The sequence below is a fragment of the Strongylocentrotus purpuratus genome, unplaced genomic scaffold (assembly GCF_000002235.5).
Source record: "Strongylocentrotus purpuratus isolate Spur 01 unplaced genomic scaffold, Spur_5.0 spur5_scaffold_15, whole genome shotgun sequence".
NCBI lineage: Eukaryota > Metazoa > Echinodermata > Echinoidea > Camarodonta > Strongylocentrotidae > Strongylocentrotus > Strongylocentrotus purpuratus.
Window position 1 is genome coordinate 14,533,003 of NW_022145600.1, and position 124,304 is coordinate 14,657,306.

Here is a 124,304-nt window from a genome sequence, read left to right on the forward strand (position 1 = left end):
ACTTACATGTAGATATTTAAAAAATTAGAAATTAATATCTTGCCAAAGAGTGGACCTAGGCTTGACTCCCACTTGTGCTAACTTCTAGTTCCTATGAACAACTTCACCTTAATATTAGTAATACACAATAGGTTATATGTTTTATCTTGTACATTAAATGATTTGCAGATCTATCTCTAAATATTGTAATAAAGTCATTACTGTTCAATCAACATTTTTCTTCCTATATGTATTCATGTATCATTTACTATTCTGTGCATTGTATGATTGTTCATACACTGCTATTATTGTGATGTGATGTTGCTAATAAATCAAATTAAATTATATTAAAGTAAATCATGAGTGGATAACTTTTAAGTGTCTTGGATTTTAAAAATTCATAGCCATTCTCTATTTTGTTCTTTGCTTTGTACGTGCTTGGAAATGATATTCATAACGAGTTCTAATTTTTATCTTTAACATTTTCAATCAAATACAACGGCTAACCCAGATGAGGTCTCCACTGATTTACTCAACTTGGGCATTTTTTTCTTCTTGTGGCCCTATTCCATGCAAGGTCTCTGTCTCCATCAATCAAGATAACTCTTTGATTGAGCATTCATTTTGCAGCTCACTTTTGAAACGTTTCAAGCCGACGTAATCACATGATCTATAACCCGTTTGCATACGCTTGTATCGGTGGGGAAGCTCATGCCGTTACCACGCAGTATTATAGTGGATGTATCTAGATTGATAGTTACTACGGTCCTACCGTCATGCATTATGCATGGGTATGCATCGGAGTAACTTGATCGCTCAAACGTCCCTGCTCGCAGCGCAAAGCTAGCACCCGAGGGCGCTGTTTGATGCCAGGAAATCAAGCTCTCGGATGATCTAGCTAGCTCAGGCTGATTGCTATTCCTTGCAACATTCCCTGTTGAAGAGAAACAGTGCTGGGATCATGATTGGCAGGTTTCATACATGCTATCATTTGCATATAGAGTCAAATTATCCAGCAGATTTAATGACATTATCACATGAATTAAGATGGATGCCCTATTATTAGGGAAGTTGGGATATTACTTTTAACATGACTTGGGAACATTGCAAAAGAAACTTCCCATTAACTTAATTTCACAAATTTGTGTGAAATAAGAGAAGTTGAGATAGTAATATAAACATGGGTTGGAAATATTGCAATAAAAACTTCCTATGAATTTAATTTCACAAATTTGTGTAGGAGATTTCTGCACAGCAACTAGCTTTGATAAGTAAGCAACAGAGATAGGAATCTAAGCTAAAATTGAGAGGAAATGAATATTCTGTGTTATTGTGCACAAATTAACATAATCAAAAGTTTTAAAAAAAATGTAAAAAAACTTTTTTTTAAATACTTATTCATACATATATATATCTGTAAAACGCTTAGGCAATCATTGGATCGGTGTATTGAGCGCTATATAAAAAAACAGATTATTTTTATTATACATAACTACCAGTATGAGAAAGATTTTTTTAAAGGGAAAAATATATCTTTGATTCCTTTGGAGCCTATATTGTCTAATAATTCAAGAAATGTACATAATAATGTTGAATAACAATAACGTTCAGACTAGGCAAAAGATAATTACAATATCATATAGCTGTATGGTTCTTGTATACATATAGCTACATATACATGTATATGATGAATTCCAGTAGCCTGAATGCAGAGTAGGAAGCATTGATGAAATCAATAAAGGGACCAGAAAATCAGGGTATTGGTGACACTTGTTGTGAGGTAAAAGATCTGTTTTGCTTCACCTGTTTCTATGTAGCTGCAGGTGGATAGGGGTAGAATACTATCTGCCCGCCTAGCATTGAAGATTAAATCATCAAAGATAAAGTACACACCTGGGGATCTGTGTGATAGTATTAGAGCATGATAGAGCTTATATAGAACCAGTGGCGATGCACTTCAGAGCACCCAATAACCACTCCAGATATCACAACAAAGCTAGCTGCCACGTCCTCCTCGCGGCCGGCCGGCCCAGCTACGATCCCTTTTGCATCTAGATTCCCTGAATAAATCATCCAGATTGCCCCGGCTATTTCCGCCCGAAACATGACACCATGATCGGGCACTCTGGGCAAGAGGATGACCGTGGAAGCGAGCTGGCGCCTCAGAGATGGTGGAGAGCCCATCGGGCAGGCAGCACTAGGGAAATCCACAAGGCTCGGTCAAGCGATGAAGGGATAACCACTTAAGGACATGAATGCGTGGGGTATTAGGAGTGGGAGGATATTATCGGTATCATCAATGTTTTCTAGCTTCACCGGTTTGTAATTATAATGGGAAATGTGTAATCAGGTCATTACCGTGGGTAGATGCAGCCATACACAGATTAAGTAACTCATTAACAGTCAGGAAGCGTTCCACTAATGACTGTTTGTTAGGAGTGCACTACAAGTGTTAATGAGTACCTATTACCAGGGTAACTAAATCTGCAAATGTATAATAAAGCTTACTTGCACAAAGGAGAAGTATACACATTAATAGTTTACATTATAAGTCATAATATGGGGAGTAGAATAGACTTGGTAATGGTACTTCATCTCCTTTTCTATTTTCTATCAATCCAGCTTAAGTCGACCTGAAGAAGAAAAAGTTAGATCTCAGATTATCTTCTTCTGTCATATCCAATTTAGGACAAAAGCCAGGGTCTTTATAGCAGAGTACAGGCCAATCAGTTCTATTTTTACAAATTTCTAAAATAAAGTTTAAAAATTACAATAACAAATTAATGGTTTTATTGGCATTCATGAAGAATGTCATGAAATGTAAACCTTATCTTTTAGCAATTGTAATTTAATTTTTTTGAAAGTGGCAACATGATTCATACACTCATAAATAGGGCACGGGTTATATGGCATAACACGAAGTGCATTATAAATACAATTAACTCTGAATAAGCTGAATCTGTTGGGACTGCAAACAAATAATTATAACTTTTGAAATGTATCAAGCCGATATGATCACATGATCTCTTACCTGCTTGCCACATAGTGGCTATATGGAATTTGACTTACAACATGTAGCAAGTGTAAATAACACATGTTTTGCATAGTTTTCTTTAAGAAACATTTATTTGACGTAGGGAAAATTTGATTTGTGTGACTTTGAGTTCCGCTGAGTTAAAGGTACTATGTCCCATTTGCAGCCAACATCAAATTATGTAGAAATTTGCAGAAATTATGAATATGTCACATATGTCCTATCTGTGAAATTTAAACAATGTCCTATTATTCAAATTATGCTAGGAAACCTGTTTACTTTCTAGACTTCTCTGTCAGACACTAAATTAATAGAATGTATGCTCCATTTCATTATTTCTTTCAGAGAAGCAACATTAACATCTTGATTCATCAACTATTAAAATTCAAAGTAATCTACATGATGCAAATATGCCTAACAGCGAACCATTCAACAAAATATTCTTGAAGATTTCAACAAAGGAGTGAAAATTAATAATTGTGGCATTACAATACACCACGACAATATTCTTGAAAATTCAACGAATGAATGATCAAAAATTAATAATTTGGGGGCAATATTCTACACAATAATGCTACAGATATGGAAATGGGGTTAAGCTGAAATGATGTGGAAAGGTATCCTGATCTAGCAAGCTCTAGTTGTCCTTGTACCTAATGAGGCATGGTGGAGTTTGAATGTAATGCATCACTCTGTTCTATGGCAAGCTGAACACACTGCATGGCCATGTTCATATCTTACTCAGATCTTCATGTGCAGTAGTCAGGAAAGTGTACTTCAAATGGAAGGGCAAAAATCAACTTATGAAATTTAAAATCAATTAATAGTAATTCATTTAAAAAAAAATCTAGCTCACAAATTGAAACCTGAAGCTTTGATTTCATACTGAATATCAAAGAATATGAAGGAAATAGAGGAGACATTCTTGTTAATGCCCTATGTAGCCCCCCCCCCCCCACCCCACACACCTTTTCTCTCTCTATCTCTCTCTGTCTTCTTTTTCTTCCCCTCTTCTTGGTCTCATTGGCGAGAAAAATATATTCCCTTTTCATTTTATATGTGGTGCCAACATGATGAGTGAAACTTAGCAGTGACTTCCCATTTTTCACATTTTCCCCATTTTTTCTTTTAGCTTGTCTGTTTTCTTTCAATCGGCTTGCAGCTATGTCAACTATTTTCACAACTGAATAAATAGCGCTACAAGTAGGTTGTTTGACTTTCACTTCAAGTTCCAGATTTTATTTCTTGAAAAATAACACAAATCTGAACACCTTGTTTTTCTTAGCAACACAATGTCACTTGTACAAGATACATTTTTATTTTAAATGAATCATAATATGTTAAAATATCAAACTGGATCTTCATGCTCTAAATTTAAAGTGTCAAATCTTCTTGGAGTAATAATACAATTTTTAAAATGAGGCATTTTACAGGTTCAGAGTACTTCAAAAGTGAAGGTACATGTTGTAATGTCATATCAATTCTCTTTCTTCATAATTACAAATGGAAGCTTCAAATATGTATTCTGACTTGAGAATGGCATATCAGGGATAAATTTTGAGTATGATATCTGAGACGAACAAACATGCCTTTCATTAAAATCCTTAGGAAAGGGAAAAAAACAAAGCAAAATATTAAAAATCTATGCTGTCCCTATGCCAATTTGGACTTGTTCCTCATGCTCAATGATTTTATGCTTATAAAATTTCAAGTTTCTCTCCTCAGGATTATTGATTACAACTTAGGGGGAATTTCAGAGAAAACTGAACTCATCCATGTCCAATGATTTTACATAATTGTAGCAGTTCCATCTCAACAAGCACACAGTGACTCATTACAAAATTGAAATGTGAACGGGTCTATAACATAACACTACAATGTGAATGGGGCCAATGTAGCCACAGAGTCCAAGAATTTTGCTTCAATATTTTATGAGGTCAAGCCCACTGAGCCTAATTTTATGGTGAGCTGAGTGGACAGATAGGATGGAATTTATGTGTAGGCAAAATGTGTACACTCTAAATGAGGTTTGACATGCTTTAAATTCCCCAACCATGACATTGTGTTTATATGTACTTACTACAAACACAATAGCATAGAATTGTTACTGTTAAAGCGCATAGACATGGCAACATGTAAGCTTAATGTCATTCTTACAACATTTCTTTCTGATCAGTGGTTTATGCCGTAGTGTAATGAATACTTGTGCACCTCACTGTTATGTATAATTTTGTCGTGGAATGACGTTTGTTATTTGGAATGGAAAAAGAATATCTGTTGTAGCGACAAAACGATCAATCAATTCCATTCATCTTCTTAATTATTAATATTTGTTCATCCCCACGTGCCATCCATTCACACTGGTTTCCTGCACCATGTCTGAATGAGACTAAGCTAATTCTGTAAAGTATGGATGAAAATACTATCACAGAATAAAACATGAAAAGTGAAAATAGAAAATGAAGGATTTTTGTCAAAACTAAAAATCCACAAAATCACATGATCTTGAGATCCAACCCTCCCTCTACAAAATATGAATACAAATGAACAACAACAAAAATTAGCGATATTAATCACCTTTTTTGTATATATTCTTAAATTCTCTTCCAGACCCTATACTAGTCAAAGTCAGCCTTAGAATTAAGAAAATGAGTTCAAGTTTGAATTGTTATGATCGATCAAGATCAAGACCGGCTTGGGAAGCCATGCAAGTAATTCTCAGAAAGTTTAACCACATGCATAAATCCTCTTTTCACACACAAACAATACAACATAATGTGCTGCATTTTCACTGTAGGTGACCTTCATGATATCCTATATTCACTATATACCCGCATGTTACAAGTCAATAAACCAGAACCCTTGATGCAACATATCAAGCAAACACATACAGATTGAAACATATCAAAAAGGGGAAAATATGTGACAATGACATTTGGTTAAAAAAGTTTGAGAAAAATAAAACCAATACAAAATACAGATCTTCTGAGTTTAGAAGACCACTATGCAAATTTTAAATTCAATGACTTCATTTCAAAGCTACTTTCAATTTTCTAACTTTGTATATATTTTTTAAATTAGGAATTTTTGCTCGAACCTTAGAAATTTATCATTGAAAACATTGTAGCAAATATAGTTCCTCCTGTATAAAATGAATTACAGGGATAATTTCTAAATGTTCCGTAAAATAATACTTTAGACTTGGACACCAAGCTAACAAAAGTCTGTTGAACTTGAACCCAACGGATGAAGGATGAAGGAGGAGGGAAGGGGGGGGGGGCAGTGGAGTAGTCTCGCACAATTCTATGAAAATTCTGTCTTGTTCTTTCTTCCTGCTCTAATATTCTCTCTCTCTCTCTCTTTCTCCCTCTCTTTATCTCTCTCTCTTGCTCTCTCTCTCATTTTCTTTGTAATATTAGGTTGCACCGTGAATGAAAGTTGGCAAAATGCCAAAGCTGATTCGAGGGCATCTGTAAACTGGCAATGCGAGCAAGGAGTCATGAATCTGCTGAAGTTCTGTCATCTTAAATGTCACAGTAGGGATGTTCTGATTGGCATGACACATAATTCAGTCCAACATAAACTTGACATCGCGATCAACTAGTCTCAATGACCAGTCTAGCTGACCAGACTGTTCAGCAATGGTCACTTTGCATGTACACTAGCATTCAAACTGCATGGTTAATAATGTATCAAAAGACTTTGGATTATTTAACATGTGTACAGGACTATATCTACATGTACATGTAAATGAAATTATGAAAGAATTTTGCTATCTTTCCTAGAAGTGTACATTTATGGCTAGAAATAAAATAACAAAAAACGCTTTCCTAAAGGGCAATATATAACATTCATAATATGTTTATTTGTATGAAAGTAAAGAAATGAAATAAACATTAAAGCAAAAGTTTCAAATGAATCATAAATTTTCAAAATATGATGATGAGATCACTAAATCTATGCAAACTTCAAATTGGAGATTTGGTAAATTGATCAAATATCATTAATTTCTGATTTTCCCTAAGTGCCCTCTCCCTTGGGGCACTACTCAAAATATATTAAGGATAGCATGTTATCACAGGTCCTCTAAAAAGAAAAGACCCTCCTGAGTTGTATATACATTGAAAAATTGTGATTTAAGTCGTTTTGTATGTTGAAACAAATGGGAAAGTTTTCCGGCACTACATCACTGATTCAGCCAATTTGAAGTGCCCATAAGTAAAGTGATTACAATTTTTTTAAATTCTTAATTTGTTTTCTTTCCAACAGTCTGCTTCTCTGATTTTTCTGCATTCTTTTAGAGTAGAGTTGGATTTTCCTTGTAGTGTGGATCATTACTAATAGTCATAATTTCACTGAAAATGTATCTTTCCTTTGAAATCTCTCCACAGAGTCAAGGGAAATATGATGCAAAATTGTGCTTTTGGAAAAGGTACATAGAACCTACACACCTCATACCGATAAATCTATCAATATTCATCTCTCACATCATCGGGTCAAGCAGCTATCATCAGGCAAAGAGGTTCCTCTCCTAAATACAAAATGAGTTTGACAGTCTGGTATTTAAAGACTATCCTTTTTCAATTCTGTTTTATAACAGGGTAGTAGGAGAAGATAGTGGACATACTTTCAGACTTTAAGAAAGAAATGGACACGAAAGGAAAAGAAGAGGGGGTTTGGGGGACCCTACACGGCAAGCTACCACGCACAAGGGAAAGTTATGATTGGGGTCAAGTTTGGCTCCACATGTTCCCTAGCCAGTATGTCTTGTATGATTCCCGCAGAGAGGTCAAGGGGTCATCGTAGGAAACTCGCCGCCCGGTGGTAGGTCCATTGTGAGCATAGTATAGGAAGAGGAATGAGGGTCAAACACAGAATAGAGAGCTAATCGCCATGCATGAACACAACCAGCATGAGAGATGGATGGGAAGGGGAATTACAATTACACAGTCCAATAGGTTTTACAGTCCGATTATACAGCTTTGTTGCTAGCTTTAATCAGAAGGAAAAGATGGCGGATGAAAATTAAAATGAGTTTATATCACACTCTGAAAAGCATGAACAATCAAGCAATGTGCCTGGCAGTATTGCGGTCATGTGGGATTTGCATGATCAATGTACTTATGAGTTTGAGGGGGCTTCTATATGGACAAAGGATGCTATGATAATATATACCTTCATGTATAACAACACTTCTACCAAATGGTATCAATTTTGTGGATAGCAATAGTATTCAAGAGCATGGCATTGAATAGTTTGGCTGCATTAATTTCAAATCCTTTTGTTTGGCAGGTACTCTTACTAATTGAACTGGCATGAATGATTTAAAAGTGTTGCCACTTCACACACTTGTGTGACCTAGAAACTTACTTTTTATTACACTATGGTTTTGAAAAATTAATACCTGAACCTTATCAAGAGTCAAAATATTCATTATTGCAAATTAATCTTGTCAACATCAGACCCAAATGTGATTAGCAAATAGCAACCTTGCTAGCTGGTTCGGCCTATTTATGGCAATCTCCTGCTGATTAATTTACATCACCTCCTTTTCTCATATCTGACAATAGAATTCATGTTTATTTGTACCATTCACTTTGTGAAAATATTGGAAACTGTGAAAATATGAAATATGAAACAAACTGAGAACTGATCTGAAACCCTCATGATTGTCTTTTTCTTCTTCTCTGCCTTTCATTTGCTCTTATAAAAGTCATTTTCCCTTTTCTGCATTATTCTTAGTACAAATTGTTCATTTGTTATCTGACAGTTCAATGCAAATTAAACTAAAACAAAAGAATGCTACAAATGCTTTAAAGATGAAGTTGAGTTCTGGTCATGCGATTGCATTGTGAAAGAAACGGTGTGAAATCGACCAGAAAAGGTTGATCATCTAGCATATAAGAATTTGTGTGTATTGCAAGGTTCTGGAATCATCAAAATGATAAGAAATTTGGCCAAGTCTTAGTAAAGTTACAAACACTGTACACAGAAAGATGTATATGGGACTACACGAACACGTGGCGTAAAAAACCTACCCCCGAGTTTTACGATTTACATGACATATTTAGGATATAAAGGCATTTGAAGAGCCATGCTTTTCAGGGAACATGTCTTATCTGATGTTCTTCCACACTTGCATAATAAGAATGATAACGCTCACAAATTATTTTTTCACCTCTTCCCAGAACTCAACCTTCTCTTTAACACAGCCCAAGTTATAGCAGCAGAAGAATAAGTTAACCAGTCCATCTACCGAAGAGCAAAATATATCGCTTTTTCCCAATGCATCATGGGCTCGTTTAGATATAACCCAATAACCTTGGGGTTCTAAGATAGGTGTTATAAGATACAGAGATGGGTATTACACGTAAATGTAAAGGGTATTACACTTTATGTCATTAAAAAATGCAGCAGTTCACTGCTGCACATCTTGATCAGGCTTACCTCTCCACATTACAGCACTATCCTTCCCAAAGGTTGATAACATGATCTCAAAGATTTTCAAAAATCAAACATTTAATAGCCTAGTGCATCATCTTCAGAAATGTGTGAACATTACGATATATTGCAAAATAGGAACAGATATCTACATGCATTGCAAGAGTATTGAAAGTGCCCATGAGCATATTTCTAGAAGGTTTTGCAATCATGTTATTCCACGTTACAGAAACATTCATCAATCATCTGGAACTCTTGGACTATAAACCCTCCTCCTCATCAATATTCAAGATAGTACTCCCACAAAAATGCCATAACCATCTATTATTAAAACACATCGAGGAGGATGTTTCAATGCTGATATTGGAGGTCATCCACATCTTCATACATATTTGATTCATATATCTGTTATATCTTCATCTCTTTCTCTTTACAAAGAAGGATACTTTCAGGCATACACATTGAATCATTAATGCTTGGCCGAGTCCCCAATCCCTAACCCCCAAATCTTCCTGAATAGACAGGATATCAGGGCAGCATTATTCTTCATCTATTGAAATTATTAAAAAAAAGACCTATCTTCCCTTTATCTAGCCTCCCCCACTTAGCATAGCTCCCCCTCCCCCTCCTCGTCCCTCTCCCATAAGGTGCATCTTCATCATCTCGAGATTGCCAAATATCTCGAGATTGCCAAATAGCCCGCTATTTGGGAAATAATCCCGAAGTAATAAATCGACCAACTATCCAGCTAATTTGCTACTTCGTTCTAATGAAGACGCAATTAGCTGGATAGTTTGCGATCGGGATAGTTCAAATAGCTGGATATTTGGCAATCTCGAGATAGTGAAGACGGGCCTACAGATATGACCTCAAACCCCCATTCCCCTCTCAACCTCCAATGCATCATTAATGAGCAAGTCCTCCTCTTCAGTGAATGTGTAATTGCAGCCAATGAATAATGCACGCATCTAAACCCCAAGCCCTCGCTATCATTCACGTTTTAACCCTTCTCTCAACCTCCAACGTGACTTTTAACTCATTGCAAGAGTGAGTGACCATCAAGCTGGACTCTCGCATTTTCCAGGCCATCAAATCCATTAACCCTATTTTTTAAAACCTTTTTTTAGTCACGGCACCATTATAACGAATAAAAAGTTTCACGTCACCCCGATTCCAAATTCATCACAGAAGATTCATTTTGCATCTCTGTAAGATTCGTTTTTGCACCTCTCTGGCAACTATCCTCAAGTGCCATAAACACACGTACTGGCACATTTGTTTTCTTATTTTGCAAGCAAAATCTGACCTTTTTAGTATGGTAAAACTTTTGTTTTGTAATCAACATACTAGATAAGATGTAAAATAATGGATGCGGGCACCTGGAATATATTAGGAGTCTATTTTGAGATGGTTTAGCAGTGTGATCGAGGTATGACTCAATCAAATTTTGGAGAGGGGGGTTCAACTTTTGAGCAATATAGAGACCTTTTATTCATATCAAAACGCTAGGGTTGGTACTCATAAAGAATACTTTAAATATTGTCATCCAGGTTTAAATCTGAGTGAGGAGAAGAAATCCATTATTCATGGAGTGCCAAGTGTCGGCCTATTCATCCTCAAAATAAAAAATAAACTAGTTCCTGGTTACTTAGGTTACTTTCTGCATTGAGAAGAACCGAGTTCCTTATTTCCCTGAATATTCATCAATTTGATTTGGATGTGTCCATTTCAGTAATTACTAATGCATGTATACAGAGTGTAATTTAAAAACAAAAAAATATGATTCAGGAGTTTCAACTTCAGTATGCTAGAAGAGAAAAAGCATCGATTAATTTGTATCAATTATGAAACTGTTCTATTGTATCACTCTGACTACAATGGAAGGTGTGTGTTACTTGATGTCCGATGCTAAAATTCGGTGCTGAGCACACAAGAAAACCAAATTTCCATTCACAAATTTATGGCAAACATGGCACAGTTTCTTGTTTAGCCAGTCCCACTGATTTTAATGGAAGTTAGTTGACCACTCAGATGAACTACCGCAAACCCATTATCATCAATGCTAACACTTCTTCGCTGTAATTTGGGACTTTGTTCAATGATTTGATTAACTTCAACCCCAGATCCAATACTAATAACACACTAATGATAAATCTATAACCAAACTGCAACCCTAACCTTTCACCAATATCTATGATGAAATAAACGCCAGAGCAAATCCCACCAAAACAAGTGTTGCACTACCTTACGATCCTGTGGTTTTAAATCTTGAAGAGTGGCTGATACAAACGAACCTGGAATTTTAAATAGCCAATAATTTATACTCGCTGTTCTGACTGGATCGAGGACCAATAATGCTATCCAGGATAAAGAGAGTAATAGAGTGACAAGTACAAGTACAACAGACAAAACTCTGTGATAAAATTAAGCTTGGTGCTAATTATCCATGAGTTTCCTTTCTGAAGAAGAAAAAAAAGTGAATTATTTTATTCTTGGTACAGTAGTGTGCTTGTTTTTCAATTGAGATGTCAAGATCATTGCTTAAGTCCTTTGACAAGGCAATTCATCTTCTTTGGTCTCTCTTAACTCTTAAGCTGCCCCTTTGCAATGCACCCAGTGCCACAGTGCTAATCCCTATTGTGTCAGCCACAAATCCCTGTCTGCCAAGTTTATTTTTTAGGTGCTATATTTTAAATCTTTAGTGACAAATTTGATGATAAAATATCGTATTTTTCTCAGGAAAAACCAATGTAATGGTATACGTGAAGCACGCAAAACCGAAACAATAAACGCTCTACCAAAATACGATAAGCTTTCAAGTGTGCACGCAATGCGCATCGCAAAATAGGCATGTACAATCAGCGTGTGTACTTCTGCACGAAAGTATGTACGTGGCATGGGGCAGCAACAATGGTATGCAGCTTATCGAAACGCACTACATTCAGTAAAAATGTAGAGCATTGTGAACTGAAAATGAACTATTGACATTTCTTCTATTGTAATATAACAATGCAGACCACATTTTCACAAAAGCACTCATGAATTTTTTTTCTTCCTATCAGTGTTGCACAAACAAAACACTCCTTTTCACACTTGACAAAACCAACAAAGTCAGAACTTCCCTGGGAGCATTTTCTTTTGAGGTTTCACAAATTTTGCAATGATTGCAAGATTTCTAATGATGATATATCGCTGCCCCCCCCCCCCCAATCTACCCATGTACCACATTGAATAACAGCTCTGATCCTAAATTTCAGCGTCCTGCACAGTACTTTAACGTGGCCTTATCAAAACTCTTCTCAGTACCACATTCAATTTAACAGTAGCACTTTTGGTCTTCAAAGTCAAATTAGAGACGACAACATTAGTTACATTAATAGCATTTACAATTATTTACAGCTTTACAAATAATGCGTTAATGGGAAGTACCCTGATATTAAGTTTGTTTTAATAAACAGCAGAAAAATGAGAGAAACAAATTAGTGAACGATTGAGCAATCTCCTTTAAAAGTAGGAAAGTTATGAATTGTTGAAGTTTACATCTGTGAGATACGAATTGGCAACACTGTGACGTATCTTGCGAGCTCCTCTCCAATTTGCTATGTACAGAAAATCTAAAAAACTTTAATTCCTTAGTTATTGATGATGGAAAAGATTTATTTCATACAGGGTTTTTAAAAAACATATTTGCAATAATTATAATAAGGGTGAATGTATGATTGACAATGTAGATTTGTATTATTTTTAGGACAGGGCAAATGGGAGGGCACCTAGTAAGTAACCGGACATGATGGCTCAGTGGATAGAGCGCCCGCTTCATGAACGGGAGGTCGTGGATTCGAACCCCGGCCGAGTCATACCAAAGACTTATAACAATGGGACCTTATGCCTTCTAGCTAGGCGCTCAGCATATTAGATTGGAGAAGGGTAGTAATAACATATTATGTTATGCAGGGCCCGCTGGAAGAACAGTTTCATAACTGAAGTGGCTACCCTGGGTAAATAAAACATTATTAAATTATTATATTATAACATATTTGCCAATTTGTGTCAACTTTTACTAATCTATTTCTCTCATTTTGTGGTTTAATCAAAACCAACTGAACACTTTTTAAACTTTTTTTGTTTTTGTTTTTAAAGGAGAACACAAGTATTTACTTGGAATCTGACTAATCTAGCACATTCTGTTTACAGTAGCATGGCGTTTTGCCAATTGGGACATTCAAATTGCTGTTTATATTTGAGTTGGAATTCATCCATATTTACATGTGTCTCCTTTGCACCAGTATGATCCCATGTTTAAACAATGAACAAACAAACTCAAAAGTTTGGGATGAATTTGTGTAAGCAACCTTCATGCGTAGGTACTTTGCACCTTACAAAACAACGAACCCCCCCCCCCCCCCCTCACCCGATCACATTTAAAAAGTGAGTTATGTTCTCTGTGGCTCTTGTTTAAATTGTAATTTGAAAAAATACTAAGCTTTATACTTTGAATTTAACCAGCAGAGCTCATTTGGATAATGATAACTGTTAATAATAACAGCTTTGTTTCGTTTGTTTTCATGCTTCTCTTGTATATAACTTTTATTAAAAGGTAATGCAAAGTTTGGGGAAATTTTGAAACTGGATTGAAAGTAATTCTTTAAAAGGAATTATTTTTGATGTATGTCCACAACAAGACTACATATCTGCAGTAAATGTAAACAACACATTCTTCACACCCAAAACATGGTGTGTTTTTTGCTCTTTTTTCCATCATAATTTGTTGATGAGAATGTGCAATAATCTCTATTCTAACCAATCTAACCTCAACTTGGGGCTCCCAGGGAGAAATCCATCAGAAAATAAATATATGGACAAAATATACCTGCAGGGATACCAAATCCAGTGGATGCCTATCCACGTCATGTTTCTAATCTGTGACATTTCAGATCGTATTGCTCATGAACCTCACAGAGAATGGAGGTTACATGTAGTCAAAAATAGACTCGGCCTCTCTCTCTCTCTCCCTCTCCTGGCTTTGGACAAAGCTTAGCCCTATTTTTTTTCGTAGAATGGTCAGTGTCATGTAATGAGTCAATACATTAAAGCTGTCACATGGGTACTCTGAGGAAACCACAAGGACATAGGGAGATCAGCGGAATAATACATACACGGTACAAAGATGCAGCGAGAAGAGCAGTGTATATATGGTAGTCAGGTATATGCAGATGAGGGAAATGAGGGAGAAATGGAGAGGTGGGATGGTGGGAGAGATGGGGAAAGAGGAGAGAGAGAGAGAGAGAGAGAAGGAGAGAGAGAGAGAAAAGGGGAGGGAGAGAGGGAGAAAGAAGATTGTGAGAAAGAGAGGGAGATATACAGAGAAAATATAGAGGGGGGAAAGAAAAGGGAAAGGGGAAAGAGAGATGGAGAGGGGAAAGAGGGAAGCATAAGACATAATTATATTATGGAATAAAAAATAAATACATTGGGGTAAATTGAGACTGTAAAAAAAGGGGAACACAATTAGAATGAGAAGGAAAAAAATATGAAAGATGCAAGAAACTGAAAAGTTAAATAACAAAATTAGTGGAAATACTGCATCCATCATAAAAGATGTGGTATCATTCAAAGTTCTTTTTTAAATCCATTTTCATACCTTACTATAAAATATTCTTTATCTCATGATGAGATTTTAAAAGATGGGCATCTGACAACTATTCCTGAAAGATGAAAAAGTATTTTTTTTAAATTCAGATACATCTAGGGTTATTATGGAGATGAAAAATTCTAGCCTTCTCCATCATGATTAAAAAGTTTTTGCTTAGGCCTATTTATTACCTAGGGCAACATTGAATATCAGAATTCTTTCTGATTTTGACAACGATATAGTAGGGTAAATTTATGTAATTATAATTCAACACTAATTGGTCTATAAATCCACTTATATGGGTTTCAATTAATCCTGCAGGAATTTCTTTTCGACAAACTGTAACTGCATTCACATTGAAGCTTTTCTTTGAGAAAATAGTGTTCATAATATGAACACACATTCTCAGTGTCCACAATATGAACACACCGTCGCAGTGTCCAGTGAAATATCCAGAGAATTAAGTCGAGTGAAAGCATTTCAAAATATGGTAGGAAATAAAGGGCATACTGGGGAAAGACTTCATACAAGTTGTCACGACAAGCAAGTGCAGGAATACTCTGCTACTTTTAATTATACTGAACATGCAAAGGCAGGGATTTTCTGCTGAAGATCTTCAAGAAGAGAAATGATTATTGATGTGAACATGGCTTATATAATGCTACAAAATAATCTGTTCCATTAGTAAAATGCTCCCTCAAGTACAATCATGACCAGAGGGGTTTAACAAAAAGCCAGGACTGCTGCTTTATTTGCATAAAACTAAAGATCATGGAAAAGACTCCTTCAGTTAATCAGTATAGATTCAGATTCTCTCTGCCATTTAACATCGCAGAAATCCCCAAATTTCTAGGTTTTTTCTTCTTCTACTCCTTTTAACCGAGGATGAAATAACAGCAGCAAGCAATCAAAGATAAAACCTTGTTATAATGACCCAATAGTTTTATGACATATGCGCCGGCTACAATTGCTCTGTGTCAATGTCCTATATTAACCAAACGTTTAACTTCAACCCTGGACCGAACCATATACCTAACCCTAACATTAACCCTTGATCTAAACTCTTTTGTTCGTGTCTCCTTAGATCAGATTAATGTATCTTGATCTTCGGGGGAAGTTGCTAAACTAAAACCTAATTATAATCCTAACTTTAGCCCCATACCTTTTTTAGGGTGGAGCTTAGCAGGTCTGACAATTTTTTTTTTTAATATTCAAAAATCTATAAAATATATTTAGAGGTTTGAATAACAAAATATGAGTTGTATACAGCCCTGCACGTCAACAGGAATCAACTTATATTTGGATGTCACCCGACCTTTAACATAGACTCCTCCGCACGAGCAACAATACAGATTGTCTTTTTCCAGGAAGAATTATAAAAGAACTTGAAAGAATTTGCAATGGGAGTAGTCAATGAGCATACACATCATTACATTTAGGAACATCTTTCTCCCGCTAAATTATAACCATTACCAAAGTTGCCTTAAAATCAAAACGTCTCGGGTGATAGGAGGGGAGGGAGGACAAGAGGCTACACTCAATGTGAGAAAACATTTGGAGTTTTATATCGGCGACGACTGGTCTTTACTCTTTATAGAAAGGTGCCATGCACAGGGTTCACTTCTCAGTCAAGTAACTAGTCGATTTCAAATGAGAGCAGATTGCTGTACTCAGACGGGACCGTGACGTTCCGAAGCACGTGCAATATTTAGGGGAATCCCCTTTCAGAGAGCAATAACCTCTAGGTTAGAGGCTATGTTTAGACTGGAAGAGCAGAGCCTATAGAGGGCCAGGATTATTAGAGTAACAAAATTTATACTGGGCTCCTGTTAAAGGCACTTACGTGACACAAAGTCAAAGAGGGATTACAGAAAAATGAAAGAGAAAGTGAATGGAAGAAAGAGAGAGAGAGAGAGAGAGAGAGAGATACAGTCAGACAGATGGAGAAGGAGAGAATTACAGACAGACAAATAAACATATTTCCTCTTTCATATAAAATGTCTCAACATACTTTTAAAATTTGAATGATTCTTTGACCACAAATGTGGCCAAATAGATTTTTGGCATATTTTACTAGTTAATATTGAAGGGGAAAATCGGTCTGCAGCATGAGTTACTACCTCAAATATTTTGATACAAAATATGAAATAGACTTCTTAGAAAAATGAAAAATACATGAAAATAATACCTAGATAAGCTCATCAAATGTACAGTGCATGAACAGATTCCTTGTTATGTCCAAGTAATTCTCATACTTAAAGAGTTATTCAACCCCATCCTGTTATTCATATACACATCCTCAATAAGGTCTATTTCTGATTTGAATATCACAACTACCCTTTGGTGACATTTGGCAAGACATTTGGCAAGACAGTTGGCGAGACATTTGGAGGGTGAATAATGCTTTGAACATTCAGGTTCTTCAACCACAAGCCAAGGCTATAAAATTTCAGCTTATTTCTTTTTCCATCTTCAAAGCCATTCATAGTTTTATGTCCCAATAATGATCATACAAATAGCATGATGCTTTAGAGCAACATACCTTTACAGCATGTTGACAACACAAGGAAATAAAGAGAATGAAGACAACAATTTGTTACGTGCAAGAAATTACCTGAATTTTCTCAGTCTTCTATGATTGCTGTTCTAGATACCCGTAAATCATGTAAAACAGAGCTTGATTTCGTCTCCTGCAAAGAAAGAAAAATAAAAATAAAGAAAATTTAGATTATCTCGTCTATGCGACGGTAGGCAAACTTTGTGACAGTTACTTATATTTTTACTTCTTTATAGGATGTAGTATTTGAAGCTCATATTTTGAATATAGTATTTCAACATGGAGCCTCTAAATCCCCTGGCCCTGTCACAAAGTAGCGAATAGAGTTAACTCACGCCTACGGTACAGAATTTTTTTCTTAAACTTTGGCAAAGTCGCAAAAGGCTCATATACGCTCAAATTCTCAGCCAAAATCTGTTTCTTAACAAACTCCAGGGCGTATATGAAAACTGCCCAATGAAATGAGGAACGAATGCTGATCATATATCTAGCATCCATACTACAAATAAATAATGCTGAGCATATACATCCTATGACCAGCTAATTCCCAACGTATGCCTAGCGTACTGTGGCCGGGAACATGACGGGTCTCGGCTGACCCACGCTTCAGTCCAGACCAGAGCCTGGAACCAGAGGCACATTTGGCTCCTTTTTCCCCTTCTTGCCATCAGAATTTTTGGGAGGCATCCTGGAACTCAAGCTATCTTTCTCAGAAACTTTGGATTACATTACAACTTCTTAAGTTTTCATTATGCTTGCAGCGCATGCGCAATTTGTCTGTCTCTAAAAAGTGATTTGTACGTACACTATACGTTACAACATACAGTGCTAAAGACATAGCATGTCTGGGTCGTCGGTGGCGTCTTGTGACATTATTCGCTGCAAACACGTACAACATGAACATTCATCGGTGACTACATACACAACATAAAATGTGATTAGAGGGAAAAAAATGATCTTTGGCACTAGCTCTTGGGAAGGAGCAAAGATCAGAGGTGTGGAAGATTTAGGAGGGAAAGACTCGACGATAGACATATCGGTATCGGTGGTAAGTGATCATATAATGCAGACGCTTTGTTACACCTTTTGTATGGACCGCGTAAATATCTACACACTTTCTCTAAACAGTGTGCAAAGTGAATAGCGCTCTTCACGTTTCCTCCATTTTGTAGGTTGAGTTCAGAATGAGTAACACTGCTCGAACATGACTCCATGTTTCAAGGAAACTCCTGTCAGTTTCTGCTTCAGGAGATTATGTGCCCTCTGTCTAGAACATAACTTGGATTTTACGATATGATATAACAAAGCATACACCAGACGTGCTTCCTGCAAGCAACGCGCCTTTTCTTCCGAACAATAAAATGTAGCATGTGAATAAGTCGTGCTATTAAACCATTTTAAAGGTAATGTACACTGTGAATGTATTTATTCATTTTTATATTTGTAAAACAATGTACAGTGTACAAGCTCGTTCACATATAGCATGCAGTTCTCAAAGTCGAGCACTATCCGACATGTACTATGTTTACCAAGTCATGCACAGCACACATGCATGATAATATTTCACAAGAGTTTTCATTTATTCAGTATGTATTTAACTTACCACAATCATCTTGTAACATGTTGGAGGGTTGAGAATATAATCCCCATGGGAATGATACAAAAGAGACCTTTAAAGAGCACCAAATGCCATGCTACACTGGTTGAATGTCATTAATGTCTCACAGACTAGAAGCGGTGATTCATAAACATATCCATAATCCCACACTGTGCATGCAACCATTCATCGTCGTCCATATAGAATACATGTTACACATGATCCATTTTGCTCCATAGCATAAATCATGTTACATTGTGCACAGCGCTACAACCAATATGACCAAGGGTATAGCTTTACTGGGAAATGCATTCATTCATCATTTCCTTGAAAATTCTCAGAGAAATACATCATATAGCTATAATATAGCAGCAAAGGTATTCACACTGTTACACATACTCAAATCTCCTTTATACTACTGAGGACACCACAGCAAGCCTGCGTAATAATTTCTGTTTACCACTATAGTTTCTATTTTTGGTATGATAATCATGTGCAGTGGTTAATTCTTTGAATACAGGTACATGTATGCATGCATGACATGATTAACAGAGTACGTTGCTGTAACATAGCGAGCTCATGAACATACTACTCAGCATGCAGCCGAGGCAGTGCGGGATATCTCCACTATTACACATACTAAAATGTCCCTCAAAACTTTCGAGAACATAACCAAAACGCATCTGCGCTCTACTTTCTGTATCCTACAATATTTTTTGTGGTTGATTTTGTTGTTATTATAATGATGTGCAGTAGTTAATTCTTTGCATGCAGCCAGGTACATGTATGTATGCATGACATGATCCACACAGTATGCGCTGCTGTACCAAGCTTATACTCAGCATGCCGTGTACATAAGCCTATGGTTGCATAGGAGCACAGTAATGAGCAACTGGACTGTACATAAGACTAGTCTGCAAATACAGACCATTTACTGAGAACAAGTGATTTGCAGGATTACTAGAAAAGGATATGTTTTTCACAACGGCTATATTTTCGAGAATTATGTGATCCCAAATATTGAGATAATTATATCAATAGAAAGCTTTTAACCTCCAGAATAACACTAAATGGCGTTCAACTGACAACATAAGTTCAGAATAGTGAATTTATGCGATTAAACTCCACCAAAATCTCAAAGTCGTAAACAGCTTGTGGAACATACATGCCCTAAGGCCTAAGTATCTGTATATCGACAATTGCAAGAGAGTAGGAGCGATGTAACCAGCTAAGGAAAAAATTAACCAAGACCTGCTCCTCACTCTCGTCTGCCCTCTCATCCCTTTCTCCTTCATCATCTTCCTCTAGAAACTCTTCAAAGTCCATCAAAAGATTGATCTGGTCAAACTCTCCAGCCATTACCAATTGCTATATATTTACTTGTATAAAAACCGAACGCGAGAACGAAGCCAAATGACGAGATCTAATATACCGAGCTAAAAAAAAACATGCACAATCTCACCAAATTCAACAAACACACAAACAAAATTATGGTGAAAATATCAACTTATAGCGCATCGTGGCATGTGTATGTCACAATTCTGAAAAAGGGAATTGATATTCATACTATGAAATATATTAGGGGCTTTTCAGTCTTTGAAACAAAATAAGAAGAAATTATGTCTATTTTAAGGGTCGCAAAAATGATGTGGCAGTGCACATGCCAACTTGTATTTAAAGTAGCCGAAGTTTTATCACAAAAAATAGCAATTCATGAAAATGTTTGTGTCACTGTTATCCCCTGAAATAGCTGTATGCAAAATTATAAACTTTTTTATAAGGAAAATGAGAGGAAGAAATGAGGAGGCAGAAAGATCAGGAGTAAGGGTATGAATATAAAAAAGAAGAGAGAGGGAGAGAGAGAGAAAAAAAAAAGAATGAGAATTTAAAGAGCATAGACTAATGTTCCAAATGGTAAAGATATTTCATTGGATAGTCATTAAACTACTTTACGTGAAACTTGCGTTATTCCCTCCACATAAAACTCTTATAATAGCACGCAGCTATTTGGTTTTGAAGAAGCTTTCAACCATGAAACTGGAAGAGTTGCACTTTTCTATTGAAGTTCTTTACTATGCTTTAGACGTGTTAACTCGATATATTCAGAATTTAGATTGTTTTTTAATGCTTTTGACGAGAATATATGATCCTCAGGCCCGGATCCAGGATTTTTCCAATAGGGGGCTGGAAATTTGAAATTCAATTCAATTCAATTCAATTCAATTCAATTTCGGTTTATTAATATCAACATATACAATGTACAATGCAGTAGTCCAGGGACCAATAATGCATGTTTACATAAAATAATGTGCATAATAATAGGAATGATCATATAAATGTATAATAAAAATGATAAAAGATAAAGTTAAAATTATTGTTCATACCTGAAGTTATATACATATATAAATAAATGATAATAGATGGATGATAATACTGGTATATAGAAGAAATGGCGACAGGTTCAAAAATAATGGAGAAATCAATGAAATCATGGAGAGCTCTCACACAGTGCAACCTGAGGCGCCACCAACAAGCTGCCTTGAAAATCGCGCAGACCATTATTTCAACTTAACATAACAATACTGACAAGGTCATATAAGAAGCACCGTACTGGTACCCATAAGCGGGCACAATTTTGGAAAGGGGGCAGGCTCAAGTCACATCTCTTGTCCGATATCAACATTCCCTGTTTATAAGTTTTATTTGAGCATAATTATGTATGTTGTGAAAGTGTTATTCATCACCAAAATATACAAGATAAGATATAGAAAATATCAAAATGATTTACATTTTCATCGGGGGGGGGGGGGGGGGGGGGGGGTGAAGGGGAATCAATTTTTTTTACTCGAAAAATCAATTTTCTGGTTTCACAATTGCATTTATGTGTTGTGAAAGTGTTATTTACCACCAAAATATACAAGATAAGCTTTAAAAAACGCATATGAAAACACCAATAACTTTTTTGCCGTAGTTGTGTGTACCGTATTTGCCGGCGTATAGGCCGCAGTATTTTTGGAAGAGAAAATATCAAAAAGTCGGGGTGCGGCCTATGCGGCGAAAGAGTAAAAAAAGTTTTTTTTTTTTTTTTTTTTTTTTTTTTTTTTTTTTTTTTTTAGTTTCGATTTATGGCGCTATGCCTGGCAATGTCTCCCAGCTCAGTAATCAGTGTGTTGACTCACCACTCGGAAACTACAACAACACTAAAATTTTACTGTCATCTTGGTTTGAAAGTAATCTTTCTATTAGATCTCAATATGTAGTTTATAATAATAGTTCCTCAAATTTTTTCCATAACAAATGGTGTACCACAAGGTACACCACTGGTACCGTAGGTACTTTATTGTTTTTAATTCACATTAATGATCTTACACATTCTTCTAAAAACGACATTGTTACTATTATTTGTGACAAGTTTACAAGCACAAATCAGCGCCTTTAACTGCACCTTGATGTTAAATGAAGGTCCTTCCACGCGTGGGTTTTCGGCAGCAAAACAACAACAACAAAACAAAAACAAAAACTTTTTTTTTTTTTTTTTTTTTTTTTTTTTTTTTTTTAAATGTCAAAATCGGGGGTGCGGCCTATGCGGGGGTGCGGCCTTTACGCCGGCAAATACGGTACATACCGACATGATCATGCGTGTCGTGCTAATGGCCAACTGCCTTCATATGAGTTTGCCATTGCATCATGAATTCTGTGTACATTATTCAATGCTTGCATGCATATTTGCGTTTATATTTATAATTCTTGAGGGAGAATTCATAATTTCATACAGAGGGTCTGAAATTTGTAATAATTACAATTTTTTTGTAATAGATAGCAGCTTTGCATTTTCCTCAGGATTGGGTATACCAGATACCTAATGCTTTTAATTTCCATTTCATATAAGATTTTGTTTAATTTTTTTTTTTTACTTCTGCTCTTGCTTGACTGCACAGTCTACATGTATTGATGATCATAAAATTTGAAAAGTTGAAATCTTACCCCCTTTGTATATTCTTAGGACTATGACAACCTCGGACAATGAAAGAAAATGTAGGTTTAGAGTGTAGACTTCCTTCGATCTAGACCAGCACCCCCCCCCCCCCCCAAAAAAAAAAAAGCTCCACTTTTACTCTCATTTAACTCTCCAAATGTTCCTCCCTCTCCTTTTTCTCCAGGTCTCTATATTCTTTGTCTATCTCCCCCTCCTCCTCCCCCTCTCTTTCACTCTGCCTCTCTCAATTTATACATGAGCAAGATGAAAGTTAATGGATGCTAGCAAGTAAAGCTCAGTTTATCTCTTGATATTTTTCACAGCATAATATACCAGTTATCTGGGTCCTCTCCTTTTTCTTTCATGACCAATAAATAATTCAGATTTGCCAAGTTGACATTTACCATTAAATCTTCTTTGGCTTAAACCAGGCAATTAACATGCACATCCCATCAAACTTAGCCTGGTTTTCAAGACAAGCAGTGCATAAATTACCCCATGCTGAATATTTTCTTGATATTCTGTATAATTGTATTCCCATCCGAGCATCATACTCTCCACTGTGCCACAAGTATGGATGGATTACATGCAAGTATTTGCATTTCAGGGATTTGTCGAAAATTAGGCCAGGAATTTTTTCTTCATTCTCTCCCATATTTCGCCAACAGTCCCTTTCAAAGTGGAGGACCTTTTCTTACCTCCTTGTGAGTTAATTTCAATACGATTTTACCCAAATCTAGCTGAAATGAAAGTAATCCACCTTAATTATCTCTCTTTCTTCACAGTAATTTTAAGTACCTGTACAACCCCCAAATCTCATGGTTGGAATTAGGTCTTATTGCCAGTTTCTAGATGCTGTAAATTAAGTTTTTATCTTCCAGGGTACCATAATGTAAATGATACAAATCCTGACTTTTGACAGTTTATTGTGTGTGATATGCTTCAATAACGTATGACTTATCTTATATTTTATGATATTGTGAAATCTGTATTAGTGACCATCTGTTACCCGTCTATAAAGATCAAAGATCCCTTGATTGGTTTCTATAAGCAGGTTTCACAATAGATGGATTCAAACTAAAAAAAAAAAGAAAAAAAAAGAATTAAATGGCGATTTAAAAGTCACTTTTAAAAAAACTTAATAAGCAATGCAATGACAGAATGCTCCCCTCATCACAGGTCCTGTCTATTGATTACGGAAACGTATAGTCCTATATTTAAATCTTAAATATGGTGTCTTGAAAGATAAATTTTCCCTTTTCTTGATGTGTTTTTAGAAATCACGCCCTTTGGCAGGCATACAAAAACATAGCTTTAAACTGTTCTTTTATTTTTTGATTCCCTTGGCATCCCATATCTCTTTCGTATTGATTTTGTATACTGCCGTTTGAGCTATCAAACCATGGACCTTCAAACAAGTAATTTTTTTCATTCACTTCCAAGTTAGAGTGTAGGCCTGCAATTCAAATCAGTGTAAAAGAATGTTTCTGTTTGCAGTAACGGTACCTCTTTTATTATTTTTGTTTTGTACACAAGTAAGAGTAATTTTCTCAGTGATATTAATGTATTTTAGAGTTTTGGGGTGTTTTTTTGTGGAGGGGGGGGGGGGGGAGAGAGTTTCCCCAAAGTACTTTTGGAGAGCTTTCTAGAGCTATAATGCTTACCATATATATATTGGCCTGCATTATGAACATGGGTAGAGAAAAACCTTTCAATTGTACACCCATGACTCATGGAGTGGTCTGAATGGTCAAGACTACTTGTTTTATGTGAAATGTATTCACCTTGTACAAATAGACTTTGTGATGGAGGTAGACCTTGCTCTCTAACATAAGAGTTGTGGGTAGAAAAGTCAATGTCACATTGTACAATGGACATTCTACCAGTACCTCAGACCATGCAATAGATAATGTACAAATCAGGCATGGACGTTGGTTGGTTGGTTGGTTGGCTGTGCTTTACACTCACAGAGTACAATGGCTCTACATTGCTTTTCTATAGGCCTGTAGAATATTGTGGAGTGGTTGCATGCATGCCCACTTACAGATTTTGACACACCCTTTTCATATAGAATGTCCAGCAATATGTTATCATGAGGAGAACATAAATATATGTTCCACACATTCAAAGTAATCTGCCAATATGATCTTTTAATACACTTTGTTTCCCTTTTTTTCTTCTATTTACGTTTAGTTTTATTTTTCCAATTTAAAACCCCGCAAAACTGCCTATATTTAGTCCATTGCACTACTTTGTTAATTATCATAATGCTTTGTCGCCCATAAACATTGAAAATATTACAAATAAACTTATATCTTAATTTCAGTACATGGCATAATATCAGAGATGCCAACCTTAAAGGTAATACAAAGTTTTGGGAAATTTTCGAAAATTGGGTGGATAATGATTCTTTACAATTTGATTATTATAAGCACTAGAAAATTTAGCCCCTAAAACACTTCTTCTGCTTTTGAGAAAAATTGAATATAAAAATTTACTGGTGCTCCCGGTAAATTTTAAACAGCGCTGGTAAATTTCAAATAGCGCAGCTACCATTGTAGTGAAAACATATTTTTGAGAACGTACAATGCATGGCCATTTGGTAGTATATTTTCATCTAAATTTAATGACACACTATGTAGTTTTGTCATTTCCTATAAAACTAAGAGACTACAATATACATGTAGGTCATTTCATTTTCATGACACACATTGTAGTTTTGCTATTTCTAAAGCTTTTTACTAATAAGAGGCCAGTGCTATTCATGCAAGTCACAAAGAACAATATCACTCATTCGTGACAAAACATCGCCACATTAGAATAACTGAATATCATCTAAAAACCACACGCCTCCATCGGACCACCGCATCGGCATATTAATTAATGCTGCTCAGTGGTCAAGGCTACAGTGTAGTTATTTGACGAATAATTTCTGTCAGGCGCTTGCATCATTCAGGCTAATAAGTAGCATACAAATACATCTAAAGAGACAGGGACATTAAAAATAGTGAACTTTCTGTCTAAATTTAATACAGCTTGCTTATTCATATGCGTGCAACTCATATATTGTCCATTTGGGGCCAAAAGGGCATTAACCCTGAATTTGAGTATACAAGTTAAAGACCCTAACCGATGAAAATGGAAAACTGAATGAATGTAGAATACAAATATAAAGGAATAAAAAGTATTTACCCTTTCATTATTGCACAAAATCAAATTAAAACCTTATGTTCCGCACCCCTCCAAATAACGGGTCAACAGGTGCCAATTTGCCAAAGTTACAGTGACGTATTAACAGGTGGACCCAACTGGTTCACCTAAATAGCTCAGCCATGCTTGATTAATGCAAAGTCATTGTGAATATGCGTTCTCCACATAAGATGATGTCATCAAGTTGATAGGAAGCTTTTACGTCGACAACTTCCGATTTTCAAAGCTTTAGATTGTTTAATTTTCAGAGAGCTGATGATACTCCTTTGAAAGACGCTAAAATGGCATATAAGTGATATTTTTATAATCTATGGCTTTCCGTTGATATATAATATAATTCAGCCATTACATTTATCCAGTTCAGATATGGTTGTTAATGCTCCTGTGGCCCCTAACAGATATCTCGCTACCTACAGTGTGTGATGGAGCTTTAACATTTGCCATGTTCCATCTATGATATACGAAGCACAAAGACAAAGCAAATTCTATTCAGAAATCAAAATGGTCTGTAACGATAAAACTAATAACAGGAACAGCACATTTTCTACTTTAATTTGGTAAACATTTTGAAGGCAAACACAAGCTGGCTTATTTCCCTTAAATCACTTCTAATAATAAACATTAAAAAAAAATATTTAAACCTGTTGTTCATACATGGTTAATCTTCCATTCCTGATGTTTGCTTTACTTCTTGAAAATAAAACAGGGATGCCAGTGGCAAATGGCTCTAGGGCCTGACAAATTTTGGAGGATAAAAACAATGTTCGCAAAAAGCTGGAAAATTGGCATCCCTGTGAAAAGAAAATAATGCTACCAAAAATTAGTTCAGCGTACCGTAAGTTTTTGACATTTTCAGTAATGTATCATTATCAGAACTATAGTTTACCTTTAAGAGGATGTTGAAGAAGTGTAGTAGGAATTGTATTTATTCCTCTTACAATCTGAATCTGTTCTGTTCCTAGCTCTGTTCCTCAAGATGGTGTAATGATGACCGATCAGAACATCAGAGTTCAATAGTGTATTTTTAGAGTTTAGTACCGGTAGATGAATGAAATATTTTGAGCTTCAGTCCCAAACATTCATCCATCAAAGATAAACAGAATTATCTCTTGAGACAGATGAGATTCCTTTGAAGCGATGAGATTATCCCTCTAAAACAATGCAGATCATACCTCTATAGACTGGAGAAAAAACTGCTTGTTAGTTGGATGCTGGATACCACCACTGCCTATGGACCTGAAAGAGGTTTCAACAGACCAAAGACTAAACACGAATGACACACCCTCCAACCGCTTCTTGTGCAACATACAATATGGTTTGGAAAATCATTATCTAAATCGGACATCAAAAAGATTTTTATCCAATCAGAATTATTATTTAATCCACGAACATGTACATGTATGTGACCTACATCTCTTTGAAAAATTTATGAGAAAGAACATATGCAAGGTTTCACACTGTCGATAGCAACAGGTGTATAATACAATAAACTACATAATGTCTGTAACATGTGAAATACTGCCTGAAAATGGGTGGTATGTGCCCAACTTGAACAAATGAGAATTTATTTTGTAATAACTTTTCCTCCCACAAATACCCCCCCCCCCCTTTTTTTTTTCTTTTACTTTTTACTGGAGAGCAAATTTCCCTCTAAACTATTCTACACTTTACTTGAAGACAAAAATTATTTCAATCTTAATTCACAACTTTTAAACCCACTGCACATATTACCAAATTCTGGAAGAAATGCGTAGGGATGTACATGTAGCTACATACATGTATATGTACATGTAAATAACATTGAGAATGAAATTGAAACATCTTCCTGAGATCTAGTTCAAGGCCTTGAACTTGCTGCATCAATGGCACACATCTGATTCACATAAAATAATCAATTTTCATACTGCTCTCCCTTTCAAAGGCATTTAAAGCTTATCTGCCATAGTTTACAGGAGGGATAAGACTGCCCTGCAAGGTCATTAGGTGGTTATCTCACCAACTCAGCTCTCAGTTAACATAAGAAAAATAGGATCATGGGGGACCAATGGTCACCGATTAGGCATGGTTTGTTATATAGAGGGCGCAAGTAACTACAAGTAGTGCAGTGGGCCTTTAAAGGTACAATGTCCCATTTGCAGTTCAAAAAAATGAAAAGGTTATATTATGCCCTGGGCTTCATTGCTTCATTGTTTAAAATGAGGCAATTAAATAAGTGACCATTTGTTTGTGGAACGAGATTTAAAAAAAAAACATTATGGCTTTTATTAAACCACACTCATTGCTTAAGACCATACTTGGTACAAGATGATTTTAAATATGTTTTTTTGAAAAGGCTGTTGCTCAGTCTTCCATGACGGAGAGCACAGGGTATTAGACAAGGTATTAGTTACCCTTTATAATGATTCAAGGTCACATAGATTATAACATTTTGATTGGAAGCTATCAAGTTGGGTACACTTTTTTTCTACACTGCACTGTACAGTAAACAAGACAAGGACATGCCCGTTCTTGAATAATTTATTTTTTCAAGTTCTACCAATTAACATAAACCCTCTCAATATGTAGTATCATAAAACAATATAATGGTAGTCTATATATAATTGTGTGAAAAGTGAGCAGCTGAAATCCGGTGAAAAGAACTAGTTCGAGGTCTTGAACGTGCTGCATATATGGCCTTGAACTTGCTGCATATACATGTATGGCACACATCTCATTCACATAAAACAATTGAAGTATTGATTTTCATACATTCTCCCTTTTTACACATACTGTAGATCTGTATCGATCATCTAATACCGATTTTTTGTTGCAGAGCAGGGCAAGGATGTTTAAAATCATTTGGTGTCTTCCCAAATGATTTCCGGGTACATGCTTCTGTATTAACACACCATTATCCGATTGTACGCTAACACCATAATGTACCCCCCTCCAGAGGTGGATTTTTTCAGGTATGCTCGCCTACCAAATTCAGTGGAAACATTTCTGAACTTGAGCATAAGTATATAATGTGATAGAATGCATTAGCAGAATCTAGTGAACTCCACAAGTCTGTTACCAGCACTTCTGTAGAAACAGACTGGTTACATAGGCATACTTCCGAATCTATTCTGGGTATACAATACTGTAACTCTCCTTTGGAAACATGCTGATAGATCAAGAAACCTTTCACTTTTTAAGGATTCTATGGACCTAGGGAAACCATCTGGAAGAAGGAAGAGGTCAAGAATGAAAGTGCCACACCCTAACCCTAAACCTAACCCTACAAACATTTCAAGAAAGAAAGAAATCATGTTGAAATGAAAACATTAACCATATAGCATGCATATAGTATGCATATATATCTTAAAAGAAAAAGAAAATGTACCAGTAAGCAAAAATTTGCAAGTTATAATACACTTTATATTTAGATAACAGCAACTTGTGAGTAAACTACTCAATACACTAGTACGTGCTTGCTTTACATAAAACAGCACACACAGAACCCAAGTCAGAATTGGTTTCATGTTATTCTCTCTTTTCTTCATACTCATTTTCCATTAGCCAATAAAAAGTCATGTAAAGATTTGTCAGGTTGCTTTTATATTTAAGCTGTACATAAATATTTTGTTTAGGTGATTGGTACACTTTCAAGTTGGAATTTTAAATTTGGAATTTGGAATTCTTCTATTCATCCTCGTTTGGAATCTTAAAGTGAATATTCTCTCTTTCTACTGAAGTAGAATGTATTTCATATGACATTTGATGTATCTAATTTACTAGCCCAAGCTTTCTTCTGAAGCTTCCAAACACCCAAGATTGAAATATGAATGTACATGAACCTAAGTATTGAGCAAGATATTGTAACTACTAATGGAAAAGAAAAGCCATAAAAAAAAAGCATGACATACATATTTGAGTGCGCATACAAGTATACATAAACATGTAGCAGCTGAAATTGCTATACAACACAATTACCGGATGGCTCAGGGCAAGATCTTCCCTGACAAAGGATGTGAAAGATATTTGATATCAAGCGTAAGATTTCTAGTACAAAATGAGATGCTGATAGATTGCTGCGTAGATAAATGCCAAGAAATCAATGTTTTTACACATTCTTGATTTCCTATTTAGCAAGAGCATTCTCCGGTTCCCTTGACGAACGTCTTCCTCTTCTACAAACCTGGTGATGAGATGAGGAAGAGAGAGATGCCTGGAGCTTGGAGAATGATTGTGTTGCATTCACAAACGATGGCAAGGTGTTTGCACAACAGGCCAGGTCTCTGCATAGGTTGGGTTATGAGAACTAGAGCACGTTAGTGGGCAAACTTCCTAAAGTCTAGCTCTGGATTGAAAAACATTTTCACTATTACAACAAATTTAGGCCCTTTCAGGCCAGAATGAGGCTTTTGTAATGCATTTAGTTCAATACACAGTTGCATCCTTTCTCATGTTCGTAATGCCGATCTAAAACATTGATCGTAAACTCACAAAAGGGTGCGTTTTGTAGCGACGTTTCTCCATGGGGAAGCATAAACGCACATCATTTGTAAACGCGTTTAAATGACATCATAATAAACGTGTTTCAGGTTCACAGAATACGAAATACTGGAGGGCCCATTGCATGATGTCGTCATTAGAAAAAGATAATTTGTACAATACACCACAAGCACAGGCGTTCTACTAGCTTGTATATCGCTGCCCATTTTCAAATATCAAATTGGCCAAAAACGATACCACAATATATCTTCAATGCATTTTTCCACCTTTATATATCTTTTTCTTTAAATCGTACTGTTCCGATTTGTCACACTTTTTAAACTAAATGCTTAGAAAAAATTCAAAAGAATTGGACTCGTTGGCAGGTATGCTCTTATGCTTGCACTGCACCTATCTTCATCTGATATGAACATGGCACAGTAATTCTATTGTATCCAATGATATCATTCGGCAGTGTAATCCCATCCAGTGGGTTACATACTGTTGGAATTGAACATCGTGCATAAAAAAAGAATTACAAGTACAACACAAATGTTTTACAATTCAGAATAGTCATCTTCACCATTAAGTGCCAGGTCTGTTACAGACATCGACAGTCATGGCCCTCTATTTCTGTCTATCATCTGCTATCCTCAAATCGAATTATAGACAAAGTTCAAGGAGATACGTAAGCCTGAGCATACGTTCACCTGTAGTTTATGTCTAATTGGAGGCAAAATCATTGGCAGTCATTGTATACTGTGATTTCTTGAGTAATGGCGCTTGAAGGTAGTGATTCAAAACACGTTCTCAATGCAAAGCATTATTGCGTAGCCATCTTTTGAATTATGCATGGTGGATTGTCACAGCAATGGAGCTTTTCGCTTATTCCACATCAGATGCATGTCCATGTGATTAATGGAACAAATTACCAACACTAATTTGCATAAATGCATTTTGGAGTGCGTTGCTATGGCAGCAAGAGCCAGTGGTCAGTGGTGGGAGAGCATGAGACAACGGTCAAGCATGCTTGCCTATCAATCACAAAGCCTTACCATTGTAATCTCTTGGGCTGCTTCTCTCTCATCAAATTGGCAATGAAATGGAGATAGAATTCCAGCTATATGTTAAGCTTTTACATGTACATCACTTCTCCACATTTCAACTTTCATCTGACCAATTTGTGTCGTTGCATCGTTGGGATTAATAGTGTCATCCATCTCTCCCTTGAAATCAACCAATCACATTATTCAAACTTGCCTAAGGTGAATGCCCATGTAATGACTCAGTGACGGATCTGGAGCACAATTAGCCTGCCATCCCCCCCCCCCCCTCCCCTTCAAACCCCTTAAAACCAGTATTGTATACCTAAAGTACACAACAGAATTTGTACCCCACCCCCTGACATTTAAAACTTTTTAAATCCAGAAGGCAACTGAAAAATGTGATTATCCTTTTTCTGGTACGTGTCAGAGATTTTTCCAGATTTGTGCCCCTTCCCCTTACAAAACCCGAGTATGCCCCTATATTATTATTATGATAACAGACCTGGGCATGTGTGACCAAAAACATTCAAGTAAACGCAGTAGAATGGGGGTACTGTTTATCCTTTCCTTCTCCAGGCGAAATCGTGCTCTGTATCTGGATTTGCAAAACTGCACTGCGCAGGCTACGTTGACCCCGGGAGGGCAGGTCAAGTTGGGGTGCACCCCATTCAATTCATCTTGTATTACAGGTTCGGACCCAGCAAGGAGAAGGGCCCTTGACACTCATTTCAACACCATGATATAAATATGGAAGAACTACTTAGTATTAAGTTAACAGGTTAGAAATGATTTTGCCCGGATGATTCTGCTTGTGCCTGTATATAATAATAATAGTTCGTTCTTATATACATGTAGTGCTTTTCAGGACCGCAGGCCCTCTCAAATTGCTTTACAGATATATATTACCCCAGTCATCAGATTCAGGCTTACGCACACACAATGTTTGCACATTCTCCCTATTTGCATGCCTTGGGGAAAAAACAAGCATAATATTGGCACCGTATTAGCGATACAGGGATTTTCATGTGAACCGGAAACACATTTATTATGACATTATTTAAACACGCTTACAAAAGATTATGCGTTTATGTTTCCCCAGAAACCATCTTTTTGGAGAAACACCAATCCAAAACGAACTCTTTTGTGAGTTTACGATCAGTGTTTATCGACGTTTAAATGAAAAATAGAAAGGACACAGACATTTTTAACTGAACGCGTAACAAAAGCCTCATTCTGGCCTGAAAAGTTGAGCATAAACCACCCTAATTCAATCAAAATCTACAGATCTTTCTCTTTTTATATCTCCACTTCGCTTGTTTCTACAATTACGCGGTTTCTAGCATCAATCAACATATGCATATCAATCTTATGGGCATTTGCAACATAAAGTGACATGCACATTTGTGGTATATATATCTTTCAAAAACCACATCAACATAATAATCATGAGGGAAGCATGAAGTATTGACATTAAAGAGAAGTATAATGCATACTGCAGGCAGGCAGGCAGGCACGCTGTCCACAGGGACAATGCTCTCGTAACACATCAGGGGTCAAACCTTTCTGGGGCACCATGGCCCGCGATCGAGAGCTCTCATGCACAACGTATGCCATTCAAACATAATAGCTGCTCTTGAAGCACATGATAAAGGACTGTGCACTTGGACCTCCAGCTCTATGCACATAGAATGCACACAATTAACTTAGTACAACGTATGGGATGGTTGACTTGAGAAGAGAATGGGTGGGACATGAATGTAACAAAGCTCCAACCAAACACCATCTATATATACATGTAAGAGATTGTCAAGTGTGAACTGGTGTGGTGAAGATTAGGTGGATGTGTATGAAACATCCCTCACGGGCAACCATCGCAATGGATTCCCACCAGGATGCTCAATGTGGCACATACAGAGAGTACTTTCCAGATAAAATGGCAGTCACGTATACATGAAGGTGACTTTCACAAACTACTTCAGAATGTATTCCATCTAAACATTTTGCGCTATTTCTTCAAACACTGTCCACAGAGACTATCCTGCAGTTCTCTTACTTTATTTTCAAACACCAATAGCTGTACGTAAACTGACCAACCAACAAATGCAAGCAGTATTGTAGCTAAAAATCTCAAATCTGCCATCTACATTGCATTGTCATTGTTTCTCTTTATCCATCATATAGAATCAGGGTATTTGAAATGTCAATTGCAGATTCATCACCTTAAATATTCCCAGCAGGCTTTTTAACATTTTGGTTGCACCAAAATAGAAACTCACAAAGAATGTTGCGCTTAAGACGATTTCAACTGTCACATTTTGAAATGCATGTTTCATGACACCATTACATTATATTATTACATTAGTCTATGGAGACTCAACTAATTACACGTTATGAAACGATGGATTGTTTAACTTGTCATGTACTTTTTGCACATAGAACCAGCTGTTAAAATCTCTCATCTAGAGGTTTGTATTATGTACATGTAGATTGCAAAAACAGGCCTCAAAGCCACAGGTTTTTTCCTCCTGAATTCAATCATCACCGGTATGTTCGAAGGCTACCACTGTACATAGTTTCTAACTTTACATAAGCGAAATCTTGGTTAAAAATGACAAGGCGAAAAACAATGACACAGATTCACCTGAACCAAAACAAAGTGTTTAAAGTTTAAAACTAAAGCCAAGCAAGCATTTGTTGCAACTGCATAGCTAGTGAAACGTAAAAGTGAATTGCAATTGCACATCAAGTAACTTTGACAGAGGACCCCCCCCCCCCCCCCCCACAAACACACACACACAGACAACTCATAGTTCTCACACTAACCATAGTACTACTCATTTATAACACTTCAATTAAACCTGAAGTATCCAAAACCTGAAGTATCTAAAACCACAAGTGCGTCCATATGCTCCTTAACTACTTGATAACCTCCAAGTTTTTAACTACAAACCTAACTTTATTCATCCTGTCCAGTGAACTTAACTAATGTGATGCTATAAGGTGGACTTTCCCTTTAAATGTGTTATCATCTCACTTTAATAGTATACATACAAAATATGGGTTCTATTTTTCACAATGATCACTTTACATTGACATGTACTAGGAAGTTTACATGAATGTCAATGTACATGAATTTCAAAGTTGGCAATGTTTATCCAGGTATGACACTCTTTATAACATTTTGCCTGCATGTCCAGTTCAAAACTGAATCATTCATACATAAAGCTATGTATAGTCTTGAATGTCAATTTTGGTTGATTCCATGCATGGGTATCAATTTGTTGTTCTGTCCTTTAACCAAAGTTCTGAGTTACTTTCACATGCGCCAGTCTTTTACTCTACCTCTATGAGTGTAGAAGATGCAAGGTGAAGGCAGCTAGGTTTTGCACATAAATGAAGGTATGAACAAATATTCTTGTAAATGCAAACGGCAGAGAAATGCAGCTTGATGAAGCATTAAATGTACTTCCTAGATTACCCAGTATAAAATAGCCATCATAATTCACAACCCTTTCTATGTTTATTAACAAACTAACCACCATGTCCTTGAAAACCACATTAAAACCTGGAATCCTATCAGCACTTATGACCTCTCTGTTCAAGTGTGCAGAAAATGTACAAAAGATTTTGAACTTTCCATTTGCAAATAAAGATATGAGGTCTCAATCATATATGGCAGGCAATGGTAAACCACCTAAAATTAAATGCTGGTGCAAAATCAAAAACACTTCACATGTAAATGAACAGAATGTGTATGAGTAAAGAAAATTGCCTGCCCTCATACTCACATTTAAGTGTGTTAAGATACAGATATATGAAGTGCAATAAATGCCACTTTATTTTGCTGCACCTTGTTTTCTGATGTGTTACTGTGGCATATATAAACAGGGCCTTATAATTAATGATACAGCAATCAAGATGGTACAATATACTGCTCAATAATGCAGTGCTTTTTCATCTAAATTGATTACCCGTGAATAGAGTGAATGATGTATCAGTCTATCACAATCCTCTCCATGACCTTTTATCCCGGTAGAATATTAATGGGGGTTTGGACTTTATAGTTAAACCCGACTACAAAGGTCATTCAACAAATTTGAAATATACTCTAGTGGCCAATGTAGTATATTCCATGTTTTATATAGTGCTTAATACATCGGCAATGTCTCCAAACGTTTTAAAGATATATTATTACCCCGGCAATCAGATGCAAGCTCGCTTGCACATGATGTGCACATTCTCCACTCCCTGGGGAGTATTTCCAACCAGGAGCCATTTTACAGATTCTAACAATGCTGAGCATACTACATTAACGTTCACATCCTACAGGGTACCCATTTAACACCTGGGTGGAGAGTGGCAAATGCCAAAGGACATTAGTGTCTGGCTTGAATTTGAACCCAGTCCCTTGTGATCTACAGTCTGGCCACTTATCCACTAGTCAGGTAGATATAGTCAGATTTATAAACATGTTCTACACTACCATGTAAAGTACATGTATATATAGAAAGATTTATAAACATGTTCTACACTACCATGTACAGTACATGTATATATAGTCAGATTTATAAACATGCTCTACACTACCATGTACAGTACATGTATATATAGAAAGATTTATAAAATACACTACCATGCATATAGACTATACAGTTAAAATTGAATGCACAAGCCATTCAAGGAAAACAAGAATTAGTGACCTTTGTAGACAGCTAGGTTCTACATTCTAGCATGTTCATATCAGAGGAAGAAGACAGATCAGGGCCCTGTCCTACAAAGAGTTGTGATTGATCCAAATCAATCACAAGTTTGCAGTTTCCTATCTCTTATGTACATAGTTGCGATTGATATCAACTCTTTGGAAGACTGGGCCCAGGTGACTACTACATGAGACAAGTGGCCAATAGAGAAAAGTGGCCAATAAACAATTGTTTACACATGATAAGGTAAACTAGAATAGCAAAATGAATAATGTTATGTTCGTATATACAAGTACAGCGCATATCACATTACGATATAAAGTTCCTAGATGCACTTTCAACGAGTTTTGATATGAATTACCCCCATATCCAACCCTTCTCTGGCAACCATTATCAGCACACAGTGCATTACAAACAACAACCCTACAGGTACTCAATTACATTGTAGGTGGAGTATGGCAAAATTGTGAGGAATGTTTACAAGTACATAAAAAGCATTATTATCAGAATGAGCAAACGCCAAGGGTTTTTTATGGCATGAATGGCACTTCATTTTGCAATGGTAGTTTTGTTTTCAGGCAGCTATAACCACCGTGTTTTGTAGAGCTTGACATTCTCTTCCAACTTCCCTTTTGAAATTGCTTGCTAAACCATTGTTTACATGACTTAACTGTGCTTTCATCTGGAAGCCATACAACTACATACTGTAACATGTGACCTTGTGGTCACATGGTGTAGTGTTTATGTGAAGATACATTTCCGCTAAAAGTCCTTTGCACTTCGTGTTTTCATGTTATTTCCGGCAAAACTAACCTCCTTTTGAAACATAAGTCAGTCACAGCCATTGGCGAGTTTGCTACAAACCTTGTAAAATGATGTATCACATTACAGTTCATGATTGATATTGATGTTTTTCATCACAAACAATATCAAATAACAGGCAATTGTCGCCATATGTTGGCATTTTGGGAACTCTTCCTGGATTTTCCATCTAAAACATGAGTTATAATGAAAATTTCCTAAATCACCACTTGAAATTTTCAGAGCTTCATGCAAAGCATTTCAAGCTACAATGCAATTTCTCTTCACTATTTAATTCCAGTTTTTTTCCTTTTTCTTTTTTTTGCCAACTTACTTCCACATAACTGAACCAATACCCATAGCTCTACATGTAGATGAGTACATAAGTTCACAGGAAAATAATTTGTTTGTCCTAATATCTGTGAATAAATATTCCCAATGTCCCATCCATGCAGGTACTTGGAATGAAAGAATTGAATTATTGCTCAGATCTCTGAACACATCAGGAACTGATGCTAAATACGTGCTCCCCCCCCCCCCCATCATCAAAATCAGGTAAAAGGGCAGGGCTAACCTTGAGCTCGCGCTGATGATTGGCCGACTGTATCTCAATTTACCTCTTCAAAACTATCTACAGAAATTTCTTTAAACAAAATGTTTTATCCAGTCTGAATGCCCTGCCCCTTTCACTGCAGGATGATTCTATATAAAACATGTTTCTTTCTTTAAGTTTCATTTATATTAGTCTGGACAAACCATAAGTCTCCTTTTCTATCATGATCTTCTCTCTACACAAACAATTTCCAAGTCTCTAATGCATCTCTTTGCAAAACAATTCTTAAAAGATGGATTCTGGAAACTTCCTACATGTACATTGAATGGAATGTCCATGGATGTCTATCAAACCTGTGAAACTTTTACCTGGGCCCCCGTCTTACAAAGAGTTGATTTTAATCGCATCTATGTACATAAGAAATAGGAGACTGCAAACTTGCGAATGATTTGGATCAATCGCAACTCGGGGCCCAGGTGTATATGTGAGAATAAAACCAAAATGTACATGTAGCTAAAAAATTGTGCATAACAGATTACGGATTGCTAAGAAAAATATTAAAAGATTAACAATATAAAAAGAATAAAATATTGTTTACTCTGTTAAATAGAAATTTATCTCCTTTGTAATTCTTTGGTTTCTCTGTGTGCATTGTGAAAACGAACTAGAGGTAAACAAATAAAAAGTACCTGTACTCACAAATTACATTTGATAGAAAATATGAATAAATTTGTAATGGTCATCATGATTTCACATATCCTTTAAAAGGAAACTTTGTCATCGTAACAACAATGATATATGGTACCTTTTAATAATGGGTGGAGTTATCGTTCATTTATCATCATCGCATACATACATGTGCCAAGGCTTCTTCCTATGTTCAACTTGATGCACACATCCCTGGTACAAACTTGAAGCATGCATGTTTACCACTTCAGAACCATTTGGCTGAATGCCAAAATTGTGATGATTCAATGGTATTGCTGTTGCCATTCATGGGAGCTTCAAACACCTGTACTATAATATTACAATGCTTTGCAATATGGACAACCGCAAACATGATGGCTCTAAGGCCATTATCAGTACCATTATATGTAGACAAATATTCTACACACTATGCAAGGCCATTTTTGTAATGTAATAAATTTGATGCATACATGTACATGTACATGTACATCTTTATGCAGTGCCTCATCGAATATTATTACATTCATCTGTTACAAATAATTGTATTTCAAAAGTATTTATGCCAATACACCTGTACACATACACATGTTGTTGCTAGGTAGGACAAACAATATGACATGTCCTATCTAACAACATGTAATATATGCAATTTCCATTCTGTGAAGCATGTATGGATTAATTCAATGAAAGTATCATTTGAAAACACATTACTTTTACTTTATGAAAATCAGATTTTTATTTCACACAGCTTATACACTGTAGTTCAATCAAAATGTTTGTTTTGGGGTTTTGTTTTTACTGGGACGCACTGTAGAGATAAATTCTAAAAGATATGATTCATTAAAATTCTAACCTTTCAGAATATGGCCTTTAAGTTGGAATTTAGTCCATGTTTTCTATTCTATTTCTGAAGTCTGAGACGTGTTCTTCCTCCTGAACTTCCTGTAGGCCTATCGAGAGAGAACCTGCCAAACATTACAACAGTCATGTCTCTCTCTTGAAATGGCAAGTTGTAAAATGAAAAGAACTTGGTATGTTGAAACAATTCTAGTTTGGTTTGGGGATTGATTTGGGGTTTCTGCTTCAATCTTCCAATGTAAATGTATGTTAGCTATTATTATCTGATCATGTGAAGTATTAAAGTTTCACGAACCTCTCCTCAATCTAGAGGGTGTATGAATGGAAAAAAAGAGAGCAAAAAAGAAGAAAACTCAAGAGATATGGGAAATAAAATCCTAGATTAACAACTATATAATTGTCATTGTTGTAAAACTATTTATGAATATTTTAATATGCGAGCAGGGCCCGTCTTACAAAGAGTTGCGATTGATCCATATCAATCGCAAGTGCTCTCATCAAACGCAAGTTTGTAGTCTCCTATCTTATGTACATAGTTGTGATTAATATCAATCGCAAATAAGTTGCGATTAATATCAACTCTTTGAAAGACGGGGCCCGGGAGGGTGTTTTACAAAGACTAAGATCAACTTTAAGTTGGACTTAACTATGGCAGGCTGTTTATGCGACTGTTTTCTCTCACCATTATGATCTTTAGATAAAAAAAATTTCTTCAATAATGAATTATCAAAAAATGTAAATTCTGTAGATTTGTGACCATGATTTGTACCTCCCTTGAGATACCAATGCCAGTAAATGGTGAGAGCAAACAGTGGCAAGAACGGCCTGCCATAGTTAAGTCTAACTTAAAGTCCAACTTAAAGTTGATCTTAGTCTTTGTGAAAAAAGATGTCATCTTAGTTTGTGGTATGAAATATAATCTAACATGGTAAAATTAGCATTTTGGTTGATCCAGTCGTATTTCATGTTAATTTAATACAAGCTTCTACATGACTAAAATTGTTCGGTAGACAACTACAGTCTTCTCATAAAATTCTCAAACTAAAAGAATTACAAATTTTGTTGTAATGCTGTCACTTTGCCAAAATAGTGCCTTAATTTCTACTACTGAATAGAAATAGAGGTCCCATATTTCCATTTGAATCATCAAACTAAGAGATTTTATGAATTTCCCTAAAACACTACGTTTTCCGTCGCCCCTACCAAGTGCAAAGTTGTTACAAAGCGCATTATGAACAGCTGTTTAGCTGGATATACACTATGCTAAATTAATATATTGACACAAAAACTGACATCCATTTGGGGGCTTTTAAATGGCACCCTAATAAAGGCCCAAATTATGGGTATCATTCTGTTTTGACAACTACTACATGTATCTGTTCCCTCATTTCAAAGATGGCAGCATCACTTTCAAGAAACTGGCATGTGTCACCCTTTTTCTCTCCTCCCAAATTAACAATGTACTTCTAGATGCTTGTTCTACTAAACAGCTGCATGCCAAATCTTATTATTTTTTATATATATTTTTGTTTTACCCCTTAGGTACTAAGAATGGTTTCCCCATTGAGAAAGTCTATAATGAATCTTCATTTTGTGTTTCACAAGAGCTTAAAAACTCTGAAATGAACACGCTTTATAATAGACAATTTAAACTGACTTAGAAAATGTTCACATCTGAAAGTATGATTCCACATAAGGTCACCTTTTATATCTTATATTATATCATTTCATTATTTCAAAGTCTGTTGACCTCTCTGACCAATAATGCATTCAGGCATTATGATCAGTAATGTAGAGTAATACAGCGTGTACTAGCTTGCAGGAACAATAATATAGTCTAAACAAATTTGTGAAGCTAGACATATTGAACTTGACTTTGTTCTTCCATATTTTATCTTACCAATGTTATTTTTACAGAAAAGGAAATCCCTATTACATGTGTTTAGCTTCTGTCTGCCATATGCACGCAAATCCAGTTTGACATGGCACACACTGTATTTAGAAATTCTACATCTGTCCCATGTACTCAAAATTGTGTTGGAGGGCACGCTTCCTGTACAAGAACACTGAGCAGCCTGTAGAACTCCCTCAAAACATTTACTTAAAATAGGTTTGGAAACATTAAGATGCCCACTTGCCTCAGATAAGTGATTGATTTTTAAAAGATGGCATCGTCTTGCTGATGATAGTGTGGATAGAGAGCTAGGCAAAGCAATGTACATGCATAACACTCGCGCATAATTTTGTGCAAACAAGCATATAGTATGCACAGATCTGTGCAAACTTGCATGGTATGTGCAAATGTTGCTGCCCCCGAGAGATTTTTGAGGGTGACCTAGCTCTGCTAACCCGATGACATTACCTTCAGAACTTGTGTAATGGCCAAAGATTGTGTTCGGTGCGTTTATGAGATGCAGTTTATTTCTTTTCTTGAATGTTAAAACTGGGAACAACATAGATTTCTTCCCCATTAGAAATAAACGACGGCTGTACTTGCTTTTTCCAAAATCTGGTAGTTAGCAACACTGGGATAGTATTGCTGCTCGTAAGTGCTGGCAATGCATTTAAAAATGGAGATTAATGTCCTTCAATTTTCTGAGTAAGAAGCCGAGACTCTTAAAATTGCTGGTAATCACACACCGGTGTCTATCAGTCATTGCCAAGCTAGCTAGCTAGCGGGACCCCCTCAACAGCCCCTCAAATTCTCACTTCCTGCTCTTGGAATCGTTTACATACTGAATGACATAAGAACTTCCTGGGTTTCTTTACCACATCATTTGTACCTATTTCCTCTTTTCTGGCAGCTATATGCTAATTGCATTGGAAGCAATCCTTAACCCCACTTACTCTAATTGATAGGAGTTGGCTGGTGTAGGATTGTAACCACCCCCTTATGTTTATGACCGTGTTACTTGCTATTCTGCTGTGCAATGTGTCCCATTCAGTACAAGACAATTTATCCATTTACTTTATATTTCATTTGAAAAATAATATTTCTTGATATCATATGACCACTTAATAAATGTTCTTTCTGGTACCATTAAACCTTATTGTATGGTCATGTGAAAAGATTTTTCATTTATGTATGAAATAAATAGAAGATAGTGATGTTATGCCATTGCACAGAATTGACCTCATACCGAACTCTAAATCGCAAGATTTCTCCCTGCCAATCAATGCAAAGCACTGAAACATCACCAACACTGCACATTGCGCAACTTGTATTATTACCAAATAGGAGTGTACGTTATTTCCCTCATACTAACAATTCATAATGAAATCTTCAATTTTCTTTGAAGTCAAATGGACCATAACTTTTAGAGCACCATAATTGTATTTGAAGGTTTGCTTAGACCACACCTCTGGACAAGTACATGTAACACACCTTGAACTTGAAATTAGATCAAAATAGAATGTGACAGAAACAATCCAGGGGAAATAATGTGATTGTAAGTACACTAAAGAATCATTCACATGATTAAACCAATAGGAGGCAGTTTCTATGGTGATTTGGTTGCTATGACAACTCTGACTCTTGACTTGGTATGTAACCAAGGACGAACGATATTCCAAACTCCATGGATAAAAAATAGAATAAAATACCTATAATTCCTCTCTTTTTGTAGTCAATAAGATGTTCATGTAGTTAGCCAGATATTAAGTGAACAATCTATCGTAATCTCTTTTCATACAAAGAAAAACAAATTACATAATGAAGGCTACAACTACAAAGATTATTATGATTCAAGTACACATCTTTTTCTTCTTTTTAAAGAATTGCTATTTTCATTATCTTCAGTTGGAAAGCATGCAGCTTTCTGTATCTGTATCTGTATTGTTAGGTCAGCAAAATGTCTGTTTGGACACATCCACGCTAACTTGGTTTGAAAACAGAACTTTTGGTTACAATTTTGTTTCTCATGTCAAACAACGTGATTTTTAGATTGTTATAGACCAACATCAATATTTCTTTTTCTTATCTCAAGGGCTTTTGGGGGATTGGAAAAAATCAATTTGAGATTTCCTCATGTATTAATTATCGTTTTTATTTGTTTGCTTTTGTGTTTATTTATACTTTTATATTTTTCATATCTTTAAACAAAAATCTCAAAGTTTATAGGGGCTTGTTTGTGGCATTCCTGAGCTAAATCACTCTCTGCTGAGTCTGCTCCCATACATTTACACAGTATTACAGATATTACATTATTTTGCCTAGAATACATGACACCATGGGCAAGCTGGCAAGGTGAAGGTTGTTTCCCTTTCAATCATGCAACAACTTATGAATTAAACATACCCACAAGAAAAGTTGCCTGAACTAAGTGAAACCAACCATACATACATAATCCTTTCTATTATTTTAAAAGAATTTTGACACCATAATATCCTCCGTCAGGAAGAGTTTCTGTTCTCAGATGCATCATCGTCTCATGCACCCTGACATTTGGAAGGGGGAAATACAATTTTCAAGTTGCCAAGGATACGTTAGGATGAAAAAAGGGACAGAGGAGGGGAGGAGGAGGAGAGGGGTATTCCCTAACCAACAGAGGGGGCAGTCGATGCTTACGACTTGCGACTTCTCATATGTTCACCCCTCCCTCAATGACTCATTGGCCATGCTTGCTCTTTTCATTTCATCTCTCGAATTAACTTTAGATGAATTTCCTTGACTTTCAACATGTTGCTCTGCGGTTCATAACTACATTGCCTGTTGACTACTCTCCAAGGCCTCATGTGGCCAATGGTTTACTTCCACATGTTTCCTCTGACATTGGATACATGTTAATGCTTTACACAATCATTAATGCGCTCAGGGACTTTTCTTGCGGTTACGTACAAGCGGTCATGCATGCCAATCAAGTCCAGTAGCAGGAGTTCTCTCTTTAATCTTTGTCAAATGATTCTCAGCACATGATTTCAAGTTGAATTTGACAATAAGACACATACAATGTAGTAATGTACATGAATATTCTCATTCTTTTGTTAAGTTCACATGAAAATGGTTCAAACCACATAGCAGTGCAATGTTTAGATTATCAAAGACCTATTATCAGTAGAACATTCAACATGATCTGTCAGTCAACATGAAGCATGGAAACTAATTTTTCTAATCTTTTTCAACTGGCAAAATGTTCACAATACTTCACTCAAGCCCACACACATGACGTTTTTAAAGTCAAACATTATTCCATACATATACTTATTTTGTTTCTTACAATATATTCTTAAAACAATTTATGAATCTATGCAGATGGTTAACTATATATAGGGCCTAGATACAAGTGCATGTGAATGGATTTGTGAGGCAAGTGAACAATAGAACATCTCCTTCCCAATTTTGTTTTCTTTCCCTCTTTTCTTCAGCCCATCTCAAAAAAAAAACTACTACTTGCCATCATGTTCTTGCTCTTTTTTTCAGCCATCTCAAGGATTTTGTGCGCTGCTCGATCTCTACAACTTTCCTTTTCTCTCCTCTCCTTCCCTCCAAACGCAGCCCGCATTTTTCCCCTTTTTTTTCTTCTTCTTTTTTCTGTTCTTTCTTCGTCATGTAATTTGTTACGTCTTCTTGTTTACAATCATTACGTGTTTTAATAAAATGTTCTCTGTTGGCCACTATTCTTCTTTCATTGATTATGTATTCCATATTTTTTTCACACTCATTATTATCTGAGGGGTCCACAATTTACAAGCTCTGCTTTTCAGTGGACCTCTCCATTTCCTCAAAATATAAATGCAGTTAAATTTTAAAACTCATTTTTTGTCTTCCTAAAATGTATCAATTATTATTAAGATTTGTTTATTACCAATGTAACTATGTTTTGTATACATTTTACATTGTATTCGTTATTATGTATTGTATTTTGTTAAATGAAATGAATGAAATGAACTAAAAACATTCAGGCCCTATTGCAGAACAAGTACTGAACACACTAAAGAAATTTAGGTTGGGCTGGTGAAGGGGAACTTGGGAAAGTATGAAATAACCTATATACTAAATCAAATGTGCTAAAATTTGTGTATCTATTTCATTGCAGTTACAATGGGGTCAGTTGGTGCAACCAAACAGGATAAGCCCTTTCATTACAAACTATTGGTGATATAAAAGTAAAGGATGTGCCCTTCAAATGTAAAAAATAACAGATCAGTCGGGGAAATGTTACAGAGCAAGCTTAAAGGATACACTCCCACAACAAAAGCCTATCTGATAGCTATGTACAAGCATATTTATACATATACATAAACGTAAACAAAAAGGAAGGCCACACATATTTTAGGTTGTAATAATGAAATTGGTTAAATTATGCTCAGTAAAACTTTCTTATTCCTTGAGAGAAAAATATTTTTCAAAATTCTTGTCAGAAGACCATGCATGTACATGCGGATTAACTGAATGAAAAGATAAATTTTGCCACTTCTACCTCTTTAAAATGCATCCATACCATCATCAAAACATTTATACTTATTCATCTTGTAATGACAGTGTGAGTAAAGGAAGAATAGACTTTAAAAAGGAATGTCTTCATCTTTCATACAGTAATGACTTGTACAGCACCTACATTCCTACGAGATAAATATTTTATTTGTTCAATATTGAAGCAAGAAGTCATTATGTATTATGAAATTTAACTATGAAATCATTGGCATGTACAAGAAGCGAATACATTTTGCTAGAAATCGCAATGAATGAAAAGCCCATCTCTTTAAATGTCTTCAGATAAGAGCCTTAATTTAAAAACCAATCAATTAATGTCTCATAATACAAAACAATTGAGGTGATGAGTGCCCTTGAACAAGAAGAGTAGATATTGCCTGGCATCAAGGCTCACATCATAAGTCAATTTTGTTTCCCTCCCAAATTGAGTCTAGAATAAATAGGCTGTTCCCTCTCACTCCCATCTTTATAATGTCCAGGAAGGGGAGTTTGGATAGTCTACTCATATATGTACTCCAGACTCATTCCAAACTCATTAACAATGAGATAGGTAGAAGGAAAAAGTACCTAGCAGCAAATGGATGGTTATTGGACTTATCTCAAAACTCTCCAAATCAGGCCTACACACTCTCTCGGTCAAATGCTACCATTTATATTATACATGTAAGTAAATTAATTTCCAAGTTGAGGATCTCGACAAGAAATAAAACAATTCATTCACCCTGGAAGCCAGCCTAGTGGATGACACATGATACAGCTGTACAGTGTCAAACATCAAAAGTGAAACCATTTCTACTAGATGCTTTGAAGGCATTTACTCATTACTTTTTATAAGCTCTTTTTCCCACTCAAGTAAAAAGGCTGGAACCTCATACAATGTGAACCCCTTGGGTTACATAATACCTATTCAAAGCCCTAACAACAGTTAACAGTTATCCTTAGCCCATGTTCAGGGCCCCCATTGTCAATTTCAAAGGGGCTCACAAGAAGGGCCTCCCTGAGTTAATTCCAAGGGGATTAGCTAAACAAATGAACCACATTTTGTGTGGGACTCACTGATGGATTAACTTCATTCAACATTCCTTTGTATCTTATTGGTTGTTATTCTGTGCTACAAAGCTATACAATAGATGCATTTACACTGCAACCAAAAATAGTGGATTTTTCTCACATTCTGGTGATTCGTTGGTAGTTGCTTAGCAAACCCTGAAACCAGCAAAACACAACAAAAAACTCAATTTTAAAAAATCCATCTCTGGAGTGTGTCTTTTTTTAGATCCCAAGCAGAAACTTCACATATTTTGCAGATTTAATGCCCACTCTGAAACATTGGTGAATTATCAGTTTTTTGGTCATGAGACTCTCCTCGCACGCAGAGCATCAACAAGTCACGCATGCGCACTACTCAACAAAAAACAGTGAACAAACAGTCTTTTATGGGTTTTCCAGTAGTGTGCATACCATAGCAGTCAAACAATTCAACAATTTTTTTCTTTTCAAAACAATGTTTGGGCTGTGTGAATGGGCCTAAAGTAAGTACAGTTTATCCCTGATGAGTTTCTTTAGGGCCTTGTAAAATATCAACCGGTATTATGTACAATAAGTTAGTTCTAAGATTACTCCAGAAGAATGCATCAAAGAAACCCTTTTTTAATCTGAAAAATTTGTTTGGGAGATCGTTAAGTAAATGCAGTAATGGGGTTACAGATCCTTAATATTGGCATAGTTATGGTTTGCTGCTGAGAAATTAGTCTCCTTAGATCTTCCTTCTTGAAGAAAGTTCTCTACTCATAGTGAATTTTGTAATGACCCATGAAACGATAGAAATCCTCAAATTTAAAGCTCTTCAAACTTCAAAGGTACATATTCAAAATTAATGGTACATGTGTACGTTCAGGTTAAAAATAGTATGCATTCCATTCCATAACAAGACTAAAAGATAATCTGAATGGTTCGCTCTGTATACAAACAACTGTGTATTTCTAGGGTTTTACTAACATAATAATATAATAATAATAATAACAATAATACATGAGATTTGCAAGGCACCGAATCCAAAGATTCAAAGAAAATGGTATGTCATGTTAAGGGGCATTACATCATGCCAAGAGTATCTTCCTTCATTTATCTCTTTTCCACTTTTGTAAGGAATATTGTAGGTCTACATCAAAAGGCAGGAATATATCTCATATTCAAGCATACCTACACTTATTCTTTCGGATGAGGTATCCTTTAAGTGGCTAAAATATCTCTTTATATAAAATACTTTTAATACAGGATAGCCATGCCCAAACGGAACCTCACACCATGTTTCGGTGATTAGGACACTTTAAGTTCGCCCATCTTTTAAATGAATTAGATCTACATTTTCTAGTTAAATTTTCAAATCGCGTAGGGCTAGGTGAGTAACCTTAGACTAGAAGTTTAAGAGTATAAACCTGCATATACATGTAACAGTAAACATATTTGACTTTTATTTTTAACTTTAACTTTCAAGGAAGTTCAAGGAAGATCATGGGTATGCTGCTGATATTATTATTAATGAAACTTTTGCAGTACAACCAAGTCTAAATTGAATACATCACTAGCCCTAGATTAATCTAGAGAGTCTATTTGTAATTTCCTGACAAATTTCATTTCTTGTTAGTCACTTAGTGTTACAATACAACTGTATAAACTTAACAGAGGAATAGAAGTGGTGACTAATTGGACATAAACTTCATTGCTTCTCAACCCTAATTTAGCATTAGAAGTTCAACATTTTTACATTTTGCACTTCCTTAATAAAAGTAGGCTTAACTTAGATATAAGGGTAAGAGAGTACTAGTACGGTACTAGTAAGACCATGAATGGAGACTATGAATGATATGACTGAGAAACACTTACAAAATTTCCTGTTTAGTTCCAATTCCTGAATGACAGTCAACAAGTGGATAGTTCTACAATTCAATTGTCTACAATGTCACATTGTTGATGAGGTAACTTAGCATTTATGGATTTGGGTTTTCTCCCTTGTTCTTAGCTTCATTCTCACCCACAGTACTCTCACTCAGTCAGATCAGTCACTAGTGTGTACTTCAAAGCCACGTTCGCATGCTCTCAGTTCAGGCTAGCTCTCTGTGAACATGGCCATGGCCACAACTTCCCGATACTTTACCGACCCATTAAACACACGCATACACACGCAGTAGTAAGGCGCTACAAACTCAACATGCATGCGCAATACAAACCGAATGTCCATTTTGAACACTGTCGATCTAGATCTAGACCATACTGTACGTCCTTTGTTTCGGCCGTGACCTTACTCTTATCCGAAGCGAAACACATCCATAAATCTCAAAGTTTTCTTCTATATTCTCGCACGAAAAGGAAATATGTATACACTTTTACGGAATTCCGCTTACTTACTTTTAGATCAAGTTCGCAAAATGTGTCAAATTCTCTCGTTCATGTCCAGGGTCCTTTGAAGTCCACCTCCAATCGCCCGCCATGATGTGGGACCGCTGACCTCGAAAGTTGACCTTTAATGAAACGCCCTAGCTGGTCAGAAAATATGCAATTCGGCTTCGACAGTTGTCTTCATGCGTTCCGTTCAAACATTCCTTATTGATCCTCTCTCTTTCTCTTTCTCGCACTCTCCGCCGATCTTCACACCGGACGACTCGACCGTACCGGACTCAAGTTTATATTGGAGGTCGAGCTAGTTAGCTGAACGCGGACAACGAGTGTGGGCGCTAAAACAAAATTCTAAGATGCCTGTATGTTTTTCTCTTTATCATGGATACGTCATGAGGCTATCCTCAGTAATGTTGTAAAAACCATATTCAATGTTAAAACAACGATGACAACAATACTATAAGTGCATTAGTATGAAAAAAGACCCCAAATCCGGAAAACTGCCCCTCGACCTCCTTCTCGTATTGTGAGACTCACTGGTTGCTCAATGACAAAATGACAAAATAAATAATTGTTGTGTTTTATTTTTATATTAATAATAATATGTCCCATAAAATTCGCTTGTTTTGTTCGCTCAAAAAAAAAAGTTATTAAAACTTAAAGGTAAAGACCAGTTATGGTCATGCGATTGCATTGTCAAAGAAACGTTGTGGAATCGATCAGAAAAGGTTGATCATCTAGCATCTAGCATCTGCAAGGTTTTGGAATCATCAAAATAATAAGAAAATGGGTCCATTGTTCGTAAAGTTGCAAGCACTATACACAGAAAGATGTATATGGGACTACCCTATATCTCTCACAGACCATGAGAGAAACAAATTTACCAAATATATGAATTAGTAGGTGGTTTCCCGGCAAATTTTTTATCATCATGTATTAGTCAAAACATATTCTTTCACATGATTGGTAATGAGAGCTTCCATTTCATTTTTTGAAATTAGGGCGTTTCCAATACTGGTCTTTACCTTTAATATTTTGGATACTGTTGGACAACTCGGTCTCCTGGTGAGATTGTGCCCATATACGCATAATTATAGTTTATATAAGCATGCAAATATCCTTTGAAAAATCAAAATGGTTGTCCTTTTCCATAAATGTTCACTTAATATATTCTCCCCTTTTCTTTTCCAAAATTGCTTTTTTTTCAATCTTGAGTTCTATTATCTAAGCTCATTGTATGCAAGAAGATATTATATTACACCAAAAGCAAGATCGGTGTATAGAATATGAGGGATCAAAACAAACTAAAACCAATACAAATTGACAACGGGCAGTAACATGTCAGGTATAACAATAACTCTAACTTGACATCTAAAACGTGTTTATTTCCATATTATGAGGTGGTTGGATATCGTAAACTAGATCAGTCGTACTGATAAATCGAACAAATAAGTTATTCATAATTTACTGTATATACCCTAATTGAAAAAAAGAATCTTCCCTGGGATAAACTTAAAGCATGAACACCTGAGGCACGTTATCTATATGCTAATTAGTCAGGTTGGAAGATATCTAAACATAATCCTGTGAAATAGTATGATGTCTATATGACATTTTAGTTTGTGGAAGTAGGACGTGATCTAAATTACATATTTCTAGGGATTCGCTATTTGTCTTTTATTTTTATCAAAGAAAGAAATTACTATTATAGGGAAGAGTCCTTTTTTTTATCACGCATAAACCCAAATCCATATATATGTCAACGTTTTAATGGATAAAAGGGGTTTAAATTTTATGAATACACTGCATTTTCAAGGCAATCGCTATTTGATCAAAACGTGTAGAGTCTGTTCCTAACAGCAGAATTTTTGTTATTTTGTACTGTTCATTTATTTGTGAAATCATTGTTGAATGTGAAATAAACAATAGCATTTAAAAGAAATTGAATTTGGGCGGGGTGTGGTAAAAGTATTTCTCGAACTGATATGGCAATAAATGAGTTAGTTTTAAAACCCTATCCACAGGCATAGACATTATTTTGTAAACTCTTTGTACAATATTATGCAAATAGCAATTACTCCTGGACAACTAAACACGAACGAATATACAAAGACACAATAAGCCTCTTAAAATGGCTTCCGAACAAAAAGTACCCCCTAAAAAATTAGCCGGCGAACAAACTATACCCGAGGGTGATTGCCCGGACCATAATATAAGTTGTCCGGGTGTTGATGTGCTCAGCAGGAGTTGTCCGGGCGCATGGGTCAGTGCAAGGTGTCAAGGTAGTATTTATATGCTAAATTGAAACAACCTATATGCGACATGAAAATAAACACTATTGGGAAGCAAAGGCCTATACGAGAAGCATTGATTTTGCTTTCATTTTCCTAAAATACTCTATACTCTACATAGCTTCACATCTATGCTCTCTAAAACTAATCTTACCATCCTGATTTATTTTAGACCTTGCATTTATTTTCAGTAACGTCCGATTTGATCGATGTTACTTTGTATGAGGAAGGTCATAAAACCATCAGTATACATCATCAGTCATTTTAAAATCAAATGAGCACACCCTTGATGTTTATAGCCTTCATAACCATAACAATGTCATACAAAATCATATTATCCACACAAAAAGGAAGAGAATTGATTTATGATTATTGCAATATAGGAAAAGTCATGATAATGGATCATAGTATGAATGCTATTATGTTTTCCGTCCCCTTGCCCTTCCATGGTCCGTAACCCCTAAATTTTCCATTGTTCGATAACAACAACAGTTTACTATGCACTTTTAAGCACTATTTAAGAATGTTAGGCCAGCGATAGAATAGCCATAAAAATACTTTGGATATAATAGCTCACATTTATAATGCGGCTTATACTTTGTTTCTAGGCGCGGAACATAATTACCCCGGTCATCGGATTCAGGCTTACCCGCACACAAGGTATGCACATTCTCCACTCCCTGGGGAGCATTCCAACCAGTCGCCATTTCACAAGCGCCACTGCTAATCAAACCACATTAGCTACAAGAAACATTAAGAAAAAGAATAGTTTATTTCATTTCTCTTTTAAAAATGTAATTTTGTGGTCATTTTGGTATTCGCACCTTAGGTGTGTTAAAAGCACTCAGAAAATGATACTTATGGCATTAAAAAATGCTTCAGCCAAAGAAGAAAATAGTCATCTTTTCATTGTTATAACCATCTGTATGATCTGTTCAGGGTCCTTTGTCATGGTGAATGATTTTGTTCCTTTCGACCGTGAATAGTGAATAAAATAAATGCCCGGTTGTCAAGTAGAACAATAATAAAATATCACTTGTGTATAAAAATTATGAAAATCAAGAGTAGTCCTACCAGTATATTGAATATAGTAACGATTGTGCAGCTCTTGCACAAACGCAAACAAAATTTTCGGAGGTAATCCTTGAAAATTTTCGACCAAGGGCACCAATTATTATGAAACTCTATACATAAATTATGGCATTAAAAAATGCTTCAGCCTAAGAAGAAAATAGTCATCTTTTCATTGTTATAACCATCTGTATGATCTGTTCAGGGTCCTTTGTCATGGTGAATGATTTTGTTCCTTTTGACCGTGAATAGTGAATAAAATAAATGCCAGGTTTTCCACTAGAACAATAATAAAATATCACTTGTGTATAAAAATTATGAAAATCAAGAGTATTCCTACCAGTATATTGAATAAAGTAACGATTGTGCAGATCTTGCACAAACGCAAACAAAATTTGGAAATCCTTGAAAATTTTTAGACCAAGGGCACCATTAATTATGAAACTTTATACATAAATTTTGGCATTAAAAAATGCTTCAGCCAAAAAAGAAAATAGTCATCTTTTCATTGTTATAACCATCTGTATGATCTGTTCAGGGTCCTTTGTCATGGTGAATGGTTTTGTTCTTTTTGACCGTGAATAGTGAATAAAATAAATGCCCGGTTGTCAAGTAGAACAATAATAAAATATCACTTGTGTATAAAAATTATGAAAATCAAGAGTAGGACTACCAGTATATTGAATAAAGTAACGATTGTGCAGCTCTTGCACAAACGCAAACAAAATTTTCGGAGGGAATCCTTGAAAAATTGTCGACCAAGGGCACCAATAATTATGAAACTTTATACATAAATTATGGCATTAAAAAATGCTTCAGCCAAAGAAGAAAATAGTCATCTTTTCATTGTTATAACCATCTGTATGATCTGTTCAGGGTCCTTTGTCATGGTGAATGATTTTGTTCCTTTTGACCGTGAATAGTGAATAAAATAAATGCCAGGTTTTCCAGTAGAACAATAATAAAATATCACTTGTGTATATGAAAATCAAGAGTATGCCTACCAGAATAAAGTAACGATTGTGCAGCTCTTGCATGAACGCAAACAAAATTTTCGGAGGAAATCCTTGAAAAGAATTCGATTGTTCAGGTTGTCTCCCCCCCCCCCCAAAAAAAAAAAGCAACGAGATTTTAATTGGCCACATCTTAGGAAGTACTCAGACATTCTCAACTAAACTTCATAGGTGTAGGATGTAAGCGAAAACAACAAAATAATTTATGATAATTTTTGTAAAACGCTGCATTTCCCAAATGTTAAAAGGAAATATGAATATAATGTAAACACACACACACACACACACACACGCACACACACACGCACACACACATTCAGTGTCTAGTAATTTAGTATTTTCTGTAGAGAAATGGTGACCGTGACAAATGATATAGTAAATACATGGAGAACAAAATTCATCATAAAATTAATCTTAAGTGTTATTTGTTGCATAACTAAAGATAACTATTTTGAAGAATGGAATAAGTAAAAAGAGTGTAATTTTCTTTTAAACAAGGCTGTGTGTTTCCTACAGTATAGATTGCTTGCCATAATGATTGAAATTCAAATAAGTATTATATAAGAAGAAATTAACTCATAATTTATTTGAGAAACTTCTTGAAATTATGCTTATTGCTCTTAAAATATATTTTGAATACATGTACATATCATTTTATAAATGTTTAATCAATCTAAAATGGGTAAGTGGCAATTTTACGAAGAAAGTATGAGTCAAAATAACTTCATTTGGGAAAGTTTGTCAAAAATAGAGAAGCGAAAGTTATACGCTTTGTATGTAATGATTGTCAACGTGCTCTCTTAGTAACATTTGAAAAATTTATAATAACTCTGTAGTTTGAACTTACAGCCATGTGAAATTCGCACGAAGCTATAAGGTGATACACACAATACTGTACTTCTTAACAAAATATTTGAGATGTTTTACTCAGGATGATTAGTGCTTTTAAGATATTGACAATCGAAGTCTCGTTGCATTTTTTTTTAAACACCCCGTATAGTTATTATTATTATTTTTATTATATATTTGGATGGCGTCGTCTGCATGGCAAGGGCCTGAGAGTGAGAGCCGAAAAGCGAACTGAATCACTGTAAACCTTGGGTCTCTCCTAGCGGTAAACTGATTGGGGGTGTGCAGGTGGACCACTTCACCAGGGTTCCCCTATTCTTATACGAATAGTGCAGTGGTGGTGACTCTCCTGTACACGGGGTCTCCGTTTAACGTCCTATCCGAGGGACTGAGTGTTTTCTGAGCCAACTCGCCTCCAATGTTGTATGAATGTATTCATTCAGCATTTTTTTTTATAGTATTTTGTTAATTATTCTATGTTATGTTATGAAGAAGGAGTATTGTATTGTATAACGTATTGTATTTGTAAAATAACATTAAAGCATATAAAGTGATCTGTGGTCGAACTATTTATACTCTAGGAAATTGTTTTTTGTTTGTTTATTTACACCGTTATCTTCATACACTAATGCGTTATAGTATTCATTGTCATGACTTGGTAAGAGTACAATGTAGGCTCTATATTATTCAATGTCGTTTTTTAAAGATTTTCTTTCTCACCATTATGTCTTTTCATTTTATTCACTCTCCCCCAGTTTATGCACTATCTAACTATAATTTCTCCCAACCTTTCTCTCTCCCTCGCTCTTGAGAAGAAGAAGAAGGAGTAGAAGAGGAAAAAGAAGAAGAAAACTGAAAAAGGAGAAGTAAAACAAAATAACCAGGAAATAACGACCAATATTTTGTCGACTGTAATATTAGGCATGCTATATGAATACGGATAAAATATACCCTTAACATTTTCGGCGGAGAAGGAGAGGGTTTGGTATATTGCATTACGCCATTTGGTTGGTAGCCAGCTCATGTCCATACCACGGTCCATCCATCTGTGGGAGATGACCAATGGTGACGTCATCTTTACTAAATGAGATCGGAAGTGCGGCCAGGGAGATGATGTTTGGACGGTCAAGCTCTCGGGGACAGTCAGGAAACATATATATAAATCATCATCACCAAACATTGCCGCCATATTGCATCAAGTCATCCTGCACATCCGTGTTTTGGAAATGATTAGTCAGTGGCGGGTCGAGGGGGAGGGGGGGGGGGGGGGTCGCGAGGTCATGTCTGTGCCCCATTATTTGAAGCACAATATACATCCTTGTCTTATCCTTTAACTTATTCATTTAAGAATTGTTTCCATTTTAATTCCTATGCCCTTTGGTAAAATACAAAAATATTTCTACTTATTATGGTGCCCTCACCCCTTCGGGATTGTCATCCTGGTTCCGCCACGTACTGAAACATACGATGTGGTTTCGTCATAAAATTAATTTTGATTTTATGTTATTACGACTGCTGCTCAAATTTCAGTTGTAATTATAAACCCCGCTTACGATATATACAAGTATTAATGCATTTTCTTCAGGCAATGAGTTCAACATGACTGTACCATTATAGGTGGTAACGACTGTGAGCAGCTGGTGGCGGTATATCATAGGGCCTATCCATGTGGTACTGTGGTATTTATATGGTTAATTTGTGAAACACCATTATGATATATGAACATGTATAAGCATAATAATTTACTATCTGAGGTTATATCCTTTTTTTTTAAGCCAAGTGATCAAAGTAAAACAGTCCCATAATAACATTCGAATAATGTACAACGAAAACATTTCGATTGACTATTTGCCGTATATTATGACACACGTAATAACACAATCCTGTTACATAATATTCGTAGAATGTCGTTGCCTATGCATAAGAGATAATCAGGGACTTACGTAATTGGCCTATATGCTATACAAATACGCACACACAGTCATAAGTACATCACAACATTACGTCACATTAGGTTTGATAACACACACGACGCGGAGTGTGCGATCGTGGTTTAGTTAGCGATTAGCACATTGTGATTTGGCGATGCGCCAGCGGTCTTTTTTTCCACCTAGCTAGTCTCCAAATCCATCGCAAATGCAAGTCCAACATTCTAGGAGGCATTCTGTATTACGTAACCCGGGATAATGTAAAGAATAGAGCATTGGTCGTAGCATTATACGGAATCAATAGATGCTATTCGTAGAACATCGAGCTCTACTTACAAAAGCTTCCCTTCCTTCTAAAGAATTGAGAAACCTTTTCATGCACTATATTTTCATGCTTCTGCTCGACCAGCCTCATTAAAGGGATATATAGTCCATTATGCTAAGATTCAAAAGAATTGGAAAGTGTTATTTGTGTTCAGTGTTCAGTCCTGCAGAATACCAATAAATCGGAGATGATTATTAAAGAATGAATTCTTACTATGGAATTGGTCCACCCTCCCCCCCCCCCCTCCTTTTTTTTTCTCTCGAGCTTCTTTGTTTAGTTGCTGCAATGGAATGTTACGTAATGATGTGCGTTCTTTTGAGGGATGGTTCCATTGACCGTTATAATGCAGCGTTCGTTCGTTGACAAATAGACTCAGTAAACACAACGGGCCACATTCAAAGCCAAATCATTGATTTGGGGAAAGCAGGGGCGGGGAGAGTTTCGATACCTTTTATAATGAAAAGTAAAACATGCAATGAAAGGCCTGTGCAGTGAATGATGGCAAAACGCGAATGAAGAGAAGTGAGAAGGATGCTGATGCTGTGATGAGATGATGATGATGATGATAATGATAATGAGATCGATGATGCAATCGATGCTAATGACGCTGATGAGGGGGGGGGGGGCGGAGAAGGAAGATGATGATGCATGAGGAGGATGGTGACGATAAGATGACAGCGAAATAATGAGAAGAGGGTGAGGAAAGTAGGCCTATACAGTTTTGATTAAAAAGAAAATCACATCATTAATACGCCCGTAAAGACTTGGATAAAATAATTGTTAAAACATTAAAATTATACTTTCCCGTTAAATCAATTTCGTTATATATCAAAATCTGAGGCTTTAAGTGCATCTTTACGAATTATTTCATTCACCTGTATTATATTATATTTCAATATATATAGTCAGAGTGCGAGTTGCATAATGTTGTTATGAAGGACAAGCCAAAATGTGTGTGTCCTATCATATCTACGGTCCTGTTTTACCTGCATGGCAACAACTAATGTACTGTATATGCAATTCAAATTGATTACATTACGACAGAAATCTACTGGTTTGTTTGTATTACGTTCCCATCATAATTCATATTATAATATTCGCTGATTTCATATTTCTCCTGCATGGGGTGGCATAATTATATATCTATATACACCCCATTATGCACCCCTCTCAATCCTAATACTGGATACACCCAGATTAGCAGGGGTAAGGATAAACCCTCACCAAGGAGTTCTCATGACTTGCTTTTGAAGGTGCAATTGGCCGTATTGTCAATATTACATAATAGAAATAAAAGGAAATAATCCGCCCATATACGCGCACATTATAGAACGTTAGATGCATGCAATGGCCACATAACATCGCGACGCGGTCGAAGTTTGTTGTTGTATTCAACGTTGGCAATCAGTCAATTTTTGACTATTACCCCCAATTTTCCCTTTTCTTAGTATGAACTTTAATTATGAAAAAAAGGAGGGGGGGGGGGGGACACATGTGTAAACAAAAATGTGAATCCGTTGAATACATTAGTAAATCGTGTGGGCATAATAATCAAAAGAACGCATTATTCCTATACAAGTAACATTGAATGCATTCATCTTCTATACCGGTTACAGGTTACTGGAACATCATTTTCTTATAATCTCTAAAGTTTTAAAGGTCACCAAATGTTGTTATCAAATAATATTTTTCAAATACAGATTTACTAGAAAACAATATAGGCTACAATAAATAAAGCTGAATAAGTCATCTTACGTTTACCAAACGACTTGGAATTAATCATTACTGAGAAATCATATTTGGTGTTTTTTCAGCAAGACTTGTTATAGATCCTTCTTTTTTCCTTTTTTTTCACAAAACCCATTTAATTCATGGAAAAACGATACATTTAATGTATTATATATTATTTTATCAGGTCTCTCTTAAAAACAGATCTATTGTCGAGACTGAGATAAAGTGCAACCATCTCTTTCTCCATCGATGATTCACTCTTACAGTAACAGTTATTCAAATTTTTGTCCACAAATTCGATGAAACCTCCGGCACAGAAACCCTACCCCCCCCCCCCTCCCCCCCAAAAAATGAAAATAAAAATAATGATAATATAACTAGTGGAACTCGGGAGTGGAAGCGGATAAAGAAAAGTGTTGAAACAGATACAGCAGATACAAAAATAAGAAGAAAGTTATAAAGCTACGGGAAAGACGAAAACGGAGCTATATTGTTTAACGATTAAGAAAAAACAAAAAACATCCTAAATAAAAACAAGGACATAACCTTTAACCTTTAAAGAATTTTATTTCTTCGGATATGTCTATTATTTAATTTCACGTTTCCAGGTCTCAATAAGAATTATGATAGAGTTATATCGAGAGAAAAGAAATAAACCAATATTTTTCTTTTAAAAAGGGATAAATGCTGACGAAATTACTATTCGACAATCGACATAAGCTTTGCGTTCTAATTAAACGTGGAAACGGGTCAAAAGAAGCTCAAGAAAATCGTTCAGTTTAGAAAAAATAGTTGTAAGACGTGAAAGATAAATCTATCGATCAGTGGACAACATTGGTAAGCACTAAATCTTAATTTGTCAGATTTGATATACGCATGGCGATTCAAATTGTTTCATTTTTTTAAGATTAAAAGAAAAAAATCTGTACCACTGATCACGTTTCAATATTGTACGCTTTTTAAAATCTGTATTTTGTGATTCTTGTCAAATCTTTATCGAGTGGATATCAATTAATTGGCTTTTATAAAATCTTCATCCTATAACGATAGAAAGATGACACGTCAAGCTAAGTTGTTTCACGGTGCTCAAAACTGTTTAACAATATTGCAATATGATCTCACCAGGGGCGGATCTAGCTTTTTGCGAAGGGGGGGGGGGGGGGGGGTAGTGAGCACTAATTTAAACCCCTACCCCGCCCCCCGTAGATCCGCCCCTACTCACCTTTTTGCATCAAATACTAAAGTCGGGAACTCGTATGCACTGATGAAAAAGCTCTCAAGAATGAAGAAGATCATGCTATCCTCTTACACTCTCTCTCTCTCTCTCTCTCTCTCTCTCTCTCTCTCTCTCTCCATTTCCCCCTCTCTCTCTCCCTTCCCCTTTGGTGTCTCTCCTCATTCTGTTTTTTTTCACCCCACCCATCTCTCGATCTCCCTCTCCCATCCACTCTTTATCTCTCTCCCTTTCCCTCTCTTTCTTCCTCCCCCTTCTCTGGTGAACTGTTGCTTTCTACTATGATTTTGAACGATGATGGCGCTAAACCGAAATTAAAAACACACTGAGGACGAGAAATCGCCTCTGTCAACCAGAAACGAACAGAAGGCTATAAACTAGAGCTATAATTTGCTGTAATATACAGATACATAATAGTTACCAATGTCACCAATACAGATAAAAGAACAGATAAAAGGTCACGAAGATAACTGTTACATGCATTACCACGTGGAACTATATAGGGAGATGTGAGCTGATCTATAGTGGTTTGTTCATTTGGTAAGACTACATGCAAACTGTCGCCAACACAGGAGTCAGGAGGACACCGGTTCGAAACTGAGTTACGTCATTCGGTCGGTCCCCATACGTAAATAACCATATCTGATTGATAAAGGACTGTAAAAACCCGATTACACACTTTTTTGTTTTGTTTTTGGTTCATGTTTTATTCCTCCAAATAGACAACAAAAAACATCAATAACGTGAACATAATCGTGCATCATTAAATAATAATAATATTCCGCTTTTATATAGCGCCTTATACACTGTCGCTCATAAAGTTGGAATATTTTTGTTTTACCCCAATTTATAGAATTATTAAAAAAATAATTAAAAATAATAGATCTAGATAATAGTATACATTCTCAGATTTTATTGAATTTGCTAATGTGCGTTTTGCGTGACTGCTAAAGCATGTGTATGCTACTATGCTTATCAACTAGGGGACCTACGCACCTAAGTCATAAATGACAGTAATGAGGATTAATGCCCCACAAAAGGGCACTAATATAGCGTATCGACACGGTTTTGATCCTGGGGCCTCACAGTTACGAGGCCATTGCTTAGTGTCACTGAACCATGACTGTACGCAGCGGGGGCCTAGGGTAGGGGGCAGTTTCCAAAAAAAAAAAAAAAAAAGAAAATGCAATAAATTTTCAATAATTTATTGCATTTTACCCCGGTCCCCAACATAAAAAAATCCTCTGGACGGCCATGCATTATGGCTCAAGGCAGGGGCACACAGAGGATTTTTTTATGTTGGGAACCGGGGTATTGCATTTTCTGTTTTTTTTTTTTTTTTTAATTGTGAGGCCCCAGGATCAAAACCATGTCGATATATTAGTGCCCCTTTGTGGGGCATTAATCCTCATTACTGCCATTTATGACTTAAGGGCGTAGGTCCCCTATTTGATAAGCATAGTAGCATACACATGCTTTAGCAGTCACGCAAAACACACATTGTAAAATTATTGTTCAATCAATTCTGAGAATGTGTTCTAGATCTATTATTTTTAAACTATTTTTAAAATAATTCCATAAATTGAGGAAAAACAAAAATATTCCAACTTTATGAGCGACAGTGTACATCGATACAACGATGTGCCTAAGCGCTTTACAGATATTTTATTACCCCGGTCATCGGATTCAGGCTTACCCGCACACAATGTATGCACAATGACATTCTCCACTCCCTGTGGAGCATCCCTGCCAGTCGCCATTTTACAAGCGCACACGTGCTCATTCAACCACATTAACTTTCGCATCCTACCGGCTACCCACCTGGGTTAAGAGTGGCAAATGTAGATTAACGACTTTGCGGTGGAACTAGAACCCTGTACTTTGTGATCTGCAGTCGGGTGACTTGTCCAATAGACCACATCACCTCTACAAAGGACATGGATGTTCCATTACGGAAAGAAAGCAAATTACATAATACATAACAATTTATATCATCATTCACATAATTATGAGCTACGTATAATGGAAATTTGAAGTTTTTAAGCTAAGATTTATAAAAAAAAAAAAAAAAAAAAAAAAAACACACTCTAACCCAATCCATAACCCCACCTACTCCTACTAAAAAAAAAAAATTAAAAAAAATCTACCCCTTACCCCCGCCCCCACTCACCTGAAGATGAAGACGATGATGATGATGATAATGATAATTATTGATGCCATTTCGTTCGTTCGTGTCTCCTTATAGATCAAGATTAAAGATAAACTTGAGTTCTGGTAAAAAAAGAAAATGAATTCTCACAGAAACTAACAAAACTTACACCGAATGTTCAAGATTACAAATAAATGTCATGTGCCAAACAATTTTGGAAGAAAATGTCTACTGGCTGAGTAATGAGCATAGAAAGATAAGGAAATCAGGGTAGTACTAGCCCCGACACCATATGTGTTGTCCAATATACATCTTTCTGTGTAAGTGATTGTTACTTTACCAAGACTCTGCCAAATTTATGATGATTTTGATGACTCCAGAACCTTGCATTACACACCATTACTTACATGCTATATGATCAACTTTTCTGATCCATTCCACACCTTTTCTTTCACAATGCAATCGCATTACCAGAACTCAAGTTTATCTTTAAAGGTATTACAAAGTTTTGGGAAATTTTGAAAAATGGGTGGATAGTGATTCTTTACAATTTTGATATATTTGGATGCCTCTGGGGATGAATTAAAAGGACTAGAAATTTTAGCCCCTAAAACACTTCTGCTTTCGAGAAAAATTGAATATAAAGATTTACCGGTGCTCCCGGTAAATTTTGAAAAATTTCAAATAGCTCCTACGGCCGTACAATGGTAGCTGCGACCATGAAAATCTCAGAATATGTAGTTGTGGTACAGGCGCGGATCCAGGATTTCTTAGGGGGGGGGGCCCAAATTTGAAATTATGCGAGCCAAATATTGGTACGTTATGGTGACCAACAGTGACGTAATGCGGGGGGGGGGGGCGAGTTTCCCCCTCCCAGGCTTTGACGTTTCATTATATTATTAGAGAAAGAAGACGATTCGTTGTACCGTTCTCGAAAATAATTCTCGTCTGAATTTAGTTTTTCTCCTCCCGCGCGAAGCGCGGAAAATTTTACGATTTATTAAATTATTAGAGAAAGAAGACGATTCGTTGTACAGTTCTCGACTCTTAATCCTTGTCTAAATTCAGCCCCCCTCCCCCTCCTGCGCGAAGCGCGGAAGCTTTGACGTTTTATTAAACTATTAAAGGAAGAAGACGATTCGTTGTACCGTTTTCGAAAATAATTCTCGTTTGAATTTAGTTTTTCCCTCCCGCGCGAAGCGCGGAAAATTTTACGATTTATTTAATTATTAGAGAAAGAAGACGATTCGTTGTACAGTTCTCGACTCTTAATCCTTGTCTAAATTCAGCCCCCCTCCCTCCTGCGCGAAGCGCGGAAGCTTTGACGTTTTATTAAACTATTAAAGGAAGAAGACGATTCGTTGTACCGTTCTCGAAAATAATTCTCGTTTGAATTTAGTTTTTCCCTCCCGCGCGAAGCGCGGAAAATTTTACGATTTATTTAATTATTAGAGAAAGAAGACGATTCGTTGTACAGTTCTCGACTCTTAATCCTTGTCTAAATTCAGCCCCCCCTCCCCTCCTCCGCGAAGCGCGGAAGCTTTGACGTTTTATTAAACTATTAAAGAAAGAAGACGATTCGTTGTACCGTTCTCGACCCTTTATCCTCGTCTGATTTCAGTTCCCCCCCTCCCGTGCGAAGCGCGGAAGCTTCTACGTTTCATTAAATCATTAGATAAAGAAGACGATTCGTTGTACTGTTCTCGACTCCTAATCCTTGTCTAAATTCAGCCCCCCCTTCCCCTCCTGCGCGAAGCGCGGAAGCTTTGACGTTTTATTAAACTATTAAAGAAAGAAGACGATTCGTTGTACCGTTCTCGACCCTTTATCCTCGTCTGATTTCAGTTCCCCCCCCCCCTCCCGCGCGAAGCGCGGAAGCTTTTAATCTTCATTTAATCATTAGAGAAGAAGACGATTCGTTGTACAGTTCTCGACTCTTAATCCTTGTCTAAATTCAGTTCCTCCCCCTCCCCCTCCTGCGCGAAGCGCGGAAGCTTTGACGTTTTATTAAAATATTAAAGAAAGAAGACGATTCGTTGTACCGTTCTCGACCCTTTATCCTCGTCTGATTTCAGTTCCCCCCCTCCCGTGCGAAGCGCGGAAGCTTTTACGTTTCATTAAATCATTAGATAAAGAAGACGATTCGTTGTACTGTTCTCGACTCCTAATCCTTGTCTAAATTCAGCCCCCCCTCCCCTCCTGCGCGAAGCGTGGAAGCTTTGACGTTTTATTAAACTATTAAAGAAAGAAGACGATTCGTTGTACCGTTCTCGACCCTTTATCCTCGTCTGATTTCAGTTCCCCCCCCCCTCCCGTGCGAAGCGCGGAAGCTTCTACGTTTCATTTAATCATTAAAGAAGAAGACGATTCGTTGTACAGTTCTCGACTCTTAATCCTTGTCTAAATTCAGTTCCTCCCCCTCCCCCTCCTGCGCGAAGCGCGGAAGCTTTGACGTTTTATTAAACTATTAAAGAAAGAAGACGATTCGTTGTACCGTTCTCGACCCTTTATCCTCGTCTGATTTCAGTTCCCCCCCTCCCGTGCGAAGCGCGGAAGCTTTTACGTTTCATTAAATCATTAGATAAAGAAGACGATTCGTTGTACTGTTCTCGACTCCTAATCCTTGTCTAAATTCAGCCCCCCCCTCCCCTCCTGCGCGAAGCGTGGAAGCTTTGACGTTTTATTAAACTATTAAAGAAAGAAGACGATTCGTTGTACCGTTCTCGACCCTTTATCCTCGTCTGATTTCAGTTCCCCCCCTCCCGTGCGAAGCGCGGAAGCTTCTACGTTTCATTTAATCATTAAAGAAGAAGACGATTCGTTGTACAGTTCTCGACTCTTAATCCTTGTCTAAATTCAGTTCCTCCTCCTCCCCCTCCTGCGCGAAGCGCGGAAGCTTCTACGTTTCATTAAATCATTATAGAAAGAAGACGATTTGTTGTACAGTTCTCGACTCTTAATCCTCGTCTGAATTCAGTCCCCCCCCCCCCTCCCGTGCGAAGCGCGGAAGCTTTTACGTTTCATTTAATCCTTAGAGAAGAAGACGATTCATTGTACCGTTCTCGAAAATAATCCTCATCGGAATTTAGTTCCCCCTCCATCCCGCGCGAAGCGCATAAGCTTTTACGTTTCATCAAATAATTAAAGATTCGTATTACCGTTCTCGCCTCTGAATCCTCGTCTCAATTCAGTCCCCCCCCCCCCCCCCTCCTCCTGCGCGAGGCTTTGACGTTTTATTATTAGAGAAAGAAAACGATGCGTTGTACCGTTCTCTATACTCTTTAATCCTTGTCTGAATTTCAAAGAGGTGGGGTCGAGGCGGCGGAGCCGGCCCCGGAAGCTCAGGGGTTTTAGGCGTTTAATTAAGGTCAGATGAGCATATTTTTGTGTATACCTTATTATTTTGTGACACTGGCAAGTCACTATTTGGCGTGGGGTCCAGGGGGCGGAGCCCCAAAAATATCAGGGGTTTTAGGCATTAAATTACCGTCAGATGATCATCTAAGGGCCCGCCGTAGGGCCCTAGATGGAATCCAGGGGGCAAAGCCCCCGGAAGCTAAGGGGGTTTTAGGCATTTAATCACGGTCAGATGAGCATATTTTGATGCCTCGAGGCTCTCGATCCCCGCCGTACCTCGGGCCCTGACATGTAGGAATCTCAAGAATCATATTTTTTGCCTGGTTGTAAATTTAGGAATTTTTTTATTTTCCAACAAACACATACAAACGTATAATTTACTAAAAAGTGAGGAAAAATTTCGGAAATTATGTCATTTCAGCATTATTTGTAATACACCGTTGTGGAATCAGAAATAAACCACGTTTGAATTTGATTTCCCTCAAGCCCCCCCCCCCCCCCTCTATCAGTACGCCAGTATCTCCTCTTTTCCTTTTTTTTCTTTCCCTTTCCTTCCCTCTCTCTTATTTTTTTTATTGGGGGGGGGGGGGGGGGGGGGTTAACAGCCTGGGAGGCAAGGCCCTTTCGGCCCCCCCCCCCGATCTCCTTCTTCCCCCTTTACTTTTCTTCTTCCTCTTCTTTCTTTCCCTTTTTCTCCTTTTTCCCTTTCTCTCTTCTTTTCCTTCTCTTTTTTTTTTTTTTTTTTTTTTTTGCGGGGGGGGGGGGGCCAAGGCCCGCTCGGCCCCCCCCCCCTGGATCCGCGCCTGTTGTGGTATATAATTTCCGAACGGGAATAGCTAATCGGTCGATTTTAGTCAAGAAACATTGTTTTACAGCTTAATGAATATTTGACCTTGAGAGGGAGCTCTACAACATAAAGTGTTTATTATTTACAATTTCGTAACTTTAGGGTCGATTTCGGCCGCGACAACGATCAGTGAATATTGTAGGATCGCATATGCTTCCAATATGTTCATTTGAACCAAATTCACGACCCCATACCAAAACTTTGTATTACCTTTAATGTAATCTTGATCTTCGGAGTAGGCCTATAGTTGCTATACAACCGGCCTTGTCAGACACGTTGCCCCGGGGTGCGAGATAGGACTCTTGTAGCGTGCCCCCATTTAAAACAATTATACAATAACAGTTAACATTTAATTAATAGTATGAAACTATTAAAATTACTGTTACGGGAAAAAATATTGCATATATATATGAATCAATTGATTTGGTCGATCCAGTTCGATGGCACAAACACGGCACTACTGGACAGAGATCCTAATAATTACAGAGCTTGGTCTTGTTGCTCTGTAATTGATGCCATTAATTTAATGGTATACAATAACAATAATAATGATGCAAATTAGAAGAAGAAGAAGAAGAAGAAGAAGAAGAAGAAGAAGAAGAAGAAGAAGAAGAAGAAGAAGAAGAAGAAGAAGAAGAAGAAGAAGAAGAAGAAGAAGAAGAAGAAGAAGAAGAGAAGAGAAGAAGAAGAAGAAGAAGAAGAAGAAGAAGAAGAAGAAGAAGAAGAAGAAGAAGAAGAAGAAGAAGAAGAAGAAGAAGAAAAGAAGAAGAAGAAGAAGAAGAAGAAGAAGAAGAAGAAGAAGAAGAAGAAGAAGAGAAGAGAAGAAAGAAGAAGAAGAAGAAGAAGAAGAAGAAGAAGAAGAAGAAGAAAAGAAAAAGAAGAAGCAGAAGAAGAAGAAGAAGAAGAAAAGAAGAAGAGGGGAAAAAAGGAAAAAGTTAAACACATTTAAAACTTTTAGGAACCAAGTTCAAGTTGTTAGCATAGAGATAATATTATCTATTGAGCAAAGTATATAGTCTGCTCGGAGTTCTAGAAAATACACATATTAATTTTTGCCGCTGTAAAACACTTTCTCCTTGTACAGTGGGTCATTATTTATTGTAATATTCTCTATGTCACTATAAAGGGCAATCCAACTCCTGTAAGAAGTTCATTTGAATATGAAAGCAGAGCAATAAGATAAACAGAATGGAGGAAGTTTGAAATAGATCGGACAGAAAGTTATGAATGTATCACATTATGAGATCACTATACGAATCTGCGTATATCGGTAGTTTCCGGGTCAGTGGATTGTGACATAGTCACGGATATTATATGAAAGAGTGTTATGAGGATGGTTGTAATAAATTGGTCTGCCAATTCGCGTCTGAGGAGCTAAGATGTCTGAACTCTAGACATCGGAACTGTTACAGGTAATTTTTCCTTTTGAAAGTGATACAAGAGCTATAGCTTTCAAAGCATATTCACAGTTTGCCCTGTGTAGACAAATATAAGTAATTTATGTTTTTCTCCCAAGTGCCTTCTCCAGTGGCGGATCCGGGGGGGGGGGGTGGGGGCCGGGGGCCCGGCCCTCTCCTGTGAAAAACACGTGAATTTTACCTTTTTTAGGAGATGGCCCCCCCCCCCCTTGAGCGCATTTTGCAAATTTTCGAGGGCCAAAAAAAAATAAAAATATCCGTACCCAAATATCGATAGCATATTTATCATAGGTCTTCTAAAGAGAAAGACCCTCCTGAGTCATTCGTTTTTGAAAAAAAAAGAAATTGTAGGCCTAGTCATTTTGTGTGGAACAAATGGGAAAGTTGTCCGCCACTATATCCAACGAAAAACTTGGATTTCGATGACTATATCACAGAAAAATTGGCCATCCGACTCAGCCTATATATTTTATGGTGATATATATACAAAGTTTCAAAAATTCATAGTTTCTCACTTTTTGTCCAATTTAATTGAAACTTTTACCAGTCTACTTTCTGATTTTTTGGTTTGGTTTTCTTTCTTTTAGAGTAGACTAGTTTGCTATCAAGGTTGGATTTCCTATCTCTCTGACTTTGTGAACATAATGTGTGTGTGTGTAATTGGGTTTTTACAGACGTGTATCAATCAGATATGATTATTTACGTCTGGGGACCGACCTTTAACGTCACCATCCGAAAGACGTGACTCAGTTTCGAACCTGCGTCCTCGGCTGAATTAGTTTGTAACTTCCACTGTTAGCTGGATTACAGGCGCACGCCACAACGCCTAGTTGTGAACATAATTATATAGATAGAGCTAGTCTAGCTAGCTAGATCCTCTTTTTCACGCATGCGCAAATGCATCATCCAAGATGGCAGCTTCCATGCGACTCTGTCGACGTCTCATCTTACACAGCCGATATCACTCATTAAATGGTCCAAGATGGGGGAGATTCTACTCTTCTATTGTAAATGCTGAGGTAATGGTAGTTTGGACTTGAAAAGGGTGATGTGTGTGTCTTTTTTTGTATGAAGTTGAACCAGTACCAGTCGCAGACGTGCGCCTCACTCTCGAGTTCAGCCTGGCTGAGTAACAACAGCTCAGCCGTCCAGCTCCAGGGGGCTCCGACACCGGCCCGGGGTCGGAGCTCCCTGGAGTTACAGACAGGCTCAGCTGTCTCTATAAATATAACTCCAGAGCCCGCATATAAAAACGATTCAAACAGTGGGCTGGGTCACATTTTTTCGAAATGTAAAGAGGTAGTAGTTACAATTTGACTTGCAATGTAGATATTTTGACTCCTGCCAGTCCTGGTTTATAATTTGAAGAAGTCTTTGATGGGAAAAAAGGGGTGATTCATCATCCTAACCCGATGATTCATTCATTTTGTATCGTTGTGTGTGCATCATGCCATGATAAGGATCAGGAGTAGTGTGAATTGGCAAGGAAGAACCATTGGGGTTTATAACGAGGAACAAAAAGGTATAGTGTAAAAACTCGACTAGGATTATTGGATACCTTTGGGTACCCTAAAGATTTGCATGAGAATTACACCTAATGGATGGCATGGTTCTCTCTCTCTCTCTCTCTCATTTGTAGTCTGGTGTAGTGGTAGGTGTGTATGAGGATGAGGCTAGTGATGGCGTTATCTTTACACCAGAGGCAACAAAGGTCAATGAACGAACTCAAGGTCAATTAGGAGAACATGTGAACAGGTATGTTATACTTAAAGATAAACTTTAGTACTGGTAATGCGATTGCATTGTGAAAGAAAAGGTGTGGAAAGGATCAGAAACAGTTGATCATGTAGCATGTAAGTATTGGTGTGCACTGCAAGGTTCTGGAGTCATCAAAATCATAATAAATTTGACCGAGTCTTGGTAAAGTAACAAGCACTCACATAGAAAGCTATATATGGGACAACACACATGGTGTCGGGGCTAGTACTACCATGATTTCCTTGTCTTTCTATGCTCATTACTCAGCCAGTATACATTTTCTTCCAAAATTGTTTGGCACATGTCATTTATTTGTAATCTTGAACATTCAGTGTAAGTTTCGTTTGATTCTGTGAGAATTATTATTTTTTTTTACCAGTACTGGAGTTTATCTTTAAGTACTTTTCAATTGAAGCATTGGTATCAAATACATTTTGTACACATGCATGAGTATTTCATTATTTCTTGTCATTTCCAAGGATATTAGTCATGAACATCAATCTTTTATTATCATTGGTCAAGCCATTAGTTTGCGACTCTTGTATGTTGTAAGTTCCGGATAATTTCAAGTGAAAGAACAATGAAATGTTTCTTTTCATTTGTATCTAATATAAGTTAATTATAGGGTGATAACCAGACAAAAGGCTTGTCAAGGCATGACATTCCTTTTCAAAATTTCCTCTGCTCATTCCAGATACTGTCAAAATTTGAAGAAAGGAAAAGGCAGAGTGTTCTATGGTCTAAATGAGGTAAGATTGAATCGCATCTTGATTGTGCTTGCATATCCTCCTCTAAATGAGATGATGTTAGAAGAGAAATGCCACTTCAATTACATGATTAGCGTTCTCCATCTTTCTAATTCCGAGATCTTTAAATTCAATTACCAAAACTCAAAATGTACAATAAGTTAAAGATGCTCAATTTAATTGTTGTGTCTCCTCCACCTTTTAAATATTCTTTGTATCAACCCAGATAGATAATTGTCACCTTCCTGAAATAGCAATGCACGTTTGGAAGCTACATTTAGCTTGCACTCAAAACATTTCATGTGTTTGCAACTCTCGCATTTAGACACAAGAGATTGATGGATTGATTAGTTCAGTCCAGGGGGTGTTTCATAAAGCTGTTCGTAAAGTTACGCATGACTTTACGAATGACTTAAGTATAAAAAGCCAAATGGGATGCACAATAATTTTGAACTGCATTAACTAAAGTTGAACTGTGCAGATGTAGATTAACAATTCTAACTATGACAAACATTCTTAATGCAAAGTATAATTTTTGCCATAATTTAATTGAGGTTATTGGAATGTATAGTCACACTTTGTTAAAACATCAAGAAAAGATTTGGCCATCCTATCTGGCACTTCATATTCAAGTCGTTCGTAAAGTCGTGCGTAACTTTACGAACAGCTTTATGAAACACCCCCCTGAATGGGTTGTCACATGTTTGTGCATATTCTGTTTTTGCCATTTTAGTAAGTAATCATAATGTCATAAAAACCATGCTGTCCTAACAGCTCATTTATTGTATGATAAACAATCAATGATTCGTAGCAAATTTTTCGACTGAAATTGAGTTCTATTTTCACTCCATATCTCAAGATGTGTTTTATTTTGATATGATGATTAGGATTTCAGCAAGATTGCCGTGGTAAGCCTTGGCAAGCAGTCTGCTGGAGTCAATGACCTGGAAGGAGTAGACGAGGGAAGAGAGAATATCCGAACTGCTGTGGCAACGGGGGTTAGACAGTTACGAGATGTTGGCTGCAAGACAGTAATAGTAGATCCATGCAGTGACGCTGAAGGTAATGGCCTTTCGATATTATTGAGTTGCAAATGATAATTAATGGTAATAGGTTGCCTTTTAAATAGCAACTGTTCACTTGTGCAGAAATCTATATTAAATTGCTTGGAACAGCTTATAAGTGGTGGAACGTTTCAGGCATAAAGTGTGTTGCACTAAAGTTTGCTTCACTTGTATGTTTTCCTTGACTATGGTCTGTAAGTTGCCTTGAGCAAAAAAAACTGCAAGATCTGCATTCTACTAATCCAGTTAAACCCCACCCTAGGTCTAACACCATGTTGAACAAATTAGAATTTTCATCTCAAGACTAATTTGCTTTGGTAATCCCAATTGTAAAAACAAATGTAAGCACACCATCAGGTTTTAAATTTTTATTAAAAAATGGACGAAAATGTTTCCTGTTAAGTTTGTTATGTTGTGAGATTTTTGTTATGTTATGTTTTATTAGTCAATTTGTGTTCCAAACACTTTTTAAAGGAATTTCCCAAATTATTCCCCCTCCCCTGTCATGGTAGGATTTAACATTGTATGTGTATGCCCCATCAAAGGGAATAAGTAGCTATGGATAGATTCATTACATACATGTAAGCCCATTAACTTTCAATATCTATTTAATCAGGGTCTTTCAGGGAGCTCTCACTTTGAAGACTGCTCTATTATAGAGATATCGACTGCTTTAATATTCGAGGTCTGGCTGCTTTATATGCTCTCGGGATCTGCTAGTTCCCGAGAGCATATAAAGCAGCCAGACCTCAAATATTAAAGCAGTCGATATGTCTTTTATATGCCGAATTGAAACAAAAATCTACCAAATCTTTACGGGAATGGCTAAAATTACGACTCCCATTTCGACCAATCAGATGGCTGGATTTCTAAAGTGAGGTATATAACAGGTTATATCACTTCCTGTTTGATTCATATATGACTAATATGATTTTGGTGATGTTTGCTTCATAGCTGCTGCCGAAGGATCTCTCTTGTCAGTATTTGAGTATGATGAGCTGAAAGCTGAATCCAGTAGGAAACCTAAAATCAACATATCACTCCTCAATGAAGATAACAGGTGAGTCTTATTACAAGTATTACGTTGTGCCATTGTGTTGTACTGCTCTCTTGAGGAATAGTCATTTTGAACCAGGGTTGGGTAATGTTTGCATCTCTTCAGTGCTTAGAGTCTTATTACAAGTATTACGTTATGCCATTGTGTTGTACTGCTCTCTTGAGGAATAGTCATTTTGAACCAGGGTTGGGTAATGTTTGCATCTCTTCAGTGCTGTAGTTTATGTTGAGCCATTTTTATAATGAACAGTTAGTACCAAATGTAACTAATGTGATCGAAATATCTGTTCAGTGCCAGAAGGGTATTAATTAATACCATTTAACACAGAGTCAAGACCTTTCTGCCTCTCAATGTCTTATCAGGATAACACCAGGTTCCTATGCACATAACTAAAAGCTTGCTATAATATGACCTATACAACAACTGCCTTATACATGTACACTGAACCTGTATGCAAGGACCTCTCAAAAAAGACATGGAAAGTGATCTTTATAGGCAGTCTTGAAGTCTCTTGAAGGGACACAAAGATATCCCCATAGGCAGGTGATCTTTATATACAGGTGGTTGCTAAAACGGGTTTAAACTATCCATTTTTCTTTCTTTGAATGATTTGTAGTTCTGAGTATCACGATGGCTGGAGGAGAGGGGAGACTCTGGCCAACGCTCAGAACTTTGCTCGTACCTTGATGGAGATGCCAGCTAATAAACTCACTCCAACATCATTCTCAGAGATAGCTCACAACAAGAGACAGCGCACAGATCTACCCATCACTATCCAGGCACAGTAAGACAGCATTCACACGTTAATCATACTTCTAGGCAAACAAGAAGGATTCCTTTGGGTGCATACTAGTCTGATTTTATGAGTTGCTGTACTCCCAGATCTCAAAGTTACTACTCACATCACTCTTTGAAACGTCATTCAGGAAAGTTTCACATATTTGGAATCTCATTTAAAACCGTATTTAGTTGTAGTTGGATTATGGGGTGAACTGTTAGGCAAAGATAAAGACAGTGTGCGCAAACTGAAACTGGGCTCCTTATGCTCTGCCATCTTTTGTATACTCCAAAAGAATGAGTTTAGAAGATGCAAACTTTAACTTTGATCAGTATTAATCCCTTGATGGTTAAAGGTGTTACTAAGCGGGGCACACAGCACTAATATCCTTTGGCAAGATATTAACCTGCACTTGCTACTCTCCACCCAGATGTTAAATGGGTACCCGGTAGGATGCGACCGTCATTCGTTGGTCAAACAGTGTTTGAGCATCAAGTAACGCCTGGTTGGAATGGTCCCCAGGGAGTGGAGATTTTGCAAACAGTGTGTGCGGGCAAGTTTTGAATCCAATGACCGGGGTAATAGTATATCTATCTGTAAAGCGCTTAGAGACATTTGTATTAAAGATAAAGACCAGTTATGGTCATGCGATTGCATTGTGAAAGAAATGTTGTGGAATCGATCAGAAAAGGTTGATCATCTAGCATATAAGTATTGGTGTGTATTGCAAGGTTCTGGAATCATCAAAATGATAAGAAATTTGGCCCAGTCTTCGTAAAGTTACAAGCACTGTACAGAGAAAGATGTATATGGGACTACGCACACGTGCGCGACACATGCGTTTATCTCTCACAGTCCAATAGATAAACTAATTTACCAAATATATCAATTAGTAGGCGGTTTCCCGGCAAAATTTTTATCATCATGTATTAGTCAAAAAATATTCTTTCACATGATTGGTAATAAGAGCTTCCATTTCATTTTTTGAAATTGGGGCGTTTCCAATAATGGTCTTTACTTTTAAGCGCTATGTAAAAGTGGAATATTATTATTTTATTCATTGTTTTGTTCAATCAGCTCAAGGAAGTGGGCAGCGGATAAGAAGATGGGTGCTTTCCTGAGCGTGGCCAAGGGGTCAGATGAACCCCCCATATTCATGGATGTGAGGTACAACGGTGCACCCCAGGGTGTGGATCCTCTGGTCCTGATCGGTAAAGGAGTCACGTTTGACAGGTATGAAGTAGTAGTCTGTATGAATTCAGGCTCTTATTGAGTTGTGGTGATGGGATTGCATTTCCAGATCCTAGCTTCATGTTTTGTGGATCAGAAAAATATATAACTTCCTAATGAAATATTGGTGGTAATCAAATACACAGGTAACACAACTCTTATGAGTCTGTGTCGGAACTACTAGGCGCCTACTAGCTTGATTTTTTCATTTTTCTTTACTAATAACTCAACTCTTATACGTGATAAATATAATTTATTTGTAGTGTTGGATAATCAGTGTCGGTTTGGTTTGTTCCTGTGAGAATATATTTTCTTATATTATGATGAGGATAAAAGGCAAGATCTATTTTCTAACACAAGCCTTATAGATCTTGCCTCTCATCATAACAAGGCAAGATCTATAAGGCTTTGGTTAGAACAACGATGGTATGTGGTTCATAAACTTGTAATGTAAAGACAATAGAAGAATGTATCTTGAGGAGAACCGAAGAGCCATGGTACGGAAGATGTGTGGTGTGAAACTGTCCAATAGAAAGAACGCAAGTGAGCTCATGGAAAGGTTGGGCCTGGAAGAAACTGTGGTAGAAGCGGTAAAGAGAAATGGATTGAGATGGATTGGTCATGTGTTGAGAAGGGAAGATGATGGACCTGTGAATAAAGTTTTGGATTTGGAAGTGGATGGCATAAGAGGGAAAGGAAGACCATATATTTTAAGGAAAGATATGGTGAAGAAATTAAACAGTAAGGTTGATCTTAATGAAGAGGATGCTTTAGGACAAAGAAGGGGAGGGAGGGAGTGTCGTGGCCAAAAGTCAGCAATCCCTGGTAAGAGGGAAAATGCTGACTTTAATAAATGATGCTGGCCTGTACTTGAGATTGGCTTGTAAGGTTAGCAGCTAGCCCAGCCATTGGTGTTAAGTTTGTGTGGATGACAGCAGAAGAATTGCAAAAAGAGCTCAGTGAAAGTATGAGAACATCAGAAATAATAAGAAAATTAAGATTTTCAAAAGACCATCAAATGCAAATTACCTTGAGATTGATATCAATCACAGTTCTTTGGGAACGAGATAGGAGATCGTAAGTTTGCTACAAGTTATATGACTTAATAGGACTTATGACTTCCAAATATTCATCAAATCTTTCTCTAGGTGTTTCTAGTATTAAAGAAGTATTAATTACGTTTAATTTATTTGTTTTACATTTAGTTTTTTTTTCCTTTTAAAAATCACTTTTGCAGTTACGATATCTATTATTCAGGGTCATTTGTACAAATATGAATATAAATCTTGTTGTTTTTGTTGAAATTGAAAATGTTATCTTCTTTGATACACATTTTCAGTGGTGTTTTTTCTTGTTCTTAAACAATGCACTGTCTTTGTGGTGTTTTCTTTGTATGTCAGTGGAGGAATATCAATCAAGCCAGCAGCAGGCATGGACCTGATGAGAGGTGACATGGGAGGAGCAGCTAACGTCTTAGCGGCTATGTTTGCCATGGCTAGACTAGAGTTACCGGTCAATGTGGTTGGCTTGATACCGCTGTGTGAGAACATGGTCAATGGGTCAGCAGTCAGACCGGGTGATGTAGTCACAGCCATGAATGGCAAGACTATACAGGTAAGACTACAGTTTATTCAGTGTATTGCCAGAGCATGAGTCATACAATCTAAAACCATTATCTTACTTCTCCTGGGGAGTGTTTCACAAAGACTAAGATCGACTTTAAGTTGGACTTAACCATGGCAGGCTGTTCATGCCACTGTTTGCTCTCACCATTATGAACTTAGATAATATTTTTTCCTTCAATAATGAATCATCAAAAAATGTAAATTCTGTAGATTTGTGACCATGATTTGTACGCCAATTGAGAGACCAATGCCAGTAAATGGTGAGAGCAAACAGTGGCATGAACAGCCTGCAATAGTTAAGTCCAACTTAAAGTTGATCTTAGTCTTTGTGAAACACTCCCCTAAAATTCAGAGCAAGTGTCGATGAAGCATGTGATAAAGCATTGCATCAATTGATTAAGACTCATGAAGAGTTCTGATAATGAACTTCCATTTTGAGAGAAACTGACTTCAAGTTATTTGGGATTGCTTATCATGCACTTTTGAGAGTAATTTTGATAGTTTCATACTATTAATTAAATGTAATTTAACTGTTATTTTTTGTATAATTGTTTCAAATGGGGGCACGCTACAAGAGTCCTATCTCGCACCCCGGGGCAACGTGTCTGACACGGCCGGTTGTAGCAACTACTCCGAAAATCAAGATACATTAATCTTGATCTAAGGAGACACGAACGAACGATAAATGATAAACAAAATGGATTGCTTCCAATCTAACCTTCTTGCAGCAGTCACTGAACTGCTACAGTGCATGGTTTCATCATAGCTAGTCTCAAGTACAGATGATTGAGATCGTATATTGACTGAAAAGGTTTTGTGCCTGCAAAGTATTTATAAGCCCTTGTAATCTTTGTTTCCCTGTTTCATTAGGTTGACAACACTGATGCTGAAGGGAGATTACTACTAGCTGATGCGCTATGTTATGCAACCACTAGTTTCAAGCCTACAGTTGTCATAGATTTAGCTACACTCACTGGTAAGTTTCTTTAAGTCATATATGCATATAAGTATGCTAGTCAACAAGTAGGGGATAAGCTGTGAAAAACATACAGGTTTTGCCATCTTGAAGACAGAAGGCTGTTTCAGTCATTCTTACAAGAGAGTCTTCGTTTGATCTAGAGGCACCTACAGATTTTGTGCATTGCAGCCAATTTCCCACTAGACGAGATTGTAAAGACAGTACTGTCCTGCATGGTTTCAGATTATTAAAATGCCTTTCAGCATCAACATTTATCTTTGAAGAATGGAAAATGAGGAATTCTCAATATTAATATATCAAGATGCCATCACACAATTTTCGGCAATGTACGAACCTGGGAACTAATAAGTCAATCAGTGACGTAATATTTATCCCAGCGTGCCAAGCTTTTGTTCAGGTAAAGTGATACCTCTATACAAAGACCTTTCAAGGGGTACAAGACGATGTCCATTGTAGGTGAGTGGTCTTCACATACAGTTTCCTTGAATATGAATATGAATATTGAAAAGGAAACACTGTTCACTTGAAAACAAAATATATTGATTGTATGTATACAGGTGGTCTCTTTTCTGCTAGTGATTGCTAAAGTAGGTTTGACCTTGATTATGTTACTTTGCAGGTGCTATTGATGTAGCCTTAGGCTCAGCTGCTACTGGTGTTTTCACTAATTCACAACAAGTATGGGACATGCTTCAACAAGTGAGTCTAAAATATGAATATCAGTTATTCATTTCTGGCTTGAAATTTCTCCAGGAATTTGCCAATATTTAAATCTCTATATTTGTATATGACTTGAATGATGCAGTTGAGTCCAGGGGGGCTTTTTCTGGAGGTAATTGTCCTTGGAAGTGGTTGTCTGGGCAGTTGTCATGGGGGTAATTTTCCTGAGAAGTTGTTTTCCAGGGGGTAATGTCTAGGGGGTTGTTATCCTGGGGCCAGTTACTCGAAATCATAAGTCTAAGTTTGTGGACATCCCTTAGAAACGTGTGTTGGTTCTATGACACATGTTTCCGTGGGATGTCTAAGAAGTTAGACTTAAAACGGTTTTGAGAAACGGCCCCAGGTTGTAATTGTCCTCAGTGTTAGTTTAACTAAGGGGTAGTTTTCTGAGGGTACTTGCTCAGTGGGTAGTTGTTCAAAGGGATAATTCTTGTTATTTCTTCTTCTAAAGTGGTAGTTTTCTGGGGGCAGATCTCTCGGGTTGTTGTCCAGGGATACAGTAAGCGTTCCAGAATCCCCTATAGAGCATGTTATATGATTTGACTGAAACAACAGTGAATGAGTGTAATTGCATTTTTTGTCGATTGCAGGCTAGCGTATCAACAGGAGATCGTGTGTGGAGGATGCCATTGTTCAATCACTATACCAAACAGGTTACAGAAGCTCATCTAGCTGATGTTAGCAATATTGGAAAATACAGCAGGTGCGTATCTCAAACTTTCGTGTACCATGCAATGTACTATGAAGTGTTTAGCACATCATCAAAACTAAGAGCCTCTGACATCTCCATCTTGACATTTTATTATTATTACTAGCAGGACCCGCGGAAATCCGCGGGATTCTAGAGGGGGGCGGGGGGTGTAAATAGATATAGAGAGAATGCCTAAATTAAAACCACCAAGAACTTTATTTGCCATTCAGGCCATTATAAAAATATACATGTTTAGCGTCCCCGCCCGTTTCCTTTTTGGGGACCGCCTCCTTTTTTTTTTTTTTTGAAATTTTTTTGAATTTTTTTTGAATTTTTTTTTTTTTTTTTTGAAAGAAAAAAAAACAGCGTCCCCGCCTGCTTCCTTTTTGGGGGCCGCCTCCTATTTTTTTTTTTTTTTTTTTTTTTTTTTTTTATTTAAAAAAAAAGAAAATTAAATTTTTTTGGAATTGTTTAATATTTTTTTTTTTTTTTTTTTTTTGAAAGAAAAAAAAACAGCGTCCCCGCCTGCTTCCTTTTTGGGGGCCGCTTCCTATTTTTATTTTTTTTAATTTTAATTTTTTTATTTTTTGAAAGAAAAAAAACATGAAAAGCACTGCTAAAATGTATTTCTGATTTTAAAAAAGAAAAAAAAAATTGTCGGCCGCCATCTTGAAAAATAGCCAGAGTGTCAGGGAAAATGTACGGAGCGGCCATTTTGAAAGAAAAAAAAAGAAAAAAAAGGGCCTCCTCCTTCCCATTTTTCGAAAAAATAGGACGCTAAACATGTTTTTTTTTTAATTTGGCCTCATATAAAAAAAAAAAAAACGATCCAACTGTACCTGTAGTTATTCTATAAGCCACTGGAACTGCGTAGAGTTCCGTAGTGTGGCGTACCGACTACGCAGAAATTAGGCTGCGTATTAATGGGAAAATAGTCCCTGCGTAGGTTATGCGTAGGCTGGCGTACAGGTTTGCTTATGGTTGCTTACTGTGTAGAAAGCTTTTACTGCTTTGACGATCTGGCGTAGGGTAGCGTACTGTTGCGTAGTCGAGTAGCGTAGTGTTGCGTAAAAAGGCGTACTTTCTGCGTCAAGTTTCTACGCCGAAACTACGCGAAAAAAATTAAACATTTTGAATTGTTTTCGTTCATCTTGCGTACCTCTTTCCGTCCCTCAGCATATAGTAATGTATAGGCCAGCGTAGTTGGTACGCAACACTACGCAACTCTACGTATTGACCCCACGCCAATTAGTGACCCGCAAGTGTCACAAATAAAGTATTAAAAATATGCTCATCTGACCCTAATTAAACGCCTAAACCCCCCAAGCTTTCGGGGGTTTATGGCCCCTTGAAACCCGTGGACCCCACGCCTATATTATATATACACTCAACTCAGGACGCGCGGAAATCCGCGGGATTCTAGAGGGGGGGGGGCGCAGGCAAAAAATTAAGTTTTTTCATTACGGGGGCTCCATTTCAAATTTTTGGGAAATTTTCGGGGGCTACTTTTTCAACTTTCGGGGGCTCTTTTTTCTGGGGCTACTTTTTCATTAATTCATAAAAGGATAGGCCTACACTTTGTTGAGATTTGTTTAGTAGGCGAAGGTTTCAGGCTTAATACTTCATAGGTCTAATTGCCTATTTAAAAAAAAACAACATTTTTCTAGTTCAATAACTAAGTTTTCATGCATTGATTTGATGCAAGAACTGTAACATAATTAATAGACCCTAGATTGTGATTATTTCTGACCATGAATTTCGATAATCATTTTTCAAAGTAAAATTTTCACAAGAAAATCAGACAGTCGTTTAAAAACGTAGACATTAGTAATACTTTTACTAATTCTAAGCTCAGGTTTCGTAAATCTATTCACGAAACTATATTGAAATCGCGGCAATAATGATGCAAACCAACAGATAACAATTTCAAAGTGTCGAATCTCTTCGACTCGAGCTCAGCTCAGCTGAACTCACACACACTCCAGCGTAACTCCAGACAGCTCGAACACCGACGCCGCAGGCCTCGGACGCCTGCGGTGCATGGTGCCGGTGTTACACTGCACTGTGTGTTCTGTATGTGTGAGGACTGAAGGCAGCTTGCGACAGAACTGTCAGTCCAATGGTTTTCTTGTGAAAACTTTCCTTTAGAAAATGATAATCAAAATGTAGTATACATTAACCGTCATAATCACAAAATAAGCTTTGATTTCATACCTCCATTCACGAAAACTATATAAAAATCGCGGCAATAATGATGGAAATAGGTCTCTAAGTTTGGACGTGGACGGGAAGCTTCGTGTGTATCTCTGTTGCTTGTGCAGCTACTACAAAGGATATCCTATAGAAAGATGCTTTACTCGGGTAATCCCGACCCTGTATATCGTGCATTTAATACGCAACTTAATGTGAGTGGATAGTCATCGGTCGTGTGTCTACGGATGTCATGTTGAATATCCATGAGGTATCTCTGTCGTCACGCATATCGTGCATTATGCATGTCGCGTCTGTTTTCGCCCTGGACGTCGACACGGAGGAGGACCTCGGGCGGAGTATAGCCAATTCCACAGAGTAGACTCTCCCGCGGACAATGGCACCGGGCACGGGTACCCCGAGGGCAGGGTTCAGGAGGAGATAGCCGCACCAACTTGGGTCGGCGATCTCATTAAAAAACAATAGAATACAAAGGCTCGCCGAGACGTCGCGCCCCCCGCGGAGCCTTAGCGTATTACTTATATAGATTTTTTTCTTTAATAATTTTTTAAAAATATTTATTTTTAAATAATTTTTTTAATAAATTATTTTATTTTTTTAAATTTCTTAGATTTGTAATGTACAGCCAGCTTACTTCCTGTTTGCAAAAATTTTATTATAAGGGCTCGTTGGGGTGGTCTTTTGAAAAGGTGGTTGGATGTTCTTGGTGATGATGTTGTTTGTTTGTTTTGTTTTATTTCCACTTTTTCATATCAATACAAAGAAACATCATACAAATAAATATAATGAATAACATGTAAGTTTGACAAAATATGTTTCTAGTTAAAATACAAGTTTCTTACAAAGGAAAAAGCAGGAGACCACATGTCGTAAGAGTCAATGCTTGATGATGACTGTGGCCTCAACCGAGTTAGCAAAATAAAAGAACAACAATGTTGTAGGGGTTCATTGGATTAAAAATGTTGTAGTAATTGCAAATGTAGCTGATGAACATTTTTTTTAATTTAACCTGTAGGTCTGGTGGGAGTTGCACAGCAGCAGCATTCCTCCGCGAGTTTGTGACGGACAATACTAAATGGGCCCATCTAGATATAGCAGGTGTCATGCAGAACAAAGATGAAATTCCTTACCTTGGAAAGGGAATGTCAGGTATGAATGATCAATCTTTTCAAGTTTATTCCTATCCCTAATGTGAGAAGAGCAAACTGAATTATTGTGACCCTGTGCAGGTGGACCACTAAACCAGGGTTTCCCTGCACTCTTATACAAACATTACAAACAGTTCCCAACGTGCAAAGGGGATAAAAACAGCTATATGCAACATGGCCCCTATGTGTACACTCTGATCTGTGCTATAAGATGCGGGAATGTGAAGGACACTACACCCACGCATTTTATTTCGCTCATGCTGAATTTTTAAAAGTGGTTTACTGTCTCATCTCCAAATGTCAAGCTTGGAATGTAGAGCTGTCTTGTGCATATTACATTTTCCTCTATATTTTTCATTCTTGTTTGCAGGCCGACCAGTCAGGACTCTGGTAGACTTTGTATCACGATTCACGTCCGTCTGAACTGTTGGATCAGGCCGTTTGAAAATCATTGAATAGATCTATAATGACAGTATTATTGTAAACTGAGACATTCTGTGCATCTCTGCATCGACTGAAATTCATCAAGTTCCATCCAGAAAGATTATATAAAGAGAATGAAATTATTAGTAAGTGATGTACTGCAGAGAATTCTACCATGGATCAAATGTTGTTGGAGAATCGGAATGACTCTTTGATGTGAGGGGTTCAAAACCCTATGATATATTCTTCACTGATTTGATATGAACGACTGAATGGTTTAGGTCTTTCCTCATCAAATTGGCAATACTTGGCAATCCTTTTCAGGACTACACACCCTCAAGAAAGATTACCGAGAGTCCTTTTCAGGCATCCCTCTCTCTCACATGGTGCATCCGCAAGCCTACTGTATATAAATACTTAGATCCTTTCTTATCTTGTTAAATCCTAACATCTGAAGATGACGTCTCGGTGAATCTTGTGGTGTACCATTCAGACAAGTTTAAATTGAAGTAGCACCCACGTTCACATAATATTATTTTCATGATGTAGGATCTAGCTTTCCCTTTGTGAGCTCTTGCTCAATCACAATGCTTTTCAATAGTTTGCAGTTTTTAATGGATGTACAATTTGATTTGGAAAAACCTTTCCAATCGAATTGTAATATTTGTGATGTAGATGGAAATGTAATAATACTTTTTTAAAACCTGTGCAATCAAATTGTTCAGTTCATGATGTAGGCAGAAAAGGTATTATTACATATTCAATATAAGATGAACCAAACCTGTTCTAAGTTGATTTAAATGTAACAACCATGGAGTGAATTTCCTTGAAATGTGAAATTTGTAAATGACTCTGACAAAGCTTCATACTGCATTTCTGTGCAGCTTTACCAAAGAAAAAGAACGCTACATCTTTTTGTTTCTTCAAATACACTCACTGACCATAATTATTTGCTGAAAACTTCCCAATATCTTCAATCCCACAATTTAGAATACTGGTATGTTAACCACAAATTGAACAGGAAAGGAAAGACATTTTTGAAAGTGTGAACTAATATGCATATTGAATTGCTTCACTTTTTCTTAAACCTGTCAAATTGAAGAACAAAAAAAAAAAAAATCATGTATGGATTGACATAATTAGGATGACAGGACGTACCAATTATGTTGTATTGTACATGGAGTATTGAACAAATACATTATGATGCAAGAAATTCAGTGGTAAGATTGTATGATCTATAAATCATGTGATAAAGAAATGTTTGCCAATGCAAAATTTTATGGACATTTTTCATAAATGTACAAGCGATGTAATGCAATTCTCTAATGGAATTCTTTTTGAAACATGGACTTTAATTATTAAACAGGCAGAGATGTATTATCGTTATTTTTGTTTAATTCATGAAGCTTGTAAATGGTTCTGTAAGAGTATTAAGAGTATTCAAAAGGAAATATTTGAATAATTTCAAGTCCATTGTATTCATCATTTCTTGCCTGTCAGTAATTTGTAGGTTCACATGTCAGTCAGTATATCTGTCTACATGTATTTATGTTGCAGCCCCTCCAGTGCGTTGTGCCATGTGATCAGTGGAATGCAATTCCCATCCTTTAAATGAAGTATAATCATGATACCAATTTTAAAATATATTATATATGTACGAGTTCAGATTTCAACTTTTCAAAGCATAACTACAAGTAAACCAGAATTTTCTCAAATTGTTCATGTTGGCCGTGTTCACAGCAGTATACCTTTATAAATTGCAAAATATCACTATTGTATTTCAACTATTAGTCCCCCATTGTCCCCTTTTTCTTGAGAGCTGATTTGATGAGGTAACCACCCGTCAGTGACCATGCAGGGAGGTCTAATCCCTCCTGGCCAAACTAGTGCAGATAAGCTTTAAGGCTTTCATACATGCACTCTAATATATGTATTTTTTGTTTGTATAAATAAAGATTGAAAAACATTATTCCATTGCATTGTCTTGTTTATTCATTTCTACCAGTTTTGTCATTAGTTGATGGTTTGTATTGATAATTAGTGACACCGTGATTCCCATCTAATGCTTCCTATCACTCAAAGCTTTCCATATCCCAATACATGTATTTATGGTATATTTTGGGGCATGTAAATCTGCAGATATGCTAGAAAGGGTATTCTAAATTTCTAATAGATGCTTTCTTTGTAGCAAGATGAAACTTTCGTATCATTGCGAAGGGGGAAGCCTTACTGATCAAATACAACAACTTCCCTCTTCAAAATATGTTTTGGGCCCGCAGTAATCTCTCAAAAATGTTCATTTTGAGATTCAGATTTTCTGCCTTCAGCAGTCCTCCGTAGAGCGTCAAGATTTGTGACGTCACATGCGAGACATAGCTAGCCACAAGGAATTTTACGCTTTCCATGATTTTTTTCACCAAATTATGTGTTTTTCAAGAGAAAATCTTTCCATCCATATATAATTAATCCATAATTATCACTTGTGAATTTTTTTCGGGTGACTACTACAAACGCTGTTATTTTTGCATGATTAATTTTTTGCGCTGAGCGACCCCAAAACATATTCGCGGTCCTTAAATTTGCATTGCACGCAATTCAGCCCGTTCAAGACAGGCATAAGAAGTCATGCTTATATTTTCGCAAGTTCTAAAATTTGTGCTTGCCTCTCTTAGTGCGAAATCCATGAAAATTAATGTACCGCGATTATTTTCCCGTTTACAGTACTTTAAAACTGGTCATGAGGACAATACACGTTTACACTCTGATGAAGAATTACTGGTATACAAAATCTATCAAAATTTGATGTCAAAACTCACCAAAGCAAGAGAGGGGTAGGTAAACTTTAAAGACCCTTTTGGAAGTGTCAAATTAAATAGAGGATTTATATATCAACAGAAAGCTTGTAAGCCATAGATTACAATAATATCAATTATATGCTATTTTAGTGTCCATCAGAGGAGTAACGGCTCTCTGACAACTAAAAATCTAAAGCTTTGAAAATCAAGTTGTCGACCTAAAAACTGGCTATCAGCTTTATAACATCTTATGTGGAGTACGCATATTCTCAATGACTTTGCATTAAATAAGAATGGCTCATTGCCTCGGCTACATAGGCGAACCGATCAGGTTCACTGTTACTGTGGCAAATTTAACGCCTCTCAACTCAGGATTTTGAGTGGGAGCAGGAAATTAAGTTTTAATTTGCTTTTGTGCAAAACTGAAATTGAATTTAGTTAATTTCTTCATATTTGCTATGTTCATTCAGCTTTCCAATGATATAAAGTTGTAATTTCATCGGAAAGGGTCTTTAAAATTTATGATGGACAGACGGCCGGATGCTATTTGAATCCTTTAGCCTTGCCTTGACCTTCAGTAAGTGAGACAAATAATGCTTCACCTGAAATATAATTACAGTATTCATTCTTCACTCACTGTACATGTTATTGTAGCTACCGGTATATTCAACATATAAGAGCTCAATTGCAGAGTTTAATGCTTTGAAGATGTGTCTACTCAAAACAAAGCAAATCATGCACAATTGCACACCACATATATGTACATGTATATATATATATATACAAGGAAGTTTATTGACATGATTTGTATAATGCAGTGTATACATAGATCTACGGTATGTACAAGTTCTTGGCAAATAATGCCATTTTAGTATTATCAATGATCTGACTCATCTGGGCTCGGAAGGGGAATAATGAATGTAATAACTTTGACCCTTGGATCTCTCCTCGAGAGAAAAGCCTGTGATGTTTTTTTGTTTAGGAGTTGCAACTTTTAACTCCAATGTGATTTTTTAACATTAAAGGGGAAATTTCAATTTTTATAGCAAGTTGGGTTGAGTAGAAGCTGAAAGAGCATGGGCACATTAGCATTCTATTCAAAACAGGACAGGACACCCACAATAATATCATACGACAACAAAACTAGTAATTCAAAAATGATATTAGCTGCTATTCCTGCAATAGTAGGGGTAGTTTTCTGAACACTATGCCACATTTTACATTATCAAAGGGATGTTAATAGTCGTAAGAAATCTAAATTAGGGCAAGTCATTGGTTGATCTCTGCGCAAAGCTGGCAGGCCAAATGTATATTTTAGAGAGCCATGTGCGCAAACACAATATGTTTATTCTGTGCAATTTGAATTTGTAATTTCCAATAACCCATTGCTTACGAGAACTGGGTGGCTTATGTATTAAGACGCATGAGATTGAAAAAATACAGTAGTCAAGGGGTTAACATACTTTCCATTAAAATGAAAAATAACGAAGTTTTCTGAATGTAACAAGGGATGCAGTTTAATGCCATTTATCTCAATTTATCCATGTAAGCTACCTTGTTATTTTGTAAGTCATGTCAATGGTTCAACCTTGTAAACTTGTCCTCAGCATCAAATTTCAGCCAACGATACATTCATCTTATGGCATAGAGAGGTTTGTATTTGAACGTTTGTACATTTCAATAGCTCATTTGATACAAAGTCATCATAAAATTGATGTAAAAGGGTCCATAATCCAGAGCTGCCAACATTTGATTTGGGTAATCAGGGAGATTTCTGAGAGAGCAGCATCGAACGACTTCATGTTGGCGGGAACCAAGAATGGCCTTTTAGTGCCCCTGGTGGGGGGGGGGGGGCAGGGGGCAGGCCCCCCAAAAGCTCTTGGTTTTAAGCCTCTTTGAAACCCTTTTAGAACACATTTTTTCAATGATTTCTCAAAATGGAAGGCTTTGATATGGCACATTTTATTTGCATACAATTGATAACATATGAACTTCACATCATATTTCAGACTATGAACTCCTGTTACCTCTATTGTGAAATGGGGGATGTACTTGTGGAAGGCAAGGACTGGGGTGTGCTTGAGGGTTTTCCTTGAAGTGACTGGTAGGTTGCTTGCTTGAGTTTGCTAAGGAGGTCCTTGCTATACTCCCTTTGGTAGCATGGGACATCTGTGTTGGCAATTTTCTCTGTTAGGAGTGCTTGAAGTGTTTTCAAATTCATTGATCCCCTGAAATCAGTTTTGTTCTTCCTAACAATGCTAAAAACTCTTTCACATGAAGCATTGGAATGTGGTATCACAAGCAAAGATTTCATCACTTTGCTCAGAAGTGTGTATTTCTTTGAGCCATTGCCATCCTCCATCTTTGAAATTGCAGACCATTTCTTGTCTATTCTCAAGTTTTTGTTCAGGATCTCTGGTTCCCCTGAAAAGTCTTCAACCTGGTATTGTGCAAATTCCAGCTCAAGCTTGTCCAGGTCTCCATTCTCTGATTGTCTGTTCAAAATGCAAGGGTACTTTTCAACAAAGTATTGCACAGATGAAAATGACACATCTCTTCTGGAACTGACATCAATCACTTCAGCCTCCTTAAGGAACTTGACATCTAGTGGCCAGGTTTTCAAGGCATAGTCACATGCTGATTCATAATACTTCCTCACCGACAAGTAGAAGTATGTCAAATCAACATCTGTAAGACGAAGGGGAGAATCATCTTCTGGGCTTGTTGTACTCTCCAGGTATTCCTTGGCATCTTTTCCAATCATTAGATCTTTATCTGACTTCTGGCAATCTCTCTTACCATACTGCACTTTCTTGACATCAGAACATTCAACAATCACTGTTGGCTGCACGAATCTAACAAGCATATCTTGGAAGGCTTTATTAAGCTGCTTATTAAGAATGTGAATGCAGGGTTCTTCTCTCTGTAGGAGTAGATTAATGAGGTCCCCAACTACTGACGAAATGAACGCAGGTCTATGGTATGGAGGGGTAGACTATTTCTCGATTTTACAAATCTAAGAACTGTTCATACTAACCTGAAAAAGCTCTGTATTCCTTTTGTATTGCCCCTTGATTTCGCGGTTTGCTTGTGTTTGTCAGATGTGATGTGGCGAAATACATCATTTCTTCCCCCACTCTTGATGGAGATATCTGCGCCGCAAACTGTACAAAATGCGTAGTATTCGCCTTTCGTAGATTTCCCAACACAAGGCCATTCCAAGTGGTAGTCATCTTTATATTTCTGATAATATTTCGACTTCGACATTGTCCTGGATGATATTTTAATAGTCAAACAAAATACAGCCTTGTTTTGGACAAAGTTGACTTACGCCTTCGGAAGATGCAAGTTATATCGATGCGTTCCCAACGGCAAAGGAGATCAGAAAAAAAAAGTCGGCTTCAAAATCCACTCTGCAGTAACACTGCCATGTTGGTATCAAATGATAATCCACTTAAAAATCACATCGCAAAAGTCCCCAAATCAATCCAAAAACTGATGTTCAAATGTGCAGTTTTTTGGGCCGATCGCAGCAGACAAAGTCTGCTTGTTGTATCAGTGCAACTTCTGGCTGCTCTGACGCGACCGATTGGAAACCGGCACCAACGTACCGGGACGCTACGGGGGCCGGCGAGGAAGCCGCCCGGCAGAGCAAGCAGGCGAATTGCTATCACACAAACACCACTCACATTATCACATGTTCCCAATGGTTTGTTAGACTAGCCCGCCAGTCGTTCGGCGTAACTCTCATTTATTACGCTGTTAAATAAAGTACGATATCACGGTAAATTTATATTCGACGACTGGATAACAGGAAAATTCATATTACAGAATTGCCATGTGTTGACCTGTTTGTATACGTACGTACGAACTCAACATGCTAGTCTTGTGAAACAGTCGTTTGTGAAAATAATACAACTTAAAATCTGGAAATCCGGGAGATTTTTGCATGGGGTCGGGAAAACGGGATATTGGGTCAAAATCCGGGAGTCTCCCGCAGGATCCGGGAGACTTGGCAGCTCTGCATAATCCCTCATTAATAATGGCCAAAATTAGCCAGCTTTCCTAGATCTTGGGTCCATCATTTTGGTCTTTGGATCATCTGCGATCAAAACCACCAATATTTGAAGTTGCTTGCTCTAAATGGGCTAATGGTCCAGAGAGTGGAGTTGTGGCTATTGAAATTGGAGTAGCATCTCCACCACCAGCAATGCTGGCAGCTCCTACCACTCCATGATGCTGCTGTCCACCACTCTGTTGCTGGGGAATGTTTCCAGATGGGATAGACATGGTTCCTCTGGCAAGCTGTTGCTGCTGTTGCTGGATCTGACCATGGTGGAGTTGCTGTTGTTGTGCGTGTGGTTGCTGTTGTGGTGGTCCTCCACATTCTAAGGATTGGAGAATCCCAAGCCAATTGTTGACCTTGGTTTGTTGTTTCTGAAGAAGGGCGTTTTTCCTCGTCAGTTCAGCCTTCAACTCATCTATCTCCTGATCAAGAAATAGAAAGGAAAAAAAAAGAGAACATTTTTAGCTTGATCTTGAAAGTATTGTTTTATTCTGGAATTATACTTGCACTCTGACTCAGTAATAGTTAACCACATGTCAAACAAGGGATAAACTTGGGTAACTGTCCAGACCATTTGTTCTTCTGCAGGTGTTTTCCATTCAAATTTTGACATGGATTAATAAAGTTGTAGACTTTTGTGGTTTGATGAAAAAGTAAATACTGCTTTTACCAGTACTTTCTTCCTGTGAAAAGTATGGAAACCCATCCAATAAATTTCTGCCTGTTATAACAAACTACAAAATAAAATAAAGAATATATGGAAAAAACTTCCAGAATTTAAATTATTATCCTATAATTCCAAATCTGTAAATAAAATAGCTGGCACTTGTAAAATGTACAAACAGCAATCATCATCAACTCTGATTGACATGATGATTGTGTTTTAAGACCTCACCTCTTTGATGATGCTCTCTGGTTTGGTGGTAGCCATCAGCATCTGACGTTGAAGAAAGAAATTCTCTGTCTCTTTGGCAAGTTCTTGGTATCTTTGCATGGACTGGTCAACACCTGTATGTTAAGAAAGAGATTTTTGAGCATTCATTTTATGACGTATAAAACCCTCTGGCTAGTGTTAATAAAAGCATACTAACTTCTCTTCAGTACAGTTTTTTATAGATACATAATTTTAGTCTACCGATTTATGGAGCACCAAGTGTCAACCTTGTCTTCTCACAAATTTTACCATATTTCTTAACTAAATAAGCAACAACAGCAAATAATAGTAACATGATTATAAAAATTAAAAAAATTGCAACATCAAATTTACCTTTCATTTCTATTGCATGACTGGATTAAAAAAAATATATATATTATTGGATAAACTTAAACCAGGTTTAACTCTATAAGTTAAATCTGCTACTGCCCTACAAGTAAACAATAATATTATGAAAAATCCTGAGTATCCAAGGCAAGGAGATTGAAAAACACCTACAAATAAGTCTTTTTCAAAGATAATTGTTATTTTGTAAAGACGGTGATTAATATTTATGCAATTCATTGCAATGTGTGCAATATAATACATGTGTGTTTTTTCCAAATATTTCATCCACAAATGAAGAATCTCTTGATATCACAATTGAATAATAGTGCTTTCTGGTATCTCTACTATAAGTTCATGATAAAGATTTTTTCATTCATGGATGAAATCAAATATATGGATAAATGCCATATGTCGTACGGGACACACTGCATGCTGATATCAGAATCTTATCTGCACGTATTCCCCTTCTTTGTTACATTTATCACTCTTTATGTCTATGTATTTCTAATTTCCCCCAAATCTTCTGTCATATCTTTTTGAAGTAGTCAGCAACAAACTGTGAAAGTGTAGACTTACTTGTCTTGAGTTCTACCTGATCACTGACGTGTACATTCTCTTGAGCAACTAATGGAGACAAACATGCCTGCAGAAAAAAGAGAAAAGAGGATCAAACATTCAAACATTACTGCTGTTTCAGTGCATATACATGTATGGTGAGAAAACTTGTAAGTTATGATAGTAATAATAGTAAAGATCATAGTAACAATATTTACATGATGCACACAGTAACATGAATTTAAGCACAACGATGTTGAACAAAGATTTATAACCAAATACCAAACTTCAATTCATCCATAATATTTTACAGTGGCATAACCATAACCTAACTGCTAAAATGGAATTGCAAATGAGTAAAAGAAATCCTAGCACAAAAACAAGATTCCAATTCCTATATATGCACAAAATTTGCAAATGCATTATCAATTTATTCATTTTAAAGACAAGCTAAGACCTACATGTATGCATGATTATGGTGTAAACACGGTTCAAGCGTGATCTTAATTTGAGGACAGTTCCCTATCTCTAAAAAAATTGGTAAGATTTCGAAGTCTGACATCAGCAATGGACAGAGGGACACAAAATTACGAAGTGATCAAATTTTCTTTAGAATTGAGTGTGACCATATGAAAATCTTTACAAAAGATTGGCAAATTTTCCAGTTTTTTGCATCCGTTCCAAAAAATAAAAACTTAAAGACAAGGGTCTGAGAATCTTCATCAAAATTGTAAGTAAAAAATGACACTAACTGATTGGTTAATAGTTTATGCATTGCAATGATGGATCATTAAAAAAATTAAATCAGCTGTAAACGCCAGTGCGCAAATTAAGGTCACCTTGTTTTTACAACTTTTTTTGTCAGTTGCAGTGCAATTCAGAACTGACATTGAATTTTGAGATCATGATATCCCCAGAATTTTTGAAGAAAAATGCACCAATTTTTAGTCTAAAATGTTGCTGTCCATTTGGTAATAATTGAACTAAATTATAAATAGGTCTAGGTTTAGTAAATGTGAAAAACTGGATCAAATATCACATTCCTAATATTGTTTTGAATCTCAGCAAACATTGGTCATCATACAGCAACAGGGTCGACACTGGAAAAATAATAAACAGAAATCTCATTTAGCCCATCAACAAATAATTTTTTAAATCTTAAACTTGAAATTATGCTCACAATATTAGTGGCAAAGTGACTGACTCAACTCATGATCATCATGGACTAACCATAGAAATCAAGAACACTAGTAATGGTAGAAAACAAAGCCTGGCATTTAGCATCCCACATAAGCGGTATCACTCAGTGACACGAAGGATGTTTTTCTTCATCATCTTGACATTCGTCAATCATTAATGACAAAGAAAGAGACAAATCATCATTATTCTACTTTTGTATACCTTAAAAGCTGCTTCCAGTTCATCTACTAGGTGTCGGTCTGTACTTGGGCCAACGTGAGTAGCCATTTCTTGGAAGATGATATACTTGCAGCAGTAATTCGACAGAATAAAGTCTTATCAAATGATTCCTCCAGGTCAAAGCATTAAAAGCCTAGGTTCTAATCTAAACGGTAACGTACCGGTACAAAAAACAACGCCGCTCCTAAATTAAAATAAAATCTCAAGTTGGATGTTAATAGCCTCAATTGAGAACGTCGAAATAAAAGATAAAAACAAAACCAGAATGAATTATTTTGATGTCACAGAAATTACGTTTTAGCAATTTAAATTGGCAAAGAGAGATTATATTTTATCTAGAAATGAGACAAAATTTATTTTGGCTCAATATTCATATTAGGATTTTAATTCTTAGAAAATAATTATATCGAAACGTCTGTGATTGAATGTTAGTCGTCGAGGTGTGTGGAAGAAGTGGAAGAAAAATGGCGTCCACTAGCAGAATATTTGCTCGAACTCTTGGTAAGTGTTAATATTTGAAACAAATCACTGTGAATACGACCTTAGATTCCTCATGATTATATTGCGGTTCCAATGAAGTAACTTTTATTTCTTCGAATTTAAGATTTATATGCGTATTTTATGTGCGCACATTGTTAGTCATGAATTTGGTCCCATCCATGGCGATTTGTGTAATGTCAGTTTTCTGTAGCGTGATTCCTGTAATTTATCGACATGTCCGACTGGACAACCATCAATTATCGCCCATGAATAATACCGTTCTTAATTCTTATACTTTGACTGATTGATGAATACAAAATATGTAAAGAGTATTTACGAATGTATTGTAGACTCTAGGATAGATTATAGATCTAGACCTCTAATTCTAAATCTAACTCTAGATTTAGAACTCTAGCATGTCTAGAGTCTAGTCTAATTCTCTTGTCATTTGAAATTAAAGTTAACAACATTGAATTTGAATTCATTCCCATGGCATTGGCAAAAAACAGGACTTTCAGTTTCAGATTTATGAAATTCTGAGCTTGTTTTGTGAAGGAGTCTGTTTTTGTTTTGTTGTGTGTGGGTAGGCACATTCATGGGGCACTAGAGGGCGCTTCGGTCACGTACGAAAATCTGAATGGCCTTGCTGCGGTGGGTCGGCAATAATCAGCCCAAAACTTGGATATGGGAGGTTGGAAGGATATATCTTTTTTATAATGTTATCCGGTCTTACCCTTAACCATCCTATGTTTAATCTATGTAGGAATAACATGCGAGTATGATAAGAGAAACATCGGGACCATTTAAGTAACTTTTAAAATATTAGCCTAGAAATGACCACCAAACGGAAAAAATTGACATTTTTTCCCGACAAATCTTCATAAAATCTGAGTTATAAACAATTCACATCTAGGTACACTAATACAAATACGATTTTCTGAAAATTCAGGTATGATTTTTTAAGTTTCTTTCAAGTAATATTTCTGCGCATTGCAGCGCCAATATTCTTCACTGCTTCAAAATCACCCTTGATTTTTTTTTTTGCAACGAATTTGATACGAGGTCCGGGAGTGTTCCCCGTTCCTTGCGTGTTGAAAGTTTGGTAATACATAGTTTGCATTGACTCGCGCCCGAAAAAATGGTCAAAAACAAAATGTCAAATGAAGAAATAAACAAGCTTTTGTATAGTTATAAGAGTTCTACCAAGGTTTCTTTGTCGATTTAATTTATTATATAGTCTCAATTAGAATTCAGAATTATCTCACTGAAAAGTTAAGAAACCGACGATGTTCTCGATCGTAGTTATTTTCATTTTGCCAGCAGCCGATCTAGCGTTGTTTGGGCAAAAAGCTAGGCCGCTGCCTTCCCACCGCGAACCTCTCCGAGTCCCGCTAAAATGGCGCGCTGCGGAGCTCCGAAGCTGCGTTGGTATCGCTGCAAACTCTCAGCCGGCTAGCTCCCCACGACGGACCATTCGCGGTATGGTGAGAGTGTGTGTGTGAGGTATGATTTTGGATTCGAGAACGCACGTAACGCAACCGTGCGCGTCATTTAGAGCTGTCGAATGTGTACGACCAATTTTACATGTACGATTTTTAGTACAGATACTTGGTCAGTTTTCTTCTTATATCTTTGGTTTTACAACATTTAAAAATATAATTTCTTCAAATCTGTTCCTGACTCGGTTCAGACTAATTGTCTGATGTATTTTCAAGTCAATTTTTTGAATATATTTTTTTGCATGAATTTGCCTAGTGTGGGGGGTTCTATTTTTAGTGACTACAGTTTCTGCCCAAATTTGTTAAAACTTCCAGAACATCCTAAAAATGCTCTAAAATGTTCAACATTACCTTCTTGATGCAGAATAACTAGTCTAGTCCAATGTCAACTCTGAAGCTTGTTTGTTTGACTTTAAGGCTTTTTTTTCAGGCCAATGCAATCCTATTTCTAACCGTGTGTATGTAGTCGTGCTAGTTCACATGAGTGCCCAAACTGCTGCACAATACCATTACAAGCGCCAATACCAGATACCTCCATTTCTGGGCTGCTGTAGTATCTTTTGAGATCATTTTAGAGCATTTTTAGGATGTTCTGGAAGTTGAACTAATTTGGGCAGAAACTGTAGAATTATCCTATTTTTTTATTCAGATTTTGTTTTCCTTTTTCCTCTTCTTTTTCTTTCCCCATAACTAGTTGTGGAAAGTTTGGATCACCATTGAATTTCAGTCATGTTGATATTTTACTTTTAATGTAATTTAATATTGAGTAATTACGTCTTGCAATTATGCAACTGATTTATTTACAGGGGAGGACGTGATAAAGAGATATGTTGCCCATGATATATCTAAGAAATCCCCCTTTATTGTATTACTTTCTTGTTTATTATATTCCATGCAGCCCTGACAAGGTTTGGTACAAGGAATTGCTACACCGAAACAAGACCTAATCTAGGGATTAACAAAACCACCAAGGTTATCTGCCAGGGAATCACAGGCAAACAGGTTAGTTCCAAAAGAGTCCTGACTATATTATTATGATAATGATAATAAAATTGATGATGATGATAATAATAAGTCTTGTTTACCCAGGGTAGCCTCATCAGTATCAATACTATTATCCCCGAGGGCCCTGCAATCCGATTATTACCCAGGCTTTAGCCGAGGTACCATGAAGCAACACTCAAGCATTCAAAGAATTTCATCCTACAAATAACCATTTTTTTTTTAACACCTGAGTGAAAATTGGCAAATGTAGATATCTTCTTACCAAAGGACATTAGTGCTGCAACCGCAAATCATATGATTCACAGTCCAGCAATGTATCTACTAGACCATTACATAACCCTGTAAGTTGGAGCTATGATCGGATTGGATGATCGATCAGCTTAGCTTCCAATATCTGCAGATTGGGAGGGAAATCTGATAATTTTTTTTAAATCTGCCTCAAAAAAAAATTGCACAAATTTGACAATTTTGAGCACTCTGATACCTAAAATCCCTCTTACCTTGAATAGCTCTCTCATTTGAAGCTGTTGTAGGCCATTTTTGAAGCTATTTTCATGCTGTTAAATGTCAAAAATTGAATAAAGATTGGAGAAGGAAATAAAAGCCTGGAATTTTTCAAATTTGGGGCTATCAAATACTTTAAAAACATGCCTAGCTGGGATTTTATTGTCATGTGGAGTGGTTGTAGACCATGTTAATTGATATTAAGTGCCTTTTCATGACTTTGATATTAATTATATTAATCTAAGAGAAGAGGCAAAACATGCGAGCCGCCATTTCGGATTACATGTATAATGACTTTGGAAAAAAATGGCACCTACAACAACTCCAAATGATGTACATCATAACATTGTTGTTACAAATTTAATGAACAATAATGTTTCCGAGAAGCTTCTTTTAGAAGTCAGATATTTAAAGTAGGGATCTTATTTTATTTTGCAGGTATGTATTATTGTTTTAGGAGGAAGAACGAACCTTAGTTGAAACATTCTGCAACATTAAAATGACTCCCTTGGCACAGAAGTTCAGGAAATAGTGACTTAAATTCTGGATGGTTTATGATGTACATTATGAAGTAGTTTACATAGCAACACTATGCATCCACCATCTTGAATGATAATATTATATTTGTTTGATTTGACAACAGGGTGCCTTCCATACAACCCAAGCCATTGAGTATGGCACTAATATGGTAGGAGGTGTCACACCAGGCAAGAGTGGCCAGGTATCATGTGGACTACCAGTCTTTGATTCTTGTCATGAGGTAAGCTCTAAAACTGTTATAGTTCCTGCAACTTTCATAGGCCTAAAATGGACCATGTGTATGGTTGTACCCTCACAAAAGGCTAAGTTTAATACTTATATAGAGTTTTTTTTATGCCTCCGCCACCGAAGGTGGTGCCGGAGGCATCATGTTTTCGGGTTGTCCGTCTGTACGTCCGTACGTCCGTCCCGTTTGACCGTTATCACAATATCTCAAGAACCATTTAAGATTTAAACTTAAGACTCGGAAATAGTATTTGTCACCATAGGAAGACGATCTGATTAGATTTTGGAGTACGTAGGTCAAAGGTCACAGGTCACAGAGGTCAACTTATGAAATTCCTTGTATTGAGTTTGTTAGCGCGATATCTCAAGAACCATTTGAGATTTAAACTTCAAACTTAAGGATAGTATGTATCACCATAGGAAGACGATCTGATTAGATTTTGGAGCACGTATGTCAAAGGTCAAGGGTCACAGAGGTCAACTTATGAAATTCCATACATTGAGATTGTTATCATGATATCTCAAGAACCACTGGAGATTTAAACTTCAAACTTAGTGATAGTGTGTATCACTATAGGAAAACAATCTGATTACATTTTGGAGCACGTAGGTCAAAGGTCAAGGGTCATAGAGGTCAACTTATGAAATTCCATACATTGAGATTGTTATCATGATATCTCAAGAACCACTGGAGATGTAAAAACTTCAAACTTAAGGATAGTATGTATCACCATAGGAAGACGATCTGATTAGATTTTGGAGAACGTAGGTCAAAGGTCAAGGGTCACAGAGGTCAACTTATGAAATTCCATACATTGAGATTGTTATCATAATATCTCAAGAACCACTGGAGATTTAAACTTAAAACTTAATGATAGTGTGTATCACCATAGGAAGACAATCTGATTAGATTTTGGAGCACGTAGGTCAAAGGTCAAGGGTCACAGAGGTCAACTTATGAAATTCCATACATTGAGATCGTTATCACGATATCTCAAGAACCACTGGAGAATTTTCACTTCAAACTTAATGATAGTATGTATCACCATATCATAATATCTCAAGAACCACTGGAGATTTAAACTTCAAACTTAATGATAGTGTGTATCACCATAGGAAGACAATCTGATTAGATTTTGGAGCACGTAGGTCAAAGGTCAAGGGTCACAGAGGTCAACTTATGAAATTCCATACATTGAGATTGTTATCATGATATCTCAAGAACCACTGGAGATTTAAACTCCAAACTTGTTTAAATTGCTCTATGGCGGAGGCATCATTTTCGACTGCGCGCAGTCAAAATTCCATCTAGTTTAGACATAAAAGAAACCACATTTACTGAGGTGACTTTTCTTGTAACTTAGAATTGCCTATAGTCGGCCAAACTTGATGGTAGTCTGACGTTTCCACTGCTCATATGAACGATGTAGGGTTATGACATAGGTTGCTGTTGGGTTCAAGGAAAGGTTTACAGTTAGGTATAGTGGGCATCCTGGGTGGAAGAAAGGAATTGAGTTAGTTGTTGAAGATAATTGCAGAGGAGATATTGGCAATGGAGCAATGTGTCCTTATTCATAGGGCTTAGATGGACTATAAACATGGAACAAGAAATGTAATAAAATATCTTAATGAGGCCATCACTGACTAAATCTTGCATTTAGATGCTGGTTAAGAACTAATACTATTACTACAGTTCAGTGTTTATGGTGTAGTCCTACTGAAAGTGACATGTATCTACATGATTTATGTTTGTGACAGTTTGTTATCATAAGATACCGATACTCCTTCAAGCATTATCCCAGTGTGCAATTTAAAAAGAAATGGAATGGTTGATAACCTCATAATCTATTAATCTACAACATACATGTACATGTAAATATTCATTGAAAATTTCATAAGTACTTATTTTTCATTGTTTCATATGTAAAATGCACTTTTCTGAATGAAGCTGCCATAACATTTGACCTTTTAACATTGCCTGACATGTTGCCATTGTGGCATTTCTTCAATTGCCGACATACACTGTACTTACCAACATATTTCTCTCTCCTTTTCTCTCTCTCCCTCTCTCTCTCTCTCTCTCTCTCTCTGTCTCTCTCTCTCTCTCTCTTTGTCTCCCTCTCTCTCTGTCTCTCTCTTTCTGTCTCTCTCTCTCTCTCTATCTCACTCACTCACTCACTCACTCACTCTGCTGCACAGGCAAAAGCAAAGACTGGATGTGATGCATCGGTTATCTATGTGCCCGCTCCCTTTGCTGCTCCAGCAATCATGGAAGCCATCGATGCTGAGATTGGTCTGGTTGTCTGTATCACAGAGGGTATCCCACAGCAAGACATGGTCAAAGTTAAACATAGACTCTCCAGGCAAAGCAAGACAAGGCTTGTGGGACCCAACTGTCCAGGAATCATTGCCGTAAGTAACCCACTTCCGCTCCTATTTTTTCTGTGTAAAAAAAATTTGTAGAAAGTATAAAAAGTAACTCCTGATTCCCATTTTACGTGAACTTGGTGATGTCAAAACAATCATAGGGCTGTAACAGTTACCTAAAACAAAATCATGAAAGAAGTATTATTATAAGAATCCACAAGTCATTTTAGAGCAGTATTTTTATTGTACAAAAGTAAATTCTGAATTGTTTGATTATGGAACGAACAAGAATTGATCGTGAGGACAAGCAACATAATTATAGACAAACTTTTACTAAAATTTCAAGTGAACAAGACATTATTGATCAATCTTGGGTTCTGCAGCTCTAGAAATTCCTGGTTCTCTTTGTTAATCACTCTGTAAATGCAAATTATATACATATAATTATACTTTTACCGAAAGCCTCCTGTCGTGAAAACAGAATTTCACTTTGTTATTCAAAAATAGGATTGTGTGTGAATATTATTGTCATTGTTACCATAATTCAAGATTACATGTAACAAAATTGGCTTATTTGCGGACTTTTGTGAACATAAAGCTTACTTTTCAGTAATTATTGTGTAATGTATATTGGAATGATAAAATGAATCTCTGCCATTACGTTTTTGAATTTTCAGCCCGGAGCTTGTAAGATTGGCATCATGCCTGGTCATATTCATAAAGAGGGTAAGATAGGCATCGTCTCTCGATCAGGAACACTCACATATGAAGCGGTTGCCCAGACAACAGCAGTGGGACTTGGCCAGACACTATGTGTCGGTAAGTTTGTTTTGTAATCGTATATATATATATATATATATATATATATATATATATATTTCCTTTCATTTCCTCCATGTCAATCTGTGTATGTCAGTTGGTCTGTCTTGTTCCCCCTGCCCCTTTTCCTCACTTTCTCTGTCTCTCTCTTTTTTTCTCTTTCTCTCTCACTCTTGCTGTCATTCTCTCCTCCCCCTACCTCTCCTGGTTTTATTCCTTTCTCAGCTCTCTCCATTTTCCACACTTCCTCTTTCCATATACCCCCTCCATCATCAATCACTCCCATTCTTCTATCTTTCTCTCTCTCTGAAGGCAAAAATACACATAATGGATTATATTTCTCTTACATGTCACATTTTAAGATAAAAGTTTCAAGAAACTTAGGTTGATAATTTGAAATCAAAATTAATAGTCCTATCAAATCAACTCTTTCATTAAGTTTATTTTTGGAATATTACAAAGTGTATTTTATCTTAGCAACAGCAAATTTTGGTTTATTTCCACATGGTACTAAGGAATAGTGTTCTAGTTTTGTTCTCACAGATGATTGTCCAACTCTGATTTTATCTGTCCTGTTTGTCTTCCAATGAAGGTATTGGAGGAGATCCTTTCAATGGAACCAATTTCGTAGATTGTTTAGAAATCTTCCTCAATGACCCTGCTACTGAAGGCATCGTTCTTATTGGTGAGATTGGAGGAGGAGCTGAGGAGAAGGCAGCAGAGTTCCTCAAACAGCATAATTCAGTGAGTCCTATGTGCAGTTCACATATGACATGATAAACATGCATGAGAAAACTATTATACATGTGAATGCATGAAAAATGTGGATGAAAAAGAAAATGTAGGAGTAGCTGCCCGCAACTTAGGCCCCTTCACATACTCAGATCCAAAATCCATATTTGAGGTTCATGCTACACCCATGTAATATTATTTTGCCATTATAGGTTGTGTTTTCTTTTATGAAGACTACCATTTCATATTTAAAAGAGGCTTTAGTCAGTAATGATTTCCTGCAAGTTCATGGGGCTAAGGCAACAATAGTTCAGGCATCAAAAAGTTCACCAAATATTTGTTTGTTTTAACTGATCACACATCCGTACACCTTTTATGAGCTTCCTCTTAAATTTGTAGGAGTGTAACTTATACTGCAGAAACATTACATGAACAAGAATGTAATTTACAGATATTTATGTAGTTAAGTCACTTTTCTATTTTTACCACAAGTTCCATAATGAAATAAGACTCAAAAATGACTGTAGATATCCATTTGGCACCTGTCCTACTTGTAGCTACTTGCTCCCTCTATATAGAAAACTTCTCCAATCGGTTCCTGTTGGTCCCCCATGATCCTTTTTTTCTTATGTTAGTTGAGAGCTGAGTTATTGAGATAGCCACCTGTCAGTGACCTTGCTGTGTGGTCTAATCCCTTCTGGCCCAGTAGTATTGACGGTCTTTAAAGGGGAAGTCCTCCCTGAAATTAAGTTAGTTTTAATAGGAGTAGAAAAATGAGAGAAACAAGTCAGTGAAAGTTTGAGCAAATTCCGATTAAAAATAAGGAAGTTAGGATTTTTGAAGTTGTGATCAATCAAACACAAATTGGCAACTCTATGACGTATCATGCGAGCTCAACTTCCATTTGCTCAGTACTAAAAAAATCTAAAATTTTCATTTTCCCTCAAAAAAAATTTCAACCATACATGCACCCTAAATATAATAATTGCAAATATGTTTCTATACTCCCCCTGCAAGGAACAAATATATATTCCGTCATCAATAACGAAGAAAACATGATTTTATGGAATATTATGCACAAAGCAAATGAAGGAGAGCTCGTATAATAAGTCACAGAGTTGCCAATTTGTATTTGATTGATCACAACTTCAATAATTCATAACTTTCTTATTTTCATTCAGAATTTGCTCAAACTTTCACTCACCTGATTTTCTTATTATTCTGCCTCTATCGAAACAAACTTATTTTGGGGGTGGACTTTCCCTTTAAGAGAAGCAAGGTGTATAAAATGCCCTGCTTATGGATATATTATAAGAGCTCAAAACCATTACTTCTGCATTCTCAATATTACACCACTTGATTACTTTTACAATACCTGTCTTAAATAATTGATGTGATTCTGCAGGGTCCTGATGCTAAGCCAGTCGCAGCCTTCATTGCTGGTTTGACTGCCCCACCAGGCAGGAGGATGGGACACGCTGGAGCTATCATCTCTGGAGGTAAAGGTGGAGCTACAGAGAAGATCCAGGCTCTCAAGGATGCAGGTGTCGTTGTTACTATGTCTCCAGCTCAAATGGGAACAACAATACTGAAAGTAAGTTCACCAGTCTACCATTTGTTGACAAGCTTTCAATTGCTCTGGGGATGTGTGGATTTTCTTCAACTGGGTAATTCTTATTTAAAAGATTTAGTATTTAGTAAAAGATTAAAAAGATTCTTTCTTTATGAGTACATCTTTGTGAGAAAAATTATATAGCTGAAAAAGTATTATATTTAAGCGCCATGACCTAGGAGTTACCAGATTTTGTATAACATTTTAATAATAGTACATTGTGTTTATAAGTGCTGCAAATTGTAACCCTCCCAGGAGTATTTTTCGCTTTGAACTGTGTAGCTCTGTCTTTCTTTCATTCTTTCTCTGCCTCATTTCTGATATTAAAGGGCCACACCTTTGAGTGTAATAAAGATAACGGTAACATATCATATGGTCCACAGACATAATAATCTAGCATTTTATTTTGCATCAATGTCCAGAGAATATTTTTTCTGTTTGTCATTTGAATAAGATTATGTCTTTGATTTAGAAGACTGTCAAATTTTGTGGAAATGATTTTTCAGATATTAAGCCATTTGCTTTGTGATTTACGTGTGTAAAAAGATTCTAATCATTCTTTTCCCCCCTTTTTTCAAATTTTCTTCCAGGAAATGGAAAAGATTGGCCAGGCATGAGCAGGGTATACAGGGAGCAGTTTTAAGAACCATCCTCTGAAAACCGTTTTAATGTTGAAAAGGAACAAAATATTCATGTGGGAATTAGATTGTGCCGTTTCTTTTTTCCAAATGTTATCAAATTTTCACCCATGAAAAAAAAGAGATTATATGAGATTTGTCTAGTGGATTTGAAATACTTTGTGTGATTTAGTGATATATATTACTTTACCCCCTTCAATATGGAAAATGATATTTATTTAGGTGCTTTTCAGAATGGCATTCAAGCATAGACCCTATATAATATTCATTGTGTTACAATAATGTTACTGATGTCAGTTCCTATGGATGAAGGCTTTTCATTATATCAATATCTGGAGCAGGTCTAAAACATTTTCTCTGGTTTGCTACTTGTGTTCATGCAAACTTGGGATTTTAAGCATTGACATTGTATTCAAAGCTTGTACTTGTGAAGCTGCCAGCAATAAAAGGCTATTGTTAAGAGGGAAAATTTGTCAATTAACTCATTCTTGATAATCTAGTATATTATTTTACCTTTTACAGTCAAGATTACGAACTGAGTCTCACCTCTTTCACAGCTTTAGGGGGATGATATGTGATTAATCTTAATATGATGATGTGAGGAAACTTTATTTTCTTTTCAATTAAATACTCATTCTGTAGCATTCCACAAAGCTTAACTGAAAGCAATCAGTGATATTGAGGCCATGACGTTTTACTTGTATATCAGTCATTGCCTTCTGTTGAGAAATCAAGTCAGTTGAAAGTTACATACTCTGAAAATGAAGACCGTACTAACATTACTTGAAATTTAACCACAGTAATCAAATTGAAATGCAACAAAGTCTTAAATTTAGGATGGTTACTGTAAAGATGTACAGGATATATTACTACTGCGCTCCAGAGGAATTTGCTTTTTTTCCAAGCATATAAACAGCAACTAGGAGAGGAGACATAGTTCAGAAAATTTAGATATTTTCCCATTTTATGGTTGAATAAATTTATTGTTCCAATGTAAATGTTGCACTTTGTTTTGCCCTGGTTATATGTATAATTATAAATAGTTTATACAGAATTATTCTAGTTTATCGATCTCGAGAGAGAGAGAGAGAGAGAGGGGTAGGAAGAGAGAGAGAGAGAGAGAGAGAGAGAGAGAGTGGGAGAGTGGGAGAGAGAGAGATAGGAAGAGATGAAGAGAGAGACAGACAGACAGAGAGATGAAGAGAGAGAGAGAGAGAGAGAGAGAGGAGTAGAGAGAGATGGAGGGAAAGAAAAAGAGATGTAGAAAGGCAGAGAAGTGAAATATTGGAAAAAAAGAGAGAAAGCATAATGAAGAGAGATTGACGGGAAGAATGGCAGGAAAAGATTGGATACAAAATAGAAATATAAAGAGAGCAATGCACCGGTATGGGGTTCTTAAAATGTTGTCTGTGACCAAAGGAGGATGTAAATGCCATGTTTAGCATTGCTGAAGATATACTTATATTCTTTAATTCTTTAATACAGACATGAAGGCTTGTGGGAAATGGAAAGCTGAAAAAGAAGGGGACAAAATCAGCAATTTCGCCATACCATGAGAGTTTGAGCATTTTACAAACCGGTACATGAAACAAAGAGCTTCTTTATCAAAGGATTTTCACACCTTTCTGTTGTGTGCACCATCACCTGCTGTCACAACACATCCCATCCCGGCCCAGTATAGCTTAGAAAAACTGCTTCGGGATTATCTCATCAAGGTTATCAATGAATTACACACAAAATATTTTACTTTGAAAACATTGGATTTGAAGATCATGAAGATATCGGCAGGAATTATGATTGAGCCTAGGTAATTACCATTGGCAAGCTTATAACTTTACCAGTTTGATTTACAAGCTTGCAGATCATGAAAAGGGGGTGTGTCCGTCTTGTCCGAGTACAAGCCTGCCTCGTCTCTTAAATGTATCACGTGTGGTATATTGCATTGAATTTAACCAGTACTAGCGTCGAGCGATCGAGGAGCAGTCAGAATGCAAAGGATTGCGATCTCAACCATCCGAAAAATGTCTTCCAACACAGAACCGCTTAACAACTTTGCAAATTTTGGAAAGAAGATAGTTTGTATCGGCAGGAATTATGCGTGAGTCGAGTATGATCGTATTTAGAGAGATCTCAAAACGTCTTTCGTCATTGCCAAGTCCCGTATATTGAAAGAAATGTTGGTTGCTGTTGTAGTGCATGTATTAAGGTCGCGATTGCAAACTTTATATAAATTATAACCTCGTAATACTAATCATGATAATAGTCTACTATTAATGAGTAATTCTAATTAAACGATGTATTTTGTATAATGTAAAGTAGCTGACAGACTTGTACATGAATCAATGCGCCAAGCTCTAGTTGGATATTAATTGAATAATTCACTAACAATAAAGTCTAGACTTTTCAATGAGGAAAATTGAAGCTGAGAAATTGAAATTATATATGTGCTGACAAATAACGGGGGAATAATTAAAAAAAAACACCTGTACCAGAATATACCAGTTGAAAAAACTATTTTATTTATACAAAACTTTCATCCCAGAAAAGCAAAACCTATTTATGCAATTTGAAAGGTCCGATACAACAATGTTATTCTTGTCAATTATCTTTCAGTGAGCATGCAGCGGAGTTGGGGAATAAGGTTCCTACCAAGCCTATGATTTTCTTAAAACCAACATCAGCTTATCTCCAAGAAGGACAAGGCAACATAAAGGTATGCCATGATTTGGATGTACTTATTAAGGCTCATAAGGCTTTAAAGGTAAAGACCAGTTTTGGAGACGCCCCCCTCTCAAAAAATGAAATGGAAGCTCTTATTACCAATCATGTGAAAGAACATGTTTTGACTAATACGTAATGATACAAATTTTTACCGCCTACTAATAGATATATTTGGTAAAATATATATCTATTTGGACCTGATAGATATCGCACGTGTCGCGTAGTCCCATATACATTTTTCTGTGTACAGTGCTTGTAACTTTACCAAGACTGGGCCAGATTACTTATCATTTTGATGATTCCAGTACACACCAATACTTATATGCTAGATGATCAACCTTTTCTGATCGATTCCACAACTTTCTTTCACAATGCAAGAGCATGACCATAACTGGTCTTTATCTTTAATATCATTGGTGGGGTGACAAAACCTTTTATCTCAATTTTTTGAGATTTTGATTTTTTTGCATAATTTTGTACCTAATGGCCTACAACACCACCTGATAAATCCATGGAACACCTCCTTCTCGGTTTTTTCACAAATTCCACACAAACACCCTTAAACTAAACCTCGTAACTTTAACCCCCTTTGAAGCTGCACTGACAAAACCTCATAACATACGTAATTCCTTTTCCCCATAACTTGCACACGGTTTAACAGTACCGAAGTTAGTGTATTCAAATCCTTGTAACTTATTCAACCAAAACCTCATAACTCATTCAGAATTGAAAGTAAGAACTTGTATCTCAATTTGAATAAAAACTAAAAACTTGTATCTCAATGTAGATAAACGCAAAAACCTCATAACTCACTTTCAAATATAAAAACAATTATTTTACTGTATTTCAACAATGACATTAAAAATTGTATAAACATTCCAGTTTTAAAAAGAAAGGACGGTGTCACAGCACTAAATTTGTTGAGACAGGAAAGTTTTTTCGCTCTCCTGAAAATTCATGATTTTTGAGATACGAGGTTTTGTCACCCCACCGACGATATACTGGCAGAGTAATGTTACAATGACAACATCAATTCAGATGGCTACCAAATGTGAATAATTTTTTTTTGTATTGCGATTCTAATGGTGATGGGCTAATCTTCATCCCTTTCTTTTTTCTTTCTGGTTAATGTGTGTGATGCTGGTGATATACAACAAAGAGTAAGTCCACTGCGTTCAAATGTGAAAGGGGTGGTTTATTATTATTTTCATAATGATCATGATATCATGAATGATAAAGATCAGATGCTTAATCATAGGTAAACTGGGTTAGAGTATAGAGTAGTCTGAGTATTAAAGGGCCCATGACATTGAAATACAAGTGTATTCCTGTTGATGTGCAGTCCTGCATACATCTCGTATTTTGATATGTAAACTTCTGAATTGTTTCATAGATTTTTAAATATTTTTTGAAATATTTGTTTTTTAAACTTGCTAAGCTCCACCCCCAAAACCTCCAGATCTTATTCCCCTTCATCTGTCAGTCATCAATGAGCTAACTTGAGAAAGTGGTATGTATCTTTGCCGAAGTCTACCACCTGTTACAATACGTAATACAATGGCAACATACAAGTTGCTATGTCAGACATGCTGTAGCATCACCAGGAAGACCAAAGGCAATGATGATGTAATGTATCCATTTGTTCTCTCTTTGCACATAGCTACCTCCAAACTGCACAGAGATACACCATGAAGTAGAGCTAGGTATTGTCATTGGAAAATCAGGCAGCAATATCCTAGAATCCTCTGCCATGGAGCATGTTGGTGGGTACACCCTCGCCCTGGATATGACCGAAAGGAAACTACAAAGTGACCTCAAGTCCAAAGGCCATCCTTGGAGCCTGGCGAAGGGTTTTGACACATCTTGTCCGGTAGGCGGTTTCCTGGACGCATCAAGGATCGACAACGTTGATGATGTAAGGCTATGGTTAAAGGTCAATGGAGAAACAAAGCAGGATGGGAATACTAAAGACATGATATTCCGTGTGCCAACCTTGCTGAGTTTCATCAGTCAGTACATGACGCTGGAGGTCGGTGACCTCGTACTGACTGGGACTCCCTCTGGAGTTGGACCAGTTAGAAGCAAGGATGTTATTGTTGCAGGACTCAATGATGATTTGTTACAGATTGAATTCAGTGTAGAGTGATTGATTTTCAAAGCTCTTATAATAAGTAGACTGTTACTGATTTACATATTATTGATCACATTTTTGAAATGTTACCTCTGATTATCATCTCTAGAATTTTCATACCCATTGGCTTGTCCAGGACCATTATGTGATTTGACATTCAAAGTCAAAAAGAGCTATTCAGAAGAATTATTCATTTTGGTAGCTTTCTCAGGTTTCAAATGTTTTATGCTGCATTCAAAAATGCAGGTATCGAATGCAAGATTTTATCTTTGGTCCAAATACACATCTGCCAAGTTGTCCTATCTAAATCTCTTATCTAAATCTCTTAGATAGTTTGCTGAAATTTATGTTATCTCTGATTTTATCTTTGTGACGTTTTTTTCTCATTTAAGAATATCCATTAACTTGTCAAATTAAAATAAATTGATTAGAGAGTATTTAGGGTTTAATAGGGGCCATATTTCTCTGTCTGTGACAAGTCTGGACAACAAAGAAATTTCAATCAATACAAGAAGCATGTCTTTATCTTTACATTTCATATATCGTTTTATTGCTATATATTATATACATACACAAATACAATGTTTTACATATCATTTCACATTAATGAATAATCTATCAAATGGATATGACAAGTGCACTTTCTCTTCTCTATACCATGTATATCTCTGTCATTTTTTATGATTAATGATACATAAATGATGTATGCAGCTGAGTTCATTATACGATCCATCCGCACTCGAGATGAGACTGTATGCATCTCTTGTACAAAGCGGACAAGGCCGTGTTTGATAGGTGCATAAACAAACTCAACAAGAGTGAATAGATCCTGTAATGATTGCATAAAAACATGCATCATTTGTATTATTATACAAATTTTTTTTTCCAGATCCTTGTGATTTGATTGTTTTGTGTGATAATTGATGACGAATAAATCCTGGTCGACCAATCATTTGATTAGGATCCAGGAGAAATCTAGAAATGGAAATTGAGTTTATCTTGCTAGTTGATACAGTACGTGCCTTAAATTCTGTTGAAAGAGTTTACATTTTGAATACCGATATTGATGAAAATTGTACAAATATTTTCTGCTGAAATGCTATAATATACTTTTTAATTCTGAAAACCACCTGACATTGTAATTCTTTTTGTTTCAGTGTGTTTTAAATTTCTTTTAAACAAATGTGATTGAGCACACTTTAGGAGCACACTCTGGTGATGATGGTTTCTTGTATAGCACAGGTACACGCCTCTGCTGGGAACTCATGGCATTTGCTCTACGGTGTCTTACAAACTTCATCTCAAATCACAAATTTAGCATTCTTGGTCACTGTGTCAAATTGAGATTATTATCCATTAGCCTTACTAATGGAAAGCGGTTAACCGTTACTCTACAACATCTTTTTTTTCCCTCCAGTTTTTGTGTCATTTCTCTCCAAATCCATGATTAGCTTTTTGTTTCACCATCCCTATATTTCCATTATTAAATACTATGGCAAGAGAGTGCAGGGGTGATACTTTGGAAGACAATCACATCAAAACATCTGTACCACAAATTACTTAGAACATATTACGTTTGATGTATTAGATGTAAAATGTATGGTTTGACCAGCTCAAATGCCATTGCCTTCAGATACAATCAGAGGAAATTGAAAGATGATGAAGGAATAGAAATCATTCAGCCCACTTAATGCCTAATCAGACAGGAGGCTGAAAACATGGTGGCGAAATGAAATTACACACATATTGATGAGCACACAGGCCACAATTCACAAAGGAGGCTGGTATTCAAACCACAATTTAAATCATGCTTTCATGGTTTAAACCTCAGTCAAACTAAAATAGGCAAATACAAGTGTATCCTGATCAGTCATTGGGCATTACAATTTCAACCATGGTTTGCATTTCAGTCTGCTTCTTGCATTCTGGCATAGGAGCTGTTGCTCCATACAAATATATTTTATTTTACCTCCAAAATATTACCCATTTCCATCAAACTAAACTTAATATTGCTGCTGCATCTTGTTTCTTTGTCTGGAAGACTTTCAACTTTTACTACTGAATTGGTTTTTCATCTCTCAATGGGCAGTTTATGTTTTGTTTTTGATTGATGTGAGGGATACAAATCAACTTTGTAATGAGAAGACAAAATCTGCAAGCAGGCCATCAATTGCAGGAATGTTGTTCAGTAGTAAACAATACATCATGATAGTAAAAATATTCAATACAGAATTCAATATAAAATAGGTTTATTTTGTTCTTAATATTTTTGCATACACCATACCAACACAGGCAAGCACAAATGAGTAAAAAAAAAACAAGATAAAAAGTATATCCCTTGCATACAATACTGAGAGAGCACACAACTATTATCGCCACATTTTGCAAAGCAATTATGCCTTGATGCATAGTCTACCTCCTTGCTCGAACAAGGGAACGAAAAGATTGTCCAGAATTTGTCTAATAATGCTGACATCAGATGCTTTATAAAGAGATTGTCCACACACATGCACTTTTGGCAATTGCTGAAGCATCCAAACTCCTAGGCTGCAGTGGGTTGCCTCTGCGGAAAGTTTGAATAGTCACATAGTATAGTTTCGAAACTTATTTGACGTAGGCTTTGTATGAATACTTCCAAGGGTTAGGTTTAAGGTGGGGCTCTTTACTTGAAACAAGCACCTGTGTAGGGGTACCATAGGGTACCTTGGGTGGTTCAAATGTATGTGTGGTGGAGGTAGGGAGGTCTATTACCCCTTGTTGGGGTTCAGAGTAGGTTCGAGGGAATCTCCTGGTGGTAGGTGGGTTCTTGGTAGGGTTGCCTTGGTATTCAGCTCGATAGTCCGTCTTGTAACACCGATCTGATGACTTCCAGGTGACGAAGTCTTCGGAGTTGTGCTGCCTTTTGGATCCATTCTCCACTTGCTTACCAAGGCCCTGTGGGGGTATTAGAAGTGAATACAAAATAAATATATATATTTTTATATGCTGCTTATAAGTATCGGCTTGCATGGTGACGTAGATATTCAGTAGGCTTACATTTATACCATGTGAGAGAGGGGAGGATTGGGGAGTCCTAAAAAGGACTGTCGGTATCTTTCTTTCTTGAGTGTGTGTGTAGTCCTAAAAAGGACTGTTGGTGGTCTTTTTCAACATTCTTTTTCAAGACTACCAACAGTCCTTTTCAGGACTACACACACACTCGAGAAAGAAATATTACAGACAGTCCTCCCCCTCTCTCTCACATGGTGCAACTGTAAACCTACTGTATATATTTGTCTAGTTCAGCAGTTATTATTAAACTATTTCAGTACTTAGGCAGAAATAGCACGAGGCAAAAGTTGAATTGAATGTGAGGTGTTTTGTTTTCTCTCTCATTTCTTTTAATAAAAGTTCATTACATTTACAATATGACGTTTGCCTGTGAAGGATAACATTGTAAGGGACCAATGACATTCTATAACTGCATAATATTATTGAGTTGGCCAAGTAACAGGGAAGCATCAGATTCATATCATCAGACATAATTTAATCTAAGACATGCTTGTTCTCTAAGTGTAGTTTCATTTTCACTACTTTGTATGCAATATGTAATTAATTTCCTTTCTAGGTCAGTTTGGAGTCCAAGCCGCCCAAAATTATATTCCATACTTGCATACTCTACAGCACATTTTTCACAATTTATCTAGAGTTTTTCATTGCTGTCTCCTTTACAATTTTATACTGGTAGGAAAAATTAACCTATTTTCTCATCACATGAAATAAATGTAGTGTATGAGTAGAATGTAGTGCATACTTACATGCCCAAAATATACGCCATGGTCCTGGAAAGAGTTTCTATTGTCATGCATGGAAAATGGGTTGGAATGTATGTAGGTCTTCTGTGAAATATAAAAAATAAATAAATATGAGGTTACAGGTTACAAGGCACAATTGGTTTCATAAACAAAATAAAGTAGGATATTGATGTAGTGGAAATGACTTAGTCATATTATAGAAGTATCATTCAATATATACAATGTCAGTTGCTTAACAATATTTCAAAAAATCAAAACACCAGGAAATTGATTTTCATATTTTGTTTTAAAATTTAAAAAAACAAAATCATTTTTAGAAATAGTTTTGAAGATCACTTCACAAATTGGCAACTCTGATTTCAGTTGTGCTCTATCCTTCACTTTTTGTGTCCAATAAATGGTATGCACAAACAGTACAAATGAATTTTGTCACTTTCCAATTTTTCCACAAAAAAAATACATTTTTATAAATCTGTGCCCCAATTGAACTACTGGAAACTGTAGGTCGATATCTCTACAATAAATCAACTCTATTTTTCTAACTAAACTTCGGTCTTTCATTGGTAAAGACAGGAATTTGACCTACCTCTGCTAACTCATTGTATGTTGGTGGGGGAGGTTGAGGTTTGGAAGAGCCTTCTGGGTTGAACTTGGTACTCAGCATGAGACCTGTAGTAGTACCTGTGTTCCTCATTTCTCCCTTGGTTGACCAGCCTCGAGTTTGGAACTGAAAGGAGCAAAAGATTTTATTGTAATCAGGATAATATACGACAATGTGGCACATTTTCTTTTTTCCCCTCAAATATTTCCTAGTTTAACCCTCTGGATGCTACTTACTAGGCCCGAGATAACTCGGACAGGAGTCCATGAAACTATGTGTCACACTCATCCATATGTTTTTAACTTTTTTTTCTTCCAGAAATGCAATTCAGCTATCCTACACATATGGACCTAGCCTATGGGTCATTTGCACTGCTTTGCATTTTGTTTACCTTTACCTTTACCGCAAATACTGGAAGAATGCTGAGACAGCAGTCGAGCTTTCAGGTCTATCTTCTTGGTCTATCTTCTTGTACTCATACTCTTTAATAATAATTCTCATTATATGCAAGGGAGGCAGAGGGGCAAGAGGTTGCATCTTGACTGGACAATGTACAATGTCCCAGGAGCATGAAAGAAACTTAAAACATTATTTCAAAGATTTTTATTCAAAATTAATTTTGAAATGAAAGAAAATAATATAATGGCATTATAAAGATACATCAGTTACGCAAAATTTGCTAAACTACATTTTTATCTAAAATTCATGAGGGTTTTTCTTTCTTCAAAAAACGATATGCATTATTTGCTCAACTTTGAAAATATATTACATACAAGTTACAACATAGTTGTTTAATTAAAACAAAATTTGTAATCATAAAACTCACCCAAATTCCGTCCTCTGCTGCAGAAGGAGCATGAGCTCTTGACTTCGGCATGATTATTTGTGCCTTGTACCGTAAATCCTCTTTGAATATATCTGTCACAAAGTTCAGTCCTGTGGCATTAATGAAAGAGATTTGAATTAAATTACAAAACACATTGCAGATCTACATGTAAGTAAAGTAAAGTTGTCACATTTGCTGTTTGCTTTTACAAAAAATAAGCAAATAACATAAACACGATGCATTATTCATCCTTTACGATATTTCATCCTTTACGATATTGTCCAACATAATATGGAATATTGCATGTAACTTCTTTGAATCGCTGTTTTCAATCATCTGTCCTGATACACGACCTGTCTGCTTTGGACACACAACGTTTGGGTATACTTGTACTTTAGGATTGGCATACTGTATAACTACAAAAGTATAATATCTACTTGATTTTGTGTCACATTCAATCATATGACAAGTTATGACGGTTATCCCCTTCTCTTTGCAATATGGGCAGCTGAATCCATGAGTGTATTGGATTCACATGAATTCACCAAATTACCATATTGCTTAGTGTATGCATTCTTCAATTTGTTTCGTGGGATTGAAATATACCTGCGTAAAAGTTAAACAAGAATAGACATTTTGCAGGCAACAAAATTATTTCATATTGTTCTTCTTGTTAAAAAAAAAGGTAGGATTTAATAATATAATGAAAACATGATCAACAGATGTAATTGCCAGTAAAAAAAAATCATTGTGTCATTTAGTAATTCACTTCTGTCTTGATCATGTAAATTGTAGTGTATTTGTGACAGGAACAAAATATTTCATGTATTAATAAGCATTAAGAATTCAAGTTGGCCCTGGAAGCCAGCAGCGAGATCGAGACGCACCTGTAGTGCGGAAGAACTACCCGCAATTCACCTGCTACATGTACAGGCAGCAGGTGCATGACTCGTTCCCGGCCCCGATCCCGAATTCTTTGGTGTCAACGACTTTAATAGATACAACTTTTCTCAAGACGAAATAATGGTTCTACAATCAATTTCAAAGATGGTAATTTACTTACAATTCTGTTTGGATATTTCCACTCTCTGTGAAGGTACAGTGCCAAGAAGATGATCTTAAGTTCAATGTTTTTCTTCACGCGCCGTATAAATAGTGCACACAAGAATAGTATACATGTTAACCACACTTCGGTAACTATGGGTAGCGCAAGCGCCCTCCCTCCTTGGTTACGTGTACACACAAAATAAAAAGTTCGCAGGTTGTGCTTTGTGACCTCATGCTTGAGTGCACGTCGGCGTTTCTGTTTGTTGTCTGTTCGCGGAGTTATGAAAGTTTAGATACTTTTTATTCATGCATCGCGCGCAATATACAGCAAATTATTTTCCTCCTGTTTTCTCATTCTCTTTCTCTTCTCGCCGGTAATTTGTGCGTTTTGGTTAACTTTATTTGAACTCCAGTCCACCTCTCCTACCCTCCCACCCCTCCCTTCCCCTGCCCACCTCCCCTCCCCCTCCCTTCCCCTCAGGGACGTAACCAGAGTTTGATGTTTGGGGGGGGGGGCACGTATTGTAATTGATCGACGTCCTGGGGAGGGGTCTAAAAAAGTTAAACCGATCTTGGAAATTTTGGGGGCACGTGCCCCCCCCCCCCCCCCCGTGGCTACGGGCCTGCTCTCCCTCCCTTCCCCACCCCCTCCCTTCCCCCTTCTTCGTGGAAAAGGAAAATGCACCATGCTATTTCGTCCAAATATAAGAACATTTTATATAGCACCCCACTTCTCAAATGGTGACAAAGGAGTATATCGCCACCTTGCGCTCGGAATACATCAAAATTCTGGGCCTGTGCTGAGATCAACTTGTTTCATTAAATTCATGTCATTTTCTAGTTAAAAATTGCTATTTTCTTTTGATTAATTTGTATACGACCAGAAATATCGCCAAGAAAAGGCAAAATATCTAAATTGATCATGAAAAATTAAACACGACCTATCACATGTCATATATATGAAAATTAGGAAATAAGAGAAAAGGGTGTTTCCATATAAAGGCCTATATGAAAATATGCTAATAACAAGAACAACAAAATGTATGCGAAGTAGGCATATTATTACATGTAATTATCCTCCATTCTTAGAACCAAAAATAAAACTGATGTTGAAAGGTTTTTTTTGTTAATGCCATAGTATTATAGCTAGATGGGCCTTTCTTCATCCCCATAACTCGACAAAAGGATGTTGAAGGTTTTAATACTCCTGATGCTTTATGTTATTTCCCAAACTTTCTGACAATAATATCGTTAACGAGAAGGAGATCTCGGAGAGAGAGAGTCGGAGAGAGATGTTATCTTCTTTAGCCTTGTGATGGGTAATGCCCCTACTCCGTCCCTGCATGGGTGATTATGTAAATTATCAATACTATTTATCATGAACTAAAAGTACAAGTTGTTGAGGCAGATTTCAGCCGCCGCTGCAAAAATTTCATTCGATACAAATCCATTAATTTCATAAAAAAATCATATGAGTAAAATATATTCCTCAAGGAGTGTTAAGGATCTAACACCCTTAAAAGCCAATGGCTTGATAAAAGAGGGGGATTCATAACAGCCAATAGACAATTAACACAGTGATGAAACAAATAATACACTCTTATTTCCACGGAGTCAAATTTCACTCTAAATGGCGTCAGCTGGGAGTCAACTCTATTCCTAGTTAAAGTGACACGGATTCCGAATCAATTTGACTCGGATTGTGTGGCATCAGCTGAGAATTGACTCAATTCAGAGTCAAGATGACTCCTTATATATCCGTGTCACTTTAACTAGGAATAGAGTTGACTCCCATGCAGCTGACGCCATTCAGAGTGAAATTTGACTCCGTGGAAATAAGAGTGTATAGCGAGAACATTAGAAAGCAAATGGGATCTCCTGTCCTCAAATGATTTGGAAGACCCCATTTCCATTGTATTGGTGGCAAAGTTAATTGGGAAAGAAAAAGGCCCCCCTTTTTTGTGGGGGGGGGGGGGTATTTTTTTCCACGGAGTCAAATTTCACTCTAAATGGCGTCAGCTGTGAGTCAACTCTATTCCTAGTTAAAGTGACACGGATTCAGAGTCAAGATGACTCCTTTTCCGTGTCACTTTAACTAGGAATAGAGTGTATACTATAGTTGTTTTTTTTCAATATCCGCTTCTTTGATTTGGAATACCTTGCACACAATGCTATACAAATCGAGCTAGATTTCTGTTATTTAAAGTGACTAAGTAACATTGTTGAAGGTTGATGAAAAAAATGTTACTTATTATATTCCTTCTACTGTAGGCCTACACTCCGTATTTCCACGGAGTCAAATTTCACTCTAAATGGCGTCAGCTGGGAGTCAACTCTATTCCTAGTTAAAGTGACACGGATTCCGAATCAATTTGACTCGGATTGTGTGGCATCAGCTGAGAATTGACTCAATGCAGAGTCAAGATGACTCCTTTTCCGTGTCACTTTAACTAGGAATAGAGTTGACTCCCAGCTGACGCCATTCAGAGTGAAATTTGACTCCGTGGAAATAAGAGTTTTTTTAGGGTTAGTATAATTTTTACTAACCCTAAAAAAACATGCCCAAAATCCTGAAAAAATTCTCAGGCTACAAAGATATTTATGGTTTTCTTTAAAGGCGTCACTGTGCAACACCCTCTAACAATTATTCTCCGAACCATTTTTGAATTTTCCCAAAGCTGTTTTTTCCATGAAAATAAGACATAAGACGGGCTTTAAAAAATCTTTCAACACACAAAATCTGGAAAAGTTTCCCCCCGAATTTGTATCATTACGTTTTCACTCAAACTGTCAGATTATATTTAATTGTACATCAAGCATTGAAGTCACTACCTTACCACCATTTTCTCTCATCTGAACATTGTTACCAGGTCCCTGTACCCTAAGAAAACGGTTTAATTAAAGAATTATAAACATGAATAATAACGATGGTTATCATTTTAATTTGCAAATAGGCCTAAACGACTTTTGTCATGTCCGAAAACGGCTTATAGAATGCAATCCATGCACATGTGTGGATCGCGGAGTACTTTTGACAATTAACAAGAGGGAAAACGAGGGGAAAATATTCTCTAACCAAGGAAAAGAAGAGAGAGAGAGAGAGAGAGCACCCTTGCGTGAAGCAGGTTTTGGCAGAGTGGGGCATTATACAGTGAGGGGTAATTGTACCTTCCCCCTCCCCCGTCATGTTACAGGTTTATGTCGAAAAGCTAAGAGAGAAAAGGCGTCCTGACGTCTTGATCTTGTCACCGATCCCATATTAGAACATGATCTCGATTCGCCTTTCTTAATGTCGTCCTTCTGTAAAATCTTCTTTGCGAATCCCTACAATATTTCACACTCCATGATTGACGCGACGCGATTAGGTTTGTCCAGTGATCAATGGGGCTTGGCAAAGCTCTTACTTTCGACCAATCAGATTGGAGTCCCTCAAACTTTTTGCACTTAACTTTATGCAAATCCTGAACTAGCTTAGCGCTATGCGCTAGCGTATCGCGCATGTAACCCGCTTTCTTTTTTTGTTTTCTAATTTTTTCGATAGCATCGTTTAAGGATATCGATTTTTAGGACTCTGTCGTGTTAATTAGTTCAACTAGCTAAATGTTTAATTGGTCATGCGATAGCTGTGCCAGTCAATTATCTCGATGCAGTATTACAATTTCAGCCAGGCGTACGTGCGCTTGTAGTACACAATTTACGCGCTGACGCAGTGCACTGAATTAATTATGCGCAGGCTAGGTTTACACACGATCCGCCGTTCTCTGATAATGATTTTAACGTGAATTTCTATCAACGTTTGCTTCCAATATGTGACAGAATGACCGGTATTGTGCGAGTATTCTTGAAAAACTAAACGAGTGCAATCTTTTCATTATCCCTATTAACTATGACTTGAAGCCTGTGGCAATTTTACCTGCTGTTTATTCCAATTTGGACGTAGAGTACGACGAGAATTTCGCGGACCTCGAACTTCCACCGAGTTGCTCGGCAAATCATCACGGAGGCCTCTCCCGCATCGGTGCTAGTGTGATGAGCCTGTAACCGTACGATGCACTGATACCAAGCGAGCCGGTATCCGAGACCTCTTATCACACACAGACAGAAACAAATTTGGGATGCAGATGTGACACTCTGTTCGGTTTTAACGTGACAGCTGCTCCTGGAGCCAATTGATGTGACTGACAAAGTGTGCAACATTACCGATCATCTTACAATTACAAGGTTAGGACTTAGTTAGGTCATCGTCGAGAGAGACACATCACACTTCACAATTTGTTTTGGTTGGGTGACCAAACTCCAAAGTAAATTAATGTCCATGTCGTACTCGTAGATTGGTCGCAAGGGAACAATCATCAACACTTTTGCTGTATTTTTTAAATTCCACGCTGTAGATCTAGGTCTACTTTTTACTCTATGAAGTATGAGTCTATGATACAAAGTTAAAATATTGGCTTCAATAATTACTCCCAAGAATATATTGGCAAAGTAGACTAGTCTACATTAGTTTGAGTGAAAAGAAGAGTAGGTCTAGATTATTGATACTAGGGTCTAGATTCTAGATCTAGATTATGATTCATTGAATGATCTAGACGGTGACTTAATAGTTCAAGTAGAAGTTCAAGTAGAACTTTGTAGTATTTTGTAGATCTAGAAAAAGTAGCAGTTAGACTAGACCCTAGGGATTAAGTTAGGGTCTATAGTCTAGTCTACTAGAACTAGTAGAACTAGACTCTAGAAAATCTAGGTAGGCCTAAAAGAAAGTTAGATCTAACTTTAGTCTTTACTGTCTTTATTCTTTTATTTAGACAGAAATAACCATCTTATTCTTAATCTTAGTGGTATGGCTATGGGGAATTCTTTATTAAAGGTAAAGACCAGTTTTGGAAATGCCCCCCTCTCAAAAAATGAAATGGAAGCTCTTATCAGTTATTACCAATCATGTGAAAGAATATGTTTTGACTAATACATGATGATAACAATTTTGCCGGTAAACCGCCTACTAGATCTAGTACTAGACCTAATTGATATATTTGGTAAATTAGTTTATCTATTGGGACCAAATTAATATGCATGTGTCGCGCAGGTGGGCCAAATTTCTTATCATTTTGATGATTCCAGAACCTTGCAGTACACACCAATATGCTAGATGATCAACCTTTTCTGATCGATTCCAGAACGCTTCTTTCAATATGCAATCGCATGACCAGAACTGGTCTTTATCTTTAATTCAACAAAAATAAGCTTTCGGTGTAAGATGGCCCCTAACATTTTGTGCCGGTGGTAGCAGGGGCGAGGGAGGGGGCCCGAGAAAATATTTAGTGGCGACTCAGCCGGCCGGCCGAATAAGCGAAGGGGGGGGGGGGGGTGGAGCTCAATTTTTGTTTTTCACTTAACACCCCCCCCTTTGAGCGAAACAAAACAAGTTCACTTTTTTAAAAGGGTTTCCTTGCATAATTTGAATACTAGGAGAATGCTTACATTTAAATTCCACAGATAGGACAAACATGACATATTCATAATTCCTGCAAAGTTCTACAGATTTGATGTTGGCTGCAAAAGGGATGTACTACCTTTAAGGAGATGGGGATTGTACAGTTTACTGAATGTAAAAAGTTCAATCCGGACCCCCTTCCAAAAAATTCAGTTGGAGGCCTGACTAGTGAGTCAGAGTAGATAAGTCAACACACTCGTATGAACCTAGAACCCAGGTATGACATGAGTTCTATGTCCAGGGTTTTAAGTTTTTCTTTTCCTCATACTCCTTAATAGTCCATAGAATGCCAGATAAGTTTTTTGAGGTTAATTTCATACACTCTAGCTGTACACAAATTATTTTTGGGTAATTGGTACACTTTAATGATCCACTGAGCATATGGAGCTCTTGAATTTACATGTAGATCTATCAGTGTAACTCTTTTATATATGTTTTTGTTGATTGATCCCTCGTAATATGAATTTAATGTTTAGTCCATCATATTTGTATTTCTGTAAAATTTTATATTTGAATTGAATTAGACAGCAAATTAGGATTATTGGAGTCTTGCAGGTAGAACTGTATCATATATGCAGAGTACAGTGTACAATCTAGTTGTTTTGTATGGTATTGGGTCTCTTGACAAGTTAAAGACTTCTCACTAACACTTAACTCATATTCATCTGATTATATCTTTAGGTCTTGCACAAGCACCAAGTGCGACCATACTAGGATTGAGAATGGAAATACTTGTGATGTGTCATCTCTTGGTCTATTGAAGTGTCAGATGAACTCTTTCTGTGTCCACAATCATAAGAAGAACATATATTAGCGATGGCTACTGCTCTAAATCATGTTTCAAGGGAGGAGGTTGAAAAATATCTGGAAGCTAACCATGATGTTGCAACAGACATTTTTGTAACAAAAGCCACTCCAGATATGATTGATCAATGGCTATCCAAGCATGCCAACTCCCTTCACAAGCATGGAGAAGGCAGTCCACAGGATGTCAGTTCCTGGCCAGATGTATCAATGAAATTAACTGAGAAAGGAGTGTTCCAGTCCATACGAAAGTCCTTCAACATATCTGGAACCAAGAGCTTGCGGAATCTGCTCTCACCCCGTCGCAGAAAGTCAACGCTGAAAAGGAATAAATCTGCTTTGAGGCAACTTGACGAGAAAGAACTTTTCATGGAACTCATCAGAGATATAGCTGATGAACTGGATCTGAATACACTTTGCCACAAAATTCTGATGAATGTCAGCATTCTTACAAATGGTGACAGATGCAGGTAAGACATACCCACTCACATGATATTTTTAGATATTTAACCTGTGTATTAGAGGCTACGTTTTCCTTAAGCTCCATTCATTCATGAAACCGTGACAGTAAGATATGTTGTGATTATGATTTATCGTGTTCTAAAAAAGTAAATCAATCAGCAGAAATATGTCGTCTATTTTTTTAATGTTTCTTCTTTTATTCTTTTCGAGTATTTCCACATGAACATTAATATATGTGTACAAATGTACAAGTTTAATTTGTGTGACATAGTCTAATCTAAGCTAAAATGTATACCTTATGTGGTCTTAAATATTGTTTTGCTGTGTAAACCTACATGTATAAAGATGAATGTCGTTCAAGTAAAAGCATACATGATCAAGATACAAGATCATTGTTTTTCTCCAAGATGTCCCAAAGTTGGTATTTGAGTTGTAATTCTGGTATACAATTTTGACATAGTACATGTATACGGTATTCATAGATACAGGAAGTGATTATCTGTAGTTTGTGAGGTCATGAGTAACAGGATGCAGAAAACGTTAAAGGTACATGACATATATATGTAGGAATAAACAATGAAACATTTTTAGTTGAAAAAAAAAAGGTTCATACATGTATAAGATCTATACCTGTTTTTGCTGTAGTTTTATAATGTACATGTACATGATTAAGATTTGTATCCTGTTGAAGTTTATCAAATTCATCAAATCAAACAAATCAAACCTTTTATTGCCGTACATTTACAATGTAAGAACAAAGTAACTGTGGTGATAGATTAATAAATATAAATAAATATGTCAATTATAAGATAAGTCATCAGAATATGAATAGGCCCAGTGGGAAATTGTGCTTGAAAATCTTTCTGTCAATAAAATGTGTAAACTAGCAAAGAGGTTGGGTGCATTGAAATAATTTCTTTAACATAGTAGATTAACCCAATTATTATTACCGTATTTGCTTTTCATTAGTTATTATTTTAGGAGATCTATAAATGAATAAATGTATTGTTAGCTTCAGTATGCACGTCCTGCATGTGCGTCTACGAAACAATTGTGTGGCATGGTTGAACAAAATAAAAGAAGGTTGAAATACCTTGTTTTGCAATTGTAGGATGAATACAGCTCTGGTTTCTAAGGACCTCTGACATTTACAACACCCTATCGATATTTGATCCATGAATTGGCACCATGCTCAAGGGAGATATCAGAAACCTTGGGAACTGACATTTTGAATATCAAAAGTGTATTTGTTCTTCCACTTCTTTTTTCCCATGACAGTTTTCCAATTTAACTTCAATCCTGGTGATAATATGACTTTGTTTGTGCCTGTCCTAATTATTCTCATAGCATGGCGAAAAAGAGAATTGAGAGTGCACATTGAAAATTATGAAATATCACTAAATTATATTTAAACAAGTTTTAATGAGAAAAATCACATTACAACCTTTTAATCTTTCGATAGAAGAAAAAAAATCTTATCAAGTAGGATCTACATTGTACAAGTGGGATGGCCCTTATAAATGCGACATTAGTTAACATCATCAGAAATTTTTTAATGGAAAAGTGTTTGCACTAAAATTTTGTTAAGTATGCTGTTCAAGTAATACTTATATCGAATTTTGTTACAACCACATAAAGCTGATCTTGCACTTATGGGCAAAATCGTATAATCTTTGAATATTATCAGCATACGTAGCAGACTTTGAGGCCCTTGTATTTGCAGCAATCTGAAACATTACATATTTAAATCATTTAAATCATGGTCAATTGTGAAATAAATTGTCAATCTTGCTCTGAATATATAACAGCTCAGCTCTTCTTTGCAGCAAAAAAAATACAACCTACATGTACATGTACAAGTATATTGGTACTTATGAAATTACATTGTATACAAACAGACTTACTGTGGAATATAAATGTATATATTTTTTTACAACGGATGATGCATGTTTGCCTGCAATTATCCATGTTACATGTCTTCTGCCAGCATATGGCAAGGCTAGGTCAGATATATCTAAAAGGATAAGTTCAGATATCAAAGTATACCATTCTATGCTTGTTTTAGATGCAGGTAGCAGTTATCCTGTTTATTTAGATGGTACATTTCCAGATTCTCCAAAACGATAGTGTAGAAATAAAGAGATGATATCATTAAAATGCTCGGTAAAATATACGCATTGTTTTTATTTTATATGGAGCAAGTAGGAATGTTTCAAATGCTGGTCAGGCTTCATAGTGCAAAGCTTTTGATAAAAAAATATAAGTCTAAAGTATTCTAAGAATAATTTTCAGATGTTGACAATTCTTGTGCATAACTACATCCATTGTGTTGTACATGTATGTTCAAGGATGAAAAGGGTTATCATATTGTGTGATGTCCATAAGTATTACATTTTTGAAATACATTATTAAAGATGTGGAGGTATAATTTGAATTTATATTATTTGTTATCGTAACAATATGATTTTTATTCAACAAATATTGAAAACATACTCTCTGGGTAAAAATACCATCAGTTTCAATGTAATCTAATAACAATAAAGTACAAAGTTGGATTTATACAATTGTTGTTTATACAGCTGTAACCTTTTGTAATTAAGAAATTAGAAATATATATTCTCAACATATGCATGAGGTAAGGTAACCGTAGATCACACTAGATCACACTGATGATTCTCATCTTGACGTCTGCTGTATTTTCATTTCTTTCCTAGCCTCTTTCTTGCCCGAGGCACCAAGGATAGACGCTTTCTTGTTTCCAAGCTCTTTGATGTGAACGAGAACTCTACCGTGGAAGATTCATTGCACTCTGAAGAGGAGGAGATCCACATCCCATTTGGGCAAGGCATTGCTGGCCATGTTGCTCAGACCAAGGAAACAGTCAACATCAAGAATGCCTATGAGGTAAATCCCTACTGCCTATTTGCACATGAAGGTTACATATGAAATCTGACACATGGTGTTCACTGACAAACTTTCAAATCCCTTCTTGCATACATGTCTGAAGCTCACATTCTGGAGACAAGCTTTTTGCCACAAAATTTAATTCAAAATTCATGATTGCCGGAGAGCACACTTTGATACATGTATCTTTAAAAGCCATTTCACAGATCAAGCAGTGGCTAGACATTCATATACCATATATACATGTAGCTTGCAGTCATGATAAACAAGAACCTTTAATATTACCATTGTCACAAATTGAACCCAAACTTTACTATGCATTCTCACACACATGCAGATTTTTCACCTTTCCTGTGTTATGTCTCTGCTGTGATACGTGTATCTCGGTACATATCTCATGGCTTTACGAAAATTGTTGTGAGATGTGACTCCATGTGGACTTCAAATGTGATCGTCCATACAATATCATATGAGATACCGGTACATACTCTAGTTGTGTCAGGGAAAGCTGTGTGAAATCTGTCTGTGTATGAGTGGCATCGTAATGGTATGAGTTTGGCCTACCTCAATGAACACAGTGTGAGAGTCGACACTGTAAATACTACAAATTATCTAATGTTGCTGTATCTACAGTTTAAATATGCTCTTTTCAGCACAACAACATATTTTTCTCTTTATGGACAGCAAACATGATTCAATTGTAGCTTAAGCCTCGGTCACAAATGCCATTACGAACTGCTACGAACGCCGTACGAACGATTTTCAGACAATGGAAATTCGGGAAGACAATGGAAAAGCAGGGAGTTTTGTACGTAATAATCGTTCGCACAAAACTTTGTGACCGTAAAATTAAGTAAAGTCACAAGAAATGGTATAATATATGACCATGATTCAAATGCATGTATCACCTATTAGAGGCAAATCCAGGAGACAGCTTTTTTCACAAGAAAATCTACCAAATCTAGTGAATTCATGGTCTGGTATACATGTAGGCCTACTCTGCATACA

The 124,304-nt window shown here is 36.6% G+C and overlaps 6 protein-coding genes across 6 annotated transcripts in view; 3 read left to right on the forward strand and 3 right to left on the reverse strand.

Moving 5' to 3' along the window:
- Positions 1–17,776, reverse strand: part of LOC580498 (ikaros family zinc finger protein) — a 52,177-nt gene extending 34,401 nt beyond the window's left edge. The window contains exon 1 of the mRNA XM_030985652.1: positions 17,701–17,776. The gene's annotated coding sequence lies outside the window, so the exon portion shown is untranslated. The remainder of the gene's footprint in view (positions 1–17,700) is intronic.
- A 50,666-nt stretch (positions 17,777–68,442) lies between these two features.
- Positions 68,443–82,321, forward strand: LOC581093 (cytosol aminopeptidase). The gene is made up of 13 exons (XM_030985654.1): positions 68,443–68,587; positions 69,208–69,323; positions 70,021–70,075; positions 70,960–71,134; positions 72,091–72,196; positions 72,810–72,977; positions 74,049–74,204; positions 75,602–75,815; positions 76,697–76,802; positions 77,425–77,504; positions 78,116–78,228; positions 81,443–81,576; positions 81,946–82,321. The coding sequence occupies exons 1-13, from the start codon at positions 68,480–68,482 to the stop codon at positions 81,996–81,998; spliced, it is 1,584 nt and encodes a 527-aa protein (XP_030841514.1). The 5' UTR covers positions 68,443–68,479; the 3' UTR covers positions 81,999–82,321.
- Positions 82,322–88,823: 6,502 nt separating this feature from the next.
- Positions 88,824–92,257, reverse strand: LOC581161 (mediator of RNA polymerase II transcription subunit 28). The gene is made up of 4 exons (XM_781174.5): positions 92,077–92,257; positions 90,697–90,763; positions 89,755–89,867; positions 88,824–89,281 (listed from the first exon to the last, which is right to left on the reverse strand). The coding sequence occupies exons 1-4, from the start codon at positions 92,140–92,142 to the stop codon at positions 88,892–88,894; spliced, it is 636 nt and encodes a 211-aa protein (XP_786267.1). The 5' UTR covers positions 92,143–92,257; the 3' UTR covers positions 88,824–88,891.
- Positions 92,258–92,524: 267 nt separating this feature from the next.
- LOC581456 (succinate--CoA ligase [ADP/GDP-forming] subunit alpha, mitochondrial) lies at positions 92,525–103,513 on the forward strand. The gene is made up of 8 exons (XM_781451.5): positions 92,525–92,595; positions 94,972–95,075; positions 96,226–96,342; positions 98,547–98,759; positions 99,392–99,533; positions 100,126–100,277; positions 101,671–101,859; positions 102,468–103,513. Exons 1-8 carry the CDS (start codon positions 92,559–92,561, stop codon positions 102,492–102,494), a joined length of 981 nt encoding a protein of 326 aa, XP_786544.2. The 5' UTR covers positions 92,525–92,558; the 3' UTR covers positions 102,495–103,513.
- Positions 103,514–104,457: 944 nt separating this feature from the next.
- LOC581398 (acylpyruvase FAHD1, mitochondrial) lies at positions 104,458–108,243 on the forward strand. The gene is made up of 3 exons (XM_781400.5): positions 104,458–104,613; positions 105,129–105,228; positions 106,897–108,243. Exons 1-3 carry the CDS (start codon positions 104,504–104,506, stop codon positions 107,380–107,382), a joined length of 696 nt encoding a protein of 231 aa, XP_786493.3. The 5' UTR covers positions 104,458–104,503; the 3' UTR covers positions 107,383–108,243.
- On the reverse strand, positions 107,892–113,817 carry LOC754043 (testis-expressed protein 36). The gene is made up of 5 exons (XM_011665245.2): positions 113,652–113,817; positions 112,589–112,698; positions 111,748–111,888; positions 111,165–111,245; positions 107,892–110,301 (listed from the first exon to the last, which is right to left on the reverse strand). The coding sequence occupies exons 2-5, from the start codon at positions 112,637–112,639 to the stop codon at positions 109,972–109,974; spliced, it is 603 nt and encodes a 200-aa protein (XP_011663547.2). The 5' UTR covers positions 112,640–112,698; positions 113,652–113,817; the 3' UTR covers positions 107,892–109,971.
- Positions 113,818–124,304: the final 10,487 nt, after the last annotated feature.

Coding starts and splice junctions, on each gene's coding strand:
- LOC581456 (XM_781451.5), top strand. CDS start 92,559: ATGGCGTCCACTAGCAGAATATTTGCTCGAACTCTTG. Junction 98,760..99,391: donor ACTGTCCAGGAATCATTGCC/GTAAGTAACCCA, acceptor TTGAATTTTCAG/CCCGGAGCTTGTAAGATTGG. Junction 100,278..101,670: donor TCCTCAAACAGCATAATTCA/GTGAGTCCTATG, acceptor GTGATTCTGCAG/GGTCCTGATGCTAAGCCAGT.
- LOC754043 (XM_011665245.2), bottom strand. CDS start 112,639: ATGCCGAAGTCAAGAGCTCATGCTCCTTCTGCAGCAGAGGACGGAATT. Junction 111,889..112,588: donor CAGCAGAGGACGGAATTTGG/GTGAGTTTTATG, acceptor TGCTCCTTTCAG/TTCCAAACTCGAGGCTGGTC. Junction 110,302..111,164: donor ATGGCGTATATTTTGGGCAT/GTAAGTATGCAC, acceptor ATACCCCCACAG/GGCCTTGGTAAGCAAGTGGA.
- LOC581093 (XM_030985654.1), top strand. CDS start 68,480: ATGGCAGCTTCCATGCGACTCTGTCGACGTCTCATCTTACACAGCCGA. Junction 69,324..70,020: donor TTAGGAGAACATGTGAACAG/GTATGTTATACT, acceptor TGCTCATTCCAG/ATACTGTCAAAATTTGAAGA. Junction 78,229..81,442: donor AATATTGGAAAATACAGCAG/GTGCGTATCTCA, acceptor TTTAACCTGTAG/GTCTGGTGGGAGTTGCACAG.
- LOC581161 (XM_781174.5), bottom strand. CDS start 92,142: ATGGCTACTCACGTTGGCCCAAGTACAGACCGACACCTAGTAGATGAA. Junction 90,764..92,076: donor AACTGGAAGCAGCTTTTAAG/GTATACAAAAGT, acceptor TTTTTTCTGCAG/GCATGTTTGTCTCCATTAGT. Junction 89,282..89,754: donor CAGAGAGCATCATCAAAGAG/GTGAGGTCTTAA, acceptor TTTCTTGATCAG/GAGATAGATGAGTTGAAGGC.
- LOC581398 (XM_781400.5), top strand. CDS start 104,504: ATGCAAAGGATTGCGATCTCAACCATCCGAAAAATGTCTTCCAACACA. Junction 104,614..105,128: donor TGTATCGGCAGGAATTATGC/GTGAGTCGAGTA, acceptor ATTATCTTTCAG/TGAGCATGCAGCGGAGTTGG. Junction 105,229..106,896: donor AAGGACAAGGCAACATAAAG/GTATGCCATGAT, acceptor CTTTGCACATAG/CTACCTCCAAACTGCACAGA.